Raw genomic sequence first — 144,179 nt, 5'->3', positions numbered from 1 at the left:
CTAAAGGAGTCTATGTTCATTGACATAATTTGGAAATTAACATTCTACAGCAATTATCCTCCAAGTATGCATGCTGGAAAAAAACCACCAAGAAAGAGATTTAATGTTCTGTTTAAATAACAAATATTAAAACATTAATGTGTGACTTTTCTAAAGGAAAGTGTTCTCTGTAGCACAGAATATGTCCTTTGACAAATCCCTGGTTATGAAAGCAAGACTGAGAGAGATCCTCAAATATATCAGTCAGAAACTAGCCAACATGTATCTTTTGTAAAAATTTCAACTAAAAATGTTTTCTAGCTAACAGGCAAATCAGAGTAAGTGATCCAAAGAGAAACTATCAGGCAGCATTATATAATAGGACGTTTTCCCTCCCTTCTCCTAATTCTCATAATGATGACTCATGAGACTCAAAATATTATTTACAAGTACATAGGACATATAACTAGGCTGTTTTCTGAATACCTCATAACTTAAAATAACCCACTTTTTTTCTAATCTATATTATGCTATATCACTGGTTACCTGAGCTCAGGTACCATGTGTCCTGTTCCCACAGCTTGGTGGCTGAATCTTCCACCCCTGGATTTATTTTAGAATTCTTTCTGCCTACCAGATGTCCCACCTCCTATTCCCAGCCTAAAGTATAGGCCATCATATTTATTATTAACACGAGCTATATCCACACAGTACACAGGATATTCCTTCTACACAGTAGCTAGCATCCGGAACACAGAAAGTTACAAATGAAATTAAAAAGTCAGTGCTGAAGAGATGGCTCAGCTGTGACAAATACTGGCTGCTCTTGTGGAGAACCAGGGGTTGATTCCAAGCACCTACATGGCATTTAACAACTAGATGTAACTTCATTTCCGGGATATCCAATGCCCTCTCTAGCTTCCATGTGCATAAGGAACACAAGTGGTTAATAATAAACTAAATTAAACTAAAAATAATCATAATAAAAATTATAAATTGAAACTGATTATTGAAGGAGAATTATCATTTAATCAAACTGTTGTTATTATTAAATAGTAAATTGATTAAAATAATTTATAATTAAAATTATATCATCAGTTGAACTTTATGATTAATTATTATCACACATTATTTTCTCTTTCATAATACTGGAAAGTTTGTCTTACCTTGTTTCACAGGAAGATTTCACAGGGTTTGGGGAATGGCTTAGTTATATATAGCAATAAATTATTGCCATATAAGCCTGTTGACCTGAATTCAAATTCATAATACCAATGTTAAAGCCAGGAGTCATTCTGCTTCAGTTCTGTAGTGGCTGATCAAAAAAAAAAAAAAAAAAAAAAATCCCTGGGGCTTATGGGCTACCCAGTTTATGTGATGCATGAACTCTAGATTCAGGGAGAAACTTAAGATGGAGAGAGGTTGAGACAGACAGTTGATATAGATTTGATATAGACATGTGTTATATGGGCTTCTGTGCACATATGCACACATAAAAGATAGCATTAATGTTTCCTTACAATGAACTTAGACATTGTCTAAGTTGTCATAACTTGAAACTACAGACTAAGTAACTTCTAATGGAAGTGAGTGTGTCTATGCTCATATTTCTGTAGGAGAGACTATATCATGGGAGCCTGGAGCCCCATCACCACAAACCAGAAATCATAAGGGGGAAGGGAGTAGGTGCAAAAAAAGCAAAAGTTAAATGTTGACTTAACTTAAAACTATATGTATTCATGGAAACTGGTCCACTTGCAGACTAAGGAGAAATTGTTCTCCTAAAATCTCTACCACCCTACAGTAGTTAGATTGTGAAGAAAATATCAATGTAAATTTTGTCACAGGCAAGCCAGATCTAAACCATTGCAGACAATGCAATAGCTCTTTTATGAAGCACCAGGAATATGAATGATCACATGTAATATAGATGCATGATTCATTTTATATTTTAAACAAAATGCCAATTGTTTACAATGGTTAATTGGCTTTGGCTCCAGTGGTGTTTGAAAATTCTCTACTTGTGCAAAATCCTGAGCAAATTTTGATAATGGAGGTTGTTTTGTTTTAAATTCTAGCCCTCCTCCAGGAATTGGATTACTATCTCATCAAGTCTTTGGTGTGCCTCCACCAGAAACTACTAACTCTGAATTATAAATATACACTTTCATTTTGGGATCTCTGTTACTTTTCTAAATTAAACAACAACAAAAATACGCACTGAAGTGCTAGTAAAATTTGCCGTAGATTTGAGAATATAGTTCATTATCCTTTGTATTTGTTTCATATCCATTTTGAAGTACATATACATAATAATTTTATCTATCCAAATTCTATTTCCTTTATAGTGTAATACAGAGAGTTAAATTCCTGAAATGATGGGCATGGTTATGGCTAGAAAAAAAAAAAGAGGAAATGGGTCTCAATTCTGCTTTTAAAAAATTTAGAGTCTGCTGTGAGATTTTGTCTCTTCTAGTAATGTCAAAAGCTACAACCATAAAGTCTCAGCTACATGAGAGGATTAAGGATGACACCAAATGACATAATCAAGTAGATGGGTACAGCCTATGAGACCTCAACCCTACATACAGCACTATAAGCAAATGAGGAATGCTGGGAGATAAGGTAGTCTTTCCCAGAGAAGAACACAGCAATTGGTTGTCCAGTGCCAAATAATCAACCCTGAAAATGTACATGTAAATAGATTATATGGACTGCAAAGGTTATATTTAGGAGTATATATACATGTACATACAATACATATATGCATACAATAGCAATTAATGAAAGAAGAGTTCAAGAATTTGCAGGAGAGTGGGGAGGAATATATGGGATGATTTGGAAGGAAAATGTAATTATTTTATAATCTCAAAAAAATTAAAAATATGGGATAATTCAAGAACAATTTTATCTTAGTACTACATGAGGGGTTTCTCTAACAAAACTGTTCTAAGACCACAAAAGAGCAATACCTGTATTTTAAAACAAAATAGAACAAATATGCTTTCTGCCCATTGTGTAAAGGTTTTTGAGTTTTTATTTTTCTTATACAAACAGAATTTAAAATGTAGCAGTATGTGTAAGTAATGAGCTTCTTTTTATATTCTGAATGGCTTTGTAAAAACTGTTCTTACCATTTAATGGAACTTTCCATTGATTATCCCATGTGCTGCTTCATTCATGAACTCTTTGAAGCTGGCTACTTAGTTGATAGTTAGTTTAGTATAAACGTTGATAACTTGGAATCATCTGAGAAGACAGAATTAATTAAAAAATCATAACCCTGAGATTTCACCTTACACCCATGAGAATGGCCAAGATCAAAAACTCAAGTGACAACACATGCTGGAGAGGTTGTGGAGAAAGAGGAACCCTCCTCCACTGCTGGTGGGAATGTAAACTTGTATAACCACTCTGGAAATCAATCTGGCGCTTTCTCAGATAACTAGGAATAGTGATTCCCCAAGATCCAGCCATATCACTCCTAGGCATATATCCAAAAGAGGCTCAAGTACACAAAAAGGACATTTGCTCAACCATGTTTGTAGCAGCTTTATTTGTAATAGCCAGAAGCTGGAAACAACCCAGATGCCCCTCAACTGGAGAATGGATACAGAAATTGTGGTACATCTATACAATGGAATATTACTCAGCAAGAAAAAAGAAGGAAATCATGAAATTTGCAGGTAAATGGTGGGACCTGGAAAGGATCATCCTGAGTGAGTTGTCCCAGAAGCAAAAAGACACACACAGTATATACTCACTCATATAGACATACAACATAAGATAAACCCACTAAAATCGGTACATCTAAACAAACTAAGCAAAAGAGAGGACCCTAACTAAAATGCTCAATCCCCATCCTGAAAGGCAGAGGATGGACATCAGAAGAAGAAGAAAACAGGAAATCTAGGAACCTGCTACAGAGGGCCTCTGAAAGCCAGAAGAAGAAAACAGGAAACAAACTAGGAACCTACCACAGAGGGCCTCTGAAAGCCTCTGCCCTGCAGACTATCAAAGCAGATGCTGACCCTGATGGCCAACTGTTGGGCAGAGTGAACGGAATTTTATGTAAGAAGTGTGGAAATAGTGAGAGCTGGAGAGGACAGGGTCTCCACAAGGAGAGCAACAGAACAAGAAAATTTGAACACAGGGAACCTTCCCAGAGACTCATACTCCAACCAAGGACTTTCATGGAGATAACCTAAAACCCCTGCACAGATGTAGCCCATGGCAGTTCAGTGTCCAAGTGGGTTACATGGTAATGGGAAGCTGGACTGTCTGTGACATAATCTGATTGACCTGCTCTTTGATCACCTCCCTCTGAGGGGGGAGCAGCCTTACCAGGCCACAGAAGAGGACAAAGCAGCCACTTTTGATGAGAACTGATAGACTAAGATCAGAAAGGAGAGGAGAACCTCCCCTATCAGTGGACTTGGGGAGGGGCATGCATGCAGAAAGGGGAGGGAGTGTGGGATCGGGAGGGGAGGAGGAAGGGGCTTATGGGGGGATACAAAATGAATAAAGTGTAATTGATAAAAAAAAAAAAAAGAAATTGTGTAGATCAGGTTGCCCATAGTTTGTATTTGGAGAAGTGTCTTGTTAATTGATTTAGGTTAGCTAGCTACTGTGGCTTGGCAGGAGATCTTAGTAAGATAGGAGAAATCCAGATAACAGCAAACAAGCAATCATCACTTCATTTATTTATACTTTTGAGTGTGGAGGTGATGTGACTATGTGTTAGAGTTCCTGTTTTGGCATTCCCTAAGTGATGGACTGTGAGCTAGAATCGTAAATTATATAACCCATTTTTCTTCCTTAAGTTACTGTTTGTCACCACACTTTCTTACAGCAATGCAAATGAAAACAGGATGGAAAGTGACTCTCTTCTCCATTGTGGCATTTTAACATAAACAACCTCATTAAGAAATTGATCAATTAGTATTTGCCAATGATTTTAATTGCTGTTTTTGATGGGTTTTTATAATAATAATTAATGAAGATTAGGAAAATGGATAACTGTGACATTTACAAATACCTCCTAATTTATATAATTATGATGGCCTCAGTGATAAAGACATATCTTTATCTCATTACAATAATCCTACGACAGAAGAATGGGCACTAATTTTAATGTCTATCTTCATTTATTGGAAAATAAAAAAATTCCTAGTCAGCTTTCAATAGGTTTTGTCTTCTATCTATTTCATGGACAATAGCGGTATTTCATGACTACTGGTGACACCAAGAAAAAGAAAGAGGAATTAGCATGATGGAGTTGGCGTTTAGAGGCTACTACTTTTCTCTCACAGCTCTGTAACATAAATAGTATGCTCTCCCATTGTTTCTGTGAGTGCCTATGGAAGCTCAGTGTAGTCTACCACTGCAACCACTGTGAGTCTGTAAACATAAGTTTCCACCTGACTAGCTAATACAAACTTACTTGAAGTCCATGAATTATTTCAGAATTCTAGCAGATGTATTGCAAATATTGTCTGTGTCCACTCAAGTTAAGAAAGGACAACATTCTCTGTTCAACCTTCAGGTGTCCGTATGAACTGCTGCTCATTTGACAGCGCAGCAATAGTAATTCTTGAATTGGTTTAAGAAAATTCTGAAGCTAACACTTTATATCATTTTCAATATGGTAGGAAGCAATTATCTTTCTTGATCTTTACAACTCAAATAGAAATGTTAAAAATAGTTTGATTTTTTAATTTTAGATTTGTAATACTACATGGTAGAAATGATGTACACTTTTTATCGTTATCTAAAAGTATCTTCCAGACAATGTATTTGTGTATGAAGGGCTGTTATTTACTCCAGATAAGGACTGGTCATGTTGATTTTTTAATGTGTTTTGTAGCAGATCTACAAAAATCACATTTTTTTTCTATGCTCTAACTTCTTGCAAGTTACTTTCGAAGTTCCATCCACTTTGTAAATCTTTTCTGAGCTTGGCCGTGAGCTTTGCTATACATCAACAAAAGATAACTAACATACACTTGAGTATATTATACTAAAGGTATGTTCTTTGAATATGCTTAACAACTGATAATTTATCTAGTACCCAGGGTGTTTATTGCTGAAACGTAGTTTCATATCCATATCTTAGTTGTGATCATAATAAACCTTACCTTGCTTTGCCTAGTGTACATAATAACACTTACCATAGAAGTGCTCAGAGAACAGGTTTCTGTGTGACACTGTGCTCACAGGCTCCCTCTTTCCTCTAGAACTAAGCATCCCAGCTACTGCAAGGGACCAGAGACTGACACCTGTATTCTCAGATCAGGTTGACCTTTATGCTCTGTCTGGAAAACACCTTCTGGCTATGGTCAAAATATTGTCTCCAGGCAAAGATACAAAGTAAGCATGGAGCTGTCATTGTCATTCTCCCTTCTCTACAGGATCACAACTTTCTAGCGCTTATGCCTCAATGCCCAATTCATGCTATGTTCAGTATGATGTGGTATGAATTTTGATGACAGTTATTTTACATAACCTGAAGTATAAATCTCTACATTTATGTGAATTTTATTTTCTTCTGCCATTGCTGCTGAATAGAATGATTTTAATTGTGTTTGTGTTGATCACAGTCAGGTTTTTACTTTCTGACAGACGGATGACATCCTGGGATGTGTAGTCAGTGTGGGTCTTTGGCTTTGTGGTGTTGTAATCTTTTGTCTATTTTATATCATCTGGCTAATTTTTTATTTCCTTATTATGAATTAAGTATTAAAGTCTTTATACATAAAGCAATTTAAGTCTATGTTTCTTCAGTTCCGTTAGATTTTGCTTTACATATTTTGTGGCTGTTCTGTTAGTGACAAATATGATGATTATAATCATGGTGCCTAAAGCTAATTGAAGACTTAATATATTCTTCTTTGTCTCTAACTAAAGCTTTTCCTTGAAATGTTTCTGTGTAACAAATTTAATTATCTTCTGGCCAATGTCTTTGTATTACATCTCTTAACATTTTATATTTTTATTTTCAGCTATTTATATCTTTGACTCTGAAAGCTTTATCTCCTATATTAAAGGTATAGCTAGAGCATGTGTTGTTCTAATGCAGTTCTCTGATATCCACAATGATGGTAATTCCATTCACATATAATGCAGTCAATATGTAAGTGGCATTTCAGTGCCTTTGTATTTCTTCTTGTCTATATCATTTGTTTGTGTATCTTTGTTTCCTGACTTTTTTATGATAAAGTTGATCATTTCTAGGGTATTATTTAATTATTTTATGATTTTCCTTTTGAAACAAACCTCACTTTATAGGCCAGGCTCAGTTCAAATTATCCTCATCAGTCTCCTGCCCAAGGCTCTCAAGTGTTTGAATTGTAGGCATTCACCACTGCAGTTAAAAATATACCTTTATACTTGTTATATATAAAACACAATCATATTTCACTCATTTCATTATTTTACTATAGTCATGTACAGGTTTTTCTTCATGGTTGTCCTTGAACTAAAATTCCAAATCAAAATACTCTTGCCAGTAATAACGTCAAGCAACTCTCAATGGTATTAAGAAACTTTGCACCAGTGTGGCTCTGTTTTTCTCTCTACACTTCCTGTGTCATTGTCATCAATCAAATTAGAGTTGCATTTGATGATCATGCTAGGATAGCTATTTATCATTTAAAAGTTGAGGATAACTTTTCTGCTTCATATGAGCCTTGAAGATTCTCACCTTTATAATTATGGTAGTTTTCTAAAGTAGCAACATCAAAGCACTGGAAAAGGCAGACATGATTTAGAGATCCTCAACACATGCACACACACACACATACACACACAAACACATCCATGAGCACATACACACACACACACAAGCACATGCACATACACAAGCATACAGGCACAAAACCTATGCACAAATTCACTCCTGTAAAACATGTAGGACCATTGTATTGACATCCTTTAAGTTAGAGACAGGAGCAGATCAAGATAAATGCCCAAAGAACAGTATGATTTTTGAGATTCAGTAGTAGTGTATAGTATCAAGCTTTGGTGATTGCTGTCTTTCTTTCATATATGTATCTACAATTTTTAAGATGAAAATTATCACAATTTTCCTCTTATTATTTTCTTATGGAGAAATGGATTTTCAATGCTTCTTACTCTGCCATTTTGTAAACATCTTACAACTATTTATTGGGATTTAAATATCAATGAATACACTTGTGAAAACACTGAGCAAATGTCAGATGAATTTGGAAACCTCCTTAATCATATATTTGTTTAGCAAATGAAAGAAATAGTCACAAATATTTCAATGGAAAAATAATTGGAGGCCAAGGTTATTTGCCGCATGAGTTATTTCTGACATTCTGACAAACATGAAACCCACAAAAATTCCAAGGTTAAACAAAGTCTGTCAGGACTCAAAATTAAACTTTTATGATGTCACCTAGTTTCAGATAACACTTCAAGGACAAACAGTAAGAGAACAAATTAAAGTCCCATGTCCTAACAAGTTTAGTGTATCTGGTTTTATGTTGAGGTCTTTTATCCACTTGGACTTTAGTCTTATGCAGGGTGATAAATATTGACCTATTTGAATTTTTCTACATGTAGACTTCCAGTTAGACCAACACCATTTGTTGAAGATGCTGTCTTTTTTCCATTGTGTGATTTTGGCTTCTTTGTCAAAAATCAAGTATCTATTGGTGTTTGGATTTATTTCTGGGTCTTCTATTCGATTCCATTGATCCACCATTCTGTTTCTATGCCAGTACAATTTAGTTTATATTACTGTTGTTATTTAGTACAGCTTGAGATTAGGGATGAAGATACTGACAGAGGATCTATTTAACAGGATTGTTTTAGTAATTCTGTGTTACCTAAAGAAGTTAAGTCAGAAGGAGGACCTATTTAAAAAAAAAAAAAAGAAAAAAGAGGACCTGGGTAAGATGGTCAATCCTCATACAGAAAGGCAAGCAAGATAGACATCAGAAAAGGGTGAAAACGGAACAGGACAGGAGCCTACTCTACCCAGCAGGGTATCAAAGCAGATGCTGAGATTCATAGCCAAACTTTGGGCAGAGTACAGGGACTCTTATGCAAAAAGGGGAGATAGAGAGATAGAAAGACCTGTAGGAGACAGGAGCTCCACAAGGAGAGCAACAGAACCAAAAAATCTGGTCCCGGGGGTCTTTTTTGAAATTGATACTCCAGCCAAGGATCATGCATGGAGATAACCTAGAATCTCCACTCAGATGCAGCCCATGGAAGTTCAGTCTCCATGTGGGTGTCCTAGTAAGGGGAACAGGGCCAGTCTCTGACATGAACCCAGTGGCCTGCTCTTTGATCACCCCTCTCTGACGGGGAAGCAGTCTTACCAGGCCACAGAGAAAAACATTGCAGCCAGTCCTGATGAGACCTGATAGGCTAAGGTCAGAGGAAAGGGGAGGAGGACCTCCCCTATCAGTGGACTTGGGGAGGTGAATGGGAGAAGAGGGAGGGGGTGAGGGAACTGATTTCAGATGTGATACAAAGTTTTAAATTGTAATAAATAAAAAATAAATAAAAAGAAAAAATCTCATCTCATCTTTGAACATACATATGAACATATACATAACTCGGGAGATAGCTCAGAAATGAAATATTGATGTCAAATGTGATGCCCACTAAAAGAAATCTGTCATCTTTAAGGAAATTAAATAATAAATTATTTTGTATACTCATTAAGAAGGCATTTAATACAAGTCAACATTTATTTAAAAATGTTAAAATAATGCATAGGAGCATAGACTACCAGAGAGCATTCATTTGCAAAGTTTGTTTGCAATAAAGTCTAAAGCAAACAACCTGTTATACTGTTAATCTTGTAAAAAGAAAATTTTTTGGTATATGGAACAATCATTTCCCTTTACTATTTTTGATAATTTATTAAGGTTATAGATTAGATGACATATACTATACACATACCCATATTCATACACACCCGTGCGCGCACACACACACACACACACACACACACACAGAAGAAATGAAAATTTATAAGGTGTGTGACTTTATTTGCCATTTACATGACTGACAATAAAAAGGGTTAAGATGGATTAGCTTGAAAACAAAACAGATCTTACCCATTCTGATGGGTGTAAGATGAAATCTCAGGGTCCTTTTGATTTGCATCTCCCTGATGGCTAAGGACTTTGAGTATTTCTTTGAGTGTTTCTCTGCCATTCTATATTCCTCTACAGAAAATTCTGTTTAGCTTTTTAATTGGATTGCTTGATTTGTTGCTTTTAACTTCTTTAGTTCTTTATATATTCTTGATATCAGCCCTTTGTCAGATAGTGGGTTGGTAGACAGTCTGTAGGCAGTCATTTTGTTCTGACGACAGTGTCTTTTGCTTTACAGAGCTTTTCAGTTTCATGAGGTCCCATTTATTGATTGTTGCCCTTAGAGCCCATGGTGTTGGTGTTCTGTTCAGGAAGTTGTCTCCTGTGCCAATGACTTCCAGGCTCTTCCCCACTTTATCTTCTAATCGATTTAGTGTGTCTAGTTTTATGTTGAGGTCTTTGATCCATTTGGCCTTTAGATTGGTTAAGATCAAAAACTCAAGTGACATCACATGCTGGAGAGGAGAAAGGGGAATCCTCCTCCATTTGCTCATGGGAATGTAAACTTGTGCAACCACTTTGGAAATCAATCTGGTGTTTTCTCAGACAATTGGGAATAGTGTTTCCTCAAGATCCAGCTATACCACTCCTAGGCATATATCCAAAGATTCTCAAGTACACAAGATAATTTGCTCAACCATGTTTGTAGCAGCTTTATTTAGTAATAGCCAAAACCTGGAAACAACTCAGCCATCTATCAACCGAGGAATGGATACAGAAATTGCGGTACTTTTACACAATGGAATACCACTCAGCAATTAAAAACAAGGAAATCATAAAATTTGCAGGTCCCAATGGTGGGACCAAGAAAAGATCATCCTGAGTGAAGTATCCCAAAAGCAGAAAGACACACAAGGTATATACCCACTTGTAAGTGGGTACTGGACCCATAAGATAGGATAAACATACTAAAATCTGTACAGCTAAAGAAGATAAAGAGAACCCTGGGTAAGATAATCAATCTTCACTTAGAAAGACAAATGGAATGGACAGCAGATGTAGGAGAAAACAAGTAACAGGACAGGAGCCTATCACAGAGGCCCTCTGAAAGACTCTACCTAGCAGTGTATCAGAGCAGGTGCTAAGACTCATGACCAATCCTGGGGCAAAGTGCAGGGAATCATATGAAAGAAGGGGGAGTTAATAAGACCTGGAGAGTACAGGAGCTCCACAAGGACCAAATATATCTGGTCACAAGAGTCTTTTCTGAGACTCTTTCTCCAACCTAGGAACATTCATGGATATAACCTAGAAGCCCTGCTCAGATGTAGCCCATAGCAGCTCAATATCCAAGTGGGTTTCCCTAGTAAGGGGAACAGGGACTGTCTGTGATATGAAATCAGTGGCTCTCTCTTTGATCTCACCTACCCTCCAAGGGAGGAGCAGCCTTGCTAGGTCACAGTGGAGGACATCGCATCCAGTCCTGAAGAAACCTGATAAGCTAGGGTCAGATGAAAGGGGAGGAGGCCTTCCCCTATCAGTGGACTTAAAGAGGGGCAGGGAGGAAATGAGGGAGAGAGGATGGGGTTAGGAGTGAATGAGGGAGGGGGCCACAGCTGGGATACAAAGTAAACAAAATGTAACTAATATAAAAAGTGAAAATTTCATTAAAAAACAAAACCAAACCAAATGTATTTATAATTCTATACATTTTATTAATAAAAGCAGTAATACTTTTAATTTTTCTAAGCTTAAATAATGATATGTGTAAAATATATACTATTGCCAGGTTCTCAAGTAAAATCAAAACTTTTATAGGCTATTACTTAAATGTATATTTATAAACAAATATGCTCATACTTTATAGACTCATCAATACATTATCTCTACCATGTTGGATATACAAATTTAGTTGAATTTTAATAAAAATGTAGAAGTTTTGATGAATATAGTCATTTGTTTTATATTTGTAAAAATTTGTGAAAATTCAAGTGTCAAGACTGTCCAGATTAGCACTGGTGAGTTGGCCAGGCAGGAAAAGCTGCCTACTGCTAAGGCCAAGGACCTGAGTTTAATCTCCATAACTACATGGCAAAAATAGTGTACCTTCTTCAGAAGTTTTCCTCAGACCATCACATGTACACCAGGCCACACATATATGCAAGCATATAAATGAATCAATTAAAAAAGAATACCCAGGTCATTTCTACAGAAGGTAAGAAAATGTGAAGGATTTTTCTATACCAAAATGGCTATGTCTCTCTTCCATAGTAGAGAAGACAAAGATTTTGGCTTGTGATTGATAGATAGTTTACAGAAACAGAAAAGATACTTCATGAAAAGCTATACAAACATTGGATACTTGCTAGGTGACTCCGGTTGTGCTGTAGAGACACAGGCAAAGGGTATTTGCTTTAATTTGTTTTGGTGAAATAATTTGATTTCAAACAGAAAAACAACTACATAGAAAAGAGATACATTCAAAGGAAAGTGGCAGCAAAGCTAACAAATTTCAAGTGTAAGATTCTTGTGAGAAGTCCAAAAATGTTATCAAACATACTCAATACGATTGACAATTTCTAAAATAGCAACAGTTTTGATATCCTCTGGAAGGCTCCACCAGCAGGGGACTGAGCAGTTGCTGAGACTCACAGCCAAACTTTGGGCAGAGTGCAGGAAATCTTATGGAACTGGGAGGATAGAAGGACCCAGAGGGGACAGGAGCTTCACAAGGAGACCAACAAATCTGGGCCCAGGGGTGATTCCAGACACTAATGCAACAACAAAGGACAGTGTATGAAGAGGACCTAGAACTCCTGCTCAGATGTAGCCTATAGGCAGCTCAATCTTCATGTGAGTTCAGTGGTAAGGGGAGAAGGGGATGTCTCTAATATGGACACTGTTACCTGCTCTTTGATCACTTCCCTCTGATAGGATAGCCTTCTCAGGCAACTGAGGAAGAGGATCCAGGCAGTCCTGATGAGACTTGATAGTCTAGGGTCAGATGGTGGAGGAAGAGGGCTTCCTCTTTCTGTGGTCTAGGAAGGGGAACGGGGAAAAGAGGGAAGGAGGGTGGAACTGGGAGGAGATGAGGGTGAGAGCTGCAATCAGGATATAAAATTAATAAATTATAAAAAATGAAAAATAAAGTATCATACTATAAGAATTGTAGTCTTAGATGCTCAAAGAAAATAAGTATTAGAAACACAATTACTGATAAAACTAGTTACTTGAAAGTACATAGTAAAACAGAATATGTCTATATTATCAAAAACATATCTTAGAAAGTATTTAACATTATTTGTTGAAGAAGTCAACCATAGCATGAAACAATTCACAGGCTCTTAGGATACTCTGATCAGGAGTTGATCAATATACCTGATTTGTAAGACCTTGGAATGAGATATAACACATAGTTCCTTTCACAGTGCTTGGAAAAAATTATAGACTAATCAAATAATATTATATTCAATCATAAGAAAATTAGCTGCAATCATTGTCATTCTTTCATGAGTATATTGTTGTGGATAAGAAATATCACAAAATGATAAAATATAGGCCAAATGGTTCATTTCATGTATGATTCAAATGAGAAAAAAAATATGTTCTTTAGGAATGTTCTCATATTTTGAAAATATGAGCCAAGTTATCAGACATTGTGGGATGATGATTACTGGTAAGAAAGAGATACGGATAGAAAGAAACACATGGCATTAGTAGGCAGCTTCCAAGAGAAGACCTTTGACCAGTTATGTGGTTACAGGGTAGACTTTTAAAAATTGTATAAATAAATATTTTATACTTGTGCTTTGTATAAAAAGCACAATTAACCACAAATTATTAAAAAAGGAAACAAAAACTTGTAAAATTAGCCATTTCTAATAGTCCACTATAAAATCAATGTTTTTATTATTTTACAAAGGAGAGACAGAATATAGTGTTAATGAGGGTTCTCTAGAGGATTAGAACCAATGGGACAAGTTTATAGGAAAGGGTAATTTATCAGATTGGCTTCTGTGGCAAAGTCAGGGAAGTCTGATAATGGCTGTCTTCACACCAGAGAGGCTGACAACTTGGTATCTACTCAATCTAGTGGTGCTCAGTCATCTCAGCCTGAGTATTTCTGGTCTCCAGCCTTGTTCGAACACTGAAACACCTTGCTTCTGGTGTAAGCAAAGGTGGCAGTGACAGCAGCAGCAATTCACTTGCAAGAGTTGATTGATCACAAACAGATAAAATGCTAAATTTGTCCTTTGAGACTTCTGTAGGCTGCCATGCGACAGTACTCTCGCTCTGGGAATTTTTATTGCCCTCACACAAAGCTTCAGGGAAGACTCCTACAGATCTGCCAAAAGGCTTTTTCCTTTCTTTTCGTGTCTGTCTGTTTATTCATTTTTCATCCCAGTCCTAGCCTTCTCCTTCTTCTCCTTCTGGTCCCATCCTTCCTCCCTCCCTGTTTTCCCTATCTCCTCTCCCCTACTCCTCTGAGAAGCTAACCTCCCCTATCCTCTGATCCCCTAGCATCAGGACTGAGTGCATCCTCTTCCCCTGTGGCCTGGCTAGATATCCCTGTCAAGGGAAAGTGATCTAAAAGCAGGCAACAGAGTTCATGTTAGAGTCCCTTACTAGTAAACCCATATGAGGATGGAGCTGCCAATCAGCTACATCTATGTAGGGGGCATAGGTCCAGTCAAGCATGGTGGTTGATGGATGCTTCAGTCTCCACACCCTTTCCCCCATGGGGCTCTAGTTAGTAGGACCAGAGGAACAGGAGCGCCACAAGAAGATCAACAGTCAAATAACCAGGTTTGTTTCTTTTTTTTGTTTTGTTTTGTTTTGTTTTAAATTTTATTTTATTTTTTTTTATTTTTTATTTTTTTTTATCAGTTACATTTTATTAACTCTATCCCAGCCATGTCCCGATCCCTCATTCCCTCCCAGTCCCTCCCTCCCTCCCTCATCTCCACCGTGCCCCTTTCCAAGTCCACTGATAGGGGGGACCTCCTCCCCATTCATCTGATCCTGTTTTATCAGGTATCTTCAGGACTGGCTGCAAAGCCCTCCTCTGTGGCCTAACAGGACTGCTCCTCCCTTCGGGGGTGGGGAGACCAAAGAGCCAGTCATTGAGTTCCTGTTAGAAATAGTCCCTGTTCCCCTCACTTTGGGAAACCAATTGGTTACTGAGCTACCACAGGCTACATCTGAGTGGAGGTTCTAGGTTATATCCATACATGGTCCTTGGTTGAATGTCAGTCTCAGAAAAGACCCTGTGCCCAGATATATTTGGTCCTTGTGGAGCTCCTATCCTTTCCCCATCAGACTAACTCCCCTTCTTTCTTATGATTCCCTGTACTCTGCCAAAGGTTTGGTCATGAGTCTTTGCTTTGAAAACACTGCTAGTTAGAGTCTTTCAGATGCGCTCAGTAGACTCCTGTCATACGTTCAATGCACATCCCATCTGTCTTTCTAAACGAGGATTTTGTCCATCAACGGTGGAATGGGTACAGAAATTGTGGTATTTTTATACAATGGAATACTACTCAGCAATCAAAAAGGAGGAAATCATGAAATTTGCAGGCAAATGGTGGGATCTAGAAAAGATCATTCTGAGTGAAATATCCCAGAAGGAGAAAGACAAACATGGGATATACTCACTTATATAGACCTATAAGTATGATAAACATAATGAAATCTATATACCTATAAAAGATAATCAATTGAGCGGACATGGGGTAAGATGATCAGGTTTGTTTCTTAATTGATTTCAGAGCCAGTGAAATTGACAACCAAATTTAGCCATTACATGTGGATAAAGTTAACTTTGGGGGAAATGTAAAGAATAATGTGCCATTTTCTATGGAAGGCATTTTATTTCTACTGTTTCACAGCTGCTGTCTAGTATTTGATTCTCCATCATCTACTGCTCCATGTCGTCCAGCACATTTGTCCAGGAGTCCTGCCTGCCTATTTCTCTCATTCTTTACATCAATCCGCTGTGGAACAACTAGCTTTTTACTTTCCCCCTCTAAACACCCTGTGATTTTCTTCATACTGTGCTGTTCTTATCTGGCTCTCCTTTTTTTTTTTTTTCCCCTCGGATTATACTAAGTTAGTTTCATCTGTGGCCATGGATAACATTGTCCAGGAACATCTGCAGTAGTATCTCCTTTCTTCTGCCCTAAACTCTCTTAATATTTGTAGAATGGGAAACTTCATGAGCTTTCCCATTTACTTTCATGAGCCTCCCAATTTACTTTCCTCCCTAGATGTAGTATTTCATCACTGTCTTTGTTACGATTTGTCTGTTTTTTTTAATAACTCTTCTGTACTTTCCGATTAAAATGAAAAACTCAACAGTGCCACATCTTCAAAACTCAGTTTTCCTTATTATACCCCTCTCTTGTTTAGTTAATCTACCTGTGAAATTTCTCAACTGTACAGAATGAATATTTTTCTCCATCAAATTTGCAGAATATACATCATTTATACACATCTGTAAAATAGAAATTTTGCACTCTGAAGTATACACAATTTTATTACATTTAATATTCAATAAATAAATGAATGGGTTTCCTTTTATTTTATTCCAGTGAGACAGATTAAACTGAGAAGTAAGTAAGTTTGGTTGTATCAACCACATTTTAGGACAACTGTTTTGAATTAGCTAAGACTGGCAACAATACACTGAAGCGACCGACTTCAAACCTCAGAGGCTTACAATGACAAAAGCCTATTTCTCAGTGTCTACTATGAACTGTCTTGTGCCTTGATCCTTGTTGGGTCATCTTTTCTCTACCACTAAACCGGCAAGAGAGAGACCCATAATCTAGAGAACGGACATTCCTGAAATAAAGGAAATATTATAGAGTGGACAAGCTGTTTCTTTTTTTTTTCTTTTTTTAGTTTTATTTTTCTCTTATCAGTTACATTTTATTAACTCTGTATCCCGGCTGTATCCCGCTCCCTCATTCCCTCCCACTCCCACCCTCCCTCCCTCATCTCCACCATGCTCCTTTCCAAGTCCACTGATAGGGGGGACCTCCTCCCCATTCATCTGATCCTGTTTTATCAGGTATCTTCAGGACTGGCTGCAAAGCCCTCCTCTGTGGCCTAACAGGACTGCTCCTCCCTTGGGGGGTGGGGAGGTCAAAGAGCCAGCCATTGAGTTCCTGTTAGAAATAGTCCTTGTTCCCCTCACTATGGGAAACCAATTGGTTACTGAGCTACCACAGGCTACATCTGAGCAGAGGTTCTAGGTTATATCCATACATGGTCCTTGGTTGAATGCTGTTTCTTATAAAATGATTCCTGGAAGGATTTTGTATTGCTTGTTTTTCAATGGACAAAGTGAATTACATGGGAACTGTAGATTTCAAGCTAAGAAACAAACAAGAGGATGAAGAACAAAATGACAAGCAAAGCGAGCTGTTGTCAGAGGCAAGAGGACTTGTAGGGGTGTCATTCACATCTGTGCCACGGCTCTGTGACATGTCGTGCATTGGGCACTGGGATGGTGCACTGTATTGCCTTACAATAGCCCTTTCATCTGCATTTCTGACACCAAGTTGCTATGGTCACTGTGTCATATTGAGCAGTGAGAAGACCATAGGTAGTTTAATAGGAAGAACCCAGGAGACATAATAACTCTGGAAATGACTTTTTACATTTCAATAACATATAATTGGTCACAACTTTTTTCAAGATATATTATTACTTTGATATATCATTCCCACCTCTGAAAAAAATAAAGAAAAGAAAGAAACAGGAAATATGCAATTCAAAAGGCTCAGGAAATTCCTGAAACAAAAGGTTCCTCCTTTACCCACCAGTGAATAAGCAGTAAGGAATGCTGAGGATAAACAATATTAGTGACTCATCATCCATGCTGGTGTGGGCTTTTGGCAATGCAAAAGTGTTTGAGTCATCCATTTTCCTATAAATACCTTCACCTATAACTATAAATCATCCCAATAAACTTCTATTTCTCCATATTCAATGCCAGTGATATTATAACTTTGGTCTGTTATCATTTCCTAATCTGGAATGAGTAAATAAATGTCAGTTCATATCTTCCCAGGAAGAACCACACAAGATACGTATTTTCGAAATTGTCTTTTGAACACTATCATTTTCACTAGCAGGAAAGGTAAACTATTAAAACACATTTAATTAACTATATTTCTAAAAAATTTCAAATTGTTATAATATTTAGATAATAAAATAATCAGTAAAAAGAATAAACATTCTTAAATTGAAACTAAAATGTCTCTAAAATGTGACTGTCATTTGCTTTCTCTAAGGTTTCATGAATAACTTGAAAGCTCTGTTCCATAATGACTTGAGATTCTGCTTTTCTCCTTATTAGTTTGCTAATTGCCTTGTTATTTGCATAATGTGCATTTTGTGCTTTATATTTTACATTCTGACTTTCAGTGTGCTGAAAATCTGCTTCCTCCAGAAGCCTCTTTCACTTTCCTTCAAGCCCTTAAACATCCCTGTGGATTTTCTTTTAAGCACTTAGTATGTCTCAATATAAATAGTAAAACATGCTTATTCTTTTCTCCTATAACCCTTTAAAGTAAACATGTTGAGATATTATTTGATAGCACTTATCACTACTCCTCCACCTTTAATCTAAGAATTGTAGCCTTTGTTCACAAATCTCTGCATAAATCTCTGATAAAAACTAGGAATTTTCTAAGATTAATTCTAACACCGAAGGTCAATTTATAAACAACTATGAATACATTGAAATGTTTTTCCTACCACACTGCTTTACCTTAGTGACATGTGTCCATTAAGTCAATAATCTAATGTATCCATTCCTGCTTTTATAGCCAGATTCCAGAGAATGCAGTATTGTCTATGTAATAAAACTGTAAGCAGATTCATAAATCAACATATATGCATTTACACTTTATCATAACAGTTCTTAGTAGAACATTAATTTCAAAAGACACTCTTCTGGCTGTCTCCTTGTAAAAGACGAAAATGGCAGAAACATCTGAAGCCTTTGTCTCTGCCATACTCATTTACTCAGAAAACAAATTACAAAAGGGTGACATGAAGACGGCCTCTCTCTATTTAACAAGAAATAAAGGTTCCATTAAAAGCAATAAATCTCTGTGATTTTCTAATCTAACTGCCATCAATGTGTGAATTATTCCAAGAGAAAAATAATTTAATGAAATTTTGCATGTAACTAAGAAGGAGCAATGAATGTTGTCAAGAAATGTTGGTCCATTTCTCATAGTGATTACTTTCAGGACTCAGGATGTAAACCTGTATGAAGACACTTGCTCTCTGCAGAAGTATACAAGTGCTACACGTTTCCAGATGCTGTCTCTCCTGGGGAAAGCACTAAATTTCAGAAGTAACTAATAGACATCCACTATTCTTGACCTCTGGAGAATGCTTGACGAAGGACACAATATTTATAATAAAAGGAATATGCAAGCCCTTCTGTTTATATGCAAAATTCTCATTAATTGTAAGTGAGCTAATCGTACAATGTCGTTAAAAATCCTATTCACATGATCTGTAAATTCATGCTATACTTTATACATACAGCAAGAAATCCTTAAGGTACCTAAATCGGCTTAAAGTTGTTTGGCAAAGACACGAAGAATCTAGCACCAATTTTGGTGATAGTCATTGCTGAAAACGTTAAAGCCTATAGTCTTGAGGTTTTTAAAAAATATTTTAAGTTGTGTTAGTGTGTACATACGCACTCACTCACGCACGTACGTGTAAGCATGTGTGAGCAGATGGTTATAGATGTAACAGAGAATATAAAATCTCCTGGAACTGAAGTTATAGGTGGTTGTGAGCAGCCCAGTGTGGATGCTGGGAACAGAGTTTGGGTCCTCTGAGAGTGCAGCAGGAGCTTCTCTTGAGTCACATCTTCTGCCTCTCTTGTTGTTTTTCCACCACTGTTGAGTAACTTAGCGGATTCGGGGGCACTTCGAAGAAACTTACTTAGAAAAAGCGAGCAGAAACGTTTATCTGTAAAACTGTGTTTGTTTGGGAATGTTACATATGTAATGTTCACCCATCATTCTATTCCTGAGATTTTTAGAGCACTATCTAGTGGATTAAATCATATTTTGTCCTGTTAAAGAATCAGATTTTTCTGTCGAATCACCACACTCCCTTTTTACTGTTCTGGAGGCAGTGGGAATTGGGATAATGGAGTTGATAAATGAGGCAGATTAAAATCTCACTAGCCAACTTTATTCAGAGCATCAAACAATTTATACTCTCAGTGCTAAGAAAATTCACGTGAGTAAAGTGTACAATCAGAAGGTAAGCCACATGTGACAAGATGCATATGGGCGAAAACATGTTTATTCTCAGAGGCATATAAACAGACAACAATAGCCAATTGTAATGAGTAGTGTGTGATAAACTCAATATCCACTACACCTGGAAGGGTCACAATAGCACATTCCAAGAACAAATCTGTGCTTTTGAAGAAACTGGGGTCACAAGACTATTGTCTTGGTTTCTTGGGGTTTTCTCAGAAGCTCTTAGACTCTTCTCACATGGTTCACGTTTTTGACCACTTGTTCTCGAAAATCTCCTTCCATGATTCTTTGACTCTCCTATCTCGTGCCCTGTACCTTGTTTAACAATTAATCAATAGCCCGTGCCTATTTATACATTAAACTAACTTTATATATAGGGGGAATGGTATAGAATCATGCACATGGCTTCTCATTGCGAGAATGGAGGATGCTCTGTGTGTAATCTTAGATGCTCAGTTGTATGCCTTGTCACAACTTTAAAAGTCCTGTATGCCATTTGTTTGTTTTGTATGTAACAGTGTAATTCCATTGATTTTTTTCTGATTTCTTGTTTTCCCTGAGATTTTATAATTATGCTTTTAATGATTTTAATTTAGATTTTTAATATGTATACAGTTTTCTAAAATCACGTAGTAATCACTTCACACCAGTGTTAGTCATCACCATTAACTGTTGTTCAAAATACTTGATTCTGTGTGTTTCCTTGAATGTTGTAGACGACTATTAATATTTACTATGGGTTTAACTTCTGGTAATGCTGCTGTTAAACCTCCGCAGCTGTATAACCAAATCACCATACAGAGACTGGGTTTTTAGTTAACCTAGAATACAATGCAGGGCAATATTTACTCCCTCCTAAACCTCCAAGCCCTCAGTTTCCTAACATTTAGATTTCCCACATTATACTTGCTTTTTGTGAAATCTTAGGTCTGGTGCATGCTCCACATCCTCCAAGATCTCCCTCCAGCTCTGCTCTCCTAGCTCTCCTCTCGCCCCTTCTCCTCCTTCTCCTCCCACTCCTTTCCCGCCTTCTGGCTCCTCCCCTCTTTCTTGTCCTCTGGCTCATCCCTGCTCAACATTGTGTCTAGTTGCTTTTATTTTATTCCTGTTTACACAAGAGTTGAGACAGGATGCTTAGAATGAATATCATAATGTAATATCCGGATTGAAACCAGAGAGTTGGTCGGGGAGAAATCAGTATTTGAATGAACAAGGGTAAGGTGTACACATTAAAAAAAAAAAAAATTAAACCAACACTTGAACTTTCTAGAATACATTAGAAATCTGATTCATTTTAATGGGCAGCGGTTCTGTAGGTTCTTCCCAGTTCTTTAACAACTTACCAACAATAATGTCAGTGTTATACCTCTGAGAAGAAAGGCTTCCACAGTGTAAGTGTTAAAACTCTGAAGGGAATCAGAGAACACTGCAAATCACTCCATACAACAAACCTTGAGCAGGAGATTTATTGAGGTGGAGCAACCCAGGAAGCTGGCCGCCTCTGTCAGAGGTTAGAAGATAAGGTTTATATAGGGTTTTGGGGGGAATCAAGCTTTCCAGGGTGGAGACTGACTCCTGAGCTTGGGCTTTTTAGTCCTTAGGGTAGGGGTTGGCTGCCTGTATCCGGACTGCCTGCATCTAGAGTGTTAGGGATGTTAGAGTGTTCTGGGAGTAGAGCCTGGCAATTGGATGTCCGCAGGGGTGGGGCCTGGCTACTTTAGTGCCTCAAGGGACTTGCAGTTCCTTGTATTTTTAGCCTTTAACATGAAAGTTAACTACATATGGACATTATAAAATGTTAACTGGTACTATGCAATCTTTGATAATTATAATAAAATAAAATTCCAAAAGTCCTATTTGCTTTCTGTCTAGGTCTAAATCTACTTTTATAGTTGAATGGTTATTTTTCTCTTGTAATTTTCTCAGAATTTAAAACTATGTTCTTCATTCTTTAATTTTCTACAACAAAGATAAAGGTAGCATTTGCCCTAATATCCCTTCTTAGATATGATTCCATCTTCTTTCTAAGTTCCGTGGCCTCTACAGTTTGACACCATTTTGCCCATATACTCTTTATTGTGGAGATTGGAACTATTTCATTATTCTCCCACTGTAATCTCTAAGGTAATTATGTACATCACTTACCTCTATTTTTATCTTCCACCTTCTATTTTATTTTATGCATTTGCAATTTCCTATATGTTTTTATTGTCTTACAGTCAAAGAAAATATAATGTGTGACGTTGAGAAACTTATATGCCATGTTACATTTAGGTGGAATATGACTGAGGACCATGGAGGTTAATGAACTGAGAACCTGAAGAGTGTCAGAAGCCAAATTATGAAGGGCTTTAGAAGTCATTTTGAGGAACATATAATTTAACAGTGCAAAAGAAATAACTTTACAGTGTAAGGGCAGAGAAGGGTTCTAAGAAGCTATGATTGTATATATGTTCAAAATAACCAACTCAGCAGCTACTATCAGGAAGAGGTAGAACAAGTAGAATTACAGCAATCAAGGGCAGGTGCTGGAGAGAATTGAATAATAATCGCTATGAGAATAGAGGAAAAGGAGGTTTGATAAAATATGTGAGTTACATTGGTGGATTCAATAAGACTGTTTTTGGTTTTGTTTGTTTTTTTTTTATTTTATTTTTATCAGTTACATTTTATTAACTCTGTTTCCCAGCCGTGTCCCGATCCCTCATTCCCTCCCAGTCCCTCCCTCCCTCCCTCATCTCCACCGTGCCCCTTTCCAAGTCCACTGATAGGGGGGACCTCCTCCCCATTCATCTGATCCTGTTTTATCAGGTATCTTCAGGACTGGCTGCAAAGCCCTCCTCTGTGGCCTAACAGGACTGCTCCTCCCTTCGGGGGTGGGGAGACCAAAGAGCCAGTCATTGAGTTCCTGTTAGAAATAGTCCCTGTTCCCCTCACTTTGGGAAACCAATTGGTTACTGAGCTACCACAGGCTACATCTGAGTGGAGGTTCTAGGTTATATCCATACATGGTCCTTGGTTGAATGTCAGTCTCAGAAAAGACCCTGTGCCCAGATATATTTGGTCCTTGTGGAGCTCCTATCCTTTCCCCATCAGACTAACTCCCCTTCTTTCTTATGATTCCCTGTACTCTGCCAAAGGTTTGGTCATGAGTCTTTGCTTTGAAAACACTGCTAGTTAGAGTCTTTCAGATGCACTCAGTAGACTCCTGTCATACGTTCATCCCCTCTGTCTTTCTAAATGAGGATTTATCATCTTACCCCATGTCCGCTCAATTGATTATCTTTTTTAGGTGTATAGATTTCATTATGTTTATCATATCTTTTAGGTCTATATAAGTGAGTATATCCCATGTTTGTCTTTCTCCTTCTGGGATATTTCACTCAGAATGATCTTTTCTAGATCCCACCATTTGCCTGCAAATTTCATGATTTCCTCCTTTTTGATTGCTGAGTAGTATTCCATTGTATAAAAATACCACAATTTCTGTACCCATTCCACCGTTGATGGACATCTGGGTTGTTTCCAGGTTCTGGCTATTACAAATAGAGCTGCTATAAACATGGTTGAGCAAGTGTCCTTTTTGTGTACTTGAACAAACTTTGGGTATATACCTAGCAGTGGTATAGCTGGGTCTGGAGGAAGCACTATTCCTATTTGTCTTAGAAAGCACCAGATTGCTTTCCAGAGTGGTTGTACCAGTTTACATTCCCACCAGCAATGGAGGAGGGTTCCCCTTTCTCCACAACCTCTCCAGCATGTGTTATCGCTTGAGTTTTTCATCTTGGCCATTCTGATGGGTGTAAGGTGATATCTCAGGGTCGTTTTGATTTGCATTTTCCTGATGGCTAATGAGGATGAGCATTTCTTTAAGTGTTTTTCTGCCATTCGATATTCCTCTGTCGAGAATTCTCTGTTTAGCTCTGTTCCCCATTTTTTAATTGGATTACTTGGTTTGCTGCTTTTCAGCTTCTTTAGTTCTTTGTATATACTGGATATTAGTCCTCTGTCAGATAAAGGGTTAGTGAAGATTCTTTCCCAATCTGTAGGCAGTCGTTTTGTTTTGATGACGGTATCCTTTGCTTTACAGAAACTTTTCAGTTTCATGAGGTCCCATTTATTGATTGTTGCTCTTAGAGCCTGTGCTGTTGGTGTTCTGTTCAGGAAGTTGTCTCCTGTGCCAATGAGTTCAAGGCTGTTCCCACTTTTTTTTCCAATTGATTTAGGGTATCTGGTTTTATGTTGAGGTCCTTGATCCACTTTGAATTTAGTTTTGTGCAGGGTGATAAATATGGATCTATTTTCATTTTTCTGCATGTAGACATCCAGTTGGTCCAGCACCATTTGTTGAAGATGCTGTCTTTTTTCCATTGAATGGAATTGGCTTCTTTGTCGAATATCGAGTATTCATAGGTGTGTGGATTTATTTCTGGGTCTTCTATGCGGTTCCATTGATCCTCCTTTCTGTTTCTATGCCAGTACCATGCAGTTTTTATTACTGTTGCCCTGTAGTACAGATTGAGGTCAGGAATGGAGATACCTCCAGATGATCTGTTGTTGTACAGGATCGTTTTGGAGATTCTGGGTTTTTTGTTTCTCCATATGAAGCTGAGAATCTTTTTTTCAAGGTCTGTAAAGAATTGAGTTGGTATTTTGATGGGAATTGCATTGAATCTGTAGATTGCTTTTGGCAGTATGGCCATTTTCACAATGTTAATCCTACCAATCCATGAGCACGGGAGATCTTTCCATCTTCTGATATCTTCTTCGATTTCTTTCTTCAGAGACTCCTTAGACGCCGAAAAAGCATTTGACAAAGTCCAACACCCATTCATGTTTAAAGTCTTGGAGAGATCAGGGATACAAGGCACATACCTAAACATAGTAAAGGCAATATATAGCAATATATAGCAAGCCTATAGCTAACATCAAACTCAATGGATAGAAACTTAAATCAATCCCACTGAAATCAGGGACAAGACAAGGCTGTCCATTGTCCCCATATCTCTTCAACATAGTACTTGAAGTCCTAGCCAGAGCAATAAGACAACTAAAGGAGATCAAGGGGATACAAATCGGAAAGGAAGAGGTCAAAGTGTCACTATTTGCAGATGATATGATAGTATACATGAGAGACCCCAAAAATTCAACCAGAGAACTCCTTCAGCTGATAAACACCTTCAGCAAAGTGGCAGGATACAAAATCAACTCAAAAAAATCAGAAGCCCTCCTATATACCAAAGACAAAAAGGCTGAGAAAGAAATTAGGGAAACAACACCCTTCACAATAGCCACTAATAACATAAAGTACCTTGGTGTGACCCTAACCAAGCAAGTGAAAGACCTGTTTGGTTTTGTTTTTTAATACATGTTCTCATTATGTGAACTGAAACTAAAGCGGGTTTCATTGCCTCTAACGATCTCTATCTTAGCCTTTCCAGTGTTATAATAAAAAGAACATGCCACCAAGTCAGAGAAGAAGCTGTTAATTAATCAACTGTATGAGGTATGGGAGAGAAATCAACAATTGTTCTAAAACAGAAGTTAGTAAACTTTTATATTTATTCTCTTTAAAGTACTTAGTTTGCCAAAGGCTGGATGAAATAAGGGAGTGAGCTGTGACCTTACTTTTAATAGACACAGAAAAAGAAAAAAAGCATGTGTTCACAGGAGAACAGACTTTGTGTTCACTCTTGGGACATTAGAGTAATTTCCAGTCTTTGCTCCAGTTGCTAAAGTGTGCAACTGGACTTTCATGACATTCTAGAGCTTATAAATTAAAACAGTTATAGTAACATGACAAATATTCTTCATTTTAAGTAGAATGCAATAGTTTTGGATACAAAATGGAAAATTGGTTCAAATATCCCATTGAATAAACAGTAGTAATTTGGCAGGACATGAAGTATTACTTAATTTCGATCTCAGAAAAAGTATGTCTTATTTTTTAATATTTTTTCTTTTATTTACTTTTTTAAATTTATATTAATTTATTTACTTTACATCCCAAGGTACCATCCTCCCTCTCCTCCTCCAAGTTTCTTCTCACTTTCCTTCCTTCTTCCTTCCCTTCTCTTTTCCCCAAGAAAAAGGAGCCCCATATTAACATTTCCCAGCACATCAAGTCTTATCAGGACTGTGCATATCTTCATCTCCTGAGGCCAGGTCAGGCAGCCCTGCCAAGGGGAAGTGATCCAACAGGAGGCAATAGAATCCATGTGAGAAAACAGCTCCTACCCCATCCAATTTCCAGGTTCCCCATTTGAAGACCAAGCCTCCCATTGGCTAAACGTGTGAAGGGAACTAGGTCCAGATCATGCATGCTCCTTGGTTGATGTCTCAGTCTCTGAAAGCCCCCATGTGACTGGTTTAGTTGTCTCTTTTGGTCTTCTCATGAGGTTCCTGTCCCCTCCAGGTTCTTCCATCTTACACTAACACTTCCACAGGAACCCCAGGGTTTCGCCCCATGCTTGGCTGCAAGATCTCTGTCAATCTTCGGTTGGCTGGAGATGACAGTCAAGTTAGGCTCCTGCCTGAAAGCATAACAGAGTATCATTATTAGTGTCAGAGGCTGCCTCTCTACCTTGGTGTGGGGTTCAGGTTGGGCCAATTATTGTTTGGATTTTTCCTCTATCTGTGTTCTCTCATTATCCCTACACTTGTAGGCAGGTTAATTTTTAGTTCACAGGCTTTGTCAGTGGGTTCTTGATTCCCCTTCTTCCACTAGTCCTGCTTGACTAGGAGGTGGTCACTTCAGTCTTCATGACCCTACCCAATACGTATCTCAGCTAGAACTTAATCCAATTAAAAACTGGGGTACAGAGCTAAACCAAGGATTCACAGCAGAAGAATATCAAATGTCCAAGAAACACTTAAATAAACGTTCAGTGTCTTTAGCTATCAGAGAAATGCAAATCAAAATGACTCTAAGATTTCATTTCAAACCAGACAGAGTGGCTAAGATCAAAAACTCAAATGACAGCAACATGCTGGAGAGGATGTGCTCCGTTGCTGGTGGGAATGCAAACTTGTACAACCTCTCTGGAAATCAATCTCATGCTATCCCCCAAAACTGGGAATAGTTCTACCTCAAGACCCAGCAATCCCACTCCTGGGTATATACCCCAAAGATGCTCCACCATACAACAAGGACATTTGTACAACTATATTTATAGTGGCTTTACTCATAATAGCCAGAAACTGGAAACAATCTACATGTCTCTCAGCTGAAGATAGAATAAAGAAATTGTAGTATATTTACACAAGGGAATACTGATCAGACAAATAAATCATAAAATTTGCTGGGAAACACATGGAACTAAAAAAGATCATCCTGAGTGAGGTAACCCAGACCCAGAAAGATGCACATGATAGATACTCACTTATAAGCAGATACTAGACTTATTGTACAGAATAACCATAAAACAATCCACAGACCCAAAGAAGCTAAGTAACAGGAGAGCCCAAGGTAGGGTGCTGGAATGTCACTTAGAAGGGCAAATAGAATAGACAGCAGAAGTGGATGAAGAAAGGAAACTGGGAAGGAGATGGAATAGGAAGAGAAACAAGGATGGGGATCAGATGTGGGGAATATGGGGGTGGGAGGTGAGAGGGTTGGGAACAAGAAAGGAAACTGGGGAGGGATATCTCTTTGTCAAGTTGGAGGCCTTCTACAAGGTAGGAAAAGTATGCCTTAAAAATATTCGATTTATGGGAAATAAAATTCTGCCAGAGCATATCCTTACCTCAGAAAATATAATTAAACGTTAGTCCCCAGAATGACAAGAAGCAGGTGAGGAGAACAGAATAGACGATGATAAATCTGTGTCCCATGGATACTACAATGTTGCCACTGTTATGGGGACTTTGGCATGATGGGAAAAATAAAGGCTAAGAATTTCTTCTTGGCAAGGTTTTAAAAAGAGAGGCAAATCAAACAAATATTTGAACTTGGAGAATGTGCCTTCTGATAGCTAATTCTAGTTGTCAACCTGAATATCTAAAATCAGCGGAGACGTTTCTTCTCCCTCGTTAAGTGAAGCACATGAACCCAAATGAAAGGCTATCTAACAAGAGTTAAAGAAAGGGGAAAGTTGGTGGGAGGGAAAGGCAGAAGGTAAATGTTGTAATTGTACTTTTTAAAAAATATTTTAAAAATTAAATTACTTTTAAAGGGTTACTATACAAGAATAAAATATTTACTTTTTCCTGGCTTTTTCTGCTCTTTGTAGCAGGTTCGTCTGTCCTGTTACAATCCATTCCTGCACTCTTCTTAGAACCAACTTTTCAGGCTTCTAGTGTAACAAAGATCAGTAGGAGTCCTGCAGGCTTCCGGAGCCAGTCCTGTAGTTACCAGATTTCCATAATCCGCAGGATCTGATTGTTATTGTGGATCTACTTATATCAGTAAGCAAATCTAATGATTTTCCTTTTAACATATATTGAGTGGTTGTACAAGCTTGCAAAGCAATCTGGCGCTTCCTCAGACAACTAGGAATAGCGCTTCCTCAAGAACCAGCTATACCACTCCTAGGCATATACCCAAAAGAGGCTCAAGTATACAATAAGGACATTTGCTCAACCATGTTGGTAGCAGCCTTATTTGTAATATCCAGAAGCTGGAAACAGCCCAGATGTCCCTCAGTGGAGGAATGGATACAGAAATTGTGGTACATCTACACAATGGAATATTACTCAGCAATAAAAAAAAAAAAAACAAGGAAATGAAATTTGCAAGTAAATGGTGGGATCTGGAAAAGATCATCCTGAGTGAGCTATCGCAGAAGCAGAAAGATGCACATGGCATATACTCACTTATATAGACATATAATATAGGATAAACCTACTAAAATCTGTACACCTAAAGAAATTAATCAAGCGGGAGGACTCTTGCTAAAATGCTCAATCCCTACCCTTTATGGCAAAGAGGATGGACATCAGAAGAAGGAGAAAAGAGGGAACAAGTCAGGAGCCTGACACAGAGGACCATGAAAGGCTCTGCCCTGCAGATATCAATGCAGATGCTGAGACTTATGGGCAACCTGTGGGCAGAGTGCAGGGAATGTTAGGAAAGAAGTAGGAAACAGTAAGATCTGGAGAGGACAGGAACTCCATAAGGAGAGCAACAGAACCAAACAATCTGAGCACAGGGGCCTTTCCTAAGACTCATACTCCAACCAAGGACCATGCATGCAGATAACCTAAGACCCCTGCACAATTGTAACGCATGGCAGTTCAGTGTCCAAGTGGGCTCCATTGTAATAGGAACAGGGACTGCCTCTGACATGAACTGATTGGCCTGCTCTTTAATTACCTCCCCCTGAAGGGGAAGCAGCATTACCAGGCCACAGAAGAAGACAATGCACTCCTGATGAGACCTAATTGACTAGGATCAGAAGGAAGGAAAAGAAATCCTCCCCTATCAGTGGACTTGAGGAAGGGCATGCATCCAGAGGGGGGAAGAAGGAAGGGATTGGTACAGGAGGAGGTAGGGAACCACAGGGGGGATACAAAGTGAATAAAGTGTAATTAAGAAATAATTTTAAAAAAAACATATATTGATATTATCAGACTTGTTCCTTTAGAAAACAATGAGTAATCGATACCCCTCAGGAGACCTCTGATTCTACAAGCAATATTTCCTTAACTAATAAGTAAGTTTCCTTAGGGTTTGCTGATGTATGTTTCATTTAAAAAAATATTACTAATATTTCTCAGGAAAAAAATACAGATTTGATAGTAAGCATTTTGTAGCCAATCCATTTTTAGCAACTTTTTATTAACAATTCATTTTAATAATTTTATTCCCTTCCTGGAAATGTAAGACAAGAGTATTTTCTTTTGAGTTGATACAGCAGCTCAGCCACCGTTTTTATTTCTCAGCTCCAACTAGTAAATGACAGTTTAATGTTAAATGTGATCAAATGTCTGTTTTTGTCTTTGGAGACTTTTGTTTTTCTTCATTCAACATGACAGACTGGAAACAAACCACTGCACAGAACGAATCCCGTGGTTCATTTTGTCACACTATCACCTGTTATTCTATTTGTAGTTCCAAGGAGCAGAGTAAGATAAATCATGCTAAAATTTCATGGCTTATAGACAGTAACTACTTGATGGTGTTGCATCTCTTAATTGAAATCCCCCAGCTATTTGTCACATGTGAAACAATGGTTTGCCCATCCTTATCCTTATATTGTTTGGTCTTTTGTTATAAATGAGCTCTAACTTCCTTGCTGGTAAAATGTTCTGGAAGTGTGTATGTGCCTGTCTTTCTCTTTGGGTGTATGTATGTGCAGTAATAGTGATCTATATTATACCATATACACTTTTCAACTTTTTAATTATTTTTTCAAAATATGTGTTTATCAAACATCTTTTCATTGTGTCCAAAGACACATAAACACTCATTTCCAACATTTTACTTTTATGACAAAGAGAGAATATACCTTGGAACATATAAAAATGAGCTTGATATCTCTATGAAAAATTCAAGTAAGATTTTATATTTGCAATGTCTGACTACCATTGCTCAATGAGTCTTTTAAATGAAATCATCTTCAATGAGGTAACCTAGACCCAGAAAGACACTCATGTATATTGGCTGTGAAATAAACGACAACCATGCTACAATCCATAGACCGAGAGAGAGGCTAAGTAACAAGGAGAGCTGAAGGTGGGGATACATGGGTCTTCCAGAGAAGGGTAAATAGGATGGATTTTTCTGGTGAATTGTGGGTGGGGTGGGATAGGAACAGGAAGAATCAAGTAGGGGAATGGAGAGAGAGTGTGTGTGGAACTGGGGATGAGTTTGGGGATGTCGTACAAACCTACTGCATTGTGAGCTCCCTAGAATCTAAGAATGTGACCGGAGTGAAGACTCCTCGTATGGGAAAATATGGAGCCAGAACTGGCCGTTTTCTGTAACCAGGCATGGGTTGCGGGGGTGGGACTGGAATATCAACCTAGTCACAAAACCTTCGACCTACAATTTGTCCCTAATGTAAGTTGTAATGTAAGTTGTAATGTAAGCTGGGTAATAGTCTTGCAGAACTTGTGTGGGTGGCTAACCAATGATGGGTTCAACTTGAGGCCCACACCACCAGAAGAAGCCCATGCCTGAAACTTTACAGATGGCCAGAAACCTGAGACTTGATAGCCCAGAGAGCTAGGATGGAACCAAATACATGGAAATAAAAAGTCAATTAAATGATTCCTGATTATTTTCTGCTATACTTATAGAAGGGTGCCTAGCCCCGTGGTAATTAGAGATGTATCATCCAGCGACTGATGGGAGCAAATACAAAGACCCATAGCCTAACACTAGGCAAAGCTTGAGGACCCTCTCTGTAGATCGAGTGAAATTAGAGGAGTTAAAAGGGCCTAGGACACCAAGAGAACTCACAGAATCAGCTAAGCAGGCCTCATAGGAGTTCGCAGACACTGAAGCCTCCTCAGTCACAGCTTGTATGGATCTGTGCTAGGTCCTCTGCAAAAATGTTATGATTGTGTAGCTTAGTGTTCTTACGGATTCCTTATAGTGGAGAGGAGGGTGTCTCTGATGCTTTCAGTTGTTGAATTCTAACAGTAACTGTATTTGACATCAAGGGCTGTTGTGAAAATTAATTACAATGATCCATATCCAAAAGCCTGTAATGAACTATGTCGCACAAACTAGGTGTTTTTATTATTATTAAAATATTTTCACATAGAAAATAGAGTCACAGAAATAGTTGGTCAAGTTACATATGGTTAAGGTTAGGGATTCTAGCCATATTATGTATAGCAAGTCCATACTTTCATTTCATGGAAAAATCAATTGAACAATACAAATCTGAAAATCAATACTGAAAGAAGTAGACTGTTGACATATTCATTTACTATGCAGAGGTCTGACTTTCTTTTTATATTTTTTAATATAATGCTTTATTTATTACAAATTTATTCCCTTTGTATCCCAGCTGTAGCCCCCATCCTCATCCCCTCCCAATCCTGCCCTTTCTTGCTCATCTCCTCTCATGCCCCTTCCCCAGTCCACTGAGAGGGGAGGACCTCCTCCCCTTCCATCTGACCCTAGCCTATCAGGTCTCATCAGGACTATCTTTCATAGTCTTCCTCTGTGGCCTGGTAAGGCTGCCTCCCGCCTCAGGGGGTAGGTGATCAAAGAGCCAGACACTCAGTTCATGTCAGAGACAGCCCCTGTGCTCTCTATTAGCAAACCCATTTGGAAACCACGTTGCCACGGCTATATCTGTGCAGGGGTTCTGGATAATTCCGAGTGTACTGTAGAATTATCTCCAAGCATTTCATTGTGATATTAAGCTTCAGTCAGCCATCATAGCAGCTGGCTTGAAAGCACATTCTGAGTAGGCTGCTTCTACGTTAAATGTTTCTTTCTGGTGCTTCTATATTACAAGGAAGTCATTTGCCTTTGACTATATATATCTCAAGGTCAGTTTTTCTGGGACTAAATAACAGGAAAGCTACTGGAATTTTGCTAATTTGAGAGGTCAACAGACTATTTTGCTCCAAATTTCAGGGTGATTCAGAAAACATTTATGAGAGTTGACATAGGTCTCTGCCATTTTATTAATATGTAATGATGGCATTATTAGTCACTCTATGTGACTAAACAGAAGTTTAAATCCTTGATTCTGTGGGGTGTGGGGGCTACCTTCCATTTGTAAATCCTTAGGCTCCCTTGCCCGATAGAAGCTGCTATGTTTGGCAAATTTCACAGTCATTCACTGAGGTAAGTGAAGTTCTGCTCTCCCCTAAGAGAGCATGCTAGATATAGGAGGCAATCTGAAGATGGGGGAAAATGGAGAAGTCATCATCAAATATGTTATGAAGAAACTCAGGCATTCACTGCTATGATTGATAAACTGTCATCTTGGAAATTGAAGAGAAGGTGATTGTTCTCATTATTTTTCAAGATAGGCACTAAATTTGAATAAGTCAAATTTAATAAATTTTGGGTTCCCAGTTTAAAAAAAAAAAAGCTAAAATCCTATATGAGAGATTTTCCTCGAAATGCATTAGACTTTAATGACTAAACACTGGGTGATGGAAAGCATTTACATTTACCTAAGAAAAATGTTTTTTAATGACTTCATTTATTCTTTTCTTTACAACCCTGTGAAATTATCATGTAAAAATCTCAAAGAGATACTCCTTGGTGCGATGTTGAAAGGCAATTTCAACACCTATTACAGAACTTCACAAGGCAATAGAACCTGTTGTGGCTCACTGCTTAATCACATAATGGCATTTAGAAATTATTCATATTGCCTGGCAAAAAAAATGTATTACCATAATGCTATTATGGTACCATGCATTTTTATTGGGATTTTTATGACATAAGTAAACATATTAAAACATTTGGTAACATCTTAAGTGTGCAGTAATAGTAGAATTTCCAAGCAGCAAGAGTGTTATGTGCGAAGTGTATGTCTAATAAGAATAACATTTTCTTATGGGCAAGACTATTATAAAACACTGATACTTTAAGCTCTTCAAAAACCATTCTAGTTAAGTGTTATCACTGAAGCAAAGCTTGTGAGATTACTGACTGTTACGTTACTGTATGCTTTATAACAAAGGAATAAATTCATCCCACTTTTTAGTAACTAAGATGTAAATAACATCTATTTATCATAGCTTCTTACAGAAGCAGCAATGACAGATGTTTCAGGTAAATGGCCTTTATTCAGATGTCATACACACCTGATATCCTTCATCATTATAAAATGAATTCATGAACGTTTTCCAAAAATGTTTAAGCAGTATGAAATGAAAAACATGCTATGTGCAATACTTCGTGCCTTCGTTGAAAGCAATCATGTGGATCTGAAGAATTCTATACCTCAGGATTATGCTGAATTCCTTGTCAAATTTCTGGGATTTAGTTATATAAACACAATATCCATGAAGACTAAAATCCCTAAGAAGTCTCTTTCATTGAGGAGTTACCATTCAGAGAACATTCACTTTTAAAGATGGGCAATTTTGTGTACTTTTCATTGCTCAACCCTTCCAGTGCCAAGGAATAATACAGAAAGCTTTACTAGGAATATTAGGTTGATAATATGGAAATCTATAGTTTTATTTGATAAAAGAAGTTTTTACAAATCAGAACTCTTACCCAGATGTTGGGGGCATGTGCGTAATTTCATCATTTGAGGAACCAAAGGAGGAGAATGGTAGTAAATTCAAGGCAAGACCCACTTAAGTTACCTAGTGAGATCTGAGCCAAACTAGTCTACAGGAGACTAAAATGAAAACATAGAGGGGCCAGTAATATCAAATCAAATCAAAGAACAATAACAGAAAAGCCAGCAAGCAAGAAAACAACAACAAAATCAGAACTGTAAAAAAATTATTGTGGAGTGTCAGGGATGAATTACAAACAACAGGATATTTGAATATTTAGAGTTTCTTTCACTTACTCATTCTATAATTCTCCATGGTTAAAACTAGTTTTCCCTGTTTATTAAATGAGATGTGCATGACTAGATAGCAGTGGACTGAGCTTATTTATTGTTTGTCATACACTTTCTTATATGCATTTGGTGAAAATAGTTCTCTTTGTGTACGAACACACTGTATTGTGCATACACAAATATGTATTTGCATATGTGTGGTGAACGCTAATGTGTATATGAGATGCTTGGGTCCTGTGACACATCTGTAGAGGCCAGAGAAATGCATCAGGTGTCTTCTACTTTATCTATTTATTATTCATGTATTCATTCATTCATTCCTTTATTGCAGGGTTTCTCACTGATCCTTCAGCTCACAGTTTCCACTAGTCTGTCTCTCCAAAAAACTCATTTTGTTCTAGGCGTAGGGTCACAGATGGCAAGAGTCATGTGGGTGTTAGAGATTTGAATTCAGCTCCTTCTTGCTTTCACAAACAATTTTACCCAATGGGCCCTTTCTAAACTAAAATTTCTGTTTGTCATTGAAATTCCTTGATGGCAGTGGCCCTTCTGTGTTTTTATTTCTGCATTGTCTGTTTTGTTCTCCTGGCTCACTCACTTAACTTTTCAGAATGGCATCTCCCTGTGAAATAATAGTTCCACTGTGTTCCCTCAGAAAGTTCTATAATAGGTTTTAAGATGAGTATGTTAATAGTCCAGTTTTATTCTTTTAATATCTCTGTAATTTCCATAAAGTATTAGGACTCATGCTTATTTCTAAATAACCAAAAAATAAATCTAAATGTAGTACATACACTCAATACATCCTTCTTAATTTCAATCATTTTAGTTCATTATACTGGTCTCAGGATTGTTTTGCCAAACATATGTATTTAAGTATTTCATTTTAATGTAATTATAAACATTTCTAAAACAGATTTATTTAAAACTGCACACATCTAGCAAAATGCATGCATTTAAGGTTGATTATTCAATTAGTCTTGAAAACATGTATCCATATAAATATACTTTATTCATAATACAACCATTTTCCATTTTATTCAAAATATCTAAATGCTTCTATGAAGTCAGTTCCCATATCTCCTATGTCAGGTAACTTAGGATGTGATTTCTATGATTATGGATTAGTTTTATCTCCTCTACAACCTGATAATATAATTATTCTTCTATAGATATTCATATATTTATACATATATAATTTTTATATTCAAATATTTCTCATGTACTTATGTACAAATGTATATACATACATATTTTTGTTTGTGTTAGCAAAATATAATATCTTATATTATATTCTATTTTATTTCTCCATAATGTCAGTATTTTGAAATGACATAGAGCAATTAAGTAGGCCCAATGGGCTATTTTTTACAAAGTATAAATGAAAGTATATCTGATAAGAAATTAGCCTCCAGTGTGGCTACTATATGTCCAATTTGCTGTTATCTTTAGAAAGCATATACTTCTACTGAACCTTTCCTCATCTAAATCATCAAATCTGGAAACGTTTCCCTTTAAAAGAAAGTTTCTCCTAATTTTAATGACTTAAGAGTTCATTTAGACATGAGTTCATAGTGTTCATTTAAAGCGAGAGAGAATTTGAGGCAGGATATATAGTTATCCATTAGTTCAGCCTCATTTTTTAAAGAAGCAGGAATAGGAACATAAAGTGAAGAATGGTTATTCAGAGAGCAGTCTAGGAAGGACATGGACAGTAAGTTTCCCTTGTAATGATGGTTTGCATCTTCTACACCCTTGATTTTATTTTTTAATCATTTCTGTTATTTTTTGAGATTATAATACTATCTATTCCTTCACTTTACTTTCTCCAAAACTTCCTAATACCTTCCTTTGCCATATTTTTTTTTTCAAATTTAAGGCCTCTTTTAATGTTAAGTATTGTCACATATGTTTATGCATGAGGATATGTATGTAATGCATATGCAAATGTATGCATAATATTTCTTGAATGTATGTTTTCCAAGCTGACTCTGTTAAAATAAACAATTGATATGCTCTTCCCTGAAGAAAGCTATTTTTCCCACTATTAAAAACCTTAGTTTTTGTTGTCTTTGTGTAGGGTTCAGGTCTCCTGGGCTCTCCCTTCTCCAAATCATGTTAATATAACTACTGTTTCCCATGTTCAGCTCATGTTTAGGTAAACATGTTGGTGAGACTTTACGTGTGAAGCTTCTGACATTAGTAGGAGGCCTATCTCACAGCAAACTCCTTGATCCTATGGATCTCAACATCTCTCTTTCAGCCTTTCCCTGATCTTTAGGTGCATGAGTGTTTTGTGACATATCTGCTGGGGCTGGTCTCCGGAACTCTGTATTTTGGTTGTATCTGTTTGTAAGAACAAATGGTTAGCATGTAATTGGGGACTATTATGTTTGCTGAGTGAAATGACAGTTGTAGGTTCTCCTCCAAGATCCAGGATTTCTCTACCCTAGGAAGTTGGCTAATACTCTATTACCAGTTATGATTTCCTCCTCCTCCTCCTCCTCCTCCTCCTCCTCCTCCTCCTCCTCCTCCTTCTCCTCCTCCTCCTCTTCTTCCTCCTCCTCCTCCTTCTTTTATGGCTCAGCACTTTATAGTAATTTATTCTCTGCCTGTTGAACAGTTGTGACTGGTTGATTGATTGATTAGCCTTCATCATCCTTCATTGCACAAGAGTTCTTTTTTAATTTTTTAAATTACAGTTTATTCATTTGTATCCCACCTACAGCTTCCTCCCTCTTCCCCTCCCAATCCCACCTTCTCTCTCTTCTCCACTGAGGCCCTTCCCTCAGTCTACTGATAGGGGAGGTCATCCTCCTCTTCCTTCTGATCCTAGTCTATCAGATCTCATCAGGAGTGGCTGCATTGGGAATAGATTCAAAGATCCACAAGAAATTAATAGGCATAGCTAGAGGAGTTTAGGGGAAGAGTGGGAGAAAGAACTGGGGAAACTGGGGGCATTAGGATATCACAAAAAGACTTCAGAGTAAACTAATCTGGGTCCCTGAACTACTAACCAAAGAGCTTGCAGAAGCTGGATTTAGACCCCCTACACATACATAGCAGATGTGCAGCTTGGTCATTATGCAGGTCCACTAACAACTGGAGTAGGGGCTGTTTCCGACTCTGTGGCCTGTTTTGGATCCCTTTCCCCTAGATGGGCTGCCTTGTTTGTCTTCAGTGGGAGAAGATGCTGTGACTTGAGGTGCCAGGGTGGTTTAGTACCCCTTAGAAGTCTCCCCTTCTCAGAGAAGGAGGAAAAGGACATGAGGGTTGGACAGGAAGGAGTGGGGGGAGGGGCTGGGATCAGACTGTAAAGTGATTAAGTAAATAAAATTAAATATCAAAAAAGGAGTGGCTGCATTGTTTTCCTCTGTGGCCTGGTAAGGTTGCACACCCTTGAGGGGGAGGTGATCAAAGAGCAGGCCAATCAGTTCATGTCAGAGGCAGTCCCTGTTCCCATTACTATGGAACCCACTTAGACACTTAACTTCCATGGACTACATCTGTACAGGGATTCTAGTTTATCTCCATGCATGGTCCTTGGTTGGAGTATCAGTCTCAGAGAAGACCCCTGCGCCCAGATTTTTTTATTCTGGTGCTCTCCTTGTGGAGCTCCTATCCTCTCCAGGTCTTACTACTTTCCACTTCTTTCATATTCCCTGCACTATGCCCAAACATATTTGTAGAAGCTTTATTTGTAAGGGCCAGAAGCTGGAAACAACCCAGATGCCCCTCAGTTAAGGAATGGATACAGAAATTGTGGTACATTTACACAATGGAATACTACTCAGCAATTAAAAATCAAGGAAATCATGAAATTTGCAGGCAAATGGTGGGAACTAGAAAAGACCATCCTGATTGAGGTATCCCAGAAGCAGAAACACACACAAGGTATATACTCACTCATAAGTGGATATTAGACATACAATATAGGATAAACATACTAAAATCTGTACACCTAAAGAAATTAATCAAGAAGGAGGACTCCGGCTAAGATGCTCTATTCTCACTCAGAAAGGCAAAGAGATGTACATCAGAAGAGGGTGAAAACAAGGGACAGGACAGGATCCTACCACAGAGGGACTCTGAAAGAAATGAAATCTATACACCTAAAGAAGATCATCAAGAAAGTGGACACAGGGTATGATGATCAACCCTCATTTAGAAACACAAATGGGATATGCATTGAACGTTTGACAGGAGTCTACCGCAGAAAGCATCTGAAAGACTCTACCTAGCAGTGTTCCAAATTAGATACTAAGACTCATAACCAAACCTTAGGCAGAGTGCAGGGAATCATATGAAAGAAGGGGAGTTTGATGTGGAAAGGATAGGAGCTCCACAAGGACCAAACATATCTGGGCACAGGGTCTTTTCTGAGATGGACACTCAACCAAAGACCATGAGAGGATAAAACCTAGAACCTCTGCTCCGATGTGACCCATGATAGCTCAGTAATCAATTGGTTTCCCATAGTAAGGGGAACAAGGACTATTTCTAACAGGAACTCAATGACTGGCTCTTTGACCTCCCCACCTCCCAAGGGAGAAGCAGTACTGTTAGGCCACGGAGGAAGACTTTGTAGCCAGTCCTGAAAATACCTGACAAAATGGAGTCATGTGAAAGGGGAGGAGGTCCTCCCCTATCAGTGGACTTGGAAAGGGGAAGGGAGGAGATGAGGGAGGGAGGGTGGGATTGGGGAGGGAATGAGGGATACAGCTGGGATACAGAATTAACAAAATGTAACTAATGAGAAAAAAAAAAAAAGACTCTATCCTGTAGGGTATTGAGGCAGATGCTGAGATTTCCTTCTTCTTGAGCAGATCATTTTTGCAATTAGAGAGCTGTTGGTTCCCAATAAGTTGTATGTGCTGCTGTTGTGCCCTTAGGGCTATTTTGTCATGCTGGTATTGTGTTTTATGTTTGCCATATATGTGCAGGACTGTTGGTTTTTTCCCTCCCGTGGAAGCTTGAGTGGCACCTTCTGGCACCATGACAGCTAGTTCTCCAAAAAGAAGAGTGTGTTTCTGGGCTCTGTTTTTGAAATTCAAGGTATCTTCAACTATAGACACTTACCTTCCACCTCTCCACCTCCGGTGTCAACCAAGGACAATACCAATACCCTGCAATGTTTTGGGAGTCTCTGAAAACTGAAAAAAAAAAAAAAAAAAAAAAAAAGGACTTCTTGTTCCTGGTGTTAGTTTTTTTTTTTTTTGGTCAGTGACTCTTGGAAGGTTCATTCTCAGAAATATTTCATTGACTATCTATTTATATTGATAGACAAACTTATGAGTATTGTGGGTAGTTTTAGGTAGAAAGCAAATTGTATGATTAATTACTCATTACTTTTTTTAAACATTCTTACTTTCATTTTAACCTCCTCCCTCCTTGTTATGTATTTATCTTCTTCTTGCTTCTTAATAATAATTCCATCATTTTTTTCATATCTGAAATTGTGCCAGGCATTACTATCTCAGCTTACTTTCTTTAACACATGTTTTTAATAGAAAAGTTCTCACGTAGTTTAGGCTTCCTCACTATGTACATACAGATGGAAGGATCTGGGGAGTAGGGAACCTATGATCCTTTTGTGGTCAACTCTGGAGTGATGAGATGGCGGGCATGTTCTTCCTTTTATGATTTTTCAGTCTGTGAGCTGTTATTCAGGGCTTTGTGCATGATAGGCAAGCATTCTATCAACTGAACTGCATTCCTGTTCTTTAGAAACCTATAATCAAAGTGAAAGCACCATTATGTTTGCTTGTAAGAGATAGAAACTTCTTCCCTGCAGTCAGCCTTGAACCCCAGGGCACTGTGGAAGCTAGCCAGCAAAGAGAAACTTTCCAGGCCAACTCAAGGTTGAATTCTCTATCCACTAGTGTCTTCAGCAGTAATAAAGTCTTACCTTCTAGTTGTCATGAGCAACGAACAGAAGGGACAAAAGCCTATATTGTTTTGAGGACCTCTGTGACATTTTGACCAATAGCTTATAAAGTAATACTCAGTGCCTGAAACTAAAACTTTTTACTTGATGACCTATATCTTCAGAGAGCAGAAAATCTATTAAGGATATTTTTACTCCAACTTCTTTTAACAATAATATGCATTTTTTTCATTATTTTTCAGTTTTACTAGTAAATTTTTATATGGCTTCTTGATGTTCTTTAGTTTCAGCTAGCCCAACCCCTACACTCTCCTCTACCTAATCTGTCTATCTCAACTTAAAAATTTAACCCTGAGTATATACCTCACAATTTTATTTTCATTTCACTGTACTCTACTATCCCTTGTAATTAACATTTCTTTGGGTTGGAGGATTGTAGCTTTCCATATAGCTTTTACATGCATCTTCATCTTGTTTAAGCCTTCCTTTAACATCTCAGTTCCCCATTCCACAAGATCCTCCATGCATGATCCCTTTTACTCCCACTCTCTATGTTTTCTACTATCATTTTTTTCTATTGACAGATGCTGAGGGAGGGAAAGTCACTCTCACTGGGGAGTTGTTCCTACTGGTGAGTTGCTCGTGTCCCAGTAGATGACAGCACCTCCATGCACATATGAAAAGCACCAATTAGAGCCAAGAGTATATTAATAACAGCAACATAAAAAAAGAAAACTAAAAAGACGTGAAGGTTGGAGGAAGATGACGTAGGACACTTACAAGTAATGGGAGTGACAGGGTCAGCCGCTTTGGGCCCAGAGAAGAGCATGTCTGATTGCATGCGGGTTGATGCCCCAGGTCCCGCCTCTGAGAAAAAGGTATCAGACGGGTCTGATGCTCTTTGGGTGGATGACACCTAAATGAACATCGGTACAAAGTCCCAATTTATTTCTAATATCAGAGATCAGACCTCTACTCTTGCCTGATGCGTCCAAAACAAAAAGGGGGAACTGTAGAGAGCTGCGTAATGCCGCGCCTGAAAGATGGAGCTGGTTTCCGCCTTCCACCTTCCCGATGGTGAGTGCTCTCTGTCACAAACAACTCCACATTTGGCTAAGGCTGAGGATCTGGCTTGCTTCCATATATGTGGACCTATCTGCATTGCCCACATGGCATGCTGAGGTTGGCTTCCCAGAGGCTATTTAAAGTGGGCTGGCTTTACCCAGGGTCAGATGATTGTTCAAGATTGTTCAAGGTTCCTGAATAAACTGCATTGAAAAAAAAAAAAAAAAGGTCACAATACTGGTCAAGCAATGAACAGCCAGGATAAAGTCAAACTCATCCGCCAATAGCCAGTGTATAATCGAGGTCAACAAACAGTATATAGTCAAGGTCAGCAAGTTAGAAGAGAAAGAGATGAGGATGACCAATGCATCAGCATCATATGAGCAGCTCATCGATTTGGCTAGGGAAATAGGATGCCCATGGAGCATGTTGGTAATTGATTGCCTTGGACCAGTATTGCTCAGAGAATCAACTAATATGAATAGAGGCTAACTTAGCCTTTTACAAGTTTCTGTCACTGTGCTAGAAAAACACTGGAAAAGAAAAAAAATTGACGTTGACCTATTCTTATGATTTTTTAAAATAATTTCTCATTTTTCCTTAAATTCTTAGTGTTGGCATTATTTCCTAATAAAGCTCCTTTCTGCTTTTTATTTTCCCATGGAAAAAAAAAGAAATGGGAGTGAGGTAATTTTTGATGGATATGATCAATATATATTTTATAAATGTATGGAGCCTTCAAGGGAGAAAATAGGTCATGAAAGAGAGATGGAGGAGGTCTTACATCCACATGCCTCCAGAGTTGTGCTTTTCACAGATATAAGCAACATCATGTAGCTGTCCTTGCTGTGACACTGACACAAAATGAAGTTCGGCTCCAAAGCTAGAAAATTATGAGTCATTTTTTCATCTCATGAAGTCCCCAAGAATGGTGATATTATCACTGAAATATTGTATTTTTCAATGTCAAGAAGCAGGGTATGTAATTTAAGGCAATAAATACCTAATAATTTCAAATATTTCCAAGTACATAAAATACTGGTTTTATGTTGAGGTTTTTGATCCACTTGTACTTGAATTTTTTTGAAGGGTGATAGAGTCTTTCCTAGATGCTCATTCTTATTCTTATTCTCCTCCTCCTTCTTTCTCTTTTTCTTCTTCTTTCTTCTCCTTCTCCTCATCCTCTTCTTCTTTTATCTTAGAATTTTCAGCTTCCCAGTTGAGAAATAAATATTTAAAGTTTACAAGAGCTCAGTTAATAATATTTCAGCTCTAGAAACTCCCTCAGACTACAATATCTTCATGTTCCATTCTCAACTTACATGTAGTTCCACATTCAACAAAGAGAAAGGAGACAGATCTGAACAAATCAATACAACAGACACTATGCACATTTTCAGAGCTGATGCAGCACTGAAAGGTGAGATATTTACTTTATAGGGTTATTTCTTCTCCATAGCCTATTTGTTCTTCCAAATTGAAGCATACTCCTTGATTTTAAGCATACAGCAGACTTTAAATTATATTTTCCATGAATGTGAATCTCAAAGCTTGGTGATATACTATTTCTTTTTTTAAATTAATTTATCATTATATTAATTATAGTTTATTCATTTTGAATCCCAGCTGTAACCCCCTCCCTCCCTCATCTCCTCCCATGACCCTCCCCAAGTCCACTGATAGGGGAGGTCCTCCTCCCAATCCCTCTGACCCTAGTCTATCAGGACTGGCTGTATTGTCTTCTACTGTAGCCTGTCAAGGCTGCTCCTCCCTCAGGGAGTGATGATCAAAGAGTCAGTCACTGAGTTCGTGTCAGAGACAGTCCCTGTTCCCATTACTAGGGAACCTAGTATTATATTATATTAGACATATAAAAAAAAGGATAAACTATGTAAAATCTGTACACCTAAAGAAGCTAAGCAAGGAGCAGGATCCTGGGTAAGATGATCAATCCTCATTCAGAAAGGCAAATGGGATGGACATCAGAGGAGGAAACAGGACAGGAGCCTAACACAGATGGCCTCTGAAAGACTCTACCCATCAGGGTATCAAAGCAGATGCTGAGACTCATATCCAAACTTTGGGCAGAGTGCAGGGAATCTTATGAAAGAAGGGATGACATACCATTTCAAATGTTTGTTTTAATTAACATACTTACATTAAAACAGGATTGTAATCAAGAATTTTATTGTTTCAGTGCTCAACTAGTAAACTGACTGTTGTACAAACATGAGGAGTTGATTGTAGATTTCCAGAGCCCACATTAAACAAACAAGCAAACAAACAAACAAACAAGCAGGTCTTGATTACCATGGTCATAAACCCAGTGAACAGAAGAAGGAAAGAATGGCAGGAAGTCAGAGCTCTCTGAGGCTCATTAGCTAACCCATTCAGTTGAATCAATGCGCATAATGTTTCATTAGAGATCATCTCTCCAAAATAAAAGTAGAGCTCAATCAAGGAAAGGCATATGACATAAACCTCTGGCATGTATGTGTGAAAACACACATGTGTATAAACACCCATTTCAAGAAGTATGTATATCGTATGCACAGCTCCCCTACACGAACAAGCACATATATCACATATCCTCTCACACGCTGATTCATATTTTACTATCAAGTATGACATTAAACTGTTTAACATCCTTTAAAATAGAGAAAAGATTACACTGTGGATTTTAAAGATCTTTTCTATTTAAGTGTTAAAAATATTTAAAAACAATTTAATCCATTAATCCTTAAATTCTATCATCCAGTGTGAAAATATGCATGCAAAATGACTACAGGAATACATTTGCTAAATACTTCTTAAGAATTATTTTCAATGCTTCATGGTACATTGAAGAAAATAGAAGAATCTACAAACATGGTGATGTAAGAATTAATGTACCACAATCCAAAAAAAAAAGCCTGAAACTTCAACTACTTGTAGACTAAGGAGGATCAAAAATTCAATACCCTCCTGGAATGCAGGGTAAGCCTTAACAATTTCCAAGGAAAATGTCGCAAAGAAAAGAAAATTAAGAAAAAAAAAAACTGTTTAGGGCTCATCCCAGTGTTAGAATGCTTGCCTAACATGCAGAAGGCCCTACATTCATCTCTAGTACTGAAAACAGAACAAAACAAATCAAAAGAGAGAAGCATCATCATTCAAAAGACTCAAGCTATAGAAGCAGAGCTATAGAAGCATCCTAAATGTCTATCAATAGGTGAAAGAATAAAGGAAACATATTCTATATTCATAATGGAGTTTTAATCAGACAAAATAATGAAATTATGTTATTTACATAAAAGCATCCACAACTACTGATGGCTAGTTTGATGAGCCATACTCAGAAAAACTAAGTCACAGCTTCCTTCTATTAGAAGAATATATATACACACACATCATATACATATATACATATATAGATATACACACACACATCATATACATATATACATTATGTACACATACATATAAAGGAGGGGCAATACGGGAAAGGTTTGGAGAGTCAGTGTAATTAAAATATTCAAAGTATGTTCTATATGACTAAGAACTCCACCACTACAAACAACACTGTATTTTCAGGGTTCTCACAGTGATGATTAATTAGAGTGACTTACAGGTTGTTGGCCAGTTACAAGCTGGGGAGACAAGGCAAGTTACATTGGTTCCCATTTGTTGCAGTCATTAGCAGAGTGTTGAGCAGGTCATACATGCTAAGAATCTGCTCTAGGATGAGGAAAGCAGGACCTCCATGGGTTGGGGAGAGCACAAAAAATTCTATCAGGGTGAGAGTTGTGTACTTAAAATATTGGTGTCTTTCAAACATTCACTTTCTAATTCCTTCAAAATTAAAGTTTGTGTGTGTGTGTGTGTGTGTGTGTGTGTGTGTGTGTGTTTGTGTGTGTGCACATGCTCATGTCATGGCCTATATCTAGATGTCAGAGGACAATGTTGTAAAATCAGTTTTCTCTGCACGCCTTCCCATGGATTCTTCAGTTCATCAGGACTGAATGGTAAGCACTAAACTGAGTTATCAGATATACCTATCAGGCAAACTGGAATTGTCATAATACACAGTCATTAGAAATACCTTCTTGATTACAAATGGAAAAATAATTTAAGAACTAAAAGTTGATTTTAGCTTTGTGTCCTAATTAAGGATATCTGTTAATTAATCATAATTTAAAGGCATTATCTGAAAGAGCTATGCCACTTGCAAACAGCCCAGCAGCATACCAGAAAAAATAGTAGCACAACATTTGTATAAACTGAGAATAATCAACACCCAACAAAGTAAAAATCCACTTGTCTATCACTCACTAAGAATTTTTAGGTGTGAGGGAAGCAGGATAATTCATCCCATAATGAGAAGTAAAAGCAGTCAATCATAACAGAAACATAGCTGACAAAGATCTTAGAATAAGCAGGCAAGTACTTTTATGTGGTTTTATAAACCTTGTGGATGAACAAGCTAGAAGAAAGATAGTAGATAAAGAATAGAAAGAATAGTAATAAATGATATAAGAAAAGTAAATATGAATAGCCTAAATAAAAGTTAACACAAAACCGATGAGTCATAAGCATAAATTCAAAGTGCAAAGACTACAGTCCTGAAAGAAAGAGGTCAAGATAACAGAGTAAATAAAATGGAACTAATAATAATAATAAAAAGATTACTTTAGGTTTACTCATGATATTTTGGGTAAAATGTAAATTAAATAACAATGAAAAATATTGTATTTTATTAAAACTTAAATGTTTTAGCTCTGTGAAAAATAGAAGAAATAAAATAAAAAGGTGAGTTACAAGGTTAATCTATGAGCTCCACATGCACACAGATATATGTGTGCACATGTGCCTACACAAAGGTATACCCCTATTCGGATGAATGATATACACACTATCAAAAAGAAATACACAGAAGTGTTAGACAAGATATGTGCACAAGCAACTTAATGATAGATGTCAGAAATTCAGCAAACCTATTTAAAAATGTATGGGAAACTTACACATGTATGTCACAGTATGATTGCTCAAAACAGGGTTTTAAACATGTGTTAAAATTGGGGGTTCTCCAGGGCAAGATGCTAAAAAACACAGATGCATAGATCATCTATGAAACGCTAGCAGAGTTCTACCACAAACAAGACCAAGATCTTCCCAAGCCTGTTTCTTTCTCCAGCTTCTGCCAGTGGCAACATATTATATGATCATACTTCACAATACATACAACTTGTCATTGAACATTACTATTAACTAGCGTATATATTTTATTCATTTCTCATTTAGAAATTGTTAAAATATATTTTCATTATTGTGTATGAGGTGATTTCATATAATTTTATCTTCCTATGGAATCATTTATTTATTACAAGTATATGTCTTCCCACTTAATATCAAGGATCTTACAGGGTCTCATGCATGTTTCTCTTCATCTCTACACCGAGTACTGAGGTCACTATATGATACTCCATGTGGTGCACACAGGAGGACATATTTGCTGGAATTTCACTCTTGAGCCTGGTTTTAACAGGCTATTTCTCATTTACCAAGGGAGAAAGGGATTCTTTGGTTTCTTTTTCACTAGATATAAACCATGTTCAGAAATATATATATATAAATATAAAAATTATAAATATAAATATATAAATATATATGGAAGAAAAATGTTATTTAAATCAGTCAGATACTCTTTTCATAAATTATCCAGATGTTCCCAGGCATCTGGTTCACTCTCTACCAGAATATGATATCAATCACACATCCTGCATCTTCATCCATACAGAAACCATGTCTAAAGGGACTCCCTGAGTCCTTTCAAGCTTGCCATTTATTTTTTATCATTTATTATAATTGCATTTTACTCAATTTGTATCCTGGTTGTGGCCCCTCCCTCATCTCCTCCCAATCCCACCCTCCCTCCCTCTTCTCCCCCTAATCCCCTCCCCTAGTTCACTGATGGGGCGGGCCTCTTCTCCTTTTATTTGACCATAGCCTATCAGGTCTCATCAGGACTGGTTGCATTGCCTTCCTCTGTGGCCTGGCAAAGTTGCACCCTCCCAAGGGGAGGTGATCAGAGAGCCTGTCACTGAGTTCATGCCAGAGAAAGCCCCTGTTCCCCTTGCTAGGGACCGTACTGGATACTGAGTTTATGGGCTACATCTGAGCAGGAGTTTTAGGTCCTCTCCATGCATTGTCCTTGAAAGACCCTAGGGAAGATGCTCAATCCTCATTCAGAACGACAAATGCTAGGGGCATTGAAAGCAGGAGAAGACAAGGAACAAAACAGGAGCCTACCACAGAGGGCCTATGAAAGACTCTACTGATCGAAACAGAGGCTGAGACTCATAGCCAACCTTTGGGCAGAGGGCATGGGATTTTTTGAAAGACAGGGGAGATAGAAAAACGTGGAGGGACAGGAGCTCTAAAAGGAGACCAACAGAGCCAAAAATCTGAGCCCTGGGAGTCCTACAGAGACAGCTTGCCATTTATAAACCTGTAATCATCAGCCTTACTCTGTGCTTCCATTTGTTTTGTTTTGTTTTGTTTTCCCCACTCTCCACATTTCAGGGCAATATAGCATTACAAAGTTAACAGAAAACTGAGTGAATTCTAGATTTGCTTTTCATTCCATCTTTTTCCTGATAAATTTAAATTATTGCCAAAGGTGGCAATTGTATCTTCATTATCTCCCAGTATACCCCTTTCCACATTTTCTCCACAGCTGCCATATTTCAGTCTCTTAAGGTTTTACAACTGAGAGACATAATTTGCCTCTTAATTGTTCTCTCTGTTTCCACAAAGACCCAATATATCTTTTATATTCTACTCTGCTACAAGATTAAAGTCAAAAAGTCTATAGCACACGAACATACTCTCTTGATTAAATACCAGTCATTATGTTCACCATGGCTGTTGAACATTTAAAATTTCTTAGGATGATATTCATGGCTTCTTATAATTTTACCATGGCATCTATCCAGTTTTTCTTCCTATAAGTTCCCTCCTGGGAGCTGAAGCTTCTTTTCTGTTCTTGGGAAGCTACCAGATTGTCATTGAATCCTGACCATTTTACCATTTCCTCATGAGTTTAAAGTGTGTAGTTCTTGGTTTAACTTAAAGATCAGTTTTTTTTTATTATTATTTCTTCAATTACAGACTTCTACCCATATTTCATGAATACGCTCTCAACTCAGAAGCAACCTGCTCTTCCCATGATATGGCCTTTAACTAAATATCAGATACACATGAAGAAGCATTTCACGCAGAGCATTGGGCGTCTTAGTTACTGTAAGATACTGGATATGAGAATCATGGCTGCCTACTATGCTGAATTTCTAATTTTCACATATACCTACTGAATCAACGAATATGTTACAAAGTTCAAATAAAATCTTAAATATCTGTGGTTAGATGTTAACTGAATATAATTTTATTTATTCCTTCAATTTTATGAATGTTAAAATTGATTATGTACGCCTATAATCCCAGCCCTTAGAAGGCAGAGGGAAAGAGAGCTCTGAATTCAAGGCCAGCTGATCTACAGAGTGAATTTCAGGAAATCTAAGACTGCACAGAAACCCTGCCTTACAAATAATAAAAACAAACAAACAAATAAATAAATAAATAAATAAATAAATAAATAGATACTCAGAATGCTATCTATGAAGGTATGGTTTGTGGCTGGATTGTCCTCTGAAAAGAGATATGTTGATCCTTTGTTGATTTAGCCTATGAGAACAATGAACAGATTCTTAAATAATATCATACAGTCAGATTGTTTCATTGAATATCATGCTATAGACAACAGCTTTAGTGTCTGAATCCAAACAAGGAAACCTGTGAACACACGAGAAGTAGCACTGGCAGTGCATGCTAAGACTGAAGTACTGTAAACAAAACAAAACAAAAACCAGAAGGGGATTCTTTTCATAGCTTTCAGAGGAAGTACACTGACTGATGCTTGAGTTTTTTACCTTTAGAAATCTTCATGTATTTAGTATCCAGGTCCCTAACTACATGTTTATAATATTCTTAGTTATACCCTAATAACAAAAAATATAATGCTTTTAAAAAAAGAGCTGAATTTAATTTAAACATAGCTGTACACACATTTTTTGATAAATCTCATACTGCTACTATGTTTTAAAAGCCTCAGATATAGATTTTTAAATCAATTATTTTAAAATTTAATTTTTTATAAAATAATTCTATAGGAACAAATAATTTTTAAAACATTAATTGAGCCCTTTAATAGTGTTTTTCCCCTTCCTATAAGAAAACCATTGTCTGATTCTGGCTATTAAGAATATGTGGTGAGTAGTATTCCATTGTGTAAAAATACCACAATTTCTGTACCCATTCCTCCGTTGATGGACATCTGGGTTGTTTCCAGGTTCTGGCTATTACAAATAGAGCTGCTATAAACATGGTTGAGCAAGTATCCCTTTTGTGTACTTGAACGAACTTTGGGTATATACCTAGCAGTGGTATAGCTGGGTCTTGAGGAAGCACTATTCCTAATTGTCTTAGAAAGCGCCAGATAGCTTTCCAGAGTGGTTGTACCAGTTTACATTCCCACCAGCAGTGGAGGAGGGTTCCCCTTTCTCTACAACCTCTCCAGCATGTGTTATCGCTTGAGTTGACTCTTTGGTCTCCCCACCCCCGAAGGGAGGAGCAGTCCTGTTAGGCCACAGAGGAGGGCTTTGCAGCCAGTCCTGAAGATACCTGATAAAACAGGATCAGATCAATGGGGAGGAGGTCCCCCCTATCAGTGGACTTGGAAAGGGGCATGGTGGAGATGAGGGAGGGAGGGAGGGACTGGGAGGGAATGAGGGATCGGGACACAGCTGGGATACAGAGTTAATAAAATGTAACTGATAAAAAAAAATAATAATAAAATAAAAAACAAGGAAAGAAAAAAAAGAAGATGTGGTATACTTTCTACAGTTCAGCTTTATTTTCATGATGGTACTTCTGTTTGTTAATTATATGTAACAGCACAGCAGAACTAGGTACTAGACTGTTAGATAAAAGATAATCAAGTCTTTAAGCTGTAGACTGTATCAAATGTGTGAAAACGAAAGGATCTGAAGTTTCTATCAGGTGAAGACATCATTTAAATATACTAAGTCATGCTATAGTAGTCATCTAATTAAAGAATGGTTTGTGCGATGACCTTTTGGTCAATGCATGCAATATTTTCTTCTCTTCTTCCTGTCATGAATAATTTTAGTTGAATTAGATTGAGATAAAAAAAACACAACAAAAACACCTACAGCCAATGAAACTGAATACAATTCTGCTATCCACTTTATTTATTTTAGCTCATCATGTTAAGCAATAAATGGTTATCTTCCTTCCAAGCAACTATGGACAAGGATACACACATAGAGATCTTGGCTTTACATAGGAAGCAAAATAAGATATGAAAATATATCAAAAAGGTTTTGAGTATATGAGTAGACCCCAGAAAGACAAAGATGGTAATTTTAATGCAAGTGAAAAAAACATGAATTAGAGAGCTAATGAATTAGCTGACAAATCCATACAACCTAGACAAGAAGACCATCTATACTTAAATTAGCATCACTCAAATGAAAATTCTGGAGACAATGATAAAATGCAAAGAATGGTCATATAGCAGTTAGCTAAATTCCATTAGTCTATGTTAAACTTTGGCTTGAATAAACGTTGCCCTATTGAATCTGTGTGAGTCATTCCATTAGGCCATGCTAAAACTTGGCCTGAAAAACCATTGCTTTATTGAGACTCTATGACTCATTTGAACAGTCAAACACTTGTTCCTGTGTCATCTCTAATCTTTGACTAAATATAAATACTATGGAAAGCAATGATGGGTTTAAGGTTTTGATTATTGTAATTTGAGGGTGACATTCTTCTAATTATGTCCAATGATTCTTCAGAGTAAGGATATATTGAATTGGTTTTCTTCTTTGATTTGTTACATGAACTTTATGCTTAGGATTATTGAGCTATTTTTGAGCTTTACATGCATTTGTTTAGTTGCACACTTAATTTGGCTATTTACATAGAACACGAATACAGTGTTATATTAAATATAAGTTGACTGGCAGTACTGTGATTTTTTTGCAAGTAGAATTTTGTGAACTTTCATCTTGGTTTGAAAACATAGTTAGCTATAATGCAGGCACAATTAAAAAAGCTGTATAGTATCTTTAAACTCTCAATATGCAGTCTTAACAAAAATTAGAAAAGTGGAGTGAAGAATATTAGCTTTTACTTCCAAATTTCTCTTCTACTGTGACAGAAAATCCATTTGAGTGTGATTAGACCAAAATAACTATATAGTCTTGCAAAGTAAGTTATTGAATCTCTGAAGTAAAAAAAACAAATCTAATGAGACTGTACAAATAATTAACCAGTGACAGAAGTTTAATAAACAAGATTTCAGTTCATCATTACCAAAAGAAACAAAGAGCAGAAACAGTTGAAATATGAGTCAAACATACTGAATATTGAGTCTTAACACACACATATATAAAACTAAAATACAAAAAATGTCTCTGAAATGCAGTCTTTATGCACTCATTGTCTTTATTATTATTAATTTTTACCTGAAGACCAACATATAATGGGAAAAAAACCTAAAATTGAAAGGTATTTCTTAAGTAATGCAAAGCAGCTAACCAAGCTCTGTTAGGTCATGTTTTAGCTTGGCCTGAGAAATAGAAAGTCACTTATGGTTAGAGAGACACGAAGCCTCCTCTGTTAATGCCATTTTTTCTACAACAAAGTCACCATAGACTAAATAAGGCTTCTCAAGTCTTGTGTTAGGTTTAGTTTTTAAATAGCTTATGACTCTTGGGGGGTATTATAAGCCCAGATTGGACAGTTTCACTGAAATTGCATAAGTGTACACAGACATATATTTGTTATATTTAATTTTAGGTAGATTGATAATAATATGATTCCTTATTACTTTTTCAGAAAATTTTATTTTTTATTTTAACCCCCTGTTTTAAATTTCCCCTTTCATATCACTCTGCTTTGCTATATCCCTCTCTGTTGCTCCTAGAAGAGACTATGTTGCACCTTGCAATTACATATGTAAGACAGGGCAGTTTATTAAGACACTAAAAAGGAATTTTTTTTCTATTTTTTTTAATTTTATTTTTTTCTTATCAGTTACATTTTATTAACTCTGTATCCCAGCCGTGTCCCGATCCCTAATTCCCTCCCAGTCCCTCCCTCCCTCCCTCATCTCTACCGTACCCCTTTCCAAGTCCACTGATGGGGGGACCTCCTCCCCATTCATCTGATTCTGCTTTATCAGGTATCTTCAGGACTGGCTGCAAAGCCCTCCTCTGTGGCCTAACAGGACTGCTCCTCCCTTCGGGGGTGGGGAGGCCAAAGAGCCAGTCATTGAGTTCTTGTTAGAAATAGTCCTTGTTCCCCTCACTTTGGGAAACCAATTGGTTACTGAGCTACCACAGGCTACATCTGAGTGGAGGTTCTAGGTTATATCCATACATGGTCCTTGGTTGAATGTCAGTCTCAGAAAAGACCCTGTGCCCAGATATATTTGGTCTTTGTGGAGCTCCTATCCTTTCCCCATCAGACTAATTCCCCTTCTTTCTTATGATTCCCTGTACTCTGCCAAAGGTTTGGTCATGAGTCTTTCCTTTGAAAACACTGCTAGTTAGAGTCTTTCAGATGCGCTCAGTAGACTCCTGTCATACGTTCAATGCACATCCCATCTGTCTTTCTAAATGAGGATTGATCATCTTACCCCATGTCCACTCCCTTGATTATCTTTTTTAGGTGTATAGATTTCATTATGTTTATCATATCTTATAGGTCTATATAAGTGAGTATATTCCGTGTTTGTCTTTTTCCTTCTGGGATATTTCACTCAGAATGATCTTTTCTAGATCCCACCATTTGCCTGCAAATTTCATGATTTCCTCCTTTTTGATTGCTGAGTAGTATTCAATTGTGTAAAAATACCACAATTTCTGTACCCATTCCTCCGTTGATGGACATCTGGGTTGTTTCCAGGTTCTTGCTATTACAAATAAAGCTGCTATAAACATGGTTGAGCAAGTATCCCTCTAAAAAGGAATTTTAAATGTTGCTGCCCATACCTTTGCTGCTGGAAAGAGCCAGATCCTTTGGGATATGAGGAAGCAAATAATTTTCTGTCATACAAAGATCAAATGTCTATATGAAGCTTTATTTAAAATCAGGGTTCTTTAAGATCAGTACAGAAATTACTGTTGTATGAAAAGTGTCTGACCTAGAGATACAGATCTGTGACTACTCTAGAGGAATAGTTTTAAACACATGCATGGTAGAGAGAACTCTTTACCCAAGAAGTATTAATGGATATCAAGTTAAAAAAGAAAACAAAAAGTAAATTAAAAAAAAAAACTAAAAAAGAAGGAATTGACACAATCATAAAATTATAAATACTAGGATAATAAATAAAAAAAAAACAAAAGAGCAACATAATTGGATCCAGTTGGCCATCATTAATTTTGTAAAGTAATTCATGTAGTAAAAATATAAAAGGTACATAAAAGTGTTTCTACATTAGATTCTGAATCAATTCTGATATCCTCTGGGATGCAGTAATTTTTACCCCATCATGACATTAGTTAATACAAGGACCTAATTTATAATTATGTCAGGAAAGCCATCTATTTTATTTTAAAACTCATATAGTATTCCCGTATGAGTTTCCAGACACATATACCTATGTTAGTGTTTAGAAGTGAGAGGCACACATCAGTTGTCCTATTCTATTAATCTTTCCCTTATGCTGTTGAGATGAAGGTCTCCCACTGAACTATTCTATCCAGGTCACTGGACAGGGTTGTTCTAAGGATCTGCTTGTCTTTGCTTTACCAAATTTTCAGATTACATGCATGCATTTCCATGCCAGTTTTTGTATGGATGCTTGAGGTCTGAACTCATGCCACCAGGCTTGTGGAAAAGTGCTGTTACCCACTGTACTATTTCCCTAGCCCGGGGAATCTATGCTAATTTCTTCAGGGGGAAAAATGCTAACTTTTCTATACCATTCTCTTCAGAGTCTTTCATTTATAGAGGCTTATCAGCCTCCACTTCCAAACTTGAGATCACCTACAATTGCTGTGAATTATTAGTAGCCTTCTGTTGTAAGAAACGTTCCACCTCATCCCTGCATTATATGTCTCTATAACTACAACCAATGGTCATATACCGGACTGTTCTGGAAACAAAGACACTCAGGAATGTGGAGCCAGTGATTACATATACAATTGCCTGCTCAGAATGCTTCATAATGAAAGCACAGCCATGCAAGCATGCCATGGGAAGCAGATATTCCTTGTTATTATTAAAACTTTTACGTACAAGTCCCAGTAGACATTTGAAATAAGCCTTCTACTAGACAGCATAGTTTTCTGATCCTTGGTCCTTTGCCACTTTCCATAGCATTTGAAGACATTTACCCATCTAAGAATCCTTGCACACTTGGGGAGTACCTTGGATTAAGGGTGTGTAAAGCTAAGGAATTTGACATACTTCATGAATGGCTGCAATGTGTCCACATGGAACTCACTGGAGAGGTGATTGTTCTGTTTTTGTTTTACACTGCTATTCAGAACATGTCTAATAAACTTAAGTACCAAGAGTGAGCATAGTGGACAATCATGAAGTAATCATTTTAACACCCAATGCAGAACAGTAAACTCCAGCTGCATATTACTACATAATTTTAATCTGTTGCCAATTGTTTAGTCAATGGCAATATGAGCATTTTCTAAACTAAACACAATAGAAAGTGAACTTTAAGAATTAAGGAGACAAAAAAAAAAAGAATTAAGGAGACCTCTTTCTTGTTCCAAAATATAAATCAAAGTCATGAAGATTATTTGCATAAAAATATTAACTTTTGTCATCATTTTTGTTCCATTTTTAGTAATATCTAATTATTCTTGCTGATGACAAAGCAAGTTTCATAACTAGGCCTCAAACAATGGTATCTCTGAACATATTTGTATTTTTTAATTAATTAATTCAATTTACATCTCAGTTATAGGCCCCTTTTTTCTCTCCTCCCAGTCTCACCCTCTCTCCTCCCTCCCTTCTGCATATTCTCTCCCCCATTTCTTGGAAGAAGAGAGCCCCTTACAAAGACACCCCAGCTCATCTATTCACATGAAGACTGAGTTCATCTTCCACCCCTGTAGCCTTGTAGGGAAGTTCCATCAGGGGGAGGTGATCAGAAATCAGGTAACATAGTCCATGTCCCAATTCTCTAACTAGTGGGCTAGGATGAAGCCCAAGATATCCATCAGACTTTTCTTGGGGTCTGTGCCTTATCGAATATTTATCCTGTATTATGTGACTAAAATCTGCGTACAAGTAAGTACATACCATGTGTGTCTTTCTTGTTCTGTATTACCTCACTTGGGGTAATTTTTTGGCCATCTTACCAAAGGCAGTCGACAAATACAGTACAATCTCCATATTGTTCAATCGGCTGGGCTGATTGTTTCCTTGCTTTGCAGAAGCATCTTAATTTCATGGAGTCACATTGTCAGTCCTCTGATCCTTTCTTGAACCACTGGAGTCATTTTCAGAAAGTCTTCGCCCCTGTGTATATCTACAAGGTTTCTCCATGTCTTAAAATGAATGAAGAGTTTGCACCAACTTCTTTTAACATTTCCACTGATTAGCCCTGTGGGATTGTAAAAGAATACAGTTTACTAGTCATCATGAGGACTAAAATTTATCAAATCAGTCTTGTTCTCTACATTATCCTGCATTTCACCCAGAGATTGACTCAGATTGAGTTAATCTGGCATTATTTTAAACTTCTCTAGGGAAGATGGTCTTAAATGTAACATTACTTTCTAGAAAGTTTTATTAAACTAGCTACCTTTTAATTATATTTAATAATATTCTGAAAGTACCTGAACATGTATAAATTTTATTACAAACATTTCTGTATTTGAGTTATATCTAAAATTGGATAATCATTTGGAGGTTTGATGGTACTTGGCTTCACTTGCAATAAGTGACATGAAAAAACATTATACTGAACAACTCATTACATCGGATTCTAGAATTTAATTATGTATAGCTAATGCAAAGTAAAAGCAGTCTCAGCTGTTTTCCTTAAAGACTTTACCTGTTGATAATTCCACTTGTGATAAAGATCTATCATGTTATTTGTAATGTGTGCTGGTACTTAGGAATTAATATCTTCTTCCTAACTTATTATTCTCTCATAAGCCTTCTTCAAAATGCCTTCTGATGTAAAGACTCAGAAAAATTATCTTGAACACAATTCTAATGACTCATGTCTGAGCACAGTGAAAATTTCATTAGATGGTAAATATTAAATGTGTTCAAAATAAACAATGCAGCTGAAGAAAACAGCAATTGAATTGGTATTTTCCAGTGCAGATCAAACCAAACACAAGAAAGAATGAGTGAATGCAAAATCCTGGCATTGGAACATATTCAATCAAAATGATTAAGAAAAAGAAAAGAGGTAGAGCGAATGTAAATAACCAGAGAAATAGAAAGAAAGAACAAAACCGGATGCCTCATACTTCAAATGCATATCATAAAACTATAATAATTGAAACAGTATAGAAATATTAGATACATAGGCACATAGAGTATTTAAATATAAAAGTAATTAACTAATCAATTAATGAGCTAAAACACAACTAATCACTGAGTAGGATGTCAAAACATGGAAAAGGATCATCTATATAAAAAAAGGATTTTTGAAAAAAAAAGAAAAAAGCATTTACAGGCAAACAAATCAAAGAGGACCAATGTTGTAATCAAACTTCAAACTCAACTCAAAGAAAAATTAAAGAATTAAAGACAGCATCTGAAATTCTCTAAAACCCCTACAAAATTATGTGAGAAAGGTTCAATGCATTGGTAGTAGCACTGATTTTCTAGAGACAACACCCAAAAAAATTGACAACAAAATTAAAAATAGAAAAGTGAAACTATATAAAACTAATATTGTGTCTATAAAAGAGTGAACATTGACGAGAAAATACATGGCTTAAATTAAAATAGTATATTTGATAAAGAGTTAACAATCAAATTATATAGGGAATGACTACAACAGTGATAGGATTTGTAAGCTCATAACATAGAATGAAGCATCTTCAAAGTTACTAAACAAATAAATGCTAATTAAAACCACAGTAAAAAAAAATGCCCACAATAATAAAGGTGTTACTGTATTAAGAAACAAATAGTCAAGTATTAGTGAAGAGGTGACCTGACATACAAGACTCAACTTGTATGTCAGGTGTTGAAGTATGCAATGGTTTAACTGTGGTGAAAATAATTGTGCTAATTATTCAGAAATATTTCCAATATATTTACAATATAATGCAGCAAGCAGTTTTTGGTATAAATATAAAAAGTAAAATCAGAATAGTGATAAAATATTATGCTTTTTTTTATTTAATTTTATTTTTTTATCAGTTACATTTTATTAACTCTGTATCCCAGCCGTGTCCCTATCCCTCATTCCCTCCCAGTCCCTCCCTCCCTCTCTCATCTCCACTGTGCCCCTTTCCAAGTCCACTGATGGGGGGAACCACCTCCCCATTCATCTGATCCTGTTTTATCAGGTATCTTCAGGACTGGCTGCAAAGCCCTCCTCTGTGGCCTAACAGGACTGCTCCTCCCTTGGGGGGTGGGGAAGCCAAAGAGCCAAAATATTATGCTTTAATGTTAACTAACACATAATCAGTGGGAACCAAAATGTGGAAGCAATCTAGATGTCTTTTGATAAGTGAATAGATAAAGAAAATGTATTACATACATGAGACCTGTGGTCCTATTGTACTCTTAAGAAGAGAATTTTTCAGTAGGAAACCATTTGTAAATAAACACACACACACACACACACACACACACAAATGGCTTTCAAAGTGACTAGTTAAATGTGATACTGACTACTTTTTTAACGTTTAAGTTTTATTAATTATACTTTATTCACTTTGTATCCCCCTATAAATCCCTCTTAATTCCACCTTATTTTTCCCTTCTTCATGAACACCCTCCCCAAGTCCACTGATAGGGGAGGACCCCATCTCCTTCATTCTCATCTTAGTCTATCAGATCTCATCAGGAGTGGCTGCATTATCATCTTCTGTGGCCTGGTAAGGCTGCCCTCCCCTCACGGGGAGGTGACCAAAGAGCAGGCCAATCAGTTTATGTTAGAGGCAGTCCCTTTTCCCATTACTATAGAACTCCTTAGTCAATGAACTGCCATGGGCTACATCTGTGCAGGGGTTCTAGTTATCTCCATGCATGGTACTTGGTTGGAGTATGAGTCTCTGGAAAGACCCTTGTGTACAACTTTTCTGGTTCTGTTCCTCTCCTTGTGGAGTTCCTGTCCTCTTCAGATCTTACTATTTCCCACTTCTTTCATAAGATTTTATGCACTCTGCCGAACAGTTGGCCATAAGTCTCAACATCTGCTTTGATAGTCTACAGGGCAGAGCCTTTCAGAGTCCCTCTGTGGCAGGTTCCTAACTTGTTTCTTGTTTTCTTCTTCTGATGTCCATCCTCTTTACCTTTCGGGTGAGGATTGAGTATCCTTTCAAGCTCCCACCATTTACTTGCAAATTTCATTTGATTTTCTTGTTTTTTATTGCTGAGTAATATTCCATTGTGTAGATGTACCAATATTTCTGCATCCATTCTTCAGTTGAGAAGCATCTGGGTTATTTCAAGCTTCTGGCTCTTACAAATAAAGCTGCTACAAACATGGTTGAGCAAATGTCCTTATTGTGCACATGAGTCTCTTTTGGATATATGCCTAGGAGTGGTATAGCTGGATCTTGAGGAAGCACTATTCCTAGTTGTCTGAGAAAGCTCCAAATTGATTTCCAGAGTGGTCGTACAAGTTTACATTCCCACCAGCAGTGGAGGAGGGTTCCCCTTTCTCCACAACCTCTCCAGGATGTGTTGTCACTTGAGTTTTTGATCTTGGCCATTCAGATGGGTGTCAGGTGAAATCTCAGGGTCGTTTTGATTTTCATTTCCCTAATGGCTTAATGAGGTTGAGCATTTCTTTAAGTGTTTTTCTGCCATTCATTATTCCTCTACAGAGTATTCTCTGTTTATCTCTGTTCCCATTTTTTTAAATTGGATTACTTTGTTTGTTGCTTTTCAGCTTCTTTATATATACTGGATATTAGCCCTCTCTAAGATAAGGGGTAGGTGAAGATTCTTTCCCAATCTGTAGCCATTCATTTTGTTTTGATGAGGGTGTCCTTGCTTTACAGAAGCTTGTCAGTTTCATGAGGTCCCATTTATTGATTGTTGCTCTTAGAGGCTGTGAGGTTGGTGTTCAGAAAGCTATCTCCTGTACCAATGAGTTCTAGGGTCTTCCTCATTTTTTTCTTCTAACCAATTTAATGTGTCTGGTTTTGTTGAGGTCTTTGATCCACTTGGACTTTAGTTTTGTGCAGGGTGATAAGTATAGATCTATTTTCATTTTCCTACATGTAGATATCCAGTTAGACCAGCACCATTTGTTGAAGATGCTATATTTTTTCCATTGTATGATTTTGGCATCTTTGTCAAACATCGGATGTCCATACATGTATGGGTTTATTTCTGGGTCTTCTGTTCAGTTCCATTGATCCACCACATTGTTTATATGCCAGTACCATGCAGTTTTTATTACTTTTGCTCCATAATAAAGCTTAATATCAAGAATGGAGATACCTCCTGAAGATTTTTACTGTAGAGGATTGTTTTAGCAATTCTGGGTTTCTTGTTATTCCATATGAAATTGAGAATTTTTCTTTCCAGTTCTGTATAAAACTGTGTTGGTAATTTGATGGGAATTGCATTGAATCTGTAGTTTGCTTTTGGTAAGATGGGCATTTTCACTATATTAATCCTGCCAAGCCATGAGCATGGGAGATCTTTCCATCTTCTGATATCTTCTTCAAATTCTTTCTACAGAGACTTGAAATTTTTTTCATACAAGTCTTTGACTTGCTGAGTTAAGGTTACACCAAGGCACTTTATGTCATTTGTGGCTATTGTGAAGGGTGTTGTTTCCCTAATTTCTTTCTCATCCCTCTTGTCTTTTGTATACAGGAGGGCTACTGATTTTTTTGAGTTAATTTTTTATCTGGCCACTTTGCTGAATGTGTTTATGAGCTGTAGAAGTTCCCTGGTAGAATTTTGGGGGTCACTCAGGCATACTATCATATCATCTGCAAATAGTGATAATTTGACTTCTTCCTTTCCAATTTGTATCCCCTTGATCTCCTTCTATTGTCTTATTGCTCTAGCAAGGACTTCCAGAACTGTGTTGAGGAGATATGGATAGAGTGGGCAGCCTTGTCTTGTTTCTGATTTCAGTGGGATTGATTTAAGTTTCTCTCCATTGAGTTTAATATTGGCTATAGGCTTTCTGTATATTGCCTCTACTATGTTTAGTTAACTGCCTTGTATCTCTGATCTCTCCAATACTTTAAACATGAATGGATGTTTAATTTTTTCAAATGCTTTTTCAGCATCTAGGGAGATTATCATGTGTTGTTTTTTTATTCTTTCTGTTTGTTAATATGGTGGATCACATTGATGGATTTCCGTATATTGAGCCACCCCTGTACATCTGGGATGAAGCCTACTTAGTCATAGTGGATGATATCTTGGATGTGTTTTCGTATTCGGTTTGCAAGTATTTGGTTGAGTATGTTTGCATCAATGTTCATAAGGGTGATTGGCCTGAATTTCTCTTTCTTTGTTGGGTCTTGTGAGGTTTAGGTACCAAGGTGAATGTGGCTCCATAGAATGAGTTTGGTAGAGTTCCTTCTGTTTCTATTTTCTGGAATAGTTTGAAGAGAATTGGAGTTAGCTCTTCTTTGAAGGTCTGGAAGAATTCTGCGCTGAAGCCATCTGGTCCTGGGCTTTTTTTGAATGGGAGACTTTCGATTACTGCTTCTATTTCCTTGGAAAATATAGGACTATTTAATTGATTTACCTGGTCTTGATTCAGCGTTGGTCCATCAACGGAAGAATGGGTACAGAAACTGTGGTATTTCTACACAATGGAATAGTACTCAGCAATCAAAAAGGAGGAAATCATGAAATTTGCAGGCAAATGGTGGGATCTAGAAAAGATCATTCTGAGTGAAATATCCCAGAAGGAAAAAGACAAACACGGTATATACTCACTTATATAGACCTATAAGATATGATAAACATAATGAAATCTATACACCTAAAAAAGATAATCAATTGAGCGGACATGGGGTAAGATGATCAATCCTCATTTAGAAAGACAGATGGGATGTGCATTGAACGTATGACAGGAGTCTACTGAGCGCATCTGAAAGACTCTAACTAGCAGTATTTTCAAAGCAAAGACTCATGACCAAACCTTTGGCAGAGTACAGGGAATCATAAGAAAGAAGGAGAGTTAGTCTGATGGGGAAAGGATAGGAGCTCCACAAGGACCAAATATATCTGGGCACAGGGTCTTTTCTGAGACTGACATTCAACCAAGGACCATGCATGAATAAAACCTAAAACCTCTGCTCAGATGTAGCCTGTGGTAGCTCAGTAACCAATTGGTGTCCCAAAGTGAGGGGAACAAGGACTATTTCTAAGAGGAACTCAATGACTGGCTCTTTGGTCTCCCCACCCCCGAAGGGAGGAGCAGTCCTGTTAGTCCACAGAGGAGGGCTTTGCAACCAGTCCTGAAGATACCTGATAAAACAGGATCAGATGAATGGGGAGGAGGTCCCCGCCCTATCAGTGGACTTGGAAAGAGGCACGGTGGAGATGAGGGAGGGAGGGAGGGACTGGGAGGGAATGAGGGATCGGGACACGTCTGGGATACAGAGTTAATAAAATGTAACTGATAAGAAAAAAATAAAATTCAAAAAAAAAAGAAATGATTAAGAAAATTGTCCATTTCATTTAGATTTTCAAATTTTGTGGCATATTGACTTTTGAAGTAAGTCCTAAAGATTGTTTGAATTTCCTCAGTGTCTGTAGTTATGTCCCTCTTTTTCATTTCTGATTTTGTTGATTTGGATAGTGTCTCTCTGCCTTTTAGTTAGCTTGGCTAATGGTTTCTCTATTTTGTTGATTTTCTCAAAGAACCAGCCTTTGGTTTCATTGATTCTTTGAATTGTTTTGTTTCTAATCGATTGATTTCAGCCATGAGTTTTATTATTTCCAGCTGTCTACTCATTTTCCATGTGTCTCCTTCTTTTTCCCCTAGGGTTTTTAGTTGAGCCATTAAGTTGCTTGAATGAGCTGTCTCGAATTTCTTCTTGAAGGCACTTATTGCTATGAACTTTCCTCTTAGCACTGCTTTCATTGCGTCCCACAAGTTTGGGTATGTTGTGCCTTCATTTTCATTAAATTCTAGGAACACTTTAATTTCTTTCTTTACTTCTTCCCTGACCCAGCTGTCATTTAGTAGCAAGTTGTTCAGTTTCCATGTGTGTATAGGCTTTTTGCTATTTCTCTTATTGTTGAGGTCCAGCTTTATTTCATGGTGATCAGATAGGATAAAAGGTATTATTTCAGTCTTCTTGATTCTGTTGAGGCTCACTTTGTGACCAACCATATGGTCTACTTTGGAGAAGGTTTTATGAGGTGCTGAGAAGAAGGTAAATTCTTTTGTGTTTGGGTGTAAGGTTCTGTAAATGTCTGTTAGGTCCATTTGATCCATGACCTCTGTTAGAGATATTGTTTCTTTGTTTAATTTCTGTTTTGTTGACCTCTCTTTTGTTGAAAGTGGGGTGTTGAAGTCTCCCATTATTAATGTGTGGGGATCTATGTGTGGTTTAAGTTTCATCAATGTTTCTTTCACAAATGTGGGTGCCCTTGTATTTGGGGCATAGATGTTCAGGATTGTGATGTCTTCCTGGTGGAATTTTCCCTTGATGAGTATGAAGTGTCCTTCCCCATCTCTTTTTATTAATTTTGGTTGAAAGTCTATTTTATCAGATATTAGAATCGCTACTTCTGCTTGCTTTTTGGATCCATTTGCTTGGAAAGCTGTCTTCCAGCACTTTACCCTCAAGTAATATCTATCTTTGTGACTTAGGTGTGTTTCTTGTAAGCAACAGATTGCTGGGTCTTGTTTATGCATCCATTCTGTTAGTCTGTGTCTTTTTATTGGAGAAATGAGTCCATTGATGTTGAGAGAGAATAATGACCACTGGCTGTTAGAGCCTTTGATTTTGATGTTGGCTGTGGTCATAGGTTTGTGTGCTTGGTTGCTTGTTTGTTTATTTATTTATTTATTTATTTATTTATTTATTACTGTAGTGAGGTTAATTATTTCCTATGTTTTCTTTAAAGTAGCTAGTTTTCTTGTTTGTATTTTCCCTTCTAGTGTCTTCTGTAATGCTGGATTTGTTTGTCGGTATTGTTGAAATTTGTTTTTGTCATTGAATATCTTGTTTTCTCTGTCTATGAGGACTGAGAGTTTTGTTGGGTATAGTAGCCTGGGCTGGCATCTGTTCTCTTAGGGCATACATGATATCTGTATAGGCCCTTCTGGCTTTCACAGTCTCTGTTGAGAAATCAGGTGTGATTCTAATGGGTTTGCCACTATATGTTACTTGGCCTTTTTCCCTTGCAGCTTTTAGTATTTTTTTCTTTGTTTTGTATACTTACTCTTTTGATTATTATGTGTCAGATGGATTTTCTTTTCTGGTCTAATTTATTGGGTGTTCTGTAGGCCTCTTGTATACTTATTGGCCTCTCCTTTAAGTTGGGGAAATTTTCTTCAATGTTTTTTTTTTTTTTTTTGGAAATATTTTCTGGGCCTTGAAGGAGGGAATCTTCTTTTTCCTCTATTCCCATTATACTTAGGTTTTGTCTTTTTATTTTTTCTTGAATTTCTCAGATGGTCTCTGTCAGGAATTTTTTAGATTTAGCATTTTCTTTGACAGATACATTGATTTCTTCCATTGTATCTTCCACACCTGAGATTTTTTCCTCCATCTCTTGTAATCTATTGGTTATGCTAACCTCTGTAGTTCCTGTTTTCTTCCCTAAGTTCTTTCTCTCCACAATTTCCTCTATTTGTGTTTTCTTTAATTTTTCTAATTCTATCCTCAGATCTTGAGCTGTTTTGTTCATTTCCTTCACCTGTCTGACTGTATTTTCCTGTTTTTCCTTCAGCTGTTTGTTTGAACAATCCTCTGTTTCTTTTATTTCTTTCAGTGATTTAAGTATTTCCTCTAATATCACAAACTGTTTGGCTGTAACTTCCTGTATTTTTATTTTTTTATGGATGGCCATAATCTGTTTTAGTTTATCTTCCTCTAGGTCTTTACACATTTTATTTGTTTCCTCTGTTATCCTCTTCATGAGCATAGATGTTAGGTCATCTTCTTGAATTTCAATTATGCTGGGGTGTCCAGAGATACTTGCCCCTGGAAAACTGGGTTCTGGAGATGCCATATTTTTCTGTCTTTTGTTGCTTGAGCTTTTATGCTGGCCTCTACCCATTGGGCTGTCTTAGATGTTTGGAGTTAGATTCTGGTAGTTCCTGGAATCCTGTGGTGGAGAGAATCCCCTTAGTAGGAAGATGGTTTTTCCTGAAGGAAGTCTCCTCAGCTTTTTGGGTATGGTCACTATATGGCCGGTGTTTTTCAGGAGTTGCCACAGCTCACCTCAGGCATACAGACCTAAGTGTTAACTGTGGTCCTTCTTAGTGGAGAGCTCTCCCCTCACCAGGAGAAGTCCTGGACATAGCTGCCCCACTTCTTGCTGTAAATTTAGTGAGCTTTGCTGCTGTAACCTTGGTGTCCCATGGTTTGGTCAGTTTTGTTAAGGATAACTGGTTGCCCCTTGGAGCAGTATCTGGGGGTTGATCTTGGGGATCCCAGTCTTCTGTAGGTCTGAGGTTGGGGCTGTGTGGCCTAGTACCCTAGTGGTAATCTGTGGCAGGTGAATACCATTCTCCTGGTAGCAGCAGGCTAGCTGTTGCACAGCAGATTCCTGGTTTGGGCGGGTCTGTGTGACCTGTTCCAGGGATATACTGGGTGGCCTAAGTTCATTCCCATTTGCTTCCTTCCCTGTGGGGATTTCTCCCAACAGTGACTCCAAGTCTCTGGTGCCCTGGGGCACACAATTCTGTCTGTGAGGAATAGTTGGTGCATAGCAGGTCTCTGGGCTGGCGACGCACATGCCTGCTGGTCTATGGGACCTTTTTCAGGGATATAGTGGATGACCTAATTCGATCCCCCTTTGCTTCCTTCCTTGTGGGCTTTTCTCCTGACAGGGACTCTCAGTCTCTGTTGCCCTGGGGTGCACAGCTCTGTCTGTGAAGGAGAGCTGGGAGTGCAGCAAGTCTCTGTGCTCACAGCTGGAGCTCAGTTCAGTGATGGAAGCTCACACCCGTTATTCTGTGAGACCTTTTCCAGGGAAAGACTGGGTGACCCAAGGCCAGTCCTGTTTCCTTCCTTCTTTGTGGGTTTTTCTCATGATTGGGACTACCAGTCTCTGGTGTTTTTGTGCCCACTGTTCAGCCTGAGAAGGTGATCAAGACAAGCAGACTTGTGGCTCTGCTCTGGCAACCTAGTGTCTGTGCGACCCGGTATCTCTTCCAAGTTCTGGCTGGGTGACCTGAGAGTAGACCCGACTGGTTCCCATGCCATGGGGGTTTCCTCTCACTTGGGAAACACGATCACTGTTGTTTTAGGGCCCAAAGTTCAGTCTCTTGGTCACTATATGAAAAATGTTGTCCTGCCCTTCAGATGCATTATTCTCCTGGCGTTGCCATATTGTAAAATCACTAATTACTTTTTTTGAAGCTCAATGTTACTGTTTAAGTGTATAATGTCTCAACACAGTACTGAAAACTAAGAATCATACTAAAAGTTTTATGTGTAACATATGTATTTAAAATTTATTTGAAAAAAATTCAAGTTACCTTGAAATTCCCCCTTGTTATACAGTCACTTCTTGATGTCTGCCCGACTTCTTAAAATAAGCTTATATAGAGTCAAATATAACTATTACATTTATACTCTGAGTAAGGTTTGATTTTAGATTCATCAGGCTTAAATTGACTTTGAAATGGATTGACATTTTATTTATACATGTTTTATGCGCATGTTTTCATAGTGGACACATGTGTAAAGTAAGAAAATACATCTTCTGTCACAGAGCCGACTGAAGTAAATGTTAAAAAACTTCTGCTAGGTTCAAATGAAGTCACTTCTACATTCAATTTACTGCCTGTTAGGAAGTCAAGATAGTAAATACGGTGGAGAAAATTAATGAGTACAGTTTGTAAAAAGATGTGCATGTGATTTTGATGTTGTTGTTGTAGTGGAGAATTCTGGTACATCATTCAGTTTTAATTTGTAGGCTTTTGATTGCACAATTCATTAGACTTGCTAATTCCATGCTTATTATTGCTATCATTACATTTTTTTAGAAAGAGTGCTACTCATTATTTTTCCCTCATATGAACTCTCTGAGAATGTGTAAAGCTGTGATGGATACTATGATCAAGGTGGCCATCCTTGGGCATATAATGACAGAATATTCTAAAAGCCAGAAGAGAACAAGCCATTTTATCTTTTGCTTTACTTATTGAAATGCTTAATTGTAACTTTTACATCAACTTACATTAAACCTTTTTTGTATGTCTGCTGAATTACTGGAAATATTATTTATTCTTTACTCAAATCTTTACATCATTAAAACTAGCTTTAAAGATTACTCTTTCTGTTTTCTTACATTTTCTTTGAAGTGAAAAGCCTGTTTTACCACAGGCTTTTCACTTCCCGTTTTAATGTTTTATGCACATTTATTCCTCCGTGAAATGAAATCTATCGGGTTTTAAGCCATATGCTCTGGATAATTCTTTTGGGTGAATGCTGGAAATTGTAAATGTAAACTACAGTAGAAAAAAATTAACATACGCCTGAAAATGTCCTTAGACATCAGCAGTGGAAAGAATCCCAACTAAAACCTCTAGACACGATTTGATCATAAACCTCTCAAGCAGAAAATTGGCAATCACTGTAGAAACAATTCCTCAGGAAAGTATTCAACTTTCAAATAACCCTGAAACAAAGCAACCCAATGACTTTTGCTTCCTGGAGAAGAAACCTTACAGGTCTGCCTCTATCAGAGTCCTCTGGAAAAAAGTCTTGTGTAAAACACAGAGACCTGTCTCACTGGACAATCACAGTTCTGTGATGCATGAGGAGTAACAATAAGGGATGTTTCTCTTCTGGGTAGTAAAGAGACAACAATTAGTCGCACAGCCTTTGGGAGATGGCATAGATTTGGATGGCACAGGTTATGTCAAGATCATAAAAACAGTCACAAGGCTTCATTAACTGCTCAGTGAGTGGAAATATACCCTTAACCTTTTGGAAAATTCAATAAACCATTGCAAGTACTGAATTATACAGAACATAATGAGGAAATAGTAATTAACGTTTTGTGATTTTTCTCTACTTTTGCTTTAAAGATTAACTTAAAATTTAATATATTTAATGGAGGCTATATGTTTCTAAGGCTCTATCCTTCAACATAAAATGTTACATATTGCTGTACTTTTAATTTGGGGTGTTCACTAAGGATACAGCAGTTAAAATTTGGACCATGGTTTATAGTACTCTTGGGTAGTAGTAGAAATTTTAAGAGATGGGGTTTGGTAGAAGGAAGTTGTATTGTTGGATATACTGTCATGGAGGCCGAATTTGACTCTGTACTCTCTTCTTTATCTTGTTTATCTTCCTAGCTTTTCTGTAAAGAAATGAATGTTCTTTGTGATGGCTAATACAGATTGGAAACGAGGAATGTATGAACTTCTAAGAGAAAAACCTCTTAGTAAGTTTGTAACCTCTAGAGAGGTTTAGATATTATTGGAAAGACTAACCTTGAATGTTGGTGTCATGACTCTATATAGCTTGAGATCTTGGACTGAATAAAAATAAAAGCAAATGGAACAACCATATTTCTTTCTACGCCCTAAGTGATAACAGTTATCCTACGTTTCTACTCTCATGTTTCTCACCATGAAGATTCAGATTCATATTCAATAAAACCCAACAGGGAAAAACCCTGGGTCCTATAGCTCCATATCCAACATCTGGGGTTGCAGATGGAATCGTTTGCATTCTAATAGTTTTGACTAATAGCTCTGACCCTCCTATAGCAATTTGACCTTTTCCTCTAGTTCCTCAGTTCCAGAACCACAGCTTCCCTTTGTAGATGTTCCAGGGTCTTGGCATCTCTAAAACGCTGCCATCTCCATTCACTGCAATTTAGGTTGTTTACTTTCTGTGTTTGTGAAAAAGCTTATCAGCATTTCTTGCATGGAATCCAACACTACTCCATATTGTCTGGTTTCTGCAGCATTCTGAAACCTTAATTCAAACATTCATCGTGCCATCTTTCATGACATCTGTCATGTCAATCATATGTAAAATCAGTACTACATGGATGACAATGCTTAGTTCTACTACTAGCTCAAGTTATAAACTCAAACCATGATCTAAAATGAACCCTTGTTTAAATTGCTTCTTGTCAGGTATTTTGCCATTGCAATAAGCAAAGCAATTAATACAGAACATTGGTACTAAGAATGGAGGCATGGGTTTTATAAATATGGCCAGGAGGTTGATAGGATTTGGGAACTGATATTTCAAAAGAATGTGAATGAATTTAGTGCTGCAGCCTAGAAAAGACCATAGAACATAACCAAGAATGTTTAACAGATCTTTCTGGTAGAAGTACATGTGAACAGAATGCCAAATGAAATGTGAACAATGGAAACTTTGCTCATGAGGCTTCAGGAGTAACAAGAACCCTATTGGGAACAAGTTTAGAGGCCATTTATGTTCTATTTTGGAAAAAAAAAAGAAATCTGGCTACATTTTGCCTGTGCCTTGGTTCCTTGAGTAAGGCTGAGTTCAAAAGTAATTTTGTTTTATAAGTGACATTTCAAGATAGAACACCATCCAGGCTGTGGTATGATTGTATTCATGGCTCTTAGCCCCACAGTGATAATAGAGAGAAAAAGAAACAAACAAAAAAAGTGGCACTTGTCAAGGAAAGAAGCATAAGTGACTTTAGAACATTGGAAAAGACAGGTAAAGAGGTGGCTATAAACTGTGAAAGGATAAGTTACATTTAGAGCAGCCACTACTGTATGCTGTGCCAATAGACAGGCTGCCCTTTGGGCAATAGTCCATCCATTGAAGGTTTCAATTTATGAAAATGAACACTTATCTGAAAACAGAACCTATCCTGAAAGAATCATTACATATTCAAAATGGCAACCAAGGAAAGTGTTTTTTAGCATCTTACATGAAGAAACAGAAAGGCTGCTGAAGCTGTAGTCTAAAGGGACCAAACTAAATCTTAGCCTGCCAAGAGAGTGTAGCAGTATTATCTACCTGACATTTATTGTTTGAACCTATAATATGCAAGAATTTAGGAGTCATGGATGATTACATCAAGGTTTTAGAAAGCCACTGAATCCAGCAATATGTCTCAGTGTGGGAAAAGCTACTGCAAGAATCTGGATAAGTAAACTGTAGAAATATACAAAATAACAGAGCACTTTAGCATATACTGCTGCTACCACAAGGTCTATGTTACAGAAAGGCAGAGGCAATCCTGAAAAGTAACTACTGTCTGAATTCTGACAACAATCAGCAAAATCAACCATCCTCTCTTTATGTTGATAATTCTATTTTCCAAAAATCTGGCATACTCATATGTAGGTTACTATATATATATTCAAAATATAAATTATATATTTATGTGTTAATAAATATTAGTTAATATTTATTAAAATATTGTCCTCATAAATTCTGATTACTGCTTTGAATATCTATATCTATTTCAGTTGTTAATCCTTTCTAGAAAGTACTGGCATTGGACTGATGGAAAGCTTTAGAATAGCTATTCTAACTGTTGACTTAAAATTCAGGACAAAATGGCAGAGTAGGTCACTTAAATAACTGTTGGGATTAAGAGATTAAGCACTGTCTTTTTGATTATGTGATATACTAATTAGCATATGTAATTAGTATGCCTAATTAGTATAGGTAATACTAATTAGTATACTACCTATATTAATGCCCCACATCATAATAAATAAAAAAAATGTCATATATTGTCACCCTCATGGCACATTTACATCTAAAATTCTTACAGTAGTGATACATTCATCTCTAAAATGTTTATCATGTTTTTTTTACATAACCTAGAATCATCAGCAAAATGGATGTCTATTCTAGTGTTTTATGCTTATTTGCTTTTCTTCTGCTGCTACTTGTTTTATTTCTCAGCTTAAGAAAATTATGGCCTTTGCTTGTTCAGTACATAACCTATGTGGAATCTACATGTATATTTCTCCACACACTATGTGTTTTAAAGACAGTTAATGGGGGGGGGGCAAGATGGCTGCACCAGGAGAACATTGTGTCTGAGAAGCAGGACAACACACTCCCTGCAGCGACCAAGAGACTGAACTCTGGGCCCTAAAACAACAGCTGTCGTGTTTCCCAGATGAGGGGAGGCTCCCACGGCGTGGGAATCGGTCGGGTTCACTCTCGGCCACACAGCCAGAACCCAGAAGAGAACCCGGGCTAATGCAGGCTTTGGGCCTCCAGGCTGGTGCCGCAAGCCTGCATGTCCCGATTACTTTCCCAGGCTGATTGGTGGGCACAACAGTGCCAGAGACTGGGAGTCCCAGTCACAAGAAAACCCCACAGGGAAGCAAAGTTTCAAGTCTGATCACGATCACCCAGTCTTTCCGTGGAAGGTCTCGCTGCCCGCGGGTATCCGCTGCCATCACAACTGAGCTCCTGCCATGCTGAGAGCAGCTGCGCGCCCAGCTCAAAATCTCTACTCCCTCTTGGGAGGAGGCAGGAGGCGTCCAGCAGAATCTGCCACAGACCACATTGTCTGTACCCCAACCTGAGATCTGGGCTGAGAAAACCCAATCCTTTCGGGCACTCCCCCAAATGCCGCCATAACCCTGCTGCAGTGGAGCAGAGGGTTAGAGAGCAGCACAGCGGCTTCACAGTGCCAGAACTCCAGTGCTGCCGGCTGCTCCTAGCAAATAAACTTCAGCTCCGGATCTGAGATTGTGGTCATTCTACACGTCCTGAGATTCTCCTGGGTCCAGCTCAATAAGGTCTAGCACCAAGTCCTATCACCGGTGCCACCCCCCCCCGACCCCTGGCAGAAAAACCCCTGCTCAGGATCGGACTGGGAAGCCCCAACCCCTTCTGGCACTCCCCTGAGAGCACCTCCATAAGCTTGCACTAGCAGAGGGGAAGGTCAGAGGGGAAGGACAGAGAGGCAGCCTGCCAAGGACACAGCACCCTAGCAGAGAAACCCAAGCTCTGGATCTGAGGACACTCAACCCTACCTGGTACTCTCTCAGGATCAGCAAACATAGGTTCTACCACCAGGCTGCTTCTGGCAGAGAGATCTGGGCCCAGGATCTGGGGTTGAGAACACTCAACCTAACTTTTTCCCGTGCCACCCCAGGACCAGTCAACATAACCCCTCCAGGCAGAGGGAAAGGACAGAGAGGCAGCACACAAGAAAGGTGGACACCGAGTCCTGCGGCCACAGTACCACAGAGCTGACTGTTAGCCTACCCACCCACTCTCCCCAGCAGGACCAAATCAGAGAGTAGTGAGCAAGGGGAACCCCTGTGCATTCCAACTGGTCCTGCAAGAGAGTGAGTGAGCCTTCTAGGGAGAGTTTGCCCCAGACCCAGGGCCTCTCCACAGAAGCAACCAGACGAGATCCCTGCCACCCACACCCTTAGTGTGGGCATCATAGGGATTTTTGGGATAGCAACCCCAACATTGAAGCCTCTGCCTTGCGGGTCCACCAGTGTAATCCAGGCAAACAATCCCTGGATCTCAGACAGAACTGTGTAATAGTGGCTTGCAGGCCACTGCAATAGTCAGAGAATCCGTGCATGCACACTGCGCCTGCTAAAAGCACACGCGAATAGTGCCAGCGTCACATTCCTTATTTAGGCAAAACTGAAACCACAGTGCACACTCCCAAACCAGTGAACCTCTCTCATCTTCCTGAAAAAAACAGTCCAGAAAACAGAAAGAGACAGTCATAGCCGGAACTACAATCTCGAGGAACAAACAGTGAGGATTATGAACAACCAGATGGCTAGAGGCAGACGTAAGAACACTCCCAACAAAAATCAGGACATAATCTCACCAGCAACCCCACAAAACAAGGGACACTTCAATTCACTAGATATACAAGAAAATGACCTCAAAACTAGGTTTCTCCAGCTTTTAGAGGCCCATAAAGATGAAATGAACAAGGCCCTCAGAGAAATAACCAAAGAAATCGAGACGAACCAAGAGGAAACAAATAGAGCTCTCAGAGAAATGACCACAAAAATTGAGGCAAACAAAGAAGAAATGCACATAGCTCTCAAAGAAATGTCCACACAACTCAAGGCAAATAAAGAAGAAATAAACAAAGCTCTCATAGAAATACAGGCAATTAGACCCACAGAAGTAGAGGCACAATTAGTGATACATAGAGAGGAAACGGACAAAAAAATAGAAGCTCTCATTGAAACACAGGACTCCACATTCAAACAGATGAAAGAAATGGTGCAAGACATGAAAACAGAATTAGAATCAATAAAGAAAACACAAATAGAGAAAAACCAGGAGTTGGAGAACATAGAGAAAAGATCAGGAACTACAAAGGTAAGCATCACCAACAGAATACAAGAGATGAAAGAAAGAATCTCAGGAGCCGAAGATATACTTGCGGAAATTGACACGTCTCTCAAAGAAAAAATAAAATCAGAAAAGTTCCAAACACAAAACATCCAAGAAATCAAGGACACCATGAAAAGACAAAACCTAAGAATAATAGGAGTAGAAGAAAAAGAAGATATCAGGCTCAAAGGTCCAGAAAATATTATCAAGAAAATTATAGAAGAAAACTTTCCCAACTTAAAGAAGAAGATGGTCATAAACATACAAGAGGCCTACAGAACACCAAGTAGACTATACCAGAAGAGAAATTCTTCATGTCACATCATAATCAAAGCAATGAACCTACAGAACAAAGAAAAAATTCTAAAAGCAAGGGAAAAAGGCCAAGAAACATATGAAGGTAGACCTATCAGAATCACACCAGATTTCTCAACAGAAACTATGAAAGGCAGAAGGGCCTGGACAGAAATCATACAGTCCTTAAGGGACCACAGATTCCAACCCAGACTACTATACCCAGCAAAACTTTCAATCAACATAAGCGGAGAATTCAAAATATTCCAAGACAAAACCAAATTTAAACAATATCTACATAGTAACCCAGCTTTACAGAAGATACTAGAAGGGAAACTCCAAACCAAAGAAAACAACTACATCTAAGGAAACAGAGGAAATAGATAACTACACAACAAAAAAACCAAAAGAATACAAGCAATGAAACTCAGTGACACCACCAATCCCACATCTAAAGTAAATAACAATTGTTGGTCATTAGTCTCTATCAACATCAATGGACTCCCCAATAAAAAGACACAGACTAACAGAATGGTTGCGGAAACAGGATCCAACATTCTGTTGCATCCAAGAAACACACCTATACAACAAAGATAAACACTACCTCAGAGTAAAGGGCTGGAAAAATGTTTTTCAAGCAAATGGTTCCAGAAAACAAGTGGGAGTAGCCATCCTAATATCTAATAAAATAGACTTTCAACTCAAGTTAATAAAAAAAGATAAGGAGGGCCACTATAGTCTCATCAAAGGAAAAATCCACCAAGAGGACATCACAATTTTGAATATCTATGCCCCAAATACAAGGGTACCTACATTCGTAAATGAAACAATATTAAAGCTTAAATCACACATTGATCCTAATACCCTAATAGTGGGAGACTTCAACACTCCACTCTCACCAAGAGACAGATCAACTAGACGGAAAACAAATAGGAAAATAAAAACACTTACAGACACCCTAAATCAAATGGACCTAATAGATGTCTATAGATCTTTTCATCCAAACTCAAAAGACTATACCTTCTTTTCAGCACCGCATGGAACCTTCTCCAAAATAGACCATATAGTTGGTCATAAAGCAAGCCTCAACAGATACAAAAAGATTGAAATAATCCCTTGTATTCTATCTGACCACCATGGACTAAAGCTGGACCTCAACAACAACAGAAATAACAAAAAGCCGAAACACATATGGAAACTGATCAACTTGTTACTCAATGACAGCTGGGTTAAGGAAGAAATAAAGAAAGAAATTAAAGACTTCCTAGAATTCAATGAAAATGAAGGCACAACATACCCAAATTTATGGGACACATTGAAAGCAGTGCTCAGGGGAAAATTTATAGCACTAGGTGCCTGCAAGAAGAAATTCGTAATATCACATACAACTTAATGGCCCAAATGAAAACCCTAGAAAAAAAAAAAAAAAGAAGCAGATACATCCAGGAGGAGCAGACAGCTGGAAATAGTCAAACTCAGGGCTGAAATCAATCAATTAGAAACAAATAAAACTATTCAAAGAATCAATGAAACAAAAAGCTGGTTCTTTGAGAAAATCAACAAGATAGACAAACCCTTAAGCCAAACTAACTAAAAAGCAGAGAGAATCTATCCAAATCAACAAAATCAGAGATGAAAAGGGTGACATAACTACAGACACTGAGGAAATTCAAACAATCATTAGGTCATACTACAAAAGCCTATATGCCACAAAATTTGAAAACCTAAATGAAATGGACAATTTTCCTGATAGATTCCATCTTCCAACATTAAGTCAAGATCAGGCAGAAAGACTGAATAGCCCTATATCCCCTAACGAAATTGAAGCAGTCATTCACAGTCTCCCCTCCAAAAAAAGCCCTGAGGCAGATGGTTTCAGCGCGGAATTCTACCAGACCTTCAAAGAAGTGCTAGCACCAATTCTCCTCAAACTATTCCACAAAATAGAAACAGAAGGTACATTACCAAACTCATTCTATGAAGCAACAGTCACCCTGATACCTAAACCACACAAAGATCCAACAAAAATAGAGAACTTCAGACCTATCTCTCTTATGAACATTGATGCAAAAATACTCAATAAAATACTTGCAAACCGAATACAAGAACACATCAAAGATATCATCCACCACGACCAAGTAGGCTTCATCTAGGCATGCAAGGGTGGTTCAACATACGGAAATCCATCAATGTAATCCACCACATAAACAAACTGAAGGAGAAAAACCACATGAAAGACAGCATCTTCAACAAATGGTGCTGGACCAACTGGATGTCTACATGCAGAAAAATGAAAATAGATCCATATTTATCACCCTGCACAAAACTAAAGTCAAAGTGGATCAAGGACCTCAACATAAAACCAGATACCCTAAATCAATTGGAAAAAAAAAGTGGGGAACAGCCTAGAACTCATTGGCACAGGAGACAACTTCCTGAACAGAACACCAACAGCACAGGCTCTAAGAGCAACAATCAATAAATGGGACCTCATGAAAATAAAAAGTTTCTGTAAAGCAAAGGATACCGTCATCAAAACAAAACTACTGCCTACAGATTGGGAAAGAATCTTCACTAACCCTTTATCTGACAGAGGACTAATATCCAGTATATACAAAGAACTAAAGAAGCTGAAAAGCAGCAATCCAAGTAATCCAATTAAAAAATGGGAACAGAGCTAAACAGAGAATTCTTGACAGAGGAATATCGAATGGCAGAAAAACACTTAAAGAAATGCTCATCCTCATTAGCCATCAGGGAAATGCAGATCATCTCCTTAGATGCTGAAAAACATATGACAAAGTCCAACACCCATTCATGTTTAAAGTCTTGGAGAGATCAGGGATACAAGGCACATATCTAAACATAGTAAAGGCAATATACAGCAAGCCTATAGCCAACATCAAACTCAATGGAGAGAAACTTAAATCAATCCCACTGAAATCAGGGACAAGACAAGGCTGTCCATTGTCCCCATACCTCTTCAACATAGTACTTGAAGTCCTAGCCAGAGCAATAAGAGAACTAAAGGAGATAAGGGGATAAAAATTGGAAAGGAAGAGGTCAAAGTGTCACTATTCGCAGATGATATGATAGTATATATGAGCGGCCCCCAAAATTCAACCAAAGAACTCCTCCAGCTGATAAACACCTTCAGCAAAGTGGCAGGATACAAAATCAACTCAAAAAAATCAGAAGCCCTCCTGTATATCAAAGACAAAAGGTCCGAGAAAGAAGTTAGAAAAACAACACCCTTCACAATAGCCACTAATAACATAAAGTACCTTGGGGTGACACTAACCAAGCAAGTGAATGACCTGTTTGAGAAAAACTTCAAGTCTCTGAAGAAAAAAATTGAAGAAGATATCAGAAGATGGAAAGATCTCCTGTGCTCATGGATTGGTAGGATTAACATTGTGAAAATGGCCATCCTGCCAAAAATAATCTACAGATTCAACGCAATTCCCATCAAAATACCAACTCAATTCTTTATAGACCTCGAAAAAAAAAGATTCTCAGCTTCATATGGAGAAACAAAAAACACAGAATCTCGAAAACAATCCTGTACAACAACAGATCATCTGCAGGTATCTCCATCCCCGATCTCAAGTTGTACTACAGAACAATAGTAATAAAAACTGCATGGTATTGTCATAAATACAGAAAGGAAGATCAATGGAACCACATAGAAGACTCAGAAATAAACCCACACACCTATGAATACTCGATTTTTGACAAAGAAGCCAAAATCATTCAATGGAAAAAAAAGATAGAATCTTCAACAAATGGTGCTGGTCCAACTGGATGTCCACATGCAGAAAAATGAAAATAGATCTATATTTATTACCCTGCACAAAACTAAAGTCCAAGTGGATCAAAGACCTCAGCATAAAACCAGATACTCTAAATCTCTTAGAAGAAAAAGTGGGGAACAGCCTAGAACTCAGTGACACAGGAGACAACTTCCTGAACAGAACACTAACAGCACAGGCTCTAAGAGCAACAATCAATAAATGGGACCTCATGAAACTGAAAAGTTTCTGTAAAGCAAAGGACACCGTCATCAAAACAAAGCGACCACCTACAGATTGGGAAAGAATCTTCACCAACCTTTTATCTGACAGAGGACTCATATCCAGTATATACAAAGAACTAAAGAAGCTGAAAAACAGCAAACCAAGTAACCCAATTAAAAAATGGGGAACAGAACTAAACAGAGAATTCTTGACGGAGAAATATCGGATGGCAGAGAGACACTTAAAGAAATGCTCATCCTCAATAGCCATCAGGGAAATGCAAATCAAAATGACCCTGAGATATCACCTTCAGAATGGCCAAGATGAAAAACTCAAGTGACAACACATGCTGGAGAGGTTGTGGAGAAAGGGGAACCCTCCTCCACTGCTGGTGGGAATGTAAATTGGTACAACCACTCTGGAAAGCTATCTGGCGCTTTCTAAGACAATTAGGAATAGTGCTTCCTCAAGACCCAGCTATATCACTGCTAGGTATGTACCCAAAGTTTGCTCAAGTACACAAAAGGGATACTTGCTCAACCATGTTTATAGCAGCTTTATTTGTAATAGCCAGAACCTGGAAACAACCCAGATGTCCATCAACAGAGGAATGGGTACAGAAATTGTGGTATTTCTACACAATGGAATATTACTCAGCAATCAAAAAGGAGGAAATCATGAAATTTGCAGGCAAATGGTGGGATCTAGAAAAGATCATTCTGAGTGAAATATTCCAGAAGGAGAAAGACAAACATGGGATATACTCACTTATATAGACCTATAAGATATGATAAACATAATGAAATCTATACACCTAAAAAAAGATAATTAAGAGAGCAGACATGGGGTAAGATAATCAATCCTCGTTTAGAAAGACAGATGGGATGTGCATTGAACGTATGACAGGAGTCTACTGAGCGCATCTGAAAGACTCTAACTAGCAGTATTTTCAAAGCAAAGACTCATGACCAAACCTTTGGCAGAGTACAGGGAATCATAAGAAAGAAGGAGAGTTAGTCTGATGGGGAAAGGATAGGAGCTCCACAAGGACCAAATATATCTGGGCACAGGGTCTTTTCTGAGACTGACATTCAACCAAGGACCATGCATGAATAAAACCTAAAACCTCTGCTCAGATGTAGCCTGTGGTAGCTCAGTAACCAATTGGTGTCCCAAAGTGAGGGGAACAAGGACTATTTCTAAGAGGAACTCAATGACTGGCTCTTTGGTCTCCCCACCCCCGAAGGGAGGAGCAGTCCTGTTAGTCCACAGAGGAGGGCTTTGCAACCAGTCCTGAAGATACCTGATAAAACAGGATCAGATGAATGGGGAGGAGGTCCCCGCCCTATCAGTGGACTTGGAAAGAGGCACGGTGGAGATGAGGGAGGGAGGGAGGGACTGGGAGGGAATGAGGGATCGGGACACGGCTGGGATACAGAGTTAATAAAATGTAACTGATAAGAAAAAAATAAAATTAAAAAAAAAGACAGTTAATTGTAAAACTGGTACAAAGGATCAAAAATAATCATGCAAATAGAAAGATACTTAAGAACTCAAAACTATAGTATCTATAGATAAACAAAAGCTTCCATTCAGCCTCCTCAATTACAGTACAGAAAGGGATGATTATTGACCAGGGGCATGAGTTCCTTGACCTATGCTAGAGTCCTAATTGTATGATACTTGGGTATGATGATTTTCTTTAAGTCTTTGTTCATTCTTTCACATGATAAGTTTGAACTCAATCAAATCCCTCTCATTTTTAAGTATCTATAAAGTAAATGATAATGAAGTTGATCCCAGGGAAATATTCAAGATATATTTGGTATCATGCTTGAGGAGAAAGTGTCATGTGAGAGGGATTCTAAAAAAGCAAAATGAAAAAAAGAGCTTTCATTAAAACTGAACAAAATGGAAGAAGGCATTAGTAATTAAAATGATTTATCACCAATAACTTAAAAACTTTTATGTCTTTATCATAACTTATTCAAGAAACAGTGAGCAAATCAGTAGTCACTACATTTCATCCAAATTTAAAAGAGATTTTACTAATTTAAGAGAAGAAATATGTTTTATTGATGTTACTTCACATACTTTATGTAACATTTTATATTTCTCAAAATTAGGTTATTGAATCTAATTAGCTATGTACCCTGTCAATCCAAAGGCACTCATAAAATCTGAACAAAATAGTTTTAAACTGAACGTGCTAACCATGAATATATCCACAGCAATAGCATGTATAAGACGATAATAAATTTTCTAGAAGGCTGAGTGGGTTATAAAAGAACAGTTTCGTTGATAGATTAATCCAGATTTAGGAACATTAGATATGCAAGTTTTGTGATAAAATGATACTATGCAACTCAGGAGCAGAAGTGGCTGCCAGTTTGAAATATGTTTCTTACTGAAAAATCCATTGAACAGCTGTTCAATCACGAATAAATCCTCGTCTTTTATATTACAATTTTATTTGTGCTTTGTTTTTGTTTATCTCAGACTAGTAGAAAAGCATTTGGATGCGATTAGGGGACCTGGGATGTTCATTTAATCCAACTTTGAATTTTATCAATGGCTTACTATAATTTGGTTGCTGGATTTATCTACTTTAATATACATCCGGTTAGATTATTATAATTTCCAATGCAGAATTTACTTTTTAGGTTCTATTTTAAATTTTTATTACAGTATACATTTGTGTGTCTGTGTGCCATATGTATGTAGAAGCTCATGAATGCCATAAAGAGCATCAGATCCTCTAGACCTATGATTATAGGTAGTTGTGAGACTTACATGGATCTTAATACTCAAACTTGGGGCCTCTGAAAGAGCAGTACTTCTTTTAAGCATGGAGCTAATGTTCCACCCCAAGTATATGCTTTGTGTGAATTAGTGAGACTTTTTGATATTAGTAATAGGAATATGAGTGAAAATTTACTTATAGGAATAAGGATTTCTAAAGGCAGCTGTAATAACAAAACCCCACTCCACCCCAACATCAGTGATGGCTCATGAAAGCTGGACACCTATAGCCTATTTACACAACTTGCAGGCAGTTTTACATACCAACAAATGTTTCTTCCTGGAAGTTCACTTGATCTAAACCTTTTTCAGGCAATTAGTCAGAATTTTGTCTTGGTGTGTTTTAGAGAGTTCCACAGGCTTCTGTGAGTTTTAAAGGGACTTCCCTCATAATTTCTTGAATATTTACAACTTAGTCTTAAGGACTTTCTTAGGAAGTTGCAGAGATTACAGAATGCTAAACCCTAATGGGAGCATATACATTGCATGTCCTTCCATTGACTCAGGCATTTGGAAAAAAGGTCAGAAAGAGTGTTGTAAGAGTCTCTGCTGTGCAGACTGTCAAAGCAGATGCTGACCCTGATGGCCAACTGATGGGCAGAGTGAATGGAATTTTATGTAAGAAATGGGAAATAGTAAGAGCTGGAGAGGACAGGAACTCCACAAGGAGAGCAACAGAACAAGAAAATTTGAACACAGGGAACTTCCCAGAGACTCATACTCCAACCAAGGACTATTCATGGAGATAACCTAGAACCCTGACAATGCAGCCACTTCTGATGAGAACTGATAGACTAAGATCAGAAAGAAGGAGAGGAGGACCTCCCCTATCAGTGGACTTGGGGAGGAGCATGCATACAGAAAGGGAAGGAAGGGTGGGATCGGAAGGGAAGGAGGGAGGGGCTTATGGGGGGAGACAAAATGAATAAAGTGTAATTAATAAAAGTTAAATAAAAAATTAAAAAAAGAGTCTGAGATAGTAGATGACAACAGGATACATTATTTTTCTGGACACAGCAGGGCAGGTTTACATTTGAACATATCACAACTGAGACAACATTAAGAAATCTGTACATCACCTCTCCTTGAGGGGGAGAGCAACCTTACCAGGTCACAGAGAAAGACAATGCAGCCACTCCTGATGAGACCTGATTAACTAGGGTCAGATAGAAGGGGAGGAGGACCTCCCCTATCAATGAATGTGGAGAGGGCCATGGGAGGAGATGAGGGAGGGAGTGTGGGAATGGGAGAGGATGAGGAGGGGGCTACAGATGGGATGCAAAGTGAATAAACTGTAATTAATGTAAAAAATAAAAAAAAATATGCACAACCTAAATTCAGTCCAAATCACATAGTGAAGAATGAACTTGCACACATTGTCTGACCCTAAGCTGTGAAGTTTCTGGTAATTATCAGCTGCTGAAGGAGAGACAGTGCAGCTCCTGGTAAGATGACCACACTCCAGTGGGAGACCACCCATCCAATGATATTCAGGCAGTGCAAATTAGTTTAGAAGGATTTTTAAAAAATTAACAATTGCAACAAAAATCTACATAGTTGGGTGGGTAAAGAAGGGCATGAACAAGGAAGCTAATCAAGAAGGAGGACCCTAGGTAAGATGCTCAGTCTTCATTCAGAAAAGCAAACGAGATGGACGGACATCAGAAGAAGGAGAAAACAGGGAACATGACAGGAGCCTATCACAGAGGGTTTCTGAAAGATTCTATCCAGCAGGGTATCAAAACATATGCTGAGATTCATATCCAAACTTTGGGCAGAGTGCAGGGAATCTTATGAAAGAAGGGGGAGAAAGACTTGGAAGTGTCTGGAGCTCCACAAGGAGAACAACAGAACCAAAAAAAAAAAAAAAATCTGGAAACAGGGGTCTTTTCTGAGGCTGATACTCCAAACAGGCACCATGCATGGAGATAACTTAGAACCCTTGCACAGAAGTAGCCCATGTCAGCTCAGTGTCCAAGAGGGTTCCCCAATAAAAGGAATAGGGACCACTTCTGACATGAACTTATGGGCTGGCTCTTTGATCACCTCCACCTTAAGGGGCAGCAACCTTACCAGTCCACAGAGGAAGACAAAGAAGCCAGTCCTGAAAAGACCTGATGGACTAGGGTCAGATGGAAGTGGAGGAGGACCTCCCCTATCATTGGACTGGGGGAAGGGCATAGGAGAAGAGGGAGGGATTAGGAGGGGATTGAGGTGGGGAATACAATTGAGCTGGAAAAAAATAAAGAAGGGCATGAATATCAGGGAAAATGTGTGTGGAGAATAAGTATGATTAAAACACATTGTATGATCCTCTCAGAGAAATAATTTTAAAAAAATTAATGTAAATGTAAAATTATTTAAATTAAATGGTATCTCATTTGCCTTTGAATTTATTAGTTGAAAATATTTTAGTTTTTTATAACAGGTTTTTATTAATTAAAAACCTGTTGGTTTTTAAACCACCTTTCCTGTTGGTCCCACCTCTCCTCCCTCTTCCCCCATACCCCAACCAATATTCTTCAGAGAAGGGAGGCATCTCAACCAATCCACCCCAGCTCATCAAATTGCATCATACTGAATGGGTTATCTTCTACTTCGGTTTGCCTCAGAGGAAGTGATCAAAAAGCAAGCAATACAGTCCTTGTCAGAGACAGTCTCCATTCACCTTACTAGGGTTCCTAAATGAAGCCATGTTGCCATCAGCAACATCTGTGTAGGGGACCTAGGTACAGTCTATGCATGGCCCTTGGTTGGTGCTTTAGTCTCCGCAACCCCTCTGGCCCAGGTTAGTTGGCTCTGTTGGTCTTCTTGTGGCTCTTCTGTCACGTCCAAGTCCTTTTGTCCTTCCTTCCACCTTGCCACAAGACACCTTCCTCTTGCCCCAATGTTTAGCTCAGAGTCTCAGCAATTGCTTAGATCAGCTGCTGGGTGGAGCCTTTTAGAGGACAGCAAGCTTAGCAGAGTATCATTAGTAGTGTCAGAGTTTGACTCTCTCACGTGGGGTAGGTTTCAGGTTGTGCCAGACATTGTTTGGACATTCCTTCAGTCTCTACTCAATCTTTATCTCTACACATTTTATAGGCAGGGTAAATTTTGGGCCAAAGTTTTCTTGGGTAGGTTGTTGTTTCCCTTCCTCCACAAGGAGTCCTGTCTAGTTACAGTATGTCCTCTTCAGCCTCCATCACTCTAGGATGGGCACAAGAATATGATAGTATATAATCTTTTCAATAGATACTGATGCTTAATCAGTATTAATAATTTTTTACCTTTAAATTATACTGTGGTTTACTGCAGATCTACTATCACAGTTTGAGGTAGAATAGTCAGAAAGTTTTTCAAAAGCTAAACAACAGAAAAATGGTGGAAATGGTTCTATGTCCTATAGATTGTCTTTAGGTGACACACTGAAATTTCACTTGGAATCATTAATTATTGTTCAGGAATGAAAACACACACACACATGATGATTTTCAAACCAATTTGATATGTAGAAATTTACTTTACCTATACTATTTTAGTTGATGTTCTTTAAAAACAAAAACAAAAAGAAGGTTGGAAAGATGGCTCAGAGGTTAATGACAGAAACTGTTCTTGCAGAAGAGCTGAGTTGTCAGTATTCCAACACCCACTTTGGGTACTCACACCTAACTGTAACTCCAGCTCCAAGGAATCTAAGGTCCTTTTCTGTCTTCAACAAGCTGACACTTATATTCAATATTCATAGCAACACACACAAACACAAAGACACATATAAACACATACTCACACATGTACATATGTGCACATATAGTAAAATATGAAAATAATGACTTGTAGGATAAAAGCAAAAATATACCATTTATCTGTATCATATTCAAAGTCACTTTCCTATAACTGACCATTTTTTTAACAGAGAGCAATAATATGTTTTTTTTTTATTGAACATCGGCATACTATGACGAATTCCTGAAATAGAAATAAAGTATACTGAATAAATATTTCTTGATTCTATTTCATGTGAAAGTAACATAGCCCTGGAAGTTGTCCTTTTGGTAACATATCTCATTACACTTTACTGTTCCCAGTGAAATGTTGACTTAAGAGGTCAGCTAAATCTTTCTTTCAGTTGGTCACATTTGACAAAGATATTATTGTCTAGTTCATTTCCTTAGCATGATGCATTAGTATCTTTAAAGTACATAAACTTAAATAGATAGTTATGAATAAAAGCTTTTTATTAAGTTAATAATATATTACATTTAGAGGTTTCTTAAAATTGACATTCTCTAATGAATTCAACTGGAGCTGCTTGTCTACGGGAAATGGATGCACAGTCCTGTCAGCTCATTTTTCACTTTAAAGACATTCCTCACATAATAGCACATTTGCTCAAAAAAAATTTTTTTTTGGTACAATTACTTAGTTAGACATTGAGATTTTCTTTCTGCAGACACAACTTTCACTAAGTGGTCAGCATACATGCATGTCTTTTACATTTCCTCCATCATTTCTGCCTCTATAGAGCTCTTAATTAACGTTCAGAAGCCACACTTAATTAAAGGAATACCAGAGAAGTCTGTTGGACCTGAGTAATTTGGGAGTAAGATTATTTTTTATGTGCATTCCAGGTTTTTAATTAAGCAAAATAACTGTGGATGGAGAAATGATTTAGTGTCTTTAACCAAACACCCACGTTTTAAAACAAACTTGTAATTTGCATATTCTAGGTGATTTGCATGTACAAAGCTAGTGTTTTTCTTTCCCTCCTGATTTATTTGAATTCAGGCAAGCAAGCAGGCAGTTAGCACAATGGCAGCAATGCCAAAGCCCAAATGAGAACAGCTGAATGTTGTTTGTGAGTCTCCATGAACTTTTGCAATAACCTACCAAAGGTTGTGGATCAAAGAAAAAGCTCATGTCAGTAATGTTTCCATATTAAGAGAAGCAAGTGATGGAATGTTGAGCCAAAATTATTTAATATTAATTTAAAATTCCGTTCTTGAAGATTTACTTTTGTCCTGTACAAATTATGTTCAATATTTAATGTGCAAATAAGTATGTACAATACTGTACTTTGATTATGTTCTAAAGTGCAAGTTGATTTCTTAGCTATTGTTTCTCCGTAGGGTCATATTAAGCAAAAACACTTAAGGGAAATTTAGTTGAAGAAGTTTTCAATAATAGTTACATATAGACATCCAGTTAGACCAGGACGATTTGTTGAAGATGCTGTCTTTTTTCCATTGGTATGGTTTTGGCTTCTTTATAAAAAATCAAATATCCACACATCCGTGGGTTTATTTCTGGGTTCTATTCAATTCCATTGATCCACCAATCAGTGACTGGTTCTTTGGTCACCTCCTCCTGAGGGGGAGCACCCTTACCAGGCCACAGAGGAAGATCATATAGCCAATCCTGATGAGACCTAATTGGCTAGGTCTGATGGAAAGGGAGGAGGACCTCCCCTCTCAGTGGACTTGGAGAGGGACATGGGAGGAGATGAGGGACAGAGTGTGGGCTTGAAGGGAATGAGGGAGGGGCTACAGTTAGGATACAAAGTGAATAAACTGTAATTGATATAATAATATAAATAAATAAACAACAGTTTCATAATCAAAGCTGATCACATACAGTGATGAGAACCTATACCTTCAATGAGACATATTATGTCCCTTTGAAAATGGAACTAGCCATCTCTAGACAGCCATTGCTTCCACTAACTTTGTTTCGTTTTCAATGTTACCAACACTTACATCTCACCCAAACATGGGCTGTTTAGAGACCCTTCAGTACTTATTATTGCACCAGAAGCTTCTTAAGATTTCTATCTTTCCCTCCAATCCTTATCCCACATCTGCTCAGATCTCACCTCCACAGGTGAGCATTCCTCAGCATCCCACACCCATTCTGTGAAGCTCACTCTATCTTCTCAGCATTCCTTTCATGATATGAAAATTCCATGACGGATTTTTCTTTGTTTTGTTCAGTAATACAGCTCCTTCCATAGAAGTTACCTGGAGCACAACGATTGCCCAATAATATGTTGAACAAACAAATGGCTTGTATTCTAAATGGAATTAAAGGAAGCTTTAAGGAAAATAATCCCAGGAATGCAGATTTTTCTAACAGTTTTACCTCTTTGTTATTCCTATGATAATTAGTGTTATTAATTATAAATATATTTGCAGCTTTTGTTACGTAAATTTCAGAGTAATTAGATATTGTAGAAATTAAGATGGTAGGTTGATAACATTCCACAATCTAACAAAACATACAGTATAAATGAATTTAAGTTTTGGAAATTATGTGTTTAAAAATACTGTATCCTTAACAGTACTTTAGGAAAGATGATGCAGTGTCATTTCATTTGATAAGTCTAGTAAACAGACAGTTTAAAACAAAATTGAAAGCGTTTAGGCTCAAAAATTTGCAATTGCACATTTTTCATCTCCATGTTGGTATTTTGACATTTTTCTATAAAAAACTAAATGTAAATATATAACTAAACACTACTATAAAAATATATAGTTTAATTTTTCTTGTTTGGAAAATATTTAAAGTGTGGTTAATTATAGATGAGGAAAAAAACTAGTCATGATTTCTAGAAATATTCATACAATATTCTAAGATGTTAAATGGAACGAAGAAACTAAGTTTAAAGCTCAGAACCATGCAGGATATGCTGTTTGAAACAAGAAATCAAAGTAGCCTCTCTATGTGCACATTCACTCCTCAGAGGACTTTTTCTCTCTTTTTGTTTTTCGATGACAGAGTGTCATCTGTTTTCTCAGGTCTTGAATTCTCATTCAACACACCAGTGAACTGATGGAAAAAGTTGTTTTAATGTATTTTTTTTAAGTCAGACAAAAAAAAACAAACAAACATGTAACACTGCATATGTAATATTTCATGCAAAAAGGAGAAATAAGGGTGAATATTAATGTATCATTTGCATGAAGATGCTAAAAGTTATTTTGAAAATAAGTGATTTGCTACATGGGGAAAAGGAAAATGTTTATGAGAGCAGAGCATGAGGGGAACATATCACTCCTTTTTTATTTTTGGTATCATTAACTTGCACATGTACAAATATGTGCTGTGCTTAAAGACAAATAGTGTGGAGGCCACAAGGCAGTTTTGGTGTTGTTAATTGGGTACTGTCCAGCTTGATTTTTTCGTGTGACTGTGTGTGTGTGTGTGTGTGTGTGTGTGTGTGTGTGTGTGTGTGCTGGTGGTGACATATGTTTGTGAATGCAGATATTTCACACCAGAGTGCACTTGAGAAACTCAAGACCAACTTTCCAGAATTCTTTTTCTCCTAAAACACACAAATATACACACAGATACTCTATAACCACATATATTGTATAAGATCCTGGCCTCAGGTCATCAGGCTACGTAAGCCCTTTACCACCTTTATCAATTTGCCTGCCCCTCACCTTGTTTATCAAGACAAGATCTCCACTAAGCTTGGTTATAGTCACTGCTGGCAAGCCCCAGGAATCCAACTGCAAGTTGACCTCTGATTTTCACATTAGCACCATGTCATGGGTAAGAAACACATGACACACACAGGAATAAATGAGTGTAATAATAAAATGTAGAGAACAGGTTTTAAATAACTGTTCAAACTCAATGGCAGGCTCTTTGACCTCCCCAACCCCCAATGGAGGAGCAGTCCTGCTAGGCCACAGAGGAAAACTTTGCAGCCAGTCCTGAAGATACCTGATAAAACAGGGTTAGATGAAAGGGGAGGAGGTCCTCCCCAATCAGTGGACTTGGAAAGGGGCAGGGAGAAGATGAGGGAGGGAGGGAGGGTTTGGGAGGGAATGAGGGAGTGAGATACAGCTGGGATACAGAGTTAATAAAATGTAACTAATAGAAAGAAAGAAAGAAAGAAAGAAAGAAAGAAAGAAAGAAAGAAAGAAAGAAAGAAAGAAAGAAAGAAAGAAAGAAAGGAAGGAAGGAAGGAAGGAAGGAAGGAAGGAAGGAAGGAAGGAAGGAAGGAAGGAGGAAAGAAAGAAAGAAAAAAAACAAGTAAATAAATAACTGTTCAAGTAATTTAATTTACTTTCTTCTGATTATGAAGAAAGTGATCTGTTCTGAAAATCCTTTGAAAATGGAACTAGCCATCTAGTTAGCCATTCAGCTCACTGTGTTTTGTTTTCAGTGTATATTGACTACGACTAAGGCTCAGGGCTAGAATCTAAGCAGAAGCATGAACTCTATCTCAGAGCTACATCCTCAACCATATACTCTTAGTCTGTAAGGCCTTAGTACATGTTTGAAACAGAGCTGTGACAGACACACAAAATAAAATTGTGTCTTAGAGGACCATGCTTATTTCCTATTCGCTAGCTAATAAGCTTTCAGTAACTATATTTGTATTAATTAAAGAATAACAGCTTTGAATAACTTTATTACATCAATCAAATTTCATAAAAAAATTAGTTGATGGTTAGAAAAAATAAGGTAAATTTATTACTAAGTCACAAAACTTAAACATTTCTATAGGATACTCAATTTCCTTGTACATTCTTGCGTTAGTTATGATAGATCACACAAACCATTGAGTTGACATCAATTGCTTCTTGCTTTTTGCCCTGAATAAAGTTCAGACTTTGTCCCTGTTTTAGACATTTGTAACATCCTCCCCTAAGAAACAGGATAAAATAAAACAAAACAGCTATACACTCAAGTCTATCACAAGTAGAAAGAATGTCATTTATAACAAGAGGATTTGACCAATATGTCACCAGCCTCTTTTTTAATAAAATTTTTATTTTTATATATTAATTAGATTATTCATTTTGTATCCCAGCTGTAGCCCCCTCTCTCATTCCCTGTCCATCCCACCTCCCTCATTCATCTCCTCCCATGCCCCTCTCCAAGTCCACTGAGAGGGGAGGTCTTCCTATCCTTCCATTTGACCCTAGCTTATCAGGTCTGATCAGGACTACCTTCATTGTCTTCCTCTGTGGCCTGGTAAGGATGTTCCCCCTCAGGAGGAGGTGATCAAAGAACCAGCAACTAAGAGAGTCCATGTTCCCCTTACCCACTTGGAGACTGAGCTGCCATGCGCTACATCTGAGCAGGTAATATCCATGCGTGGAAAAGACCCCTGAGTTTGGATTTTTTTGGTTCTGTTGCTCTCCCTGTGGAGCTCCTGTCCCTTCCAGGTTTTCCTATCTCCTGCTTCTTTCATAAGATTCCTTCCACTATGCTGAAAGTTTGGCCATGAGCCTCAGCATCTCCTTTGATACCCTGCTGAGTAGTCTTTTAGAGTTCCTCTGTGGTGTGCTCTTATCCTGTTCCCTGTTTTTCTCCTTCTTCAAAAGTCCTTTCCATTTCCTTTCTGAATGAGGATTAATCATTTTACCCAGGTCCTCCTTCTTGCTTAGCTTCTTTGGGTGCACAGATTTTAGTATGTTTATTCTATATTATATGTATAATATCCACTAATAAGTGAGTATATACCATGTTTGTCCTTCTGCTTCTTGGATAACTCACTCAGGATGATCTTCTCTAGATCCCACCATTTGCCTGAAAATTTCATGATTTCCTTGTTTTTAATTGCTAAGGAGTATTCCATTGTGCAAATGTACCATAATTTGTATCCATCCCTCCGTTGAGAGACATCTGGATTGTTTCCAGATTCTGGCTACTACGAATAAAGCTGCTTTGAACATGGTTGAACAAATGTCCTTTTTCTATACTTGAGCATATTTTAAATATATGCCTAGGAGTGGTACAGCTGGATCTTAAGGAAACACTATTCCTAATTGTCTGAGGAAGTGCCAGATTGATTTTAAAGTGGTTGTACAAGTTTACATTCCCACCAGCAATGGAGGAGGGTTGCCCTCTCTCCACATCCTCTCCAGCAAGTGTTGTCACTTGAGTTTTTATCTTAGCCATTCTGATGGGTGTAAGGTGAAATCTCAGGGTCATTTTGATTTGTATGTCCTTGATGACTAAGGATGGTGAGCATTTCTTTAAGTGTTTCTCTGCCATTCGATATTCTTCTATTAAGAATTCTGTTTAGCTCTGTACTCCATTTTTTAAATTGGATTACTTGATTTGTTGGTGGTTAACTTCTTGAGTTCTTTATATATTCTGGATATTATCCTTATATCAGATATAGGGTTGGTGAAGATCCTTTCCAGTCTGTAGTCTGTCCTTTTTTCCTAATGGTAGTGTCCTTTGGTTTACAGAAGCTTTTTGGTTTCATAAGGTCCCATTTATTGATTGTTGATCTTAGAGCCTGTGCTGTTGGTGTTCTGTTCAGGAAGTTGTTTCCTGTGTTCCCATGCTAATGTATTGGTAGGATTAACATCGTGAGAATGTCCATCCTACCAAAAGCAATCTACAGATTCAATGCAATTTTTATCAAAATACCAACATAATTCTTTACAGACCTTGAAAGAAAAATTCTCAACTTCATATGGTAAAACAAAAAATGCAGAATTGCCAAAATGATGGTGTACTGTAAGACCTGGGGTCTCACAGCTCAGGAGTTTAAGATCGCGCCCTTCCCAGAAACTCCCCCAGACCAAGACTCATTGCAAAAGCAAGAGGTTTATTAACCATTGCACAGTGGGGTCACCCCTGGCCAGTCAGCAAAGAGTGTCACCAGGAGACAAAGGACTTTAGGTTTTTAAAAGAAAAATTGCGGGAGATTTGAAGTTGTAGTCTTGGCAATTTAGGATTAGATGGCAATTTTGGTTAGATGGTCTGTGGCTCTTAAGTGGGATGGAGGATATTGTCAGCTGTCATAATTTTATTAATACTTGCACACATTTATATGTACTGTATATCATTTTAGGTAAATATAAATATAATTCCTTAAGTTTTTTTAATTAAATATCCTTCAAAATGATAATTCCCAAACTTTACCCCTGTTGTCCTTTTTCATTTTTATCACTAAGTGAATAATATTGTCGAAAATATTTATGTTATCAGACAGAAACGTATGATGAAAATAAAGCCCAATTGAATATAATTTAAAAAGTTTAATTTTAAAATAAATTAAAAAGCTATACCACTAAGTAATTTTAATCTTAGATAATTTTGCATTAGCACGGTTTCACTTATTTTTTATTGTTTTCTGTGTGTGTTCACATGCATGCCACAGTGCTCACATGGGTTACAGGAGAAATTATAACAGTTGATTCTCTCCTTGTACTATGTTGGTCCAGAGGATCAAACTCAGGTTTCCAGGTAGAGTAGTGAGAAGTGCCTCTATCAGCTAAGATAGCTCACTAGTCTTTATTTTATTTTAAATCCTTTACTGTAGTTACATTGTAGATGGGAATGTATCTATGTTCTCTGTTCAAAGAATAATAATGATGACACTTCCTGATTTTCTCACTACTCACCACAAAGTAGAGTAATATCAAAGTACTGCAATGTCCTTGCTTCTCCTTCTATCTTCTTTCATTTTATTTTTATTTTTTAGTCTTTATTTCATAATTATAAAGAAATTAAATTGAAAAATGTTATAATATCTCAATATCATAAGATTCATTTCTGGGGTCTCATAATAGATACATGAAAAATGAAGATGTAATTATTTGTACTGAGATAAAGTAATTGAAGATAGGTTTAGAGAAAGAATTATGGAAGAATAGAGATAGAGAATATTGGGAAAATTGTATAAAAAACACTGTACTTAGTAATGTTTGTTTGCTAAACAAACTCAAATGAAAAAGTGTGTAACACATTTATCTTGTAATTTTATTATTATAGAGAAAAAAAATCTAAAAATACAAATAAAACTCATTGAGTTTATTACAGTGACTTAAATTCATAGTACTTAATACCATGATGAAAATACTTAATATTTTCCACATTTATTAAAACAGTATAATCCCTCCCCCTGATGGGGAGCAACCTTACCAGACCACAGAGAAAGACAATTCAGCCAGTCCTGATGAGACTTGATAGGCTAGGGTCTGAAGGAAGGGGAGGAGGATCTCCCCTATCAGTGGACTTGGAGAGGAGCAATAGAGGAGATGAGGGAGGGAAGGTTGGATAGGGAGGAGAGAAGGGAGGAGGCTACAGTGGGGATAAAAACCAATAATACATATTTAAAAAAATGGTATAATACAAAAAGTTCCCAACACATACAAACAAGTCTACTTAAAGTTGTAATGCTTATGCTAATTCCAGTTGATCTGGCAAAAATTTCTTCTACTACTTAAAAGCATAGAACAGATACTTGAGTTTACAAAATTTTTGGTTCTATATAGGTAAAGGGATTATATTTTGTTTGTACTGATACGGCTTATGTCATGACTTAAAATTTACACTCTATACAGAATATTGTAAAATATTGGAACTACTTTCTAAATTATTATTAGTGGTATCTGTGGGGGAAATTAGTAAATAAGTATTGAGTGTTAATTATTTTGTTTCTGCAGCATGACAAACTTGTGTGTTCACCTTATATAAGGGCAGTAGTGTTATTATAATTAAATAAAAGAGTGATGACTGAAGGTTTTCAACTGTAAAATTGTAGTTGTAATTTTTTCTCATTGGATTTGTTCTGCTAATAATTCATGAGAAAATATAAACTCCGACTCACCTTAAGTAAAATACACTAGTCACTGTCTGCCATCAATGCTAATCAAATACATTTCAAAAATCTGTTATAAATGGATAAATAACTTCCTTCCCCTTGGAGCTAAATGTCTGAATCTAACTTTTTAAAAAGCACAATGTCTAAATGCAAAGGTACACAAAAATGTTTATCTGATAAACAAAGTTTTAAAAAGATACTATGGAACAATAATGGCATACTTTGAATGTTTTCTTTGACATTTAATTGTTTTAGATTGTTGACATTCAGTTTATAGCAAAAATGAAAAATAATTAATTTCTGCCCAAGCCACAGACTACTTCTATCCTGGATTAATTCAAAAGATTTATAATCAGTCTAAGGCTAGAGTCCAACAGAATATTTTGCATTGTGCACATGTGTCTATGTCAGATTATTTTATCATGATAGAAGAAATTGATATATTTGTCTTGAGAAAGAGTATTTAAAAACCAATTCCTATTTCCCTCTAAGCATTTATCATTACATAAATTCAGTATGATCATATAATTTGGATATCTGATTAATATCAATATGTATTAAATTACTATAGTACAATTTTGGAAGCTTTATAGTCCTTTAGAGTTATTTAAAAAGGAAAATAGTATCTATGCACTTGTAATCATAGAATTGAATTATTTAACTTTGCTCTTTGATCCCATTCTTTCCTTAAAAATAACTGGGAATTATGTGGCTTTCAACCTGTTTCAATGTCTCTTTGAGAAGTACCAGGCTTCTTTAGTTATTCAATATCTGAATGTAGCATTTTATTAGTGTAGAAATACAGTCATGTTCATAATCATATTTTACTCCAGCCTTCTTTGACACTCTCCATCTTTCATTATCTCCTCAGAAGTTAGCTAAAAATAATGTTTTTAATTAAATTTTTATTTTTTATATTATTTACAGTTTATTCACTTTGTATCCTAGCTGTAGGCCCCTCTCTCATTTCCTCCCAATCTGACCCCTTCTCCCTTATCTCCTCCCTGCCCCTCTCTAAGTCCACTGATAGAGGAGGTTCTCCTTCCCTTCCATCTGACTCTAGCTCATCAGGTCTCATCAGGACTGGTTACAATGTCCTCCTCTGTGGTCTAGCAAGGCTGCTCCTCCCTCAGGGTTGGGGGGAGGTCAAACAGCCAGCCACTGAGTTCATGTCAGAGACAGTCTCTGTTCCCCTTACTAGAGTACCTACTTGGATACTAAGCTGTCATGGGGTGCATTTGTTCAGGGATTCTAGGTTATATCCATGCATGGTCCTTGGTTGGACAACCAGTCTCAGAAAAGACCTCTGTGCCCAGATACATTTGGTCCTTCCAGAGCTCCTGTCCTCTCCAGGTCTTACTAACTAACTCCCCTTTCTTTCATATGCTTCCCGGCACTCTGCCCAAGGTTTGGTTATGCGTCTCAGCATCTGCTTTGATATACTTCTAGGTAGAGTCTTTCAGAGGCCCTCTGTGGTAGGCTCCTGTCCTATTACTTGTTTTCCCCTACTTCCAATGTCCATTCCATTGTCTTTCTAAGTGAGGACTGATCATCTTACCTGGAGTCCTCCTTCTTGTCTAGCTCCTTTAGGTGTACAGATTTTAGTATGTTTATCCTATCTTATATATCAAATACCCACTTATAAGTGAGTATATATGGTGTGTGTGTGTTTCTGCTTCAGGGACACCTCACTCAGGATGATCTTTACTAGATCTCACCTTTTGCCTGAAAATTTCATGATTTTCTTGTTTTTAATTGCTAAGTAGTGTTCCATTTTGTAAATGTAACACAATTTCTATGTCCATTCCTCCACTGATGGATATCTGGATTGTTTCCAGATTCTGGTTATTACAAATAAAGCTGCTATGAACATACTGAGCAAATGTCCTTGTTGTATACAAATGGTGCTGGTCCAACTGGATGTCTACATGAAGAAAAATGAAAATAGATCCATATTTATCATGCTGCAAAAAACTAAAGTCAAAGTGGATCAAATACCTCAACATAAAACCAGACACACTAAATTGGTTAGAAGAAAAAGTGGGAAAGATTCTTGAACCTATTGGCACAGGAGACAACTTCCTGAACAGAACACCAACAGCACAGGCTCTAGGATCAACAATCAATAAATGAGACCTCATGAAACTGAAAAGCATATTAAAGAAGGGGGAGTTAGTAAGACCTGGAGAAGACAGGAGCTCCACAAGGACCTAATATACCTGGGCACAAGGGGCTTTTATGAGACTGTATCTCTAATCAAGGACCGTGTATGGATATAACCTAGAACCCCTGCCTGGATGTAGCCCATGGTAGCTCAGTATCCAAGTGGGTACCCTAGTAAGGGAACAGCGACTATTTCTGACATGAACTCAATGGCTGGCTCTTTCACCTCCCCCTCCCCAGAGGGAGGAGCAGCCTTGCTAGGCCATGGATGTGGACATTGCATCCAGTCCTGAAGAAACCTGATAAGGTAGGGTTAGATGGAATAAGAGGAGACCTCCCCTATCTGTGGACTTGGAAAGAGGCAGGGAGGAGATGAGAGAGGGAGGGTGGGATTGGGAGGGAATAAGAGAGTGGGTTACAATTGGGATACCAAGTTAATAAACTGCAACTAATATTTAAAAAAAGAAAAGAAAAAAACGACCCTGAGATTTCACCTTACACCCATCAGAATGGCTAAGATCAAAAACTCAAGTGACAACACATGCTGGAGAGGATGTAGAGAAAGGGGAACTCTCCTCAATTGCTGGTGGGAATGTAAACTTGTAGAACAACCTTGGAAATCAATCTGGTGCTTTCTCAGACAGCTAGAAATAGTGCTTCCTCAAGATCCAGTTGTACCACTCCTAGGCATATATCCAAAAGATGCTCAAGTATACAACAAGGACATTTTATCAGCCATGTTCGTAGCAGGTTTATTCGTAATAGCCCGAACCTGGAAACAACCCAGATGTCTCTCCTCAATGTGTTATAAGGAGTGATAGTGTCTGAGAGTAAGACATGGCTCAGCCACCCTCCCTGAAAGCTGTGCAGCAAGTTTCAGGATTTCAACTTTCATGAGTCACCATCAGGTGGCTTTTCACTAATGCAGATGACTTTGAGTCACCTATACTCCTGCATGTTACCTTTAACTATAGATTTTTAAGTAAATCAAATAAACAAACTGCTTCATTAAGGCAGACTTGGGTGGGGTAATTTCTTGTTCTGTCATCAGCATCTATCTGGGATGAAGCAACACTGATATATATCTTTCCAAGAAAAGTTGCACAACCATTGGCCTTTGTCAAATACTGTACTTTAAGTATTGTTCACTGTGTTAACACTTGGTTACTTACAAATCATTACATTTTTTTTTCATTTTCTAACAGGTTATATTTGCTAAATTTATTTTAAAAATTTCCTTTATGTTTATTTTCAAGGCAAAAAATACAAGTCAATGACTTTTATATATGTATAGGTTTGGAATTCTTTCTACAAAACAAATATTATTCCTGATAAAATTATTAACATTTATTAATTATTTACCACCATTCATGAATATAACACTAGAAAGCTGAATATTATAAAACAAAAAACATGCATGTATATATTTAGCATTAAAAACCAAATAATTAAAAGGGGATGGTATCACATGCCTTTAATACCAGCAATTGGAAGGCAGAGGCAGGCAGATCTCTGAGTTTGAAGCCAGCCTGGTCTATAGAACAAGTTCCAGGATAGCCAGTGCTACACAGAGAAACTGTTTCTCAAAAACAACAAAAAAAGCAAAATCCATCACACATAGCAATGATTTTCATGAAAAATATTTAAGTTTTTCTGTTTAATTGATTTAAAATATTTGAAAAAATTTGGATGAAAAACACGGAAAGAAACATTATCTTGTATCTCCTAAAGTTAGTCATATTAGAACGCTGTCAAGTGGTTTTTATATATTCCCTGATTCAGCTCCCATAATAAAAATTTCAGAATTAGAGACTTTTAATGGTTTGGATATAAAATGTTCTCAGAATCTAAATTAAAAAGTTTTCATAGAGAAGAAACTGGTTATTTCATAGAATACTAGCACCACCAATGGGTTAATCAACTGATGAGTTTACAGCTAAATGTGCTGTTAAGAAATTGACCTTCTGGGATTAAATGAGCCATTACAGCAGTCCTTTAAAATACATATTTAGCCACAGCCTTATACTATCTGCTTCTCTGCTTACTGCTGTCATAAGCTAAATAATAACTTGCCTCTCTATACTCCTTCTGCCATGATGTTTCCATCTTGCTGCAACCATAAAAATGAAAATAAACTCTCAAACTGTGATCTCAAATAAATATTTCTTTTTTTCAGTTATATAGTACTTTATTTCTAAAAAAATATTTTTTATAAATTATAGTTTATTCACTTTGCATCCCACCTGTAGCCCCCTCCCTCATCCTCACCCAATCCCACCCTTCCTCCCTTATCTCCTCCCATGCCCCTTCCCAAGTCCACTGATAGGGAAGGTCCTCCTCCCCTTCCCTCTGACCTTAGTCTATCAGGTCTCATAAGGACTGGCATCATTGTTTTCCTCTATGGCCTGGTAAGGGAGATTCCCCCATCTGGGGAAAGTGATCAAAGTGGCAGCCACTGAGTTCATGTTGGAGACAGCCCTTGTTCTCCTTACTAGGGTACCCACTTGGACACTGAGCTGCCATGGACTACATCTGTGCAGGGGTTCTAGGTTATGTCCATGCATGGTCCTCGGTTGGAGTATCAGTCTCAGAAAATAACCCTGAGCACAGATTTTTTTGGATCTGTTGCTCTCCTTGTGGAGCTCCTGTCCCCTCCAGGTCTTCCTATCTCCCCCCTCTTTCATAAGATTCCCTGCATTCTGCCCAAAGTTTGGTTATGAGTCTCAGCATCTGCTTTGATATGCAGATGGGTAGAGTCTTTCACAGGCTCTCTGTGATAAGCTCCTGTACTGTTGCTTGTTTTCTACCTCTCCTGATGTCCATCCTGTTTGCCTTTCTGAGTGAGGATTGATCATCTTACCTAGGGTCCTCCTTCTTGCTTAGCTTCTTTAGATGTACAGATTTTATTTTGTTTACCCTATATTATATATGTAATATCTACTTATAAGTGAATATATACCACGTGTGTCTTTCTTCTTGGGATACCTCACTCTGGATGTGGAGAAAGGAGAACCCTCCTCCACTGCTAGTGGGAATGTAAATTTGTACAACCACTTTAGAAATCAATCTGGCACTTTCTCAGACAACTAGGAACAGTGTTTCCTCAAGATCAACTGTACCACTCCGAGGCATATATCCAAAAGATGCTCAAGTACACAATAAGGACATTTGCTCAACCATGTTTGTAGCAGCTTTATTCGAAATAGCCAGAATCTGGAAACAACCCAGAAGTCCCTCCACTGAGGAATGGATATGGAAATTGTGGTACATTTAAACAGTGGAATATTCCTTAGTAATTAAAAACAAGGAAATCATGAAATTTTAAGGCACTGGCTGGAACTACAAATACTTCTTCTTTTACTTTTGTTTTCCAGCACCATTGTCACTGCAACTAAAGTCTGATTATCCATAGCTTCAAAAGCAGCAACGTACATTACCACAGTCCTAAGTCAGTCTTGAACTCTCATTTCAAGCTAATTGCAGATAAGGTCTCTGGAAAAGGCTCTCACAAATGGTTCCTGGAGTACTTAGTTTTAGTTGTCAGCATGACACAACCTAGAAGAGAATCAGTGACAGATAGTTTACACTGGTTTGGCCTATGGGTTTGTCTCTGGAGGATTATCATAATAACAAATTGATGTGAGAAGAGTCAGCCTACTGGTGGCACCATTCCCTAGTTAGTACTGAACTATTTAAGAGTGAAAAAAAATCTAGTTAAGCATAAGCAAGTAGCATAAATTTATTTATCACTGCTCTTTACAGTGAATGTACCCAAGTTTTCTGCCACTGTGACATTCCTGCTATGATGGGGTGCAACCTTGAAAATTAACAGAAAATTAACCCCCCTTTTCTACTAAGTTGTTTTTGCCATGATATTTTATCATATCAATAAAAATGAAACTGTCTTCATAAGGTCTACTTTCTGCTAGAGTGTCTTTTTCTTCTGTTAGAAACACCAATGAAATTACCTTATCTTTCTACTCTTAAAACCTTATATAATCTTCATTATCTTCTTAAAGATCCTGTCTCCAAATGTGCCTGTATTGTAGATTAAATGATTACATGTATGAATTTTGGTAGGCCATGGTTTATTTTATACTTTATCTTCAGTAAATTAATGAGAATAAAACTAGACTTAATTTAATATCAGAAAAGGAGATAAGTATCTATACTGAAGAATGGTATTCAAGATATTTTTAGGAGAAGTCAGGGACAAAAATTCTAATGTAGGAGCAGATCTCAATATCCATCAGGGAAACTTCACCTATGCAACCAGAAGTTGAACATTTAATGTAACAGAATATAGCAAATGAATTGTGAAACAGTAAAATCACTAAGGAACTCAAAGTAAATCACAATGCACATGCAGAAATAAACCCTATAAGTTGGGTTTTCTGGGATCCAGCAAGATGGTGGCTTCAACTCACCCAGCTAAACCACGGAAGAGATCACAGTTCCACCAGGCTCTTGGTTGCCAGCCCAGACCAACAAGCCAGCATGCTCTGTTCACTGTCCCAGACTGAACTGTGGGCACCACAACATCAGAGACTGTGATTTCCAGTCGAGAGATAACTCCACGGTGCAGGAAATGATTGGGACCAACCTTAGGTCACCCAGACATTTCCTGGAAAAGATCTGGGGTTCTGTGGGAGCAGGAGCCAGCCCAAAGCCAGAGCCGGGTACCCAGGTACTAGCACAGAGTCCTGCCTGACTCACTGCCCCAGATATAACTATGGGCCCCAGGGCATCAGAGACTGAGTTTCTCTTTTGGGTGCAAACCCACAGGGAGGAGAATGGCTGGTCTGATCAAGAGGACTCAGCCGATACCACCACCCCAAAAAGGTCTCGGGAAAAATTATCCAGTTTCAGCAGACGTCCAGGCACCCAATCGCCAGAAAGGCAGAAAGGTGGAGCTCTACAAGTCTGTGCCTGCGGGTTCTACTCATCATCACAGACAGAATGGCTGTCCCCAAAGCAAAGACTGGGTGTCCCTATCAGGAGGAATCCTCACAGCGGGGTGAGCATCAACATCTAGCTCCAGAAGACTTTCTGGATTCATGCAGACTCTAGGCTCTAGCCTTCTACTGCAGGCATGAGCACCATACTCATCCGCCATTATTGAGTACCAATAGGGCACTGGAGCACACAGCTGCACCCTCAGACCTACAAAAGCCAGAGCGCCATTACAGCAGCCCTCAGATAATGCACCAAGGATCAACCAGTTATCCCTAGCTAAACTGACAAAACTGTGGGAATCCCTGGTTCTTCAAGAGGGCTACATCCAATAATTACACCTTAAGAGCAACAGCTGCTGCTCACTAAATTCAGAGCAAGAAAACCAGCAGCAGGACAGACATCACCAGGACCTCTCCTGATGAGAGGAGAGCCTTCCTAAACACGACAGTTACCACACCGGTCCTTACACCTGAAGTGAACTGTGACAATTCCTGAGAAGCACCACCATTCAGTTGACCATACTCAAAAGGCAGAGGAAAACTTCAGAAACCTGCCAAGTGGATTCTCCCCACCCCAGGACCCAGTAGGCATCAGAAATTAACAGACAACACCTGAGACAGAGAGATGGGAAAGGGCCAGCAAAAATGCACAACCAACAAAAGGCAAAAGCAATATGGCATCCCTAGAACCCAGTTATCCAGGGGCAAGTAGCCCTGGATACCATAACATAAATGAAATTCGAGAAGATGACCTTACATCTATGCTTATGAAGAGGTTAATGGAGGAAGCAAATAAAATGTGTAAAGAATTACAGGAAGATATAATAAAACATTTTATGGCCATCCGTAAAGAAATACAGGAAGATGCAGTCAAACAGTTTGTGGTGTTCAGAGAGGAAATAATTGAATCACTGAAAGAAATAAAAGAAACAGAGGAATGTTGAAAGAAACAGGTGAAAGAATTGAAGGAAAAACAGGAAAATACATTCAGACATGTGAAGGAAATCAACAAAATGGTTCAAGATCTGAAGATAGAACTGGAACAGTTAAAGAGAACATAAATGGAGGAAATCATGGAGAGGGAGAACCTAGGAAAGAAAACAGGAACTACAGAGGTAAGCATAACCAACAGACGATAAGAGATGGAAGAAAGAATCTCTGGTGTGGAAGATACAATGGAATAAATCGATGTATCCATCAAAGAAAATAATAAATCTAAAAAATTCCTGACACAAAACATCCAAGAAATCAAAGACAACATAAAAGAACAAAACCTAAGAATAATAGGAATAGAGGAAAAAGAAGATTCCCTCTTCCAAGGTCCAGAAAATATTTTCAACAAAATCATTGAAGAAAATTTCCCCAATCTAAAGGGGAGGCCTATAAGAATACAAGAGGCCTACAGAACACCCAATAAATTAGACCAGAAAAGAAAATCCTCCCATCACATAATAATCAAAACAGTAAGTATACAGAACAAAGAAAAAATACTAAAAGCTGCAAGGGAAAAAGGCCAAGTAACATATAATGGCAAACCCATCAGAATAACACCTAATTTCTCAACAGAAACTATGAAAGCCAGAAGAGCCTGGACAGATATCATGCAGACCCTAAGAACACAGATGGCAGCCTAGGCTATTGTACCCAACAAAACTCTCAGTCCTCATAGACTGAGAAAACAAGATATTCAACGACAAAAACAAATTTCTACAATACCTACACACAAATCCAGCATTACAAAAGATGTTAATACAACCAAAGAAAACTAACTACTTTCAAGAAAACACAGGAAATAAATAAGCTCACTACAGCAAAACAAAAAGTAGCCAAACACACAAACACACTACCAAAGCCAACATCAATATCAAAGGATCTAACAGCCACTAGTCATTAATCTCCCTCAACATCAATGGACTCAATTCTCCAATAAAAAGACACAGAATAACAGAATGGATACATAAACAAGACCCAACAATCTGTTGCATACAGGAAACACACCTAAATCACAAAGATAGACATTACCTGTGAGGGAAGGGTTTTCCAAGCAAATGGATCCAAGAAGCAAGCAGGAGTAGCCATTCTAATATCTAATAAAATAGTTTTTCAACCAAAATTAATCAAAAGAGATAGAGAAGGACACTTCCTACTCATCAAGGGAAAAATCCACCAGGAAGATATCACAATCATGAACATCTATGCCCCAAATGCAAGGGCACCCACATTTGTAAAAGAAACTTTAATAAAACTTAAACCACACATAGACCCCCACACATTAATAGTGGGAAACTACAACACCCCACTCTCAACAAAGGATAGGTCAACAAAACAGAAATTAAACAAAGAAACAATGTCTCTAACAGAGGTCATGAGTCAAATGGACCTCATGGACAAATACAGAACCTTACAACCAAACACAAAAGAATTTACCCTCTTCTCAGCACCTCAGGGAACCTTCTCCAAAATAGACCATCTAGTTGGTCACAAAGCAAGCCTCAACAAATACAAGAAGATTGAAATAATCCCTTGTATCCTATCTGATCACCATGGACTAAAGCTGGACCTCAATGACAAAAATAGCAAAAGGCCTAAACACATGGAAACTGAACAACTTGCTACTAAATGATAGCTGGGTCAGAGAAGAAATAAAGAAAGAAATTAAAGGCTTCCTAGAATTCAATGAAAATGAACCCAAACTTATGGGACTCAATGAAAGCAGTACTAAGAGGAAAGTTCATTGCACTAAGTCCCTTCAAGATGAAATTAGATGTATCTCATGCAAGCAACTTAATGGCTCACATAAAAGCCCCCCCTCCCCAAAAAAGAAGCAGACACACCAAAGAGGAGTAGACTGCTGGAAAAAATCAAACTCAGGGCTGAAATCAATAAATTAGAAACAAATAAAACAATTCAAAGAATCAATGAAACCAAGAGCAGGTTCTTTGAGAAAATAAAAAAGATAGACAAACCCTTAGCCAAACTAACTAAAAGGTAGAGAGACACTATCCAAATCAACAAAATCAAAAACGAGAAGGGGGTTATAACCACAGACACTGAAGAAATCCAAACAATAAATAGGACTTACTTTAAAAGTCTATATGCCACAAAATTTGAAAATCTAAATGAAATGGAAAATTTTCTTGACCTATTCCACATGCCAAAGCTGAATCAAGACCAGGTAAATCAATTAAATTGTCCTATATCCCCTAAGGAAATAGAAGATGTCATCAAAAGTCTACCATGCAAAAAAAGCCCAGGGCCAAAGGGTTTGAGCAAGGAATTCTACCAGAACTTCAAAGACAAGCTAACACCATTACTCTTCAAAATATTTCAAAAAATAGAAACAGAAAGAACACTATCAAATTCATTCTATCAAGCCACAGTCACCTTGGTACCTAAACCTCACAAAGACCCAACAAAGAAAGAGAATTTCAGGTCAATTTCCCTCATGAACACTAATTGACTAGGTTCAGAAGGAAGGAAAAGAAGTCCTCCCCTATCAGTGGACTTGGGGAGGGGCATGCATGCAGAGGGTAGAGGAAGGGAGGGATTGGGACAGGAGGAGAGAGGAAACCACAGGGGAAATACAAAGTGAGTAAAGAGTAATTAATATAGAAAAATAAAATAAAAAAATACTCAACAAAAACTTGCAAACCGAATCCAAGAACACATCAAGGTATTATCCACTACAACCAAGTAGGCTTCATCCCAGGTGTGTAGGGATGGTTCAATAGAAGGAAATCCATCAATGTGATTCACCACATAAACAAACTGAAGGAGAAAACCCACAAGATCATCTCCTTAAATGCTAGAAAAGCATTTGACAAAATCCAACATCTATTCATGTTTAAAGTATTGAAGAGATCAGGGATACAAGGCACATACCTGAACATCGTAAAGGCAATATACAGCAAGCCTATAGCCAATCTCAAACTCAATGGAGAGAAACTCAAATCAATCCCACTGAAATCAGGGACAAGGCAAGGCTGCCCACTCTCTCCATATCTCTTCAACATTATTCTTGAAGTCCTTGCTAGAGCAATAAGACAATTGATGGAGAGCAAGGAGATATAAATTGGAAAGGAAGAAGTCAAAGTATCACTTTTTGCAGATGATATGATAGGATACCTGAGTGACCCCAAAAATTCTACTAGGGAACTTCCAAGCTAATAAACACCTTCAGCAAAGTGGCTGGATATAAAATCAACTCAGAAAATCAGTAGAGCCCTCCTGTATACAAAAGACAAAAGGGCTGAGAAAAAAAAAATTAGGGAAACAACACCCTTCACAATAGCCACAAATGACATAAAGTACTTTGGTATGAACCTAACCATGCAAGTCAAAGACTTGTATGAAAAAAATTTCAAGTCTCTGAAGAAAGAATTAGAAGAAGATATCAGAAGATGGAAAGATCTCCCATGCTCAAGTCTTGGCAGGATTAATATAGTAAAAATGTCCATCTTACCAAAAGCAATCTACAGATTCAATGCAATTCCCATCAAATTATCAAGACAATTCTTTACAGACTTTGAAAGAAAAATTCTTACCTTCATGTGGAACAACAAGAAACCCAGAATTGCTAAAACAATTCTCTTCAGTAAAAGATCTTCAGGAGGTATCTCCATCCCTGATCTCAAGCTGTGCTATAGAGCAACAATACTAAAAACTGCATGGTAATGGTGTAGAAACAGACTGGTGATTCAATGGAATCAAATAGAAGACCATGATATAAATCGATACACTTATGGACACCTGATTTTTGACAAAGATGCCAAAACCATACAATGGAAAAAAGACAGCATCTTCAACAAATGGTGCTGCTCTAACTGGATGTCTACATGTAGTAAAAGGCAAATAGATCCATACTTATCACCCTGCACAAAACTAAAGTCCAAGTGGATCAAAGACCTCAATATAAAACCAGACACACTAAACCACTTAGAAGAAAAAGTGGGGAAGTGCTTTGAACTTATTGGCACAGTATACAACTTCTTGAACAGAACACCAACAGCACAGGCTCTAAGAGCAACAATCAATAAATGGGACCTCTTGAAACTGAAAATCTTCTGTAAGACAAAGGACAGTGTCCTCAAAACAAAACTACTGTCTACAGATTGGGAAAGGATCTTCACCAACCCTATATCTGACAGAGGACTAATAACCAGTATATATATAGAACTCAAGAAGTTAAATAGCAACAAATCAAGTAATCCAATTAAAAATGGAGTATAGAGCTAAACAGAGAATTCTCAATAGAGGAATATCGAATGGCAGAGAAACACTTAAAGAAATGTTCAACGTCCTTAGTCATAAGGGAAATGCAAATATAAACAACCCTAAGATTTCACTTTACACCCATCAGAATGGCTAAGATCAAAAACTCAAGTGACAACACATCCTGGAGAGGTTGTGGAGAAAGGGGAACCTCCTCCACTGCTGGTGGGAATCTAAACTTGTACAACCACTCTGGAAAGCAATCTGGTGCTTCCTCAGACAACTAGGAATAGGGCTTCCTCAAGATACAACTATACCACTGCTAGGCATATATCCAAAAGAGGCTCAAGTACACAATAAGGACATTTGCCCGACCATGTTAGTAGCAGCCTTATTTGTAATAGCCAGAAGCTGGTAACAGCCCAGATGCTCCTCAGTGGAGGAATGGATACAAAAATTGTGGTACATCTACACAATGGAGTATTACTCAGCAATAACAAACAAGGAAATCATGAAATTTGCATGTAAATGGTGGGTTCTGGAAAAGATCATCCTGAGTGAGCTATCCTAGAAGCAGAAAGACACACATTGTATATACTCACTCATATAGACATGTAAGATAAACCTACTAATATCTATACACCTAAAGTAACTAATCAAGAGGGAGGACTCTTGCTAAAATCCTCAATTCCTATCCTGAAAGGTAAAGAGGGTGGACATCAGAAGAAGGAGAAAAGAGGGAACAAGTCAGGAGCCTAACTCAGAGGACCTCTGAAAGGCTCTGCCCTGCAGACTATCAATGCAAATGCTGAGACTTAAGGGCAACCTGTGGGCAGAGTGCAGGGAATCTTAAGAAAGATGTGAGAAACAGTAAGATCTGGAGAGGAGAGGAACTCCACAAGGGGAGCAACAGAACCAAAAAAATCTGAGCACAGGGGTCTTTCCTGAGACTGGTATTCCAACCAAGTACCATGCATGGAGATAACTTAAGACCCCTGCACAGATGTAGCCCATGGCAGTTCAGTATCTAAGTGGGTTCCATTGTAATAGGAACAGGGACTGTCTCTGACATGAACTCATTGGCCTGCTCTTTAATTACCTCCCCCTGAGGGGGAAGCAGCATTACCAGGCCACAGAAAAAGACAGTGCAGCCACTCCTGATGAGACCTAATTGACTAGGATCAGAAGGAAGGAAAAGAAGTCCTCCCCTATCGGTGGACTTGGGGAGGGGCATGCATGCAGAGGGTGGAGGAAGAGAGTGATTGGGATGGGAGGAGGGAGGGAACCACAGGGAGATACAAAGTGAGTAAAGTGTAATTAATAAAGAACAAAAAAAAATAAATGGGGAAAAAGATGGGTTTTGTGTGATAACACATATTTTTCAGCATTATTAAAGGAAACAGTAGTTGTCTATTTGTAGACAAAAATCTATCACATCTTCACAGTATCATTTGTATAAACATGGCCTAAATTAAGTGGCATTCAAAGCAGGTGACAGGAGAAAGATCAGGCTTTCATTTTGGATTTGTGTGTATGTGTGTGAGCAAAAAGTTCTGGAGCACTTGCATATGTATGAGTATGTTGAATATGTATAACTATCAAAAAAAGATGTTATTTAACCCTAGATATAGAGTCATAGGAAAGTCAAAAGCAAGAGTAATCTAGTAAGAAAACTTTATTAGATGAATTTCATATATTAAAGCCAGGGTCATACAAATAATGACATGAGTCATAGTCTCTCAGATACAAGTGATTCTTGTTTTTAATAGGTACTAAATATTTCCAGTCCTTACAGTGCTATATACTTATTACAAATTTTAAAATATTAAAATTCTGCATTCCTCTCAGTGTAGTGCACAAAATATATTAAATAAACTTTCAGAATATATTTAATATGATCTGATCTGTTTGTCCTTGGGTGATAACCCTCATCTGTGAACTCAAACTCTGCTGTTTAGTGTGTTGGTCCATTAAGGCTTAGATAGACAAACATCACATTTTTATTTAATGTTCCCTTGAATGTTCTGCTAACTGTAAAACATTAATAGCATCTGTATGGTCTTGCTCTCTTACATGGTACTGAACTACCTTACTATATCTGATCATACGTATCAAGAAAATATTTTGAGTACCCACCACCACTACCACTGCCACATACAAACACTGTAGTAAACTTGTACAACCACTTTGGAAATGAATCCGAATATTTGGAATTAGTTCTATCTCAAGATCCAGCTATACCACTAAATGGGCATATACCCAAAAGATGCTCCACTATACCACAAGGACATTCACTCAACTATGTTCATAGAAGCTTTATTAGTAACAGCTAGAAAGTGGAAATAAGCTAGATGTCCATCAGCTGAAAAATAGATAGAATGAGGTATATTTACTCAAATAGTACTGAACTATAAAAACCAAACAACCAAACAAAAAAACCAAACAAGGAAATCATGAAATTGGTGGGCAAATTGAACTAGAAAAGATGATCCTGAGTGAGGTAATGCTGACCCAGAGAGACATATATGGTATGTACTCACTTATAAGTGATATTAACCATAAAGTGCAGGATAGCCACTCTTAAATCCATAGACCCAAAGTAGCTAAGTAACAAGGAGGGCCCAAGGGAGGTTGCCTGGGAGACTTGAAATGGGAAATAAAATAGACCATCTAAAATAGAATAGACCATCTAAAATAGATGGAAGGAGGAGACTGGGTAGGAAAGGGAGTGGAGAGGGGAATGAAGATTGGGTTCAGGTATGGTGAGATGGTGGGAGGGCTGGGAAAGAGAACAGAAATCGCTAGGTGGGCATCTCTGTGATGGGGAGGCTCCTGGGAGTCTATGGGGTGACCCTAGCTGAGACTCCTAGCAGTTGGGGATATGGATAGAGTCTGAAGTGGCTACCACTTGTTGCCAGATGAGACTTCTAGTGTGTGTGTGGGGGGGGGGGGGGTGGCAGACATCAACTCACCCACAAAACCTTTGACCTAGCCACCAATGACCAGCCCAATTTGAGCCATATGCCATGAGAGAGAGCCAACCCCTGACACTATTAATAATATCCTGCTACACTTGCAATCAAGAGGCTAGCATAACTGTCACCTGAGTGGTTTCACCCAGCAGCTGATGAAAACCACAGACAAACATTAGATGGAGGTCAGGAAATTTTGTGGAAGAGGAGGATGAAGGACTGAAAGATCCAGAGTGATAAAAGACACCTCATGAAATCCTACAAAATCAACTGTTCTGGACACAAGAGGACTCACAGTGACTGAGCCTCCAACCAGACAACATCCATTAGATGGACCTAGGTCTCCCACACATATGTAACAGATGTTCAGCTTGGTCTTCACATGGAACAGCAGGAGCAGGAGCTGTCTCTGACTCTGTTACCTGCCTTTGGATCCCTTTCCCTTAACTGGACATCTCCTCTAGTCTCAATAGAAGAAGTGCCCAGTCCTAATTGATATGCTAAGGAGGGCTGATATCCGTAAGAGGTCTCCCATTCTCTGAGAAGAAATGGAGGCTGGCATAGCCAGAGGGGAGAAAAGGGGAGAAGGAAGGGCTGGGAGTAAAGGAGGGAGGGGAATTTCCAATTGGGATGTAAAGTAAATTAATTAATTACTGAGAAAAATAATAAAAAAGAAAACAGTTCAGAGCCCAACAGCTGATGATCATCCTGAACCCCAGTCCAAGGAGAGGTGACACTTTCTTCTGCCCTCTGTGTGTACTGATTGTGGTACGCAGATATACAGGCAGGTAAAACACCCATATACAGAACAACCAAATGCAAAGAGAGGAAAAAGTTACAAGAAACCTCACATACAGAAACATACTAATAAACGAATTAGTAAATGAATAGTAAATAATTGTTCCCCCTACTAGAGAATGATAGCCTATACCCTTTATGAACTTTATTATTTTTTTTAGGGCACATTATTTATGAACTTGTAAGGCAGATATGGAAGATCTAAATCATGGGACTCTGCTTTTTGGTAAGTCTAAATCATGGGACTCTGCTTAAAATACTGAAAAAACAAAACCCAAAATATATTAGTTGTCGTTTGCCAGGGAATGGCAAATAATTTGAATTTAACTTGAAAAAAAAACCTAATAAAGTGTGTACTCAAACCAACATTTGATGTTATGGTTTTCACCTACTTACCCTCCGCAACCCCTTTTGATTTTTTAGGTAACTTATGTATGATGTTTTCATGGATAATATGTTTGTCTCCTACCCTTACATAGAAATTCCCTGTTTTGCTTTTTTTTATTTGTACCAACTTATTATTGGAAAGTAGATATGGATTAAATAACTGTGAAAGGAATAAGTACATCTGGTTAGTATATAATAGCTTACTTAAAAAGGAGGCTAATACCTAGAGCTAAAATTTAGGTACCGCTAAAAGCCCCTGTTATTATAAGAAACATGCCACATGAGTGAAGATGCTGTACCCTGGAAAACAATCACAGTTCCTAGATCAAGTGATGCCCTCTTTTTGTGGAGCATCTGCTTCAAGACCTTCTTGGAAGGCCTGGAAGAAGGACTAGTACAGACATGACATACATGCTTTGTTATGCTATGTGACCATCACTTAGGAAGGCACTGTTGGAACACTGGACTGAGAAGCCATAACCAGTATTTGTAACGATGGGTATCATAGCATCACTGGATAGAGCAGGGTTCATCAAATTACATCATGTTACATTCAGATCTTAAGAAAGGCATGGCGTTATGGTCTGCCATTTTCCATTTAATATGTTCAGACTGTTGTTAAAATGTGAAGTCATGACAATTAAAACCCTAGTAAGGACAGACTATAATATCATTCTTTGACCAAGGCCCAAAGATTATGATGCCCTGGATCCTGCCATTCTTTCATAATTAGCTACTGTTAACAGCAATACTCCTTTTAGAGTACTCTGTTTGGGGAGGCTGGGATTACTGTTTCACAATTCTAAGTGATACAATATTTTGTTATTAAAAATCATCCTTATTGGAGTCTCATTAAACAACTTACATAAAAATTGTTATATTCATCCCAGGAGATTAATCAGACAAAACAAGTGAGCTGCATGTGCTAAAATTTTCACTGAGTAGCAAACTGTCTATTGCTAATTCTCTAATAATATTTAAATTTATTATGGGAATAGTTGTTACTTTTTTCTAGCATTATTATTATATATTTATTTTATATGTTTTATTATATATTTATATATTATATTATTATATTTTATTATATTTCTATTATTATATATCATATTTATTATTACATTTTTATTATTATATTTTCTGTGTATTTTTCAATTTTCTTAAAATTTATCAACTTTTTTTATTACTATGAAGTTTGTTATATGGTCCTTCCTATATTCTATTTTTCCTTATTTGCATTCTCAGCTAGACTTTTAAACAATAATACTTACTGACTACGGAAGAAAACTTTATCACCTTATCCCTGTCTATTTTTCTCACCATTATTAGTCACTGCAATTTTTAACTGTCGTTTCTTTTACCTACCCAAGTTTAATTTGCATCATGCTATCTACTTTTAATTGGGAAGGTTAAGGTTGATATTTTAAATGTGTTCTTTTCCTATTCAAGCATTTAATTATACTAGTTCCTGTGAGAAGTGATTCATTTTGACAGTTCCTTTTTCTGTCAGAGTAATTATGACACCCTTATTCTTTTAGCACTATAAGATAATATTTCACTGTCTTGGTCTTCATTGTTTCTGATGAAAAGATGATTGTGATTCTTTCAATTTCTCCACTGAATGGAATATGTATTTTATTTTATTTTTTTTGGTTTTTGTCATTGAAAGACAACTTTTTTAACTTTCTTTGCGGTATTTTTTGACAGTCACATATAAGCACATTAAACATACACATTAAACACACACAAAAACACACATTAAATTTTGGTCATTTTTGATTGTTCATTTACCTCCCTCATGCCACTTCAATGTTCTTTAAAACCCTTCCTCCCAAAATGTATGCCTCCAATTTGATTGTCTTCTTTGTGTGTGACCTACTATGCTTAATTGTGGTTGCTTGTGTGAGTATATTGTATCATTTACTGAAGCACAAATAACTTGACAATAACTACATTTCTGAAGAAAATGATACCCTTTCCCTAACAAAAATTAACTGCCAACAGATCTTCAGAGTTGGAAAGGTCCTCATGAGCCTACATGACAGAATATTGCAAGGCCCAGTCTTGTGTAGACAGTGTAAGGGAAATTATAACTACAACTTTAGACAAGTAATTTATATTACATGCTCCAAAGCACAAGGAATGTCACAAAAGTGGGAAGAGAAACAATGTAAGAGTCAAAGGATCAGGACAAGTGCTACAAAAGTATCTCCTGGACACACCATGGCCATTGCACTCATCAACTCCACAGCACTACTCACTGCAAAAATGGAAGTTACTGTGCAGAGTCTACAGGCAGCACTGGTCTATGGGTATAAATACAAGTATTTCAATGACATTTGACATTATGTTCATTTCACAAAACAACTGCAGTAAGTTTTTCTCTTGAGCTGTGATCTTTGTTAGTTATAGGCTCTTGACCAGGATTAAGTTCTGTCCTGTAGAGGAGGCTTCAAATTTAATCACAATGTGTTTGTTTAACTCAATAATAGTTATGCCAATATTACACCAGTGTGCACATCCTGACAGGTTGTTTTTACACTTTGTGGAATCCATAACTAAACAGCATTATTGCTGAGTTTTCTTACCCATCAGCCTACATAGTATGTTCTGGAACAATGAAAGTTAGCCAATAAGAAGGAAACTTCCATGTCAGTTCCAACTTGAGTTCTCTGTCTTCAACAACAGAGTCTTACTATCCAGCTCTGTTGGACAACCAGGAACAATGACAATAGCCCATATGGTTTAGGGATCATTTGAGGCCTCTTTGGCCAATAACTCAAAGGAAGTTAGACCACACTTGGTACTGGGATGTTCATTCATAGTATAGGCCTTCTGTAAGGATCATTATCCACTCACCCAGAGTATCTCCACTCAAACTGTTCTTAAAATTATATTTTAATGAACATATAATAATAGGTTGCTGTAAGACTTTTTAAAATAATTCAGTTTTAGTTAACCATTCCCATCTACCTGCTCCTTTTCCCTACCAACCCATCCCTGTCTACATTTCAAAATTATGCAGTATGTACCTCCCTACTTCTATAATTTCACATGTTGTCCACTATTCTTTCTCCATTAAGAACTCTTTTCCTATCCTCTTCTAATGGCATCGTCTAATAGTCCCCTAGCTTATTGGTCTCTAACGGCATTCTGTGTTAAACATCCTAGCCTAAGAATTTAAAGCTACGATCCACATAAGAGAGAGAACCACCTGGGTCTTGAATACTTTATTCAGTATAATTTCTAATTCCATCTATTTTCCTGTAGATTTTACATGTTTAATAAAATTCCAACGTGAGATCCTCCAATTGCATTAGATGATGGACATCTGTATTAGTTTCATTCCCTTTTTACTGTGAATAAATCAATGATAAATGTGATGTGATATTTGTTTTAAAGTGAGAATGCTGGGTGAATGCTTCATCTTTTTACCTACTTTTAAAACAAACAATTTAACAGTAACAACAAAATGAAACAATTAAGCAAAAGTATTGTCACAATTTACTTGACTAGGAATAGGAATTAATTAGAAACATAATAGATTCTCTTTTTGTTATTTGTACTTCTTAAAAAAAAAATGGGTGAATAGGGAGGTAAACACTTAGATGCTCCCACTCTCTAATTGTTTCGCAGATGCCCCATGACAATCTGTTGCTTAAAACTCCGGAGACTTAATACTCCATGTGAACATTTTCTAATTAGAAAACAAGAATGTTTATTTTGGAATAGACTTTAAAACATACTTTAAAAGGTAGTTTGGAGAGAATGAAAGGTTCTCTGAAAATATTTAGAAGAACAAAAAATTTTAAAGTATTTTTTTATCGTTAAAACTCACTTCCATATAAAATTGCAGAGAAAACATGAATGATATATTCCACTATTATATGTAATAAAAATTTTGACAAGGTCTATTTTAAGTCCTCAGTAGCCATGTGTGAGTATTGTATGTGGTGTTGCAAAGTATACCTCTAAATTCTTAATCTAAACACATGTGTGAATACACATTTAAATCATAAACAGATGGTAAGCTAATTTCTTGTTCAAGAAGGTCCTTTATTGCTGCTGCTGAAGGATGGTTAACATACAGCTAACTTGAAATATTTTCATGCAGATTAGGTAGAGAATGAAAAAAATCTCTATCAAAAAATAAACACGTTTAATTTTTTCAGGCCTTTTTCAAATTCAAAACTCATTTAAATGAGCACTAATATTAAAAGTTAACTTAAAAAAAAAACACCTTTTAAACAGTGCTAATACAGGATTTTTTAGATTTTACTAAACATCATGGAGGAAAGTTTGTTGAAATATATCTTGTTTCTACTTACAGAAATACTAATTTTATCTGTGTTTGGTCTTTAGAAATATTGTTTTAATCTATAGTTAATCATAAATGTTCGTACTTTATTTTTATTTTTCATTCTGTAGTACAATTTCAAAGAAAAATTGTAGAAATGTTATTTTACAACTTTTATTACCTATTTCTCGATTAATGAGCACAATTTTAATTTACCTAGATAGTAATTATTAATATTGATAGTGTCAGCCCTTTTAAACAGTTTTGTTCATAATAATTTCAGTTTGTTTATATTTTACATAAATAAGAAGTCCTTGAATATCTCCAATCATGTTACTTTCAACCTTCAAAAAAGTATTTGTATTTCCTCCAATTTCTGTGTTTAAGTATTATTCCTCATCACTGACTTTCATTGCTATAACTATTCTATACATATGTAATGATTTTAATAATCCATTATATGCTTTTATTAAAAATTTCATACACAGTTCTCAAGGTTGTGTTTATTTTTAAAAAATCCTCTATTTATTTAAAAAAGTACTCTTTCTAATGAGCATCCTGTATTCTCTTGTAATCTGCTCTCAGACCTTTTTGTACTTTTGAAATGTTGATTTCAACTGGTAGCTGTCCTCTAAAATAACTTATAATCATATGACTTTTCAAGGTTTTACTTGACATGATGGTAGATGTTGCAATTTATGGTCCTCAAGATTTGAGTAGGAGCTTGAACGATAGATGAATAGTTTTGGGTTTTTTTTATTTTTTTTTTTTTGTTTTGTTTTGTTTTTTGTTTTTTTTTTTTTTTTTTCTCTACAAATGCTGGTAGGGGATCTGGAGAAAATGGAACTCTTATTCCTTTATTGAGCCTGCAAGTATTTAATTGAGAAATTTTGCATCTTTGTTCATGAGTAATATTGGCTTAGAGATTTATTTCTTTGTTGTGCCCTAACTGGTTTTAGCATTAGAGTAATATTGGCTTAGCGGAAGATTTTAAGTATTCTTGTTTTTGTTTTATTACTGGTTATGGGTCTTTCTGAAAAGATAGGTAGAATCTTTCCGGACTAGCCTTCCTTTTAGCAGAAAGGCTTTTTAACAGTGTAGAGCCTTACTTTTTATGAATCTGACTAAATTATTGAACTCCTTTTAGTTTAACTATGATGATTTGGTTGTATCTTGAAAATTTTTTATTTCTTTTAGATATCCCAATTTAATAAAGTACAGATTTTTTTCAAGGTTACTGTATAATATCCCTAATTTATTCAGTATCTGTTGGAATGTTTCTCTTTTAATTTCTGATTTCATTAGTTTGGATCCTCTCTCTCTCTCTCTCTCTTTCTTTCTTTCTTTCTTTCTTTCTTTCTTTCTTTCTTTCTTTCTTTCTTTCTTTCTTCTTTTGATTATCTAAGCCAAGGATCTCTCAAAGAAAGGTTCTTAGACATACTGATTCCAAGTATTGTTAATGTTTGTTCCTATTTCATTAGTTTCTGTTTTAATTTCTTATGATTCCCTGCTGTCTATTATATTTAAGTTTGTTTTGCTCTTGTTTTTTTCAAAATCTTTTGTTGTATTGTTAAGTCATTCTTCTATGATTTTTCTGATTTTTTTTTCAATGTGGGATCTTAGAACTATAAGTTTTACACTTAGGAATGCTTGGGGGTTAAGAAAGCAATAAGGAGCCATATTATCATGTTATGCTTACTTTAATATATATATATATTATACATGTTTGTATTGTGTATTTGTGTGTACATATATATAATTAATTTATCTGACGCTAAGCCACTGCAGATGGTAATAATCCTCCTAAAAGCCACAGAGTAACAACAAAATTCTCAATGCCAAACACACAATACCACCCTTTAGATTATTGGCTAGAAGAGTTCAAAAGAACTACTTACCAAGATTACCTTTGCTGTTTGTTGCCTTCCAGAACTTGGAGGTAAAAACCCTAATGTTGAAAATTTTCACACACTTCAGTCATAGGACTTGGAGTTAACAACCTTGAACTGTTCTAGAAACCTCAACCCTGACAATTAGTTCTCATGGCCAACAGCATCAATTTATATCCGAAGGGAAGTGGAGGAAATTCCACAAGGCCTCACATCTAGAAGATGATATACTGGAAATGAATGACTTCTAAGATAGAGTAAATCAGCTCCTGAATCATACTGCCTTGATATGTGATCTAATCAAAATTGGTCATCTCTGAACTCATGTACATAAGAGCAATACTAAATGGATTCTTCAGGATATCTCTCTAAATAGACAGATAGATAGATAGATAGATAGATAGATAGATAGAGTCAAAGAAGAGTCAGAGAAGCTGGTAGGTGGGAGGGTATGCTGGAAACTGGATAGAGGAGAGCATGGTATGAAATGATATAAACACAGTACTCATGTATGAAATTCTCAAAAAAAATTAAAAACCCACAATAATAAAAAAGTCATGGAGTAAGGTCTTTAGTCTTTTGCTATTACTTTCATCTATATCGTGGTTCCCTTTACCTACAAAGTAAAAGAAATGGATTCAAGTATTTTTATATGATTTGCAACAATTTGTTAAAGTTATTTCATATAATGCTTTTGACATTAGTTTTATATTATTATAATGAAAATGCTGCACAGCAGTATTTAAGCAATTATATAACTGAAAGTATGAATTTAAATAATGTTTCTGAAGTAATTACATTAGCATTTACAAAATATCACTAAATTACTAAAGTATTAACCTATTAAAGCATGTATCTAAGCAAAATATGCCAGAAATTTTACTTATCCTTGACAATTTCATAAAAATATGCCATCCCCTGAGGAAATACATCTGCTTTCTCTATGTGGGGCAAAATCAACTGTAGTGCAAAGTTACAGTTAGGGAATAAATTATGTTTCTTAGTAGTAAATACATGAATGAACACATGTTCCATTAAATGATGCTATTTGGCACATGACTCCTCAGGATAATTTTATAATCTAAGACTCCATCAGATTAGGAATGCTTTCATTTCAGAGGGAGAAAAGAAAAACCTAAATGATCAGCAATGTGGATGACCTCTAGGCCACAGCTATATTAAAGGTTTTACAAAGATAAAGAATATTGGTGAAGTTATATTTGGTGTCTTTGCAGAGAACCCATCATTCAGGAAAATTGACGTAACATTTTGGATAATTCACATTAATTTCAACGACTCTATTTGCAAATGTTTGTACATAATCATGAGAAAAAAGTTCTATTTTTAGTGAATGCATGTGGAAACAAAATGGGGTAACAAATATGGATCACTGTGAGTTATTATTTGTCAGGGTATCACTTTGTTGCTAAGACAATCTCAAAAAAGTGATGTTTGACTTCAGACTCTTGATATTGGAATTACAATGTACACCTCCAAATCCAGCCAATATTTGACTTGATCTACTTCACTTCTAAAAGCATGCATGCAGAAAGGAGGGGAGGGTGGGACTGGGAGGGGAGGAGGGAGGGGCCTATGGGGGGATACAAAATGAATAAAGTGTAATTAATAAAAAATTTAAAAGTGTAATTAATAAAAAAATAAAAAATCATTAAAAGAAAATATTTTTCAATCTATAACATGTATCCAGAAAAAAAATATTTAGGAATGATGGTTAAATCAAAATATGAGACAATGAAGATTAATGTCACTATAGAATAATAAATAAAGTCAAGTTTTCTAAAACGATATATCAAAAGAAGGAATCCTAGACCACCAAAAAGGAAAGATGTAAAGCCTGGTCAACAGAAATAAAGAAAAGGGCAAATGATTTAATTCTTCTCTTAATTTTTTAAAATGATATTTATTATGAGAAATATATATTATAACAGTAGGAATAGTTCTGAGAGCATTTATGAGAAACATTGAAGATAACCATGCTTTAAAAGGCCTAGATAGGAGGAGATAAAAGATATAAACTTTCCATACTTCCCTGGAGAAAATATCAATAGATTATAATGGCTATCTAAATGCAACGCTTAAGATAAGCACTGAAATAAAATACAAATAGGTGACATCAAATATACTTTGAATAAAACAAAGTTTAAGTTTCCTTTTTAAAAGTTTAGTAAAAGAACAGAAAACTAAGATTTAAAAATAAGTGTACAGAAGCAGAGACAAAAAGTAACATGAGGCATATATACCTTGACACATAAATATTATTTTGTTTACATCTACTAACCAAAAGGTTGGGTAAGTTAAATAAAAAATTAAATCATATATTGTTTATAAGAAAGTCACCTCAACTATAATGACTTAGGTGGTATAGAAGAAAAAAATGGACACAAAAAGTATGTATTAATCAAACATAATAAAAATAGGTATTAAAAGAATTGGGGGAGAGCAGAGTATTTCCATGTGATGATAAAACATTATCCACCAGAATGACATAGAAACATTAAATATACCAATCCACAAAACCAATAGAAGGGTAGAGAACTCAGCAAGAGAATCATCAAGGATAAACTAATGTGTATTCAAAGACATAAAGATTTCACATTCAAACTCAGTCTCCAAAATAGGATTCAAACCCAATAGTGGTAGCATTTCCAAATGCTTGTAACATAACAACTCACTGCTATACAACTGGTGCTTAACATGTCACCAAAAAGTAAAAAAAGTTATTGCACTGACTGAAAGGACAATACAGTACACAAGTTTAGGGACAAAGAAGACATTTATATTATTAAATGTATAGATGAGAAGAATGGTCCTAAACTGATCATTGAGCAGCTGCTTAAGACAGAACAAACCAAATGAAAAAAACACATAAAACCTCACCATTAGAATGAACACATAACAGAGATCTTACTTTTTGAATCTTCTAAAGACTATCTGAAGAGTCAAATTCTAGTTAGACTGACAAGCCAAAATGATGCAACATGTCGGTATGGAGAGGAAAGAAATGAAATCTCTCTGAATGCTAATGTTGTGTGGCAAATCTTTTCCTGGGGAGATGTAGCACACACGTTTACTTACCCAGATAGGGATCCCATGACCTACCTAAATACGGATGCTGCCAATGTGCAACTTGTCTCACTGACGTGTTTAGTTGAGATTACACGCAGGAATAACTGTGAGGAGCTGCTGTCATGATGGGAACTGACTCAAAGAGAGCTGGATCAACCAAGTTTGTCCCAGCACGGGTGGCAGCTCGCAAAACCTGGGAATGTGAAGCACAAGGCAGAGCCTGCACACATCTCAACTGGTTGAAGAGAGTCCCTTCCAAATGACTCATTTGGTTTAAAACTTTTCTAGACAACTCACCTAGCTTCTGATTTTTTGTAGGCAGCTGGTCTGGTCTCAGGGTTTTCTTTGCAGCTTGGTTCCCAGAAGCCCTTACTGCATACTCTGTCCAGAAGGGGGCTAGTGAATCTGGTCAGTTTCAGCAACAACCCGAAGCTATTTTGAATTATTTGCCTTCTAGTTTAAGGAAGTTTACAGCTGTTTCAATCTTATAGGAAACTACTATGCAAGAGTTCCAGATGTTGATAAGTTGACGGTGTGTCCTTAAAATGTATAATCAACAGCTACAGCTCACAAAAGTATGAAAAAATAAAAAAATACTTTAATAATTAAGATTTTCCTATTAAAAGTAAAGAATTTGTAATTATTTGAGTTCCTGCTTTTGATTCCTAAAGTTTATGTTCACATCCTAAAATGTTTCATGATCTACAAATAGCCTGCATAGCCTGGATTAGTTCAACTTCAGTAATTAATTTGAGGATATAAGCAGCTATATTACCATTTTAGTATTTTGCTTTGAAATCCAGAAGGAGATTGGAGAAATATCATGTTCTAATATGCAAGTAGGATATCAATTGTCCTTTGCATGATAACTAGAAATGTGGTTTTCAACCTAGACCATATATTAATAAAACTTCTCAATATAAGGTACTTAACCTAAACTTTCATTAATTATTTATTACTTCTCAGACATGGGAACAACTTTGTTACGTAGCTTTTTCCTGAAACCTTATGTAAAAACCTCCACACATCTCCCAAACCAGAATCATGGATAGTAATTTTCTAAATGAAAGGAGAACAGCATCCCAACAGTCAGACATGCTCCTGAACTCATTTTCATGTATATGTATACAAAAGAAACATATGGGTGGAATAAAAAGATGAGAGAACCAGAATAGCAGAAATGTCGAGTAAAGGGAATAGCTGCCTTCACTATAATTCCAGAAACAAAGGAGAAACTCTAACTGATAGGAAATACCAATATAAAAATGGCATCATTATGTCATTACCTGCCTTCTTCACATGCTGTCACTCAACATGGGAATCCTTTGCCATGTCTCAGCTTTCCCAAAAAGACAAAGTAAAGATAAGAAAATTATGCCATCAAAAATTTCTGAGGCAGTAACTCCGAAGATAAATGAGTTACACCCTCTAGGACTTTCATTGTGCTTATGTTACCTCTCTAGGCCATTCCATATACCCAAGATCTCAGCATTATATAGACTAGACTAAGGCAGTTCCAAAGAGCCATTTTGTTTAGTATTAATTGTAGAAATATATTAATAAATATAGTTCAATCTTCTTCTACAGAAATTTTTCATTCAAGTAATCTCAAAGAGTTTGTTACAATTCAGTGGGAAAATTCTTCCAAAGTTTTTAATTATCAAATAATTAGTTATAGTGGGTGTTGTGTGTGCATAATTAAAATGTAGACCACGAGAGTTCAAGAACATAACAAACTGTGGAAAATGTTATTCTTCTTGTGGATGGAGACTTTTTTTTTTCTTTCAACATTCTGAAGCAGATGGATGGAAAACCAACAGAGTAAGAAAGCCCTTTGGGGAATTAACAACATGTCATTATCACTTTGCCAATTATCCTTTATTGAGCAATTGAACATTGGTATTTCAGCAAGCTCTTAGAGACTCCGTATGGAGACATGTTTCCACGTCCTCTTAATTTCTGGTCATCTGTTAGAGGGCAGGACTAACTCGACAAAGCATTACACTATGTGAAATCATTCTCAGGCTTGTTTTTCTAAGGGAAAGTAAATTTTAAACAAGCTTATCTGCCCATGTCACTTACAATAGTCTTAAACTAGAACTGTTTTGTTTCAATCAATATGGTGTTGCAAGAGCTGGGAGTTTGACCTGATAAATGATTGCCATGTGTATAGGAGAGAAATGTGAACTAATTCTTACCTGCCACTGATGTACAAATGAATTACTTTTTCTTATCTTACTGCTGGGAATAAAGAGCATGGTGTCTGTCTCTAGCAGAAGGCCAATTTTGATGCTAATTGATATTATCATAAAAGTTACAATGCCTTTATGAAATCCTTATTTTTGTAGCAGCTCTAATTCAGAGTGGCTTTCGATAATTGTTGGAATAAGATTATCCAGAAAAGAACTGTAAGCCCTTCTGTGCTCGTCTTTATGTTAAAGCTCCTGCTCAGAATTCTTTTCTGAGTCTGACATTTAGACCCCAGCTTTGTAGAGGAATACATAAACAGGATTATTTTTTAAATTCATGTAAAATGACCAACTGTGTAGTGAGAGTCAGATTTACTTTTAGAGTTGTTTTTCGGGTAACTTACTTAATTTGGGCTAGAATCTCAATGTGATAGGTTGGAGAGAAGTTTAAAACTTAAGTTACAGTAGTGAATTAAGAATCTCTTATTTCTATCACCTAGTCACTTACTTACCATTGCTTTTATTATTGCATCTTCTCTGACAATGAATTTGAAAGTGCTGGCCTGCACTATTTCCCAGCCACATGCCATGCTACCTGCCATCTAGTTTTGCCCTGGATTTCCTTGCTTTCTCATGGCAACCTCCTCATGGTCACTTCCTTCTGACTTCCTTCTTCCCTCTCCCTCTTTTTCATTCTCTCTCTCTATCTGGGATCACCTAACAAGGATCGGAAGTCCCACCTCAACTCTCCTGTCCAGCACTTAGCTGTTCAACTCTTTATTAACCAATCAGGATGGAGAACAATTTTCATACAACATACAGACAGGACTTCTTCGTAGAAATGGCAATGCCTACATCCAGACTGCAACTAGATCTCTGGACAGAGAAATCAGCATCTTGATACACAATGTACAAAACACCCTCCTCTCCCCCTAAAATTACCCCTTTTAGTCCAATAACAAGCTCTTTCTCTTGTAATTATAAGCTATATACAATAACAACAGTTGTGAAAAGGGTCAGATAAATTGTGAAAAGTGTCACTGTTAGATTCACAGTATCTAGTATATTTTTATTTGGAAACTTTGGAGAAAGTATTCTCTCTCTCTCCTATCTTGGTGACTTCAGAGTTTTGTACTTAAATCAATTTCTAACATAATTTGAATTTATGAACCTAAAGACATCTTCTTAGACCTAAAAACATACTTTTAAATCCTAAACTACTTAAGCTTATTTATGAGACTATAACGATCTAGTCGTCAGTCCCATCAGAGAACCGAGAAGAACAAATATTTCATAAGTAGACAGGGGGTTCATAACAAGCAGTTTCCAAAGCTATAGAAATGACTGAGTTAGCTGTCTGTCTGGACAGTCACCCAATATTTCACAACAATGTTACGGCATAACCTTTGACCTTCTGGCCCAGTGTAGGACAGACTTTATTTTTTTAACTGGAATTATGAAGGCCTCCTTACCTTGCCGTGGCAAAGATCAGCATTCAACTTTCCTGCATACTTGTCTACTTTGGACAGCATGCTCTCTACAGTTGAGGCAAGGGCAGTTTCTATCCCAGTGGTTAGCTTGTCATGATTGAAGCAAACTCCCTGTGGAAGTTCTTAGATGCTCATCATCTTCTTCAAAGTAGAATGGGGCTGCTTCCAGGAGCTTGCATGTCTCACTGTCAAAAAAATACTTTTATTATTAAAACATATGTAACTGAAATATTCTATAGTTATTTGAGGTTCTTGAAGGCCAACTATCTATCTATAATATGACTGAATAGGCAAAGGCTGCATGTTTAAATAAAGCTTATTTCTGTGATTACTTAATCTAATGACTGTAAGTTTGATTGCCTGACTACTCTTCAACAGGATAATAAGAGTCACAAAATATTGTTCACAATAAAACATATGACTATCAAACATGAATATAACAACAGATTATGTTCAATTAGAAAGAAAAATAAAAAAAAATATAAATACATTTTGAAGTGTGCATGGAGACCAAGAAAAAGTATAAGCAGGGAATAAAGACATGAAGCAAGACAGAGGGGAAAAAACATGCCTTTTTCTTGGGAAAAAAAAAAGACAGTCAATCCATGCCTTCCCAGACAAAAGCATAGGCCTAAACACAGCTGTTCTTCAGAAGAGAATGGGCACAAGAAGAGAATTGTGGCTCAGCTTTTCTATTCACAGACAAATAGTTAAGGGGAAGGTTGTTGGAACCACACATCTTAAATTCCTTTGACCGTGCCTTTACTCTGGGTATGAAGACTAATGCACTAATCATCGGGAATACTAAAGAAAAAGTTAAAGTTCTCCCTCCATGTTGCCTGAACAGGTCTTTAGAAGAGGGTTTCAAATCCCTAGTAGCAAGAAGATCTGAAGGAATGGTTTTGATACAGTGTCCTAAAAATATGTCAGGCATGGACAAGGCTGACTGAGAATACCCTGCTTCATGCAGGTAGTCTGTGAGGTGAGAGCATAAGACTATCCTATCCTTTTCCTTTGGTTCTATACCCTGTGACCTCTGTTATTTAACAATTCATAGACACAAAATGTGTGTAACTGTATCCCAGTCTACATGAAAACACAGTTTATTTTTCAAATGAACCTTAAAATATAAGAATCTTGAGGCTGGGAATAACAATTATGTATAGCACATTTTAAATTTTGTAAATAACTTTCCAAATACATATCTTATAGGTCTACTTAGCTACAATTACCTATTTTGCTATACTATGAAAATATGTGTACATTGTTACTTCTTATCCTTTGACTGCCAGTAAATTCACACTAACCACTTAAGCCAGAAGATAAAAGCTTTTGGTACTAAATTTCAATGACAGGAATTCTGAAATTTAACCAATTCATTTTTATTTAGCCTCAGAATGTCAGAAAATATTTTGTTAAATCAATCATTTTTTATGATTCACATTTGGTAATGAATCCTCTTGTTCCTAAGTAGAAATGTGTTATTACTCAGATCTTTGTAATAGTCTCTTTTATCAAGGTTTAAAACATTCTTTCTTATACTCTGAATTGATATATGCTTATTGACATGTCTCTTTCAGTGTCTGTACTTATTTTCAGGATATATTAAATTTCTATTCTCCCCAGCTTCCTAATTCCTCATTAGCAAGTAGAGCAAATTTGAGAGAACCTTAGAGTGTCACCTTTCTATTTAGGACCCTAGAGTATATTGCTACATACCCTAGAGTATACTGCTACAACCAAGTACCAGGTATGGAGATAACTTAGAACCCCTGCACAGATGTAGTCCATGGCAGCTTAGTGTCCAAGTGGGTTACATAGTAATGGGAAGAGGGACTGCCTCTGACATAATCTGATTGGCCTGCTCTTTGATCACCTCCCCCTGAGGGGAGAGCAGCCTTACCAGGCCACAGAAGATGACAATGCAGCCATTCCTGATGTGATCTAGAGTGTACTCTTAAATGTTTCATTGAGAGTAAGGCTCATGCTCATTGTCCAACCTAAGAGATGTAGGGTTAGTATGGTCTGTGGTTGCTTTTCCTAAAGAGATACATAATAAAATCCTGGATACTTTGTCTATATGAATATAATTATGGGGTTGGAATGGGTGTTAGTATTTAAGCATCCCGCTTCTGGGTTGCCTAGTAACCTATGATATCATCATGGGTCCCCTGACAGGTATCCACACCTGGCAGCCTTGATTACATTGCTCCTTAAAAGGACCAACCCACCACTTTGTTGCTCTTTTGCTCTCTAGTCTCTTGCCATAGACTCTCTTGCTCTCCCTCTCCCCTTTCTCTGTTGACATCCTCCTTCCCCTTATCATGTCTCACTCTCTCCTTCTCTCTCTTGATTTCCATCTAATAAAGCTCTTTCATATAAAATCTCCTGTGCTCATCATCATTTCACTGGTCCTAACAATGGGAACTCTTCAAAAAGCTAGAAAATTCACTGTATTTCCTGAGAAGCTCCAAAATTTATGTTCCTAAGTGTCATTATTGGGAACCCATTTATGCACATACAATATCCAACAGAAAGCCAATAAGTGACTTCTGGTTTTAAATATGACAGTATGATTGGCAAATTTCCTTTCATGCTGAAAACATGCACACACACACACACAACAAACAAACAAACAAAAACCTCAGCAGACAGTGAACAGGAGTCAGTAAAGTGTTGTAATCTTTGAAAGAAGAAAAATATCATGAAGCAAATTTAAGAGCCACACTAGCTTTTGCCATGGGGCACTGTCTCCAGTGACTGATGACCATGGAGCTAAATGTAGTGATCTAATCTTGCCCAGTTAACAGGAGAGATGAGCCCTGGGCTGTTGACTACTGTGAAAGAAGGTACAGAAGTCAGCATGGAAATGCTCATGTGTCCTACACTGGAATGAAAATGAAATATGCTTAGAGAAACAAAAGCTGAAGGAAATCACCAGCAGATTTATAAACCAACAAATGCCAAGATGCCAAATGGATAACAAGAGGGGCAGAAAAACACTGACAATAGTGCTCTGAAAGTAGATACTTCAGATCTGAGTTCATTGTGTATAGAGCGTTCCAATTTTTCCAAGTCCTCTCAGACTCTCTAAGCATGTTCTCACAAATACTTTATTACTGACAGAAGTTATCACTCCAGGTGTCCCCCTCCCAGGCCAGCTTCCTGCACCGTTTCCTCTCCAGATGTTTCCATGGTTTCCAAATGAACACAATTGTGTTTGGTGGTAATAAGATGGAAATGTTTTCAAAAGTCTAAGCAGAAGAAGGAACTTCTGTCAAGGTTAAATGTGGATGGCATGGACTTATTTAAACATTATGGCCCTTAGTTTATTTTAAATTGTTTCATTTCATATTGTTTACTATCCATAGCCTCTTCTTTGAAAAAAATTATTGAAAGGTGACAATATCCTTTATAGTCAGCTACATCTCATTCCATGCTTACTGCTATAGAATGAAAAGGAATGAGATACACTTCGACGAATACAAAGCAGTTTTTAATCTAAAATAAAGTATGCCATGCACATATTTCAATACTCACAGGTATTTTATCTTTTGTTGCCATACACATACATTATATGCCACAAATATGCAGCTACTGTATACTTGATAATATTTTTTGAGTTGTTACTTTCTTTTTAATTTTTCTTTGATTACTTTCTATTTTGTTAGGGGACAGAAAAATAATCATCTGTAATAACAACATATCTATAGTTAATTGAATTGATTTTTATGTGTATCTGTTGGCCTGATAGTACCAAGTATGGAATATAAATAATCTTTTGTTTGCTCATCTTCGTTATGAAATATAAATACCTTGTGCCTAGTGAGACTTCATCATGAGTGCATCACACTCTTAAATGCAACAACACTTAGTTGTCAAAGATCCAAATTGGAGATGACACATTGAAATTGCTTGCAGAAAATTTTAAATCAAAATTAAGAAAAAGTACCATTCTGAGACAATAGAAGTAAAAAAAAATGTTTAGGATTAAACAGATATTATATAGTATAATGTCTTGGTGACTTTTCTGTTGCTGTGATAAGACACAATGATCAAGGAGAGAGTGTTTAATTTGGAGCTTATCATTTCCAAAGTTAAATTCCATGGCCATTAGTGCAGAGAGTCAGGAATGGACCTCACATCTTAGCCAAGAAGAATGAGGCAAAGAGAGCTAACTAGGAATTTCATAGGCTTCTTAGACCTCAAAGTCTTCTCTCAGTGACATACCTGCTCCAACACTGCCAGAGCCCTAATCTTTCCTATATTGTTTCACCACCTGAAGGTCAAGTTCTTAAATATATGAACCTATGGGCATCATTCTCATTCTAACCATCATGTATAACAGAAGACTATTTCACAGTTTGGTATTCTATAAGTTATGAGAAGAATATGCCTTAATTAATTCAGATTATAAAAAATGGAGGTAAACTTCATGGTCTTCCTTACTGCTTTAGTTTTGCAGTAGTCATTGAAATATTTATTAGTAAGATCTAGTTTACATGAAATATTTTGAAAGTCTAATTTTCCCTCTCATTTTCAAAATGTGCTTTTGAATCATTCCTTTCTTAATTTCTACAGTACATTTTGGTCAGAGTCTCATAGGATGACCATTTAAAAATTTATCTAGAAGTTCCAGAGAAATTATACATATATTTAATTAATCCCAGCACTGAGGCAAGAGAATTTGATAGAGAGTCTAATTTGTGCTTAATTTAATACAACTGATTCCTCAAAGGGTATGAAAACTAGGGTTAGCAATCTTAATAAACAATTCACTGTAGTCAGTCACATAGACGAATGTAGCAATATTGCAAGCAGTAGCCTCATTTTGCTCAAGTTCATTAAAAATGTGACAATATAATAGGACTCTTGACTTCTTTCATTCTCTTGTCTTATTCCTCTAGCAAAGACTTCACAATAATGAAGGAGTGGTGAGAGTTACCATCTATTGTCTTATTCCTGATCTCAAACTGTGTGAACCAAAGTAAATGACACAAGAACACACACACACACAGACATATACATATATATATATAAACACACACATATACACATGTATATATATATATGTATATACGTATATGTAGGTTTTATATATATAAAACCTATGGAACTACATGTATAAATATACCTATATATATTGGTTATATATATCATATATATATATATATATATATATATATATATATATATCTCCAATGGAAATAGAGGACTCAGAAAAAAGCCTACACAAAAATATTCTTCTAATTTTTGACAAAGATATGAAAACCATACAAGTCAAAACAGCCTAGTCAAAAATTATTACTCAGATTACTGAATTTCCACTCATAAAAAGACACATTGAAACTCATTTTCCCAATGTTTATGACCACTGCACTTTCAGATAAAATAATGTTACTTGTTTTATGAAGAGCATGGTTGATTTTAACCTTACAGCTTTTAAGATTTTTTTTACCTTGTCTTTCAACCATTTCATTGTATACCTTTATGTATTAATCTTGAGTGGATCTTGATTTTATGAAGTAGTTTTACTAACACTCAGTACAAAAGAAGAACTCTCACTTTTTAGAAGACACCAGAGATCATCACTACAGCAACTACCAGGGTTAGAATTCAAACATTTTAGCCCATCCCTGGACTCAAATACAATTGGTTATTTAAAGATTTATTGAGTAGACAAACTGTCAATAATCTGTCTTCAAGCTAGTCATCTTTCGATTTATATCTGTTCCAGTTCTCAAAATAAATTTTAATTCTAATTTTTATATTTTCTGCATTAGAATTTCTTTCTTTTTTCTTTTTAAATCCCCTTGCTTTGGTGAAAAGTCGGTGTTACTTTGCTGCTCTAAATTATGTCATTTAGTTCTTTCATGGTATTTACAGTAACTGATTAAAAGTCTTCTTTTAAGAAGACTAATATCTGGGTTGCTAGAATCACATGGGAAGAAAGTCTCAATGAGTGACTGTCTATACTATGTTGTCCTATGGGCATGTCTGAAGGGGGCTGACTTAATTAAGTTAATTGATTTGGGAAGACCATATCCTCTGTGGGCAGTGTGACTCCCTAACCAGGATGTCCTGGATCCTTTGAGTGAAGAGTTGAGCTTAGCAAGTCAGCAAGTAGGCATTTATATCTCTTTGCTTTTGACTGTAGATATAATATGACTAGTTGTTGGAAATTCCTGCCTTAACTTCCCCACAATGAAGGCCTGTAAACTAGAGTTATAAACTGAGATAAATACCTTTCTTCTCTAAGTTAAAATGATGCTAAGAGTTTCTAAGTATGTGTTGTCACTTGAGTTTTTGATCTTGGCCATTCTCATGGGTGTAAGGTGAAGTCCCAATTTATTTCTAATATCAGAGATCAGACCTCTACTCTTGCCTGATGCGTCTAAAACAAAAAGGGGGAACTGTAGAGAGCTGCGGAATGCTATGCCTTAAAGATGGAGCTGGTTTCTGCCTTCCACCTTCCCGATGGTGAGTGCTCTCTGTCACGAACAACTCCACATTTGGCTAAGGCTGAGGATCTGGCTTGCTTCCATGTATGTGGACCTATCTGCATTGCCCCCGTGGCATGCTGGGTTGGCTACCCAGAGGCTATTTAAGCTGTGGGCTGGCTTTCCCCAGGGTCAGATGATTGTTCAAGGTTCCTGAATAAACTGCATTGAAAAAAAAAAAAAAAGTTTCTAAGTAACCATTTCTATTTCAACTTGTCAACAGCATTCAAGTACCATGACCCCTGCTTCTTTGCATAATTTTTACATTAGCCATGTCTGGACCAATTTGTAAATGATTCCTTTTTTAGTGTAAACAATAGCAATTCTCAAAAATAAAGTAATTTGGATCCATCCTCCCTGTGACCCCTAGTTATAGCTGACTATGAGAAATGTGTATCTATCACATTGATGTTCTTTAACCCACCAATCACTTCTTTTTCTAAGTTAACCCCTAGCAATCACAAAGAAACAAGCTGAACGTAAATATTTTAGTCTTCTCCATTTCGATATTTTGTCCTATAGCTATCCCAACCTGCAAGTAGAACACAGGCTCTGGTTCTTAGAGTAGACTCCCTCTGCAGGTCTTCACTCTCACAGTAAGCCCTTGCCACGGAAACATTCACTTGTCTCTTTGTCTTTCCCTATCTTTTGTATTATAGATGGTACATTCTATTTTCTTCTATTGAAGACAGTATTTTCATTAAAAAAAATACAGTAACTATTTAAATTGGCTTCTCATTCCTTCCTCAGTGTTTCTTGTGGCTTTTTCCCCCCTGCAGTTATTGTACCTTCAGTTTGTTTGTGACATTTGTGGACTAACTCCATGGCATGTATTCTCGCTTCAGAGCTTTCCCTGAAGTCTGTGATTAGTTTAGTCATTAGCAGATATTTCTCTAAAGACTAGAATGCCTGTTTTGAAAAGCTGTGTTCACAGTAGACACTTTCACGCTCAGGATTTATCTTCTCCCCCTTTATAAATGGCTTCAAGTATGGCACCTTTGAAAGCTTAAGAGCTTCTTGCATCCTTCCTGGATGATCAAGTGCACTGCCTTTCATATACACAGGGGCTCATTTAATCCTAGATATATGTTAGAAGTGTCTAAGTCTCATATATCATATAAACAACCCATTCTTAGATCTTTCTAATAGTATTTTCATTTCTTTCCAGGTTTAGGCCAAGCTTTCATTTGTAGCAGGGTTTATGTGTCAGGCATTTGAAAGGCTAAGTGAAAAAGTACTGTTGATTGATTTTTGTCAAACACACCAAAGAGAGGACTCTTCTAACTGAGAAAGTTCTCAGTCAGGTCAACTAAATTCTCGTACTAAAACATTGTTATTAAAGAGAGCTATATGCTCTATGAATGGTTCTTGGTGAGAACAGCCTGCCTTCTTTCCTCCATGGCATCTAGAGTATCACTCATCATGTTCACCATATCTGCAAGGTTACAGTTTTATAAACTAACATTGAATTAGGGATAAAGACATGAGAACAAGACAGTTTAAATTCCCACAGTACACTCTATTCTCACAGATTCAGACATTTTTCTTGAATAAACAATCCTAAGAAAATTAATAACCTCTGCCTATTTTCCAGTATCATGAAGCAATTGACTTTAATAATTTTACAGGTGCTTTAAGTATATTTAGAAAGGAGCACATTTTCTGGGATTCTCTATGAGAAAATCTGTTCTCTAAATGTATTATAAATGCTTTAAGATACTTTGCAAATATGAGGCATCTTAATTGTTCCATATTGATTTTAAAATCTCAACAGTACATTGTCAACATGAATAGAAGCTTTTCTATTTTTTTGTGTTCTCTGTAGCATTGGCTTGTTTTGAAGAAGCCATATGCACACAACTAAAACATCAAGCACAGAAGAGAATAATTCACAAAAAAAATAATATTTCCATGTTAGCTTTGTTAATGTACCATGGTGGTTTGAATGAGAATTATCCCCTTGGGCTTATATATTTGAATGCTTAGGTAGAACTGCTTCAGAAAGTGTGACCTTGTTGAATGATATGTGCCATGAAGAGTGGGGCTAGGCTTTGAGAATTTCCAGCTATCTCTCTGTGCTTCTTTCTTCCTCCTGCTTGTGACTTAAGAAGTAAGCTCACAGCTACTGTTCCAGTACCATGATCAGGCATCTGCTGCCCTTCTCCTCACACTGAAGGTCACAGACTCACTCTCTGAAATTATAAGCCACAACGTTAAGCTTTTTTTTTATAAGTTGCCTTGATCACACATCTTATCACAATAGAAAAGTAAATAAAATACATCCTCACATACATTACACAAAACTAGACATTATATTTATATGTCGATTAGTGGATGTGGGGCAGGATATGCACCCATGTTCATGTCAATGTAGACAATGGTGCACATTCAAGACCAGAAGAGGTTGCCTGGTGCTTCCTTCTACGGATTCCCATCTTATTTCCATTAAACTGCGTCTTTTACTGAACTTGAAGCTGGTGTGGAGGCCAGTAGCTCCCGACAAGTCTTCTGTCCTAGCTCACCACAATGCCATGTTATAGACACACATGACCAAACTGGCTTTTATTAAGATTCAGCGAATCAGAACCAATGCGCCACTCTTTTTGTTTTTTTTTTTTATTTTCATTAATTACACTTTATTCACTTTGTATCTCCCCATAAGCCCCTCCCTCCTTACCTCCCGATCCCACCCTCCCTCTCCCTTCTTCATGCATGCCCCTTCCCAAGTCCACTGATAGGGGAGGTCCTCCTCTCCTTCCTTCTGATCTCCACCATTTCTTCCATTTGTGTTTTTTTTTAATTTTTCCAATTCTAGCTTCAGGTCTTGAGCCATTTTGTTGATTTCCTTCACCTGTCTGACTGTGTTTTCCTGTTTTTCCTTCAATTCCTTCAGCTGTTTAAACAATCCTCTGTTTCTTTTATTTCTTTCAGTGATTTAAGTATTTCCTCTCTAAAGGCCACAAATTGTTTGGCTGTTTTGGCTTCTTCTATTTCTTCACAGATGGCCATAATCTATTTTTCTTTATCTTCCTCTGTTTCTTTAGGGATGGCCATAATCTGCTTGCTTTTAACTTCCTCTATTTCTTTACAGATGGCCATAATCTGTTTGAGTTTATTTTCCTCTAGGTCTTTACACATTTTATTTGGTTCCTCTGTTATCCTATTCATGAGCATAGATGTTAGGTCATCTTCTTGAATTTCATTTCTGCTGAGGTGTCCAGGGCTACTTGCCCCTGGTTAACTGGGTTCTAGAGATGCCATATTGCTCTGTATTTTGTTAGTTGAGCTTTTATGCTGGCCTCTACCCATGGGGCTATCATAGGTGTTTGGAGTTAGTTTCTGGTGGTTCCTGGAATCTTGTGGTGGAGAGAATCCCTTTGGTAGGAAGATGGTTTTTCCTGAAGGAAGCCTCCTCAGCTTTTTGGGTAGAGTCACTGTATGGCTGGTGTTTTTTAAGAGTTGCCACAGCTCACCTCAGGTATAGAGACCTGAATGGTTGCTGTGGTCCTTGTTAGTCAAGAGGGCTCTCCTGTCACCCAGAGAAGTCCTGGAGACAGATGCCCTGCTTCTGGGTTTCTTGCTGTAAATTTAGTGATCTGCTGCTGTAACCTGTGTGTCCTTTGGTTTGGTCAGTTTTGTTAGGGATAACTGGTTGCCCCTTGGATCAGTATCTGGGGGTTGATCTTGGGGATCCTGGGATTTTATAGGTCTGATTTTGGGGCTCTGTGGTCCAGTACCCAAGTGGTAATCTGTGGCGGGTGAGTACTGCTCTCCTGGTAGCAGCAGCCTATCTGGTGCACAGCAGTTCCTTGGGTTGGGCTAGTCTGAGGGACCTTTTCTGGGGATATACTGGATGACCTAATTCGGGTCCCTGTTTCCTTCCTTCCCTGTGGGGTTTACTCCAGACAGGGACTTCCAGGCTCTATTGCACTGGGGCACACAGTTCCATCTGTGCTAGGGAGCTGGGCACGCAGCCCCTCTTTGTGCTGGTGGCTGGAGCCCAGTTCAGTGATGGTGGCTTGTACCTGCTGGTCTGTGAGACTTTTTCCAGGTAAAGACTGGGTGACCCGTGGCCTTCCCTGTGGGGTTTTCTGGTGACTGGGACTCCCAGTCTGTGGTGTTTTTGTGCCCACCGTTCAGCCTGGTACACACAAGCGAGTGGTTCTGGTCCGGTGACCTAGTACCTACAGGACCTGGGATCTCTTCCGGATTCTGGCTGGGGGTTCTGAGCATGGACCTGACTGATTCTCATGCCATGGGGGTTTCCTCTCACCTGGGAAACACAATCGCTGTTTTTTTAGGGCCCAGAGTTCAGTCTCTTGGTCAATGTACAGAAAATGTTGTCCTGCTTCTCAGACGCAGTGTTCTCCTGGTGCCGCCATCTTGTCCCCTTCAAGTCGCCACTCTTATACAGCAAACATTCTTAATGCTGAGTCACCTCCCTGAGGCCCTACATTTGAATTAAACTTTCTAAGATGACGTTCATGAAATCTTTTATGATACTACTTTTTATATTTCTAGCTTTTCTATATATATTTTGAAAACCAAAAATAATACATAATACAAATATAAATAATACATTTTGCCATTGATCTTTTTCTTGGCACTTGATACCTTCATTTCATTCTTAATAAAAACAATTAAGGAAAGTGATAGTTTACCCTATGAAGGGGTATGACTTTTCTTTTTCAACAAATTGCTGCCTCACTTTCAAAGGAAAATGAAAAAAAAAAAGAAATTGGTAAAGCATTTGGTTATTTATGATTTATTTATTCAACATGTCAGTTTCCAAAAAAATGTTTTTATCAATTTTGCATAAAATCCCATTCTTAAGCATTGAAAAGAGAACCTTGTATTTGTATTACTTTATGATTTCCAAGCAAGCATTCATGATGGATTCTGTCTGGAACCCTTTTCTAATTCCCTATGATCCAGAATGCTTCAAATATTAAAGAGAAAAAGTTGGCTGCATGGCCATATTGCAAGAATAATAAAGTACCTGGGAATTCTCCTTGAGAATTGCCCTCTAAAGAGGCCCATCAAGAGCTTGTCTGGGGAAATGTAGGCCTTGATTGTTTGGAAACCTCAGCTGTGCACATTTCCATTAAAATCCCATCCAAGTCCATTTAATTTATTCACTGATAAACAAAATGCCCTTTATTGTGCTGCATGCAGTTTTGACAGATGGCTCTCCGCATTTCTGTCCAGGTGTAAAAAGACAAAGATAAATGAATCTGTTCTTTTTAATTCACATGCTTGATGACTTTCATCTTCACCTGAAAAGCATCCTTTGGCTCTTTATCTGCTTCATGTTCCTAAGGAGAAACAACATTGGTAGGGCTAGCCTCAGTGTGCTTCAGAAGAGAAAACATGGTTGTTTGTAGTAAGCCATTGAGTGGGCGTCAACTCATCTCACCACAAATTCAAACATAGGGATGGTATTCAGTTCATTAAAACTGTCTTAAGCCTACCTGAATACCTACATTTTACCCGCGTTAGAAATATTGGCAACTAAAGATTAAGACAGTTCAGGACTGTAGATACTCATTATATTGTAGTTGCCTAATAAATGACTCTCACATGATGTGGAACAAAATGAAAGTCAAGCTAAATATTACCATGGATGTTCCCTACTAAGGGACAAGAGGCAGTCACTGGCATGAAGTTGGTTGTCTGCTCTTTGATCACTCCCTCTGGTGAGGTGGCCCTACTAGGCCACAGAGAAAGAGTATCCAGACAGTCCTGATGAAACCTGATAGGTTAGGGTCAGATAGTAGGGGAGGAGTACCTTCCCCATCAGTGGATTAGGAGAGGGTTAGGGGGAGAGAAGAGGGGGACGGTGGGATAGGGAGGAGATAAGGGGGAGCTACAGCCAGGATACAAAGTGAATAAATTTTAAATAATAAAAATAAAATAATAATAATAATAATAATGAAAAAATAAAAAAATATCAAGTTTATATATTTGTTTGTAATTTTTTCCTGAAAATTTCAAGTTTTGATCTCAAACTCAACTTGCACCAAATTTTTATTGCTTAAGATGTTCAGGAATTGTTAGAACTGTTTCAATGAACTCGGTATAGAAACTCTATTATTGGAATATGTTATTACATTTAAAATAATATTTAGTATGTTAATATATGAACAGAATTTCATTATCAATATTATACAAGGAAATGTATCAGACTAGCTAATTTGATTCATTAAAAAATCACAGCAACAAGTGAATCAGAATAAACTTGTCTCCAAATTTCATATTTGAAAAAACTGATTTCCCTATGAAAAATTAAACTAGATTTATGATTTACCTAGTTATATAAATTTACTATTACTTGACTTTTAGTTGTTGCTTAAGAATATTTTCATTGTAAAAGTCAGCTGTCATATGCCCATGGAAAATGCTTATGTTCTCTTTCTTCCATTCTGTAAGTGTAATCCCACTGCACTGGCTTGAAGTGAACTTTGAGAATGTTTTATGAATCATGACACATGGATGAGCTGACTCTCTCTGGGGGCTAGAGAGTCAAAATTACTTTTCAAGTTGGACAAATCACCATCATTTTCAATACTGATTACAGAAGAGTGGATTGGGACGAAAGCTACAGGTCGGTTGCCTTGGCCAGACCTTAAACTTCAATTAAACTGCAACAACAGTAGAATTGGTCAGGGACTCAGTCTCAAGCCTCACGTGAAATCACATGTGCTGAACATGCTAAAATCCACTGCATTGCAAGCTTTACGTAAATGAGCTTTTAGTGGTGCCAACACTTGACACAATTACCGATGTTCTGATATATATATATATATATATATATATATATATATATATATTTCAAATACAATAAATGTGCTTGCTTTTCATTTACTTCACCACTGGCTCATTTTCTACATTTTAAAACAATTTGCTGATTTTTATCTTATCTTTAACTGACAGACTGTTATCAGATATCAAAATACCATGTATATCATCAAAGTTTCAACCTCCATAATACTTTTCTTATGGTAACTTCCATACTTGATATTTCTGATATTTCAACTTTATGTATCATGTTACTAAGGAAAACAGAGATATGCTGTAGAAATAGGGGGAAATTACAACAGAAAAATAGTTTGGATACATTTTGGGAGCGCTGAAGCAGAAAGTGTTTGACTGATAAAAGAACGGGTTAACTGGATGAGACAGAGGACACTGCCTGCAGAAGGAAACAAAACTACCTCTCCAGTCCCTCCAAAGAGGATAACTAAGCCTGGGTCAGAAAAAGGTGTGAGCGGAAGTGTTTGGGCAAACAAAGCATGTTAGGTTCTCATGCACTGAGCAGCTGGCTTCAGAGCTTCTTCACAGAGTTGAATTCACCTCAGTCTGATCATTCAGTACACTCAGAAGAAGTTATGGCATCTTCCTATAGGTGGAAAGCCAGTTTAAAGAAAGGAGAATATCATTTGCTATATATGGGAAACCTCAGAAAGTTTAGGAGGAGGAGAAAAATACTGAAACAGAAACTCAATGTCACAACTTTCCTTCCTCTTAATGGGGTTTTTCAGAGATATGATTAACGCAATGTGGAATTCATAACTACCAGCAGTGGGGCGCCTTCTCTTCTTCTGCTCTACTGACTTTGTGCAAAGATACAAACTTGTTCATCTTTATTTCTGGAATAAGATACTCATGACATCATAGCTCAAGGAGATTCCATGGAGAGAAAGAGAACAGGTCATTTGACACTAGCCTCTGAGTGGATGAATGTACATGCAAACACATATACACTCACACACACACACACTCATAGAGACATACATAAAATTATAAATCATTTTAAAACTATCTGCCTATATCTGATAAGTATTGCACACTGACTTATCAAGTATGATACACTTAAGATTATTTTGTTATTAAAAATAGAACTGTCATTAATATGCAAAGGCATTGATGACTGATGGTTTGTCCTTCTTAGATGATTTAATCTCATAGGCTGTAAAAGCACTATTCTAGTATTTCTATGTGTATACATTGTGCTTCAAATTAAAAGGCACATTTTCATTAAACGCTATTTCAAATTAAGGAAGGTATTTTATTTATTTTTATTTTTTTAACTTTTATTAGTTACACTTTATTCACTTTGTATCCCCCAAACCCCTCCCCCCTCCTCTCCTAATCTCACCTTCCCGCCCCCTTCTTCACGCATGCCCCTCCCCAAGTCCACTGATAGGGGAGGTCCCCCCTCTCAAGGAAGGTGTTTTATAAGGAAACATGAACGCATGTTGAGGCATTTGAAACAGCACTGTGCAGGCCAGGGTGAGTTATCCAGCTGGAATCACTTAAAGCTTTGAACTTTACTTTTGTCATCTGTGAAATAAGAATATTTGACTAGAACGCCTCCAGGGTTCTTTCACCCTCCTTCCTTAAGCCATGAATAGAGTTATCATAGCTAAAGACATCTTACTTAAATGGCACCTTCCTTCCTCACATAATATTGTACTCATAATAAACATATCTAGGCTTTTGTTATTCCAAATAGGGTCAGATTGCCAGTAAAGAATCACAGAAAGTGATTGGAGTTGACATTTACTAAGGAACTTATCTGTTAGTGAAGAGTTCTGCATTCAAGCAAGACTTGAGATATTTATAAAAATGAACTTATTATTCATCAATCAAAATATGCTCTCAGCATAGAAAGTCCCAGTAAAATTGTCGACAATATTCTCTACCTGAAATCCAGAAGTATAAATAGGACTTAAATGGTAAATTACACTATTATTCTGTATTCTACCTCTTCAAGAATAAATAATTAAAAGTAGAAAAAATAAAAGTAGGTACCTAATAAAACAAATAGAAATTCCAAAGAGAAAAATCAAATTAAATGATTATTCCATTAATCATGCTATTTATCACTTCATTAGACAATGAAGTGATGACACCTGGAAGTCAGAAATAAGTTAGAAAGCTAAATATGTTCTTATTTGGAATTTAATTTCTTCCATCTGCAAGTCTCCAAATGGTCATTAAAAATTCTTCATTGTGTATAGACTCCAATTATCACTGGAAAAAAAAACTCACAACAAATTGTTTACAGGACCATTATTTATGCAAACATGGAGCAAAGGATCTTCAGCAAGCAACCTCCTATGAATTCTGATTTATGCGCTGCAAAATCATTTACATATGTTAGATCTTTGTAGGTCCTGAAAAATCATCATCTTTAAGATGTCTTCATTCTGTATAGGTTTTTGCCATCACATATTGTGGAGTTCTTTACTTAGTCTCATCATTTTTTAGGAGCTAACATAAAGATGATCCTTGTCTAGGCCTAAAAATAAAAAAGTTCAATGGCCGTAAAGGCCTGAATGATCATGGTTGCATTATGCTGTTGTGAGATTCTAATCTTGCATATATACCACAGGCAAACCAAGGAGACCAACACCATGCCCAGCCATTCCTTCAGATGATTCATGGCTGCAGCAATCCATGATGATAATCCTGTGGCTAGTCCTGCATGAACTCTGGTAGAATTTTCCGTAACAATGGCCACTCTCAGCTGCTCGATCATAGTATTGAATTCTTCAGTCCAATTACCTAAAATATAGCTAGACAATTGTTTAGACAGATTTGCAGCACGGGAAAAAAATCTCATATTGTATGCTAGTGACACAAAGTCCAGCATACTTTCATTGACAGCCAAGTTGAGCGATTTGACATAGGGTATCAATTTGCTCCTGCACGAGGTCAATCCTCTGATTGAACACCATCAAGCTTCCTTTTAGTTGAGCATTAATTCCTTTTAGTACATCTAAAGCATGAGCTATATTGGCTAAAAGATTATTTAGGGTCTGAGCAGTCTGCATAGTATGACTCATGGCTAATGGCGAGGTGGTAGCTCCAACAGCCGCCAATGAGATGGCAGTAACAATGGCGGCTGTAATTCCAAGATCCCTTTTCTGTCTGAAGAGAGTCATAGCATGAGGGGCATCAAAGGGCACAGGCACCCAGCGAGGCATGTGAGTAACCAGGGCATACCTAAATTCACTAACATTCCAGCATTGGGCAAAAAAGCAAGTATCATTACCACAGTTACTTGGCTCTATCTGGCTAAAAATGAATAAAAATGGGGGTTATAAACAAACAGGTGTTTACAGCCATTGAAGCAGGACAGTCTCCCCAAGCATGGTTGGCTACCATAAATAGCTAAAATGTTATGCTCAGGATGCGAGGCTAAGCACTGCACTCAGGGTCAGCTGCTTTCGACCCAGAGAAGAGCATGTCTGATTGCATGCGGGTTGATGCCCCAGGTCCTGCCTCTGAGAAAAAGGTATCAGAGGGGTCTGATGCTCTTTGGGTGGATGACACCTAAATGAACATTGGTACAAAGTCCAAATTTATTTCTAATATCAGAGATCAGACCTCTACTCTTGCCTGATGTGTCTAAAACAAAAAGGGGGAACTGTAGAGAGCTGCGGAATGCTGCGCCTTAAAGATGGAGCTGGTTTCTGCCTTCCACCTTCCCGATGGTGAGTGCTCTCTGTCACAAACAACTCCATATTTGGCTAAGGCTGAGGATCTGGCTTGCTTCCCTGTATGTGGACCTATCTGCATTGCCCACGAGGCATGCTGGGGTTGGCTACCCAGAGGCTATTTTAAACTGTGGGCTGGCTTTCCCCAGGGTCAGAAGATTGTTCAAGGTTCCTGAATAAACTGTATTGAGAAGAACAAAAAAAAAAAAAAAAGATCAGAAAGAAGGAGAGGAGGACCTCCCCTATCAGTGGACTTGGGGAGAGGCATGCATGCAGAAAGGGGGGGAGGGGGGGACCGGGAGGGGAGGAGGGAGGGGCTTATGGGGGGGATACAAAAGGAATAAAGTGTAATTAATAAAAGTTAAATAAAAAAAATTTTAAAAAATGTTCCTTTTAATATTAGTTACAGTTTATTAACTTTGTATCCCAGCTGTAGTAAAAAAAAAAATAAAGATTTAATTTAAAAAATTTAAAAAACTGGTTTCCTATAAATTAAAAAAAGTTCCTTTTACTAGCATGAATTTACTCTTATTCTCTTTATCCTTTCTCTTTCTTTGTCTCTCTTTGTCTCTTCTGTGTCTCTGTCTGTTTGTCTGTTTGTGTGTGTATGTGTGTTTCTGTGTGTTTACTCACATGTATGTATCTATGTGTACCAAGCACTTGTAATTCCTATTGTGTCAAAAGATGGAATACACTGTCCCAGAACTGGAGTTACAAATGGTAGTCAGCTGCCATGTGGGTGCTGGCAAGTAAACCCAGGTCCTCTGGAAGAGCATCCAGTGCCCTTAACCACTAAGGAATTTCTCCCTTTTTAGTTTTATTATATATCACTTATGTTTTTAAATCTAGTTATTTCCAATAGGTGGCAAATGTTTTTAGGGCAAAAGTTGTGTCTTTTTAATTGCATCCTTGATAAACAAAGGGTTTGCAGCTATTCAATTGCTACAAGTGTAGTTTCAGAACTCCACTCAATAACAGATTGATAATTCTCAGATTGAGATTTCTAAGCACATTTAAACTAATAATAGCTTTGTCAGAACACAAATTCAATCAGTACATGCCAGTGCTAATGTACAGGTTCATTGGTGTCTACTTCATCCAAATAAATGGACACTATGTGCAACAGCTGGTATCTGTGGCTCCTTCTAAACTCTGCATTGATTCCTAAAGTTTGAGCCCACAATGTTTTGATCCTGAGGGATCCATCACTTGCTCTAATCAATTCATACTTTTATATTTCAACTGCAGTTTTTAAAATTATTTTTATTTATTTTATAAATTACAGTTTTTTCACTTTGTATTCCTAATGTAGCCCCTTCCCTCATTCCCTCCAAATCCCATCCTCCCTCCCTCATCTCTTCCCATGCCCTTCCCCTAGTCTACTGATAGGGGAAGCTCTCTTCTTCCTCTGACCCTAGCCTATCAGGTCTCATCAGGACTGGCTGCATTGTCTTCCTGTGTGGCCTGGTAAGGCTGCCCCCTCCCTCAGAGAGAGGTGATCAAAGAGCCAGCCACTGGGTTCATGTCAGAGACAGTCCCTGTTTCCATTACTAGGGTACCCACTTGGAGACTGAGCTGCCATGGGCTACATCTGTGCAGGGGTTTTAGGTTATCTCTATGCATGGTCCTTGGTTGGAGTATCAGTCTCAGAAAAGACCCCTGTGCTCAGATTTTTTGGATCTCTTGATAGACACACTGGACAGACTCTAAATCACAGAATAATAGTGGAACTGGGACTATTTCAAAATGCACTAATGTTATTGTTAAAGTCTCTACCTGCTGCAAGGTATGGCTGTCATACCCTGCCCTCCACCCAGGGCGGGGCTTCTCTCCTAGAGGCCCTTCACTATATAACCAGACATCTTGGTTCCTTAGACTCATTCTGCCCTTCCCCTTTATTCTTTATCCCCTTCCTGTCCCTCACCTCCACTACCACACAATCTCCTTCCCCTCCTGTGTTTTGCTGCTTCCAATAAACCTGCATATCTATCTATCTATCTATCTATCTATCTATCTATCTATCTATATCTTCCTCTTTCTATTAGCTCATTCTATTTTATTTAACCAATCATCTGGTACCTACAGAACCACAATATCTGGCCTGGCTTTGTTCTGGACAGACTTCTTTTGAGTGGCCAAGTCTTCACAGAAGAGGTATTCTTTTTTGGGGCGGGGAGAAACTAGGGGAGTCTTGAACCCCTGAAAAGGCACCTGATACTTCTTGGCAATATCTGGGGGTGGCAGTGGGGAGGTAAAGGAGCCAGTCGTTGAGTTCAAGTCAGAAATAGTTCCTGTTCCCCTTACTAGGGAACCCACTTGGTTATTTGACCTACCATGGGCTATATCCAAGCAGGGGTTCTAGGTTATAACCATATATGGTCCTTGATTGTAGAAACAGTCTCATAGAGTTCCCCTGTGCCCTGATATATTGTGTGCTTGTGGAGCTCCTGTCCTCTCTAGATCATACTAACTCCTCCTTCCATAGTTAATATTTTTGTACATATCTTTGTACATTTCTTTCTAAGAGATGAAGAACACCATAACAATTTGTCCTGCAAACTGGACTCAATATTAACAGCTGGTTATCAGACACAATAAACATGAACTCTTTATTTCTCAGTGACATTTTAATCTACTGAGTGTGTGAGTGCTTGCATGCTGGCAAGATTATGGAGGTGGAAGGACAACTTGTAGGAGTAAAGTAGGTTCTTTTTTTCACCATGTGGATCATGATAATCAAATTCAGGTCATCAGATTTTGTAGAAGGTTTCTTACCAGCTGAACTATTGCATTGTTTGTTAAGTGGAAATATGGTTATTTTACATAGTAGAATTATTTACTTGCAATATTTAAATTTTCTTATATGTTATTTACCTATTTAAATAACTATCATAGATACGCTACTCATGCTTTGATAATTATTCGATTTATTATTTTTTTAAATACTTTTATTTTATTTTTGAGATTATAATTTAATTACATCATTTCCCCCTTCACCTTCCTTCTTTCAATCCCTTCTATGTACACCATCTTGTTCTCCTTCAGTCTCATGAGCTCTTACTTCATTTTGGGTTTTTGAGATAGGCTTTCTCTATGTGGCCCTGGCTGTCCTAGAATTCTCTTGGTAGACCAGGCTAGTGTTAAACTCAGTGGTCTGCCTGCCTCTGCCTCGTTAGTGCTAGGATTAAAGGCATGTACTACCACTTCCCAGATTATGACATCTTCTTTAATTAACTGTTGTTACAGGAATAAATATATATGCATATATGTCTAAGTACAACCTGCTCAGCCTGTGTAATGTTACGTGTATGTATGTTCTCGGTGATGATCGTTTGGCATCAGATAACAATTGGTATGCTCTTCCAAGGGGAAGACTTTTTCTCACCTTCAGCATTCATTATTTCCTTACAGTTCTTTGTGTAGGGTTAAGGTTTGGTAGTTTTTCCTCCACCCACTTTAGCACATCTATTTTTGTTTGCCTTTTTCGTCTCATGTTTAGGCAATGAGAATTCATGGGTGTACCTTTTGACATTACTAGGAGATAGACTCTCACAGCAAACTTCCTCATCTTCTAGCTTTTACAATTTCCACCAGCTCCTCTCAAAGCTCAATGCATTAGTTTAATGTATTTACTAAATAATATGAGCATTTGCAATATGCAATTCTATCAATTTTGAGTGAAAAACATACCTCTGAGACCATAGTGACAGAAGGAAAACCTCCAAAACTTCTTTAATTTTTGTTTCCCTTGGCAATCCACTCCATCAGGGCTCTGTGCATTTCCAGTTTAATGTTCTGACACAATGCAAGGAAGGTATTCAACGTGGTATTTGATATATGTGTATATAATGATATGATTACCATGAATAACTTACCACTTGTCTCTATGATTCTGAGATTTAATATTATTGGATAGTAATCATGCTGCCCATTTTAAATAAAGGTAATTGTATGGAACATAAGACTTTGTACTTCAGGCTTTTATCATATGTGGGTCATTGTTTCAAGTATACATTTTTTTTCATTTTTCATTTCCCTTTTTAAGTCTCAATCACATAAATATTGTTTGACTTGAAATTATCCAAACCTTTTTTTTTTAAGTTTTTGCCACTATTTGCAAAATGGCTGGGCAGCACTTGCAAATCTGATTTCAAATGCACTAATCTACGACTTTACTTCCTTCATCTCCTGAACCACAGTTAAGAGCAGCCATGAGCTACAGATATTAATAGTTGTTTTTGAGAGTAGGATTCTCAGATGTCTAGCTCCCCATTGCCTTTGCTCTCTGAAAAGCCCACCACATTTTAAACTTGTATTTTAGTTGTCAGACAGGGCTTGGGAAGTTTATGCTTAGAATTTTGGACCTCAGTCCCATGCCAACTGGCTCATTGACATGTCTCCAGTAAGTTTCTGAAAGACTTTGAGTTCTGACTGCTGTACCATGGCACCTTTAAACTGCAATTTTCTGTTACCCTTTTATGTGGTCATAGCTACAGTAGTTTGATAGTACTGTAATCCAGAATGCCACAACTTTTACTAAAAAGAAG

The sequence above is a fragment of the Meriones unguiculatus genome, chromosome 20, assembly GCF_030254825.1.
Source record: "Meriones unguiculatus strain TT.TT164.6M chromosome 20, Bangor_MerUng_6.1, whole genome shotgun sequence".
Classification (NCBI taxonomy): Eukaryota; Metazoa; Chordata; class Mammalia; order Rodentia; family Muridae; genus Meriones; species Meriones unguiculatus.
Note: the sequence above shows the minus strand (reverse complement) of the source record.